The sequence below is a fragment of the Eulemur rufifrons genome, chromosome 17, assembly GCF_041146395.1.
Source record: "Eulemur rufifrons isolate Redbay chromosome 17, OSU_ERuf_1, whole genome shotgun sequence".
Taxonomy (NCBI): domain Eukaryota; kingdom Metazoa; phylum Chordata; class Mammalia; order Primates; family Lemuridae; genus Eulemur; species Eulemur rufifrons.
In genome coordinates, this window is record NC_090999.1 from 1,027,521 (window position 1) to 1,168,767 (window position 141,247).

The window sequence follows — 141,247 nt, forward strand, 5'->3', positions numbered from 1 at the left end:
CAGGAAGCAACTGTGAGCACAGGGGTTCTCGGCACAGCGTATGTACAGGACGTGGCCTCCTCAGAACACAGGTGGCAGCCAGGCCTGTGCCCAGCGTGGCCACGGAGTCGGGGAGGGAGCGGCCTCGCACACACAGAACAGGACGGACACAGCGAGGCATCAAGCGTGGCACGAAAAGGGTGTAAACAGTCGGAAGATAAAAGCCTCACGCCCTGTTTGTTTTTCAGTGAAGCGGAGGTGAGAGCAGCGGTACCCGGTAGCCATCCTCGCTCTGGAAACGCAGGCCCCTTCTTTGTTCGAGCTTCTCCCGCAGCGAGATGCCCCTGGGGGCCTCCTCCCGCTCCAGCTACACCAAGAGCCAGTGGCGGAGCTGAAAGAAAACAGGTTTCATCAGAACTGGAGACAGCAGCTGCGTGGACAGAGGCGGCTCCTCGGCCACCGACACCCGTCCTGTGGCTCAGCGGCCTTGGTGGTGACGGACACTCGCCCACGGGGACGCTCGCCCACGGGGACGCTCGCCCACGGGGACGCTCGCCCACGGGACGCTCGCCCACGGGGACGCTCGCCCACGGGACGCTCGCCCACGGGGACGCTCGCCCACGGGACGCTCGCCCACGGGGACGCTCGCCCACGGGACGCTCGCCCACGGGGACGCTCGCCCACGGGGACGCTCGCCCACGGGGACGCTCGCCCACGGGACGCTCGCCCACGGGGACGCTCGCCCACGGGACGCTCGCCCACGGGGACACTCGCCCACGGGGAAGCTCGCCCACGGGGACGCTCGCCCACGGGGAAGCTCGCCCACGGGACACTCGCCCACGGGACACTCGCCCACGGGGAAGCTCGCCCACGGGACACTCGCCCACGGGGATGCTCGCCCATGGGGACACTCGCCCACGGGGACACTCGCCCACGGGGAAGCTCGCGGAGGGCGCAGGCCAACGCGCTCCTGAGGGCGCCCGATGCCCGATTTAAACTCCCATAAAGACACCACGACTTGACAAAGAGAAGCTGTGAGAGGGTGTCTGCACCACGGCCAGCGCCCTGGCCAGCGCACGGCCACAGTGGCCACGGTGGCCCCAGGGCCTGTTAGAGATCAGCTGTGGGGCCAGGGAGACGCCAGGCTGGTTCCAGACCACGCCCGCCAGCTCCCACGTGACCGAGCGCTGTCCCCTCCCTGCCCTTCGCGTGTGCAGCGGCACCTGGCTCCGTGTGACCCCGCGTGGGGCGCAGCGGCCGCACTGAGCCGGGGACTGACGAGACGCACAAGAGCAGCATTTAGACGTCGGCAAATGTCACCGCCTGCCATCATGCAGCTGTTAGTGCGGCCTATTTTTGAGCACAAGCCATTTGGTGACATTAAATGGCAAGAACTGGGTTTTACAAGCATTTTCAAGACAAGGGCACGCAGGGCTTGCTTCCGACACAGCCGCACCAGAGACGGGAAGCAGCTGAGTGACCGCTGGCCACACGACAGGGCTCTTCAGGCCAGTGCACCGGGGGAGCCTGCAGGGGCTTCCTCTGGCCTGGGCAGCACAAACCGCGCCGTGGGCGGGGGCCGCAGGGGGCCTCAGCAGCCGCGGGCGGTGCCAGCACAGGTGGAGGCCGGGTGGGGAGTGGGGTGCAGTGAAGGGGGCCCGTGGGCAGGGCCTGACCGGGGACACAGCCGGGAGGGGCCAGGGCTCACAGCCCCGGAACAGCAGCTCCGGGTGACGGCCCCACTTCAGCTCAGCCCCAGCCCTGTGGTCCACCGCCCTGGCTGCGGACAGGAGCAAAAAGTGACCCTCTCTGGGGGGAGGTGCGTTCGGGGGACTCCCAGATTCCCCCCAGATTAAGACCAACCTATAAACTCCCAGATAAAGCAGACCAGAAACACTAGACAGCGGCCAGACTTCACGTGACCCCAAGGGCCAGAGACGTCGCACAGCTAGATCGTAGGGCGGCCGCACACGGGATGTGTGAAGGTGCCGCATGCAAATGGCGGTGACGTGCATTTCACACGGAACAGGCAGACCAAACACGCCTTCCAGAGATGAAGTGACAACAAAGCGTGTCACAGTAAAGGGGGTGAGAGTCGGGAACTAGCTCAGGTGTGTCTGTTCACCCGACAGAGGATGCGCAGTGGGCGGGAGGGTGACGGCAGCCGTGCAGTGATGCGCAAAGATGATCCGGGCAAGATGGAGCAGCAGGGACCGAATTCGCTGTCTAGAACAACCCAGGTGCAAAGCACGTGTGCCCAACAGCGTTCGAGACACGGACACCGGACGGCAGAGGTCAGGGGCCCCTGAGAGAAATGAACGAGGACGGCCACCCAGCTGCCCGCCCGCCGCTCTGGGGGCTCAAGATGTAGCACAGGAGGGGGGCCCAGGTGGAGCCCATGGACTCCCCGAGTTGAGGGGCTGGAGATGGGGGTTGGGGAGACTGAGGTGGCTGGATTTTGAAGGACAGAGGACCAGAGGGGGGACAGCCACACAGAAAGAAGACCCGGAACAGCCGTGCAGGACCCGCGGGCTGACAGGACCAGAGGGGAAACCTCTGAAGCCCGCGCAGGGCCAGGCACAGCCCCCGCTCCCGCCAGCCGGCTGGGCAGCCGCGTGGCTTGCGGGGCATCGCGTGGTGTGCTCACAAGGGTCTTGCTTCATTGGGGGACGATCAGCCACACTGAGTCCGACTCGGGTGCCACCTGCAAGCCTCGACACGCAGGACCCCACGGGACCAGGCTGCTCGGATGTGACGGAGCTGCGTCCAGCACGGAGCCCACGAATATTTAAGGGGACACAAAGTATCCAGCGTTGATGAAGGTAAAACCCGCAACATCTGACACACAACTAACTGGAAATTGCCAGGCAAAGACACATAAAATATCAACACAATTCCCAGTGAGAAAAGCCAATCAGCCGAAACTGACCTGAACTGACGCAAATGTGAAAATCAGCACAATTATTCTAACTGTCCTATGTTCAAAAAGTTAAGTAAAGACATGAAAGATATGAAAAGATCCAAGATGAGCTTCCAGAGGGACAGGCGTGATGCGCGAGATGCAACAAAGCTGTGCAGTGAAAGGGCCGGGGAGGGCCAGCGCCGATGAGGGAGATTTACTCCGGGGCAGGCGGGCGGGGCCGGCAGGGAGACACGGGAGTTGCCACCGTGTCTCGTCCCACGTGGCCGGTGCTCAAGGACATGTTTTGTTGTGCAGACAGATGCAAACACGAGCTCGCAGGCACTGCCGACAAGAGGGGGCGTTCAGCTGTGCCTGTGGTTCAGATTCAAAGAAAACCTAAGTGAGGCGAGAGATCGGAGGGGACGCGGCACAGCAGACACGCCAGGGCCCAGCAGGAATGACACGGAGAGGGAAACGGTGATATTTAAAGGTGTGGCTGCAAGTCACAGAGCTGACAAAAATGTGAATCCACGGATCCTGGACACACAACGTAGCTCAGGAAGATGAAGAAAGAGAAGCCGAAGGTCACAGTAAACCTGCAGCGCCACAGGCAGAGGAACGCAGTGTGTGGGGGCAGGGCACGTCTCGGGACGGCAGGGGACAGCAGGGGACAGCAGGGGACGGCACTGATGTCTCCACGTGCTGAGCAGTCGCTGCCACCCCAGGCTGTGAGTCCACGGACACGTCCATGGTCCGGGGCAGCGTGGAGATGGTCACAGAGGCACAGAAGTGAGGGAGTCCGTCACCAGACCTCTTTAAAGGAATGTCTGAGGGATGTTTTTTGAAAGGCAAGAAAATGATCCTAGAAGGAAAAATGTGTATGCCCAAAAGTATGATGAGCCACCTAACACCAAACATGTTTACTAATCCAAGGAGCATAGTCTACACAAAATAAAAATAAAAACAAAGGCAACAATAGTGCCTAATTTGTGGGTTAAAAAGAGAAATACTAAGCAGTAGGAGGAAGGTTCAAATCCTTGTCATATTCAGAATGGGAGTTGAGATATTACTTAACTTTAGACTTTAAGTGAAATTTGTACGGTACCACATCAAGGGTAACTCTAAAAGCAAAGAATAAAGTGAGTAAGTTTCAAACAAGTAGAGAGAAGTAAACAAAAATAAGAATATGAAAACAAGCCAAAAAAAATCACTTGATAAAGAGGCAATAAAAGAGAAAAATACACATTAAAAATGTGACAAATAGAATCGAAATGTAATAGAATCAAATTCAAATATATCCATAATCACAACAAATGTAAATGGATTAATCTGCCAATTGTCAAGAGAAAAAATTCTCAGTGCATGCTACATTTGCAAAAGACACCTAAATCCTAAGATCACTGCAAAGCTGACAGCTAACAGATTGCAAAAGACATTTCAGGCAAACTGGAAAGACTCCTGGTGCAGCTATATTCATCTTGGACGAAGTGGACTCTAAGAGCAAAATCCTCACTGGGGAGAGGATCTTTCTAGACGTGTGTCCACCTTAGAGAACAGCTGCAGGCCCTATGAGGCAAAACCTGATAGAACTACAGGGAGAAATGGACAAATATGCTCTAAGGGAGAATATGCCACGAACATCCCCAATCACTAACAGCCAAGCAGACGCAAGTTTGACAAAATGTAGAAGATTTGGGCAACATGATATGCAAGCCAACCACATGGGCAGAAGCAGAATTGCGTGTAGACATTAGAGCATTCACATTCATCCGAAAGACACGTGTTACATTTATCAAAAGTTGATGAGGTACAAAGCCATGGAGAAGTCTCAATACATTTCAAAGAACAGATATATCTATGTCTGAGCACAATGCAATTAACTTAAAAATTAATAACAAAAGATAAACAAAACACCTCTATGTTTTTGGAAATTTAAAAGCAGACTTCTAAGCAAGTTATGAATCAAAGAAATCACAATGGAAATTAAAATATATTTAGAACTAAAAGATAAAGAAAATACTATGTAAAATATTGTGGAATGCAGCAGATGGGGTATTTTGAGGGAAATTCATAGCCTTGAATGTTTGTGTTAGAAAAGAATAAAGGTTGAAAATTAATGCTCTAAGGTCCAAATTAAAAAATAAGCAAAAATATAACAGAATAGATCCAAGGAAAGTAGAAGAAAGAAACAAAAATAGGAGCTGTGATTAGTGAGCTGGAAAGTGAGAATCCTGCACAGCCTCGAAGCTGGGCGTTGGCGAGGACTGACGAAATGCTGGACACAGTGCGAGACCCTGGGAAAGGGGAGTCAGAGACGAGAGGCTCCGACTGAGCTGGGGGAGGCCAGCCGGGAAGGGCTGGGCCCTCAGACAGGTAGGCTTGGGGGCCGCACACCCCTCTTGTGTCAGCAACAGTGCGCGACTGGGAGGGCAGAGAAGAGGGTGCGGAGGGCGGAGCAGGGAGGCGGGGGACTTGCGGGGAGGGGGGCAGGGGCAGCTGTGCGCCAGTGGTTTGGAGGCCCCGGCTGCCACTCTCACAACCTCCCCCTCCGCCATTTGTTCCGTGCTGCGTCCTGGCCTGTCTTCACCACCCCACCTTCCTCCACCTCTGTCCACACTCCCAGTGCCACACACAGGTCCTCACCAGACCCCCACTCGGGAGGACTGCTTCCATGGTCCCTGACGTGGCATGACATGGGATGGGGCCCAGGCGTCCTCCCCACCACGGCCTTGTCTGCCCTCACGGAGTTGGACTCTAAGCGCCACATGCCTGCCCGGCCCACCCGCCTACAGTCGAGCTTGCTGGGTGCTGTGTGAGTCCCTAGAGGACGTGCACACGCGCTCGGGTGTTCCCCAGGTAAGAGCAGGAAGGCCTGGCGTGACCACTGTCTCACGGAGCCTCTTCTGATCCCCCGGGGTCCCGATGGCATTCCACTGGCCCCAGGGCCACCCGAGGCCACACCTTCCCGCCTCCACTCCTGGGTGGCTCCAGGCCCCCAGCCGGTCTCCACCGTCTCCCTCACGTCTCCTGCCGGTCCTCAAACTCGCTCAGATCTTCGTCTTTGCAGAGACCCCTCCCTCATGCAGGTGCCTGTGCAGATGCACCTCCCGGGGCCCCCACGAATGCACCCCCGCCTTCCTCACTCCTTCTGCACCGACACCGACTGCCCGTGAGCCGCCCGTCCTCAGCGCCGGGCTCCCAGGACCGCGTGGCACGCGTGCTCACGGAGCGCGTGCTGACTGAGGGAATGAGAGCTGTCTACGCGCAGCCTCCGAGCTCTGAGCGCTGCAGCAGCAGCTGAGGACAAGGACACTGCTCTTGGGGTCATTCTGGATTCTCCTGCTGGGGCCCCGTGGGGACAGCGACCTCACCGTGAACTGGCGCACCTCCCCTCTGTCCACCAGCTCTCGGTCCTTCTCGGGCGTAATGGCGTAGGCCAGCTTCTACAAGAGAAGGACACAGTTGGGGCCAGTGCTCACCCCAGTGCCCGGCCCACAGCCCTGGGGTGAGCGGGCTCCCCTTGGGGCCAACACGCAGGCAGACTGGGAAGCTCACGGTCCTCCAGCGCGGGGTGGAAAATCAATCATCAAACCCCACTTGAAATAAAAGTGGTCCTGGATGTGCTTTGTCTCTGAGCAGCGTGTGGGGGGCTCTGAGACAGAGCGCCAGGCCTGGGCGTAGCTCACAGGTTCCAGGGCCTTGCTGTCTGCCACATTCCAGCCCCCGACTCTGGCCTGCCTTCCCTCCACCACCTGCCATGGCTCCCGGGGAGGGCGGGGCCTGGGTGCTGGAAGTCACCAGGCCTCTTTGAGCAGGCGGCATCTCCCAGGAGCTCACACTCGGGCCTGGGGACCCCTGTCTCTGGGGGAGGCCAGGTGTCCCCTCCCCGGTGTGGCCCTACCCACATGGCTGCCGCAGACCCCCCATCCATGCTCACCGGGGCCCCTCCTCCCAAGTCTGTCTTGGACACCCAGAGGGGCCAACCCCCCAGCGGGACTGCCCGGCCACACGCTCTCCCTGGGCGGGGTCTGTAGGTCAGCGGGTGGGACCATAGCGGGGTGTCCACAGCGGGATCCCCTGGGCTTTCCTGGAGCCATGGCAGCCCCAGGCCCCCGCCCCCAGGAGAGGCCCCGCAGCCCGAGGGCTGGCAGCCTGGCCACACTGCTGTGCCCGCTGGAGGCCCCGGCCCGGCTGACTGCGGGGGACCAGCGCAAGCCAGCCTGGGGGCACCTGCTGCACGTGCGAGCCCAGGGGACACTGTGTGGCCCCCAGGCGGATCCCTGGACCCCGTCGGGGGCAGAGACGGGCCGCGGCACTGCTTCCAAGAAAGACTGCGGGATTCGAGCACAGAGGGGCTTCTGTGAACCCCAGCGGTGGCTTCTCGGGGAGGGACGTTCCTTCCAAGAACGATGTGTCCTCCTGTCTTCCCGGAACCACAGAGCCAGGCTGCCACAGGGGGGACGGCTCCCCTGCCCTCCTCACGTGAAGGGCAGAACCGAGGCAGAGAAGGGAACCTGCGGCGGGGGAGGCCCCAGAGCTGTCCCTGCTCGGCCAGCGGGGCTGGGACCCTGGAGGGCACACGGGTCACCCCAATTCTGCTCTCAGATGGCACACGCACACACACACTCCTACACAAATAAATACATCCAGACACAGGTGGGCACACAGACAGGCACACACACAGACTCAGACACACACATAAGCACACATGCACACACAGCACACACACTCACATACACGGACACGGTGGACATACGCACAGGCACATACACACACAGATGCAGGCAGACACACTGACACACATGCACATATCGATGTACATACGTACACAAATGCACACACACAGACACAGAGACACAGACACACAAGCATACACAGACATGCACACACACGGTCACAGACACACGTGTGGACACACACAAGCCCCTCTCCCGTCTCCCCATCGTGGTGGCCATCACCTCCAGCCTCCTCCTGGGGGGAGAGCCAGGCGGGGACACCCCCTGGGTGTGGACACCCCCTGGGCATGGACACCCTGCGCCTGTCCGGCATCTCCCTGGGGGGGTGAGGCCACCCGACACCCACCTCTCGGAAGGACCCGGGCAGGCTGCAGAACTTGTAGGCCGCGTAAATGGGCACCATCGCCATGGAGGACGTGGCGATGACCCAGCCCAGTGCATTGGCCCAGGTGGGGAAGACGTAGGCTCCGTAGTGGGGGGGCCTGAAGGTCACGATACTGACCACGACCACGAACTGAAACAACAGACACGGAAGGGTCAGGGGCCGCGAGGGTCGCGCCCTGCGGGGCAGGCTCAGGGCGGAGCAGCAAGAGGCAGCGGCAGGGCCTGTGCTTGGTTTCCCAGCAGGGATGTCCTCACTTCTCCCTCCGAGTCCCCTTCACAGACTGCTCAGTGACGCGCCGTGAACGGGGCTCGGGCACTCACGCACGGCCACACCGCTGCGCTGCGTGTCATTGCTGCCAGCTGCCAGGACAGGGCCCCTCTCTCGTCTCGTTCCGACACCCCCGGCGCCTGCACTCGGGTGCTCAGAATCCCTCTGCCGAGCGTAGGTAACCAGGGGTCCCCACACACGCAGGGCCCTGCGGACCCCTGGGACTAGCCCTGGGGTCAGTCCAGGAGGGGTCGGGCCTGAGTCAGTGGCCCGGCGCCAGGCGTGGCCCCCGCGGCTGCTGGACCTGGGGGAGGTGCTGCTCTCTGTGAGCAGCTTGCGAGACTCTGCTCGGGCCTGGCCCAGCCCCTGCAGCCGCCGAGGCCACGGTACAGACCAGGCCGCACGGCTCTGGCTCCGCGAGCCGCCCTGGTCTCTGTGGCTGTGGTATGGAAACAGCTGCAGACGACCTGCAGGTGAGTGCGAGTGGCCGTGTCCCAGGGAAACCCTGTCCACGGGGACCCGGCCAGGGGCCTTGATTTGGTGACCCCAGCCTGGAAGGTCTAAATTCCGTCTCGACGTCGCAGAAGTGTGGGGACCACCTGGACCAACTCCCCCCCAGCACAGGTGTGGCCTGAGTGCAGGCTCACTCGGACCTTACTGGGGGGTCCCTGACCACTTGGGATCATGCGTGAGGTTTTCTCGGGGGATCTAGGGGGGAACAGGGAGACACTCTCAGGAGACCAGAGGTCAGTTTAGGTCCCAGCCAGCCCTTCCTGGCCGAGTCCTGAGACCCTACTGGTCCAGCCATGGTGACCCTCGTCTCAAAGTGGCATTTAGCGGCCTGCCCTGCCCCGGACCTGCAGGGCTTTCCCTTCACTCAGGGGTGACCCAAGTCAGTGCTGGACCTCGGGGTGGGCGCGGGGCAGGGGGCAGAGGAGGGAGGGGCATGCAGCGGGGGTCCCTTACCAGGAGGAAGCAGGGGCTGACCAGCTTCCAGCACAGCCGCCAGTACAGGCTGGGCCGCTGCCCCGTCATCTGCTTGATGTCGTCGCTGAACTGCCGGACACCTGGGGGAGACGCAGTGAACAGGGCCGGTCAGGGCAGCACGGGGTCCCCGCTGACCCCGGGGTTCTACTCACAGACACGAAGCTCCCGCAGGGTGGCCGGGCCCCTCCAGACCCTCGGCATATCTTGACCTGCAGAAGCCCACCACCCCACCATCCCCGGTGGCTCCCCACGGGGACCCGTGGCTGGGCAGCCACGCTGTTGGGCCCCAGCCACACCCTGCCCCCCCCACGCTGCCCCTGACTCCCCTCTGCAATCAGTGATTCTTTTTCTACTTTGTAAAAACTGTGGTAAAATACACGTAACATAAATTCCCCAGCGTAACCATTTTAAGTGCACGGTTCGGTGGCATTAAGCATCCGCATTGCTGTGTGACTGTCACCATCATCCGTCTCCAGAACTTTTCTGTCTTCCCGAACTGGACCTCTGTCCCCACAAAACACTGGCCCCCGGCCGCAGCCCTGGCACCGTCCCCTCCACCCTCTGTCTCTGGGGCTCTGGTGATGCTGGAGACCCGGAACGGGGGTCTGTCCTTTGTGTCTCACTTCACTAACACAATGTCCCCAAGGTCCGGCCGTGCTGTGGCGTGTGTCGGAATTTCTGGCTCTTTTTAAGGCTGAATAGTATTCCACCGTGTGTCAACAATCAGCGTTTTCTTTAAGAAAAGCTCTTTCTAGAACCCTAGTAAACTCTTCCCCCCAGCACACGTCCCAGTCCCAGTGGCTGACTGTAGAAATGTGCTTTCCTTCAGCGGCTCTGGCTAAGCTCTAGGGACCGACCGTACGCAGACCTGGAAAGCGGTTTCTCCCCGAAGTCCAGTCTGGGCTCCGACTCTGCCGCGTGGCTGGGGTTGGTAGGTCGTGTGCGCCGCCCGCCCCGTCAGAAAGACGCTCACACTCGGACCCCTGTCCGCAGCCCCGCGCCTGTCAGCAGAACTCGGTGGCGGAGGGTGAAACTGGGGCGTGGGCACCGGGGCCCCTGGCCCACTGGGACCCTCCATGTACCGACACAGATTTTGTTTCATTGGGATGGGAGGGGCGTGAGCTTCTGTTTGCAGAAATAACTCAGATCTGTCCCCCGAGGCTTTGGGAACAACGGGCGGGGCCGGCTTCCAGCTGCCATCGCTCCACAGGTCATGGCGGTGGTGTGTGTCTCCGGCACTTTCTTCCTTTCTCTGTGAGGTTCTGTTTATTTATTCTTTTTGGTGTGTGTGGGGGGTGGAGATTAGGATTTAAAGTGATGGGCAGAGGCCGGGCGCAGTGTCTCACGCTTGTCATCCCAGCACTCTGGGAGGCCAAGGCAGGAAGATCGTTCGAGGTCAGGAGTTCAAGACCAGCCTGAGCAATAGCGAGACCCCGTCTCTACTAAAAATAAATGATCTGGACAACTAAAAATATACAGAAAAAGTTAGCCGGGCATGGTGGTGCATGCCTGTAGTCCCAGCTACTCGGGAGGCTGAGGCAGGAGGATCGCTTGAGCCCAGGAGTTGGAGGTTGCTATGAGTTAGGCTGATGCCACGGCACTCTAGCCTAGATGACAGAGCAAGACTCTGTCTCAAAAAAAAACAAAAGTGATGGGCAAACTATTGACTCCAGCAGCAACGAAAGCAGAGTCTGACGTTTCCCTTTTCTGTAGAAAAGAACGTGCACTGAGAAAACGCTCTTGCAATACGAGCTACCGGCCGGGCTGGGACCCCAGGGCCAGGGCGTTGCCCCAGGTTGTAAGTTCCAGGACTCTGGGCAGAGAGAACGACCCCTCGTGTGCAGGTGAGCTAGGGGTGCTCCACGATGGGGGGTTTGTGCAGCGCCACGGACGGTTGGCTTTCGGCTGGCCACACGTGCTTAGAGAAACGCACCTGGTCTGCACCGCTCACCCCCAGAGGAGCTCCCAGGTGAGTGGAGCTGGCACCACAACCCCGTCTTACGCAGAGAACTGAGAGAAAGCGAGGTCTGAAGGCTTGGCCAGCTCAGCACGTGGGGACAGGGTAGACCTGTCTCCAGCCTGAGTTTCCAGTTACAGCTTCAGCTGTGTGTGGACGGACGTCCCAGGACACAGCGGTCACGCCCAGCCGCGGCAGCAGAAGAGCGGGAGCTGCAGCCCCTGCGAGGGCCGCCCGCCGGCCACCAGGTCCCGGCCTCATCCCACTGTCCTCATACACGAGAAAGCCAGGGCTGGGTGCCCGTCAGCAGTGCGAGTCCATGACACACCTTGGAACCTCGGCCCCCGTAGCTCAGCACCGGAGCCGACGGCCCTCCTGACCGTGGTCCCCTACGAGGAACAGACTCACGGTTTCTCCAGCTCGGGGGCAGCCGAGGCCGTCTCAGCCACCGTGAACATCTGCCCACACGTGGGTTTTGGCTGCCGTCGGGCTACCTGTGTCCACTGACCCGCGGGGCAGCCCACCACCCGGCCTCCCTCCGCCAGGCTGTGCTGACCACGCTTACGGCGCCCTGAGGCTGAGCGTACCTCTTTCACGGTGGCTTTGCCAGAAAGAGCTGCGCAGCCACAGAGCGGGAGGGGACAGCCTGTCGGCCTCTCCTGCGGACTCACCGTAGAACCACGCCACCCCGATGGCTTCGATGAGCACCCCAAAGAGGATGGACGTGCCGGCCGCGAAGTGGTCCAGCAGCGTGAAGACGTAGATGCCGCCCTGGGGAGAGGACGCCTGCTGACCTCGGCCCGAGGAAGGGCTCTTCCCGAGGGGCAAACCTGGCCTGTGGCTTCGCTTTGCAGTGGGCTGTATTTTACTCTCCATAAAGTCCGGTTTGAGTCACTAAACTCAATCCCCACGAAGCTTCCTGGGGCCACGTCTGTTACGCAAAACCAGGACGACCTCTCCTTCCCCAGGGCTCCTGGTGCAATTAGACACGGAGGCCACCAACGCCCAACGGGGTGGTGCCTCCCTCGGAGGGGAAGTGGCCCAGACCCCCAGTCTCCGCTGCCCCCAGTCTCTGCCCCCCCAGACCCCCAGTCTCTGCTGCCCCCAGGCTCTGACCCCCAGACCCACAGGCTCTGACCCCCAGACCCCCAGTCTCTGCTGCCCCCAGGCTCTGCCCCCCCCACCCCCATCCCACACATCCTAGAGGAAGTGGCTTCAGCCTTGGCCCTCCGGGGAGCTGTCCAGGTGCTGAAGGGACCCTGAGACCCCCGATGTGCGCAGCTGCCCGTGGCAATCGCAAGGTCCCTTTCTAAGTGCGGGGGTGTGTGCGGCTTCCAGCAGCGGCTGCAGTTGCGTTCAGCGCGGCCAGGCCCCCCGTGCCGCGCGCTAACCGGGCACTGTCGGGCGAAGCCGAGAGCGGCAGCGGTACGTACGTTGGTGACGCAGAACAGGGAGAGGAGGAAGGTCGCCAGGACGATGAAGAGTGTGAAGAGCTCGCGGTGCCTGTGCAGCAGCTGGAACTCGTCGATGAGCCCGGTGATCACCGACTCCATCCCGCCCATCTGCGGGGCACAGAGGGGGCTGTGGGGCGTCTGCCCACCCCGGCCGGACTCGCCGGCACGCCACGCGGAAGCGTCGGGGCCAGGCTGGTGGGGGGCGCCGCGGCCCCTCCTGGAAACGCCCGTCATCCTCAGCACAGCCTCTGGGGGCGCCCTGCCGCGCTGCCCACAGCCCGCCACGCCGACGCCCCCGGGGGAGGGACGGGGCTCACCCCGCCCGAGAAGGGGGCTCTCAGGGGAACTCTGCATCCAGCCCTGAGGTTTGAGGGCCGTGGGGGGCGGCAGGGTCCTGCCCAGCTCTGGGGAGGTACCCCCGGAGCGCCGCGAGTGGCCCCAACTGCGCGGGCAGGGCGGGTTACTCACGGCGCTGTCGATGCCCAGGGTCAGCAGCATGATGAAGAAGACCACGGCCCAGGCCGAGGACAGCGGCAGCGTGGCGATGGCCTCCGGGTAGATGATGAAGATCAGCCCCGGCCCTGAAACCGACAGGCCGCTCTCTTGGCACCGCTGTGCCCCACCCCCGCCCAGCCCCGGGGGCCTTCCCGGCAGGTCCCGTCCTTCTCCCCTGAGAGCCCCCCCTCCCGCCAGCTCTAGAAAACAGGAGCCCAGGACCCGTCGGACACCCACCAACCCGGCCACCTGCTCCCCCAAATCGCGCGGGTCCACGCAGGCCACGGAGGAGCTGGGAGTGGGGACGGGAGGGCGTCCAGGCTGCCCTGTCCGTTGCCGCAGGTAACACCTGAGGACGCCGCCTAGTTAGGTTTCCCAGCGCATGCCACGTGATGCAAACACGCACACACACGCACGTGTGCGTACACTCGTACCTGTGCGTACACGTGCACCCTCACACGCCAATCACACTCACGCTGTTTGGTAGCCTGGTTGCTAAATTTAGCAACACATTAAGAGCATGTTCCTGACCTCCCCATTCGGGCACACGGGGCAAACCAAACTCCTCTCGCCCTCTCCAAGGTCGCCCTGGGCGTCAGGGAGAGGGCGTGGTCACATGGTCATGTGGTCACATGGTCACGCGGTCACATGGCCCACCGCCCCTGCCCCGGGGCCTGCATGCCAGCACTGAGGCACTTGAGGGGCTCGGAGGGGCCGCACACCCTGTCTGAGCCTGGGGGGGGGGGCAGTGGAAGCTCAAGAAAGAGAAATCTGCCTCCCTGTTGTCCCCACACGCCGAGGCGCGCCAGGCCGAGGGGCAGCGTGGGCGGAGGCTGGGGACATGTCCCCACCCAGGCCACAGGTGCGGCCTCACCACAGTAGGGAGGACCGGGCAGAGGTGCAGGGCGCGGGCAGGGGTGGGGGTGCACTCGTCAAGACAATGCAATTTGGTCCCAAATGATCCCAACGTGAAGACATCCCCTACAGGCGGCTGGCAGGCGGCCTCCTCGTGGCCCCTTTAAGGGACGCACACCCCACGCAGCTCGGGAGCCAAGCCTTTGCCTGCAGGACGTGGCTCCTCACTCCCCGACTCCCACCCGCAGCAGGTGTGTCTGATACAGCCCACACGGACAGATGGTGCTGGCCAGTCAGCAGTGGGGAGGGCGCTGGTAAATTCACACCTAATGGGTGCGGAGCCCACCGTCTGGGGGAGGGGCACGCTTGCAGCTCTGGCTACGATGGTGCAAAGGAAACTTATGTAACCAAAATGTTTGCACCCCAGTGATATTCTGAAATTTTAAAAAAAAAGAATCAAATACGGATAGCGCCACGGCCCATCCTCCAAAGTCCTCCACGGGGCTGTCAGCCCGGCACCAAAGTCACACCTGGGCACTGCACTTCCCAGACGCCTGTGGCCGGGTGCAGGCTGGGGGCTCGTCGGAGACGCTCTAGGTTTAAATGCCATAAGCCACGGACTGGGAAGATATTCATCAGCCCGGTTGAACGTAATGTCAATATTCTCGCCTTTCGTTTCTGTACCTGAGTTAACATTTCACCCTGTTTTCTTGAGAATTAGGGCCATAAATGACATTTACTTTGCTTGTCATGAAATGCATAGAAGACATTCAACTTTATTTTCAGGGGTTAATGGAGGTTTTGCAAGCTACTGCTATTTATCATAATAAAGGGCAAAAAGAATGTGAAATTGCATAAATGCAACTACAAGTAAATTTCACTGCTGTGTATTTATTTGCATTCTATTCCCTTTCTCAGCCTTTATTGAATTTTTTTCCTGGAGGGAAGAACACGGGCTTAGGAAACGCACCCTGAGCTGCAGGACCAGCCCTGGTTCCTGCAGCAAGTGTTGGGGGCCGGCTCCCACCTGCAGAGCGAGAGCCCTAACCCGGCTCTCCAGGGGTAATGGAGGCCGGCCCTGGCCCAGTGCCCGGGCCTGGGCGGAGCTGGGCCGCTGCTCCCTGTCCCCCCTGCACCCCTGCACCCCTGCACCCAGCACAGTGGGGTGTTCTGACCAGCAGTGGTCGCCCGCAGAAGCAGCTCCCAGGAGGGGAGTCGGAGGAAGCCAGGATGGGGGCACAGCATGGGGAGCCCACCCTGACCCGGGGTCAGCCTCCGCCCACAGAGCAGGCCCGGGGGCAGGTGAGGGGCTCTCGGCTGGTAGGACACCATGTGATCTCGAGGGGCCCTGGAGTTCTGGGCTGACCCAATTGAGGGCTGCCAACACCAGCACTTCCCACCCCGGGTACCAGAGCCAGCTGGATTGCCCCAAATGCCCCAAATGCTGAGGCCTCCTATCGTGTCACCTGCACCGGCCCAAGCCCCGCACCCTCCCAGTCCCCCTGCTGGCAACTCCCAGGTGTGCAGAGACACCTGTGTCCCCGTGGGCTGGGTGAGCAGGCGGGAACACCCTTGCCGGGGACCTCAGGGGCTTCTCTGATTTTACCCAAATCCCATCTCACGTGTCGTGGTCTCTGGACATTTGTTGGGAAGAAGTTTGTTTTCTTTCTTTCTTTCTTTTTTTTTGAGACAGAGTCTTGCTCTGTCACCTGGGCTAGAGTGCCGTGGCGTCAGCCTAGCTCACAGCAACCTCAGACTCCTGGGCTCAAGCGATCCTCCTGCTTCAGCCTCCCGAGTAGCTGGGACTACAGGCATGTGCCACCATGCCCGGCTAATTTTTTATATATATTTTTAGTTGTCCAGCTAATTTCTGTCTATTTTTAGTAGAGACGGGGTCTCGCTCTTGCTCAGGCTGGTCTCAAACTCCTGACTTTGAGATCCTCCTGACTTCGAGATCCTCCCGCCTTGGCCTCCCAGAGTGCTGGGATTACAGGTGTGAGCCACCGCACCTGGCCAGGAAGAGGTTTTGAACAGACTAATTGCTGATGTCAGAAACAACCCGGCTTCCTTTTGGTGGACCAGCTCGGGCTGCCCCTCCCTGAGCCGTACGTCCCCGCCCCCTGCAGACAGACGCTGGGGCTCAGCAGGGAGCGAGCGAGGGACAAAGGGGCCAGTGCAGCCGCCAGTGCAGCCACGTTTGGGCTCCACGCTCCCCTGGGCACATGGGCGCAGGGCAGGGGCCGATGGGGCAGGGCAGGGAGGGAGCCAGGGCACCTGGGTCTGGGCGCCGGGACGCCATCGTGCAAGTCAGCGCTGTGCGGACAGCACTCGGCCATGCGCACGTCCCTCTTGTTCTGCAGGGAAAACACCCGAGAGAGCCGGGCGGCCAGCGCCGGAGGCCAGTGTGTGGCAAGAAAGCTCACCGTCCTTGGCCACGTCTGCGATGGGCACGCTGTGCTTCTGGGCCATGTACCCCAAGAAGGAGAAGACCACGAAGCCGGAGGAGAAGCTCGTCAGGGAATTGATGGAGATGGTGACGAGCGTGTCCCTGCAAGAACAAGACAGGCTGTCCCGTGCCCAGCTGAGCTGCAGCAGCTGCAATTTCCCAGCTATTATCCCTAATTTCCCGTGTGTGGAAGGGGCGGGAGGGCTCGGAGGGGCTGCTTTTCCCTGCGGCAGCCTGCAGAGCCTGTCCTTGGGCCAACTGGGGCCCCGGCCCTGCTGCCCGCAGCTCTGGGGTGCCAGCGGGGCTTGGCGGGTGGGTAGAGCAGATACCCGACCCTCGTGCCCTGCCGGCCCCACCTCAGGCGCCCACTTGCGCGCCGGGGCAGCCAGGCAGGGCGCCCAGAGCCCAGAGGAGCAGCTGCCTGGGCAGGTCTGGGGGGCCCAGAGGCTGGTTTTGTGAGCCCCCAGGGCTGAGGGCCAGAGATGGGGGCCAGAGGACCACGAGGGAGGGGCAGGGTGGGGTCGGCCGGGAGACCAGGTCCCCCTCCTGCCGGCCAGGCCAGGCGGGGCTGTCTCGGACCGCTGGGGGGCCTCCGCGCGGCCTGTCTGCACACCGTGCTGCGCACTGTCTTGGCAATTTCACTGTCTTTTCTCCTCACGGTGTCAGAGAAAGTAAACACAAGCCAGTAAAGGTCAAAGAAATTGTGTCCCAGATTAAGTTCCGTGTCTGTCTGGAGGAGGATTTTGGGTCCAGCATGTGGCTGCAGGGGCCGGAGCCCGAGCAAGGCGGAGCGGGGAACCGCTGGGCGGAAGGGCTGTGTCCCCGCAGGGTGGTGCCCGGCTGTGCTGCCCAGGGGCCCGTGAGGCGGGTCTGGTCAAAGCTGGGTGACACACCTCCCACGTTGGGGCCTTCCTTGAAGCGCAACTTCCTGCTGGCCACTGCCCCGTCGTAACTTCCATTTAGAAGCCACGTGGCTGGGAGGTTTTGTGGGCTCTGTTCGTCTCCCCTCTCTCCACCAGGGGACACGTCATTTCCAAATGTCACCGACCCTCCCTGAGTACCAGTGATGCCCTGGCTTGAACCTGCAGCCCTGCATGGGGCGCCGGGCTCACCTGTAGCAGTCGTTGGTGAACTTGTTGTAGCTGGAGAAGGCAATGAGCACCCCGAACCCCACGCCCAGCGAGAAGCACACCTGGGTGGCGGCGTCGATCCAGACCTGGGGGAGCCGGGCGGGAGGCGGGGGGGGGGGGGGGGAGGCAATTAGGGAAATTGCGGGAAGCACATTTGGCCCAGGCGCGAGCTGAGCTGTCACCAGGCAACTGTGCAGACGCTCCCCCCGTCCCCCACCAGACAGCCAGGGCTCCCGGCAACAGCCGTGCCCGCTCCAGGCCCCTCCACCTGCCCTGTAGGCGCCTGGGGTCGTCCTCCACCCACTGCTGTCTCCTGCTCTGTCCTCCTCGTCCAGCCACCATCTGTCATCCCTAGTGTCCACCAGTCATCCATCGCCTGTCTCCATCGCCATCGCTATTGATCACCTGCCCTCCCCCCCCACCTTGCAACCTGCTTCTCTGGGCTGGGCACCCCCTGCCCGCGCTGGCATCTGCTCTGCTCCCTCCTGGCAGACGCCCCAGGCTCTGAGCTGTCCCCCCGTTGTTTGTCTTTCACTCTGGCACGCACCCTCCCGTTGGTGTCCCCAGGGTGGGTCCCAGGTCCTCTGCCGACTGTGCCATCTTCCCTCGTCCTCCCCCTCCCCCAGCTCTGTGGGACACGCGCCTCCCGTCGCCGCGCAGCTTCCCCGCGACGTCCAGGCCTGCCACCACCCACCCCGCCAGCCCTGCAGCCCCCTGGGTGCTGCGTCCACACCGTCCTCTCTGCACCTGCCAGCCCCTGCCCTGCAGGCCTCCTGGGGCCACGCCTGCCTGCGCCTTGCACACCTGCCTCAGGTGCGCCTTTCTAATATGCTCCAGCCTGACTCTGCGCCCGACCTACCCGCACCGCACGATGACCTTCCACAGGGCCTCCTGGCCCAGCCTCGCACCTGCGCAGTGACTCGGACGCCCCAGCCTGGCGCCCTGAGCTCCAGCGATGCCCTGTGACAGCTGCCATTCCCGCCACGCCAGCCTTCCGCCAGCGCCACTTCTGTTTCTGGGCCCGTCCCTTCTCCTCCCTCCTTGGGGGACCCACCCCCATGACCCTGCCAGCCGCCTCCTCCAGACACTTGGCCACAGTCACTCCTGCCTTTGCTGGGGAGCTCTGGCTTGGTGTTCGACCCCCTGCCACTCAGATCACGTCCTGGCGTCCCGGGCAGGGGCCTGGTTTCTGCAGCTCACATCCCAGCCCTGCCGGACGCGGGCTGCGGGGCTGCGCGGGGGCTGCTGTCTGCAGGGGCAGCGACGCCCACGGTGCAGGTGGGGTGACCCCCAGCACGTGGCGGGCAGGGGGTCGGACTGTGGCAGGCAGCGGCGGGAAGCCCACCCTGACCTCCTCATTCTGCGCCCACTCGGCCTCCTGCTCTGCTCACACGGCCCCCTGCCCCCCGAGACTGTGACTCTGTTGAGTGGGCGAGGAGGACGGCGCCTACACCGGCTGAAGTCACAGGGCGAGAGAAATTCCCGCCCAGCCGCTGCCTGCGGGACATCCCGCCTGGGGACGCAGGCGCCCCGGGGACTGCAGCGTGGGGGGGGGGTACTCACGGACGCCTCGCAGAGCCGGTAGAAGTCAACGCTCAGGTACGCTCTGATGCCGTCGATGGCTCCAGGCAGGGTGACCCCCCGCAGCAGCAGGGCAGTGAGCACCACGTACGGCATGGTGGCCGTGATCCACACCACCTGGGGGAGGGCACAGTGTCAGCGCTGCACGGGCCAGCGCGACGGGGCCTCGGTGGAGCGGACGCTGGCATCACACGAGCACAGGCTTGTCCTAAAGACAGAGGTGGCCTCTGGCTGGGAAGCCCAGCATCCCCAACGTCTCTCGGTGCCAGCTCAGCAAATAGCGAATGCGCGTGGAGAGGGGGGGTTGGATGCCTCCTGTCTCGCACACCTTCCCCAGGTTTTAATGTGGGAGAACAATTTGGCAAGAAAAGGACATTCTTGGTCTGTATTCGGTCGTCCAAACGGGCAGCAGCAGCGGCTGGGTCTCTGGCGGAGGGTGCGCGTGGATTGACACGGACCGTGCCCACGGGCACCTCGACGTGGAGGGACCCACTCTGGGTCTGTCACTGCAGGAAGGTCCCCGTGTGCCTGCACCACACTACGTGTATCATTGCAATTGAAGGGCACAGTTTGGTCAAAACTGGTTTTCACGCCCATGTAACAACCAAAGTATTTTCACCAGCAAAAAGAAGTATGTTGTGCTGTCTTCCTGCTAGGAGCACTTTGCCGTGGGAACTCTGCCCCCTCGTGTCCTTTCACAAACAGCCACGTGTCCACCCCAAACCCCAACCACAGCCACGTGTCCACTTGGTGGCCCCATGTCTGCAGGCCCGGCTGGCGGGGCCTCTGAGCCTCACCTTCCCTGAAGTCTTCACCCCCTTCCACAGGCTGAAGTAGAGCAGGACGATGACCAGCACCAGGCAGGCCGTGAGCTGCCACTGCGGAGGGCCCAGGTCGTCGATGCCACGGCTCTGGTGTAGGTGCAGCACGCCACGCCTGGGGAGGAGGTCAGAGGGGGATTGTGGAGGGAGCTGCCGCCCCACCCGGACCAGAGCCGAAGGCCGAGCTTGTCCAGACACCTCCCCCCCTCCCCTCCAGCCCAGCAGGGCAGGAAGAGCCTGCTCTGACGGGACCGGAGACCCACGGCCCAGCGGGGGCATCCGGGCTGCAGAGCAGAGGGACGCAGCTTGTAGGGGGCCCAGAAAGCCCGGCCCCAGCCTCCCGCACGCCTAGACCTGGTGGCGCAGGACCATGTGCCCACTGCCCGGAGGAAGGAGCGAGCGCGGCTGTGCGCGGCCATGCCGTGGTCCAGGCGAGGGAGGAGGTGAGGGGCCGAGGCACAAGAGGGAAAGTGCCCCCAGCTCGTCACTGCGGAGCCCTCGCCCTGCCATGGGGGGAGTCCTGCTGTGGAGGGGGCAGGGGGCTTCCACTCCTGGCCCAGACAAATGGCATCTGGACAGGACGCTGGCCCAAGTTCACCAGACGAGCATTTCAGACACTGGACTGGAGGCCAGGTGGGGCCGAGGTCCCCAAGGTGAGCCCAGGAGGACCAGCTCCCCTCCTGTGGCCGTGCGGGGATGGCCCTGGGGCAGCTGCTCGGGGACTGCTGTGCAAGGGACGGCGGTCAGAGTTCAGGGGTCTGGGGTGGTCAGAGCTCAGGGGTCTGGGGTGCTGGAAGCCGCATGGCAGAGCCCGAGGAAGGGTCGCCATAAACCTGCTCGAGGGTCTGTGAGTCTCTGCTGGACATGAGGCCTGTCCCAGGGTGACACTCAGCAGGACCAGGCAGCACAGGGCTGGGAGCGGGAACCGGCTGGTCCCCAGGGCGCACATGGGTGGGGAGAGTCGTCCCACCAGCCAGAGAGAGGCTTGCTGAGCACGCGAGAGCTCAGTGGGGACCCTGCAAGGCCACACTGCCAGACAGGGAGACACGGCTCCCAAGGCACAGGCCGCCCCAGAATCACATTAACAAAGCTTAAAAACAAGCTTCTAACTTCCTTGCAGAACAAATCCGACACTCTTTAAGGGAAGACAAATACCCACTAATATAAAAGTCACCAAGTCCAGCAACTAACAAAAAATTACTAGACATGATGGAGCAAGAAAATGTGACCAATAGCCAAGGGAAAAATCAGTCAATAGCTGCTTTACACCAGATGCAAAAATTAACTCAAAATGGTAAAAAGAGCCAAATGTAAGAGTTAAAACTAGAAAACTCTTGGAAGAAGTCATAGGGGATAATCTTCATGACCTTGGATTTGGCAATGGATTCTTAGATATGATACAAAAGAAACAATAGATAAAATGCACTTTGTCAAAATTTAAAACTTTTGTGCATCAGAGGATGCTATCAACAGAGTGAAAAGGCAAACCGCAGAACAAGAGAAAATATTTGCCAATCGTATATCAATCTGATGAAAGAATAATATCCAGAATATATAAAGAACTCATAAAACTCAACAACAACAAAGACACAACCAACCCAATTCAAAAATGGCAAAAGACTCGAACAGACATTTTTCCAGAGAAGGTGGGCAAGCGGGCAGCAGGCATAGGGAAGATGCTCAACATCACTAATCGCCAGGGAAACGCGAGTCGAAACCACAGCGAATACCACTTCACACCCAGTAGGATGGCTGCGGTCAAAACAAAGAAAAGATGTTGTCACTCCAGGATGTGAAGGGGACCCTGCGCGTTGCTGGCGGGAACATAACACGGAAGGTGCAGCCACCGTGGAACGCGGCACGGCGGTTCCCCGACACTGCAAACAGAATCATTCCACGGTGCAGCAATCCCGCTTCTGGGTGCAAACTCAAGAGACGTGAGAGCAGGGACTCAAACAGGCGTCCCCATGCCGGGGTTCACCGGCGCGTCACTCGCTACAGCCAAACTGTGGGAGCAGCCCAAACGCCCACCCACAGACGACAAGTAAACAGAGTGCGGTCTGTACACACAACGGAGGGTTACGTGGCCACAAAAAGGAATGAAACTCTGACAACAGATAAACCTGAAGACGCAGCAAATGAAATAAGCCAGAGGCCGGGCGTGGTGGCTCACGCCTGTAATCCTAGCACTCTGGGAGGCCGAGGCGGGTGGATTGCTCAGGGTCAGGAGTTCGAGGACCAGCCTGAGCGAGACCCCGTCTCTACTAAAAATAGAACGACATTATATGGACAACTAAAAATCTATATAGAAAAAATTAGCCGGGCATGGTGGCGCATGCCTGTAGTCCCAGCTACTCGGGAGGCTGAGGCAGGAGGATCGCTTAAGCCGAGGAGTCTGAGGTTGCTGTGAGCTAGGCTGACGCCACGGCACTCACTCTAGCCCGGGCAACAGAGTGAGACTCTGTCTCAACAAAAAAAAAAAAAAAAAGAAATAAGCCAGACACAAAGGACACAGCTCGTATGATTCCCACACATGAGGTCCCCAGAGCAGCCAAGTTCCCGGGGACGGAAAGTAGGTGGTGGGTGCCAGGGTCTGGGGCAGGGCTGGGGGTCCGATGGGGACAGCATTGAACGGGCACAGAGTTTCAGTCTGAGAGGATGAAAGCGTTCGGATGGACGGTGGTGACGGTCGCACAGCGTGAATGTGCTTACCGCCCTGAACTACGCACTTCAGTATGGTCACGGTGGTCAATTGCATGTTCTGCGCAGCTGTCACATAATCCCACCCCCAGTGAGACAGGTGCTTTTCGGTAAAACCAAAGCCGAGAGAGTTCAATGCCAGCAAGTCCACGGTATAAGGAATATTAAAGGAAGTTCCTCAGCTGGAAGGAAAACGGTCCCAAATGGAAACTTGGATCTGTGTAAAGCCTGGGAGCGCACCAGGCGCGGTGACCATGTGGGTGCGTATACAACGTTTCTTTGCTGTTTTAAATTTAGTTTAAATGTAATTGATTGTTTAAAGCAAAAACAATAACAATGTATTGTGGAGTTGATAACATATTGTAGAAACAAAATCTACGACAATTGCATAAGGACACGAGGAGACATGGGGTGTACGCTGCCGGGGCTTCAGTTGTGTGTGAGGTGGCACGGTGCCGCTGAGGGTGGGCTGCTGTAAGTCAAAGGTGCGTGTCGTAAACCCTGCAATATCCACTAAAGAGTTAAACAATGAACTCTAGCTCACTAGCCAATAGTATTAATAAAATGGAAGCCCAAAAATTAATTCATTCAAAAGAAGAAATAAAAAGAGGAAACAAGAAACAAAGAAGAGATGGGACAAGAAAAGAAAGAAATAGCATGATGAAAGGCCTAGACCCAGCCATACAGACAATTATTGCACGCAAACACCAATTAAAACACAGAGATAGTCACACTGGATAAAAAGCAAGGACCAATTCTGTCTACAAGAAACCCACTTTAAACATACTGACGCATTAAGTTAAAATGAAAGGATGGAAAATATACACCGTGCAAACACTAATCATAGGAAAACAGGGTGGCCGTGTTAATACCAAGCAAAGCAGACTTCAGAATGAGAAGTGGAACACGAAGCACATTTCACAGTGCTAAAGAGGTCGATCCAAAGAGTTGCTGTCCATAAACTCGCATGCACTTTGTGACAGAGCTTCAGAACACATGGATGAAGCAAAGACTGATAGAACCGTGAAGAGAAGCAGACAAATCTGAAGTTGCAGTTGCTATATCAATACCCCTTTGTCAGGAACTGATAGAACAAGTGGATAGAAAATCAGCAAGGATGCAGAAGACCCGAATACTCCAATGAGGTTACACGGCCTCGCTGACATTTATGCAACTGTCCACCCAACAGCAGCAGAGCACACATTTGTTTAAAGTGTACACAGAACATTCACCAATGCATAGAGTAAGTCATAAAACGAGTCTCAGTATGTTTGAAAATATTGAAGTTTTATAAGAACATCATCTTGTCAGAACAGAATTAAATTAGGAATCAATATCAGAAACATCTAGAAAACCTTCAAATATTTCAAATTGAACAACAAACATCAAAAATTGTCCCATCAATCAAATAGAAATCAAAAGAAAGATTAGAGAATCCTTTGAACTGAATGAAAATAAAAACACCATATTTCAAAATTTGTGGGGTGCATTCAATGCAGTCCTGTAGAGGCAAATTTATAGCTTTAATTGATAACTTCCTAATTTATGTTAAGCAGCGTTGATAAATGTTTATGGAAGTGAGGGGAATTTTAAACTGGTCGGAGCTCTGTGGGCCTGTGTTGGGGTTTCTCAGCCCACATGCACTTTCCTGGCCGGACTTCCCATTTATAAAGTGTGCTCACAACGTCATTTCTCAACTCCAAAGGTGCCAGTGATGCACTTTGCTCTCTGCTCTGAGCCTGTAACTCTTTCTCAAGTTATGCCCGTTAGGAATGGAAGATGGAAACATGTCAGCCAGTGCAGGGATGGTGAGGAAACAGGTACTGAGAGAGAAACACAGGGCTTTATAGAAAGGGCAGCTTGGGGACAAATACTATCCCCTTACTTTTCTCAGATAAGAAGCCACTGAGAGTAAAAGTAACACTTCCTGGTTCAGCCATTTGGCACTATTTGATCTCCAGGATCCTGCTGCAATGCCTCCTTTCCTTTCTCTGCCGGAGTCATTTCTGTCACCTCCCGCAGGCAGGTGGGCCACTGCCCAGGAAGGGGCTGCAAGGCAGGAAGGCTGCCTGGACCCGGGGGGCTGGGGAGTCATCGGCTCCCATGGGACCCTTGTCATTTGCCAACCCTGGCAGGCTCTGGGCTGAGTTTGTCAACAGGCGCGGGGGAGACCGCTGCACACGGCCTCTGGACGGGCAGCCGTCCCTTCAGAATCAGAGCCCAGAAGCAGACGTGGCCAGCATCTTGCCAAGAACCTGGGGTGAAGACGCCTGGACGAAGCCCTTTCAGATTCTACTCCTGCTAACACCTCAGTTGTCAGATCATGACGTGGCATACTCTGCCCTTTGTGTAGGAAGCTGGAATCCCTGCGCGGTGGCTGACACAGCCACACATGCCTACTGTGCAGGACGGACAGCTTGGCTGTGGAACGACTGCCGTCACCTTGGCCTCTGCGGCTTTCCATGGTGGGCCGTGCACCCCCTAATTACATGTGCCTGCGGGAACTGCCACCCTTTTACAGTGATCTGCTTAATAGTGGGTCTGAATCCCAGCAACCCCTGCAGACCTGGGCACATTGCCGGCTGCTCCTTCCCACAGGGTCACTGGGGCCAGTTTCTGGAACCCTCCGCCCCAGGGTGAGAGTGCGGGGAGCAGCACAGGAGCCTCCGTGCCCTGTGCCGTACATGACGCGGCTCATCTCACACCCTCCCCCGCCCCCACGTCTGTCCTGGAGGGGCCCAGCTGGGGCGGGGCGTGTGCTGGTGCTGACCGGGCCTTCGGGAGGCCAAGGGTTGGGGCCGCTCCGTTCCCGTCTTGACCCAGACCCAGAATTTCCAAATAGACTCCACTCGTCTGATCTTTTTAAAAAATAACATTAATCTTACCTTCTAGTATTCTTAATCATAAGTCATTAAATGAATCATTTTCCCTCTCATTTTCTTCTCTGAAAATCACTTAGATGAGCCAGCTCTTTCCACACTACCCACCCAAAGAAAGGGGGTCCCACGACGGCGTCATTCACCCGGCACCTTAGAATGTCTGTGCAACCTTTTCAAATGTTCCAGACTGCACTGAGATCCATCTTAAAATTGTAAAGGCACACTGGCTTGAGCACTTAGTCACCGTTTTGTCTGTGTAACGATAAAGCCAGCTGCAGAGTGGCTGTCCCTCAGCATCCTTTAGTGATGGCGCAGGGTGGCGGAGTCCTCCCGGTCCCTTCACACACCGTGAGGCTCACAGGCTCTCCCCGGGTCACTCTGCCTGTCCCCGTGTCCCCATGCCCCGGCACCGTCCCTTCTCTGATCACGCGCCAACCCTGAGAGACACGTGCAGCCTGGCCACGTTCCCACCCAGGACAGCATTCAACTGGGACGTGCAGGAGAGTGGCCCCCACAGCTGTGGCTGTCTCCTCCCTGAGGATGCTAAGTCCTCTTCAGGAGTGGCAGACCTGTCCTCTGTTTGGGGAATTTTATCACGCCTTGCTGGCCTGTGCCCCCATTTCTCCCTGCAGACGCCCACTCAGCCGTCTTCCGGGCAAATCAACAGGGAAAATCCCGGGCGGCTTCTCTCTACTGGCCCCACCCTGAGACCGGGGCCCCTCCCAGAGCCCCTTCCAGGGGAAGCCCCCGCCCCACCTGCTGGCCCCAGAGTGGCTCTCCCGCCCCGACAGGCGGGTGGCCTCTCTCTGGGACTCCTCTCCCTGCTCCCCACAGGGTCTTCAGCTCGTCCAGTTGCAAATGCGCACAAAGGCTGTCTCCTCCCAAGCAAGCAAGCCCCACCCACGCGGCCGCACCCCTGCCCACCCACAAGGCCGCACCCCTGCCCCGAGAGCGTCCTGGGCTCTGAGACAGACCTGGTCCGAGGTTCGCTGTCCACGCTGAGGAGTTCTAGAGCAAAGCAGTCAGATTCCGCACATGGAACTCGCGGTGCCAGATCCTAAACGCCTGCTGATGCTATGTGTCCCCATCTCCCTCCCAGCGGCATCTCTCCCCATCCTCTGCCCGCGGCGGCTGCTGTCCCCTGCCCGTGTGAACTGTCTCACCCTCTCTGATGAGACCCCCAGCACTGGGCGAAGTCCCTTCCTCTCAGGAAAGGCCTCAGTGGACAACACCACCGCCAAAACCATCTCTCTGGGAGGCTGTTTGCCCCCGAGTTTCCCCTGCACACCAGGACCGAGCTCTGGGGACAGACCCTGCACCCAGCCAGGGTGACAGGACCCTCCGCTACCCCGCCGGCCCTCCTGGGCGTGCGCAGCTCACAGACGTAACACTTCATTTGTTTCTAAGCTGTTTTCTAACTCAAAACAAATTTTGCAAATGTGCTTGCTTGCCGTTAAAACCTGAATTATTTTATTTTTATCGGTCAAAGTTTCTTTCTCTAAGTTGTAAGTGGGCTCATTTTTACATATAAACATGAATACAACATATCTAAATAGGCAAGTGAGCCCCTCAAGAAGGAGCGTCACAGTCAATGCGACGTCACAGTCAATGCGAAAGTTTGACCTCGATGGGGTGGGAATCGCAGCAGACGCCCTTTTCCCATCTCCAAGACAAACGCTGCGTTTTGAGAGAACCCCCTTCAGTCAGAACGGCGCACCCAGCAGGAGGCGCAGAGAGTGCCAGGGCGCCACACCCTCCCCTCCCTCGGCATCCAGGCACACCACTCTGCCAGCTGGCCTGGCATGTCCCCGGCACGGTCACAAACTCACATGTCCCCTTAATGACAATTAACTCAGCCTGGGTAAATTCTAGCTGGAAATCGCTCTGGGGAGCGCTCCACCTTGAGACAGAGAGTGGCCTCTCACAGCAAGTGTTTCTCTCACACAGCACACAAATGTGCAGCACATACACACGTGCGTGCACACACACATACGCACACGTCAGGATTCCAGGAGGGGCCAGGAAACAGTGGACCCGTGGGGCGGTCGCTGCCCTTGCAGGCTGGGCCAGGCCCCGTGGTAAGGAAGGGGGAGGGCTGGAGTTGGCGCAGGGCCCGAAAGGGTTAGGAGAGGACCAGCCCCAGGGGGACCAAGCGGGTCCGGGCCTGCAGGGGGGCAGGGAGGAGGGGAGAGCCGGACGGCAGCTGGCTGGGAGCACACGGGTGGGAGGAGGGGAGGACTGGGTGGGGCCCCGTGGAAGGAAAAAAGCTGCGAGTAGAATGAGAAGAAAACCTCATGACAAGGGGACAGCCGGTGCACCTAGTAGACAGGGTCAGTTCCGTTAACCTGGGGTCTTCCCGGCAGCGAGGCGGCTGAGCCCCAGCCTACAGAGGAAGGGCAGGGAGCAGGCTGCAGCCCAGCCCCTCCCGGCACTGCCCTGCATGTCTCCCGCCAGCCTCCTCCCGCCCCAAACCGACGCTGGGAGCAGGAAGGCACCGCCAGGGCTGGCTCAGGCTTCCATCCTTGCTGGGGACTCTCAGCTGAGCTTCTGAGACCACCAATGTGTGATTCAAAAACACGCCCCACCAGAACGCTGATGGGACAGAATGCAGGGACAGGTCTCGCAAGGCAGGGGAGGGAGTAGCTGGCCACGGGGCCCGAGTGCCCGGCCCCGCTGACCCTCCCATTCCTGATGCCGACAGAAGGAGCGGGACGCCACTTACTCAAAGTACTCAGCGGCAGGCGTGGTCCCGAAGGTGTCATTGAGGCCCAGGCCGTCACTGGCGTTGCTGGCGTGGGCGTCGGAGCAGTTGGGGCTGTTCCAGGTGTTGTTGCAGTGGATCCACGGCAGCTCCATGGTGAAGGAGGAGAAGAAGTAGTGCAGCGCCCAGGCGATGATGACGTTGTAGAAGAAGCCGACGTAGAGCGAGATGAGGATGACCGTGAAGCCCACGCCTAGTGGACGTGAGCACAGGGCTGTCAGCAGCAGCTCCTTTTGGCCACCCCTGCGGGCACCACCTCCTCCCTGCGCCGCTGTCCACCGACAGCCCTAACTCAGAACCTTGAAACTCACAGGGGAAGGCACGAAGGCCTGGTGCCGGCTTCACGCTGCCGTCAGAGAAGGGGCTGCCCACCTCCCAACGCCATCTACATCCACACAGAGACACTCAGGGTGTCTTGGGGGGACATCCAGGGCCATTGCAGGGGATCTGGGACTGCCCTCATATACCCAAGGTCACTAAGGCCAGCAGGGCCACCCGCAGCCATGCCACCCATCACCTCATAGCCACCCAGGATCAACCAGCGTCACCCAGGGCCATCTATGCCCTTAGGCTATCAGAGGTTACCCAGGATCACTCAGGAATACCCAGGGTTTCCCAGCCATCCAGGGCTGCCAATAGTCATTAAGGGACAACTGGGGTCTTCCACAGCCATCTACAGCCTTCTGGGATCATTTAGGATCATCAAGGGCATCCATGACCACCCATAATCCCCCTGGGTAATCCAGGGCCACCCAGAGTCACACAGGGCCACCCAGACCATGAATGACTATCCAGGGTCTCTCAGGGTTTCCTAAAGTCACCCGGGGCGTGGAAGACCACCCAGGGCTTCCTTGGAACATCCAGGCTCTTACATGACTATCAAGGGCCATCTAGAGCCGAGTATGACCACCCAGCATCTCCCAGATGACATACAAGACCATCAGGGACCACCCAGGGCCATCCATGAACATCCAAAGCCACTCAGGGCTGCCCAGGACCTTTTAGAGTGCCCTTCCAGGATCACAACACCTGGAATTTGGGATCAGTCATGTGGGAGGTCCTGGGGAGCTGGAGCAGAACTCAGGGGTGAGCAATCCTTGAGGCTTGTCACCCTGACTGGGGAGCAGAGGGGTGTCGTGGTCAGGAGGCCTCCTCCCATTGGTCAAGGAGTCCTCCCTACTGAGTGCTGGACAGGCACGGTCGTGTTCTGGCTACCGTGCTCACTTTACTAAGCTCCACATGGAATTCTTTTGGAAGGTCTCCTCCAATGTGGAACTTGTCAATATTGAACACTTCCATATTGCATTTCTGTTCACTGAATTTCTTAGGAGAGGCTGCATTGTGATTTACAGTGAACTTGCCTAGACAGCCATGTTGGGAAGCCATGTTGTCTGGCAGCCATGTTGTTGAGAAGCCATGTTGTCTGGCAGCCATGGTGTCAGGAAACCATGTTGTTTGGTAGCCATGTTGTCTGGTAGCCATGTTGTCTAGCAGCCATGTTGTTCCAAAGTCAACCATGGAAGGTTTTATCTGGCGGTGGGCTGACTGTGGATGCTGAATTTGAAGACTTTTCGAGGTTAAACTTTGTAAACCAAGTCCTCAGCTTGAAACTTTGGGATCTCAAAGAAGCCTTTGATCAAACACTAGAGTGGATCCAAATCTAGTGTCTGAAGGAAGGGGCTGACTTTGTCCCTGGTCCTTCCAGAGCTACCACAGGCCAGGATTCTTGACCTTCACAACAGAGTGACAAGGCCACCACCGGCTGATGTGGCTCCCAGAGCAAGTGGGCTTGCCCTGATCTGCAGCACAGCAGTGTCCGCGCACCCCACCCAGGAGCACCCTCTCTCCTGCACTGCTGTCCAGCAGCCCCGGGCACCTGGGTGAGGGAAGCAGTGCCCTTGGAGGGTGGCTGCCAGTGCCAGCTATTCCTTCGTTCACTCTCAGCTCCGCCCTTCTGGAAGGCAGTGCCGCTGGCCCGGCCCACTGAAGCATGGCCCCCATTCAACCAGCCAGGTTCACCATGTTCCTCCATAGGCCCGCGTAAGGCTCAGTCCCAGGAAATCCACTTTTCTGTTTGCAATAAGAATGTTCTTGTGATCACTGTTCATCACATCACCCCAGGCTCAAACAAAGCCTCACCTGATATATTTCTTCCATATTTAACGCCATGGGAAACTGTCCCTCCGAAGGAGGTGGTGGGCTTACCCTTTCTTATGTTTCCAATGAAAATAGTACTGGAAACATGATGCGTTTCTCTTTTGTCTGACTCCCAGGAAGCTCAGGGCTAAATGTGAATTTCAATCATTGCTCGTAACGTTGATTTCTATTTTTCTTAGTATTTCTTCCTATTAAACTTGTATGTAATTTGTTTTGTTTCACTTTAAGCCACCTTAAATTCTTTTTTAGAAAAAGGGAGAGATTGATAATCACACTAAAATATTACTGACTGCACAATATTATGAAATATTTTATATTCACTACAATAGGTTGGTGGTGTTTCCACAGCATACATAAAATGGGGGTTTGTCTTTGGCGATTAAGCGGACAACCTGAGAAGGTGCTTCCTGCTAAAGTTGGTGCTCAGCCCTCAAGAGAGCATGGAGCTGCCCTCTCCACCACCCGCAGACGCCAGCACACCCAGAGCGCCCACCAGGCTGGTGTCAGGAGACGGTGTCGTAATGAAGACACGTCCCAGGAACTCCAGCTGCAGAGAACACTCCCTCCGTCCTTTGCAAGAGTCAGTGGGCAGGTCTCTCTGAAGGACAGGAGAGAATTGCTCCCCTATCATTCTGCGTGTCCTTAGCGCCTGCCTGTGTGTGCATGTGTGTGCATGCAGGTGTTCATGTGTGTGTCTGTGTGTGTGCATGTGTGTGTGTGTGAGGGAGAGAGACAGAGAAAGAATGAGAGAGGAAAGAAAGGAGAGAAATAGAGAGAGACAGACAGAGAGTGAGACAGAGAGGGAGAGAGAGAGAGAGATAGAGAGACAGAGACAGAGTAAGAGAGAGATATAAAGAGAGAGAGAGACAGAGACAGAGAGAGACAGAGAGGCAGAGAGGGACAGAGACGGCAAGGCAGGGAAAGGGGACCATGTGACTGGCAGTGGCTCTGGTGGCTGTGTCCACGCAGAGGGGCTCTGAAGGGTCTGCCCAGGGAAAGCGGGATGAGTCACGGGCTCTGAGGCCAGCGGCCATCTCAGCTCCTGGTTAGGAGCAGGGCGAGGCCCCAGGCCCCTGGCGGGAGCGGGCAGAGGCCGGTTCCCTGAAATCAGGGCTCTGTCTGCCAGGAGAGACCTCTGAGCGGCACAGGCACACAGTCCCCTCTGAGGAACCGGAGCCTTTTAGTGTCTTTGATTATTTTGGGCATTTTAACTGATGTCATAGTTTACCATGTGGAACTTCTATTTAATAAGACATGAAAATAGATTTTTTTCTAACTAAATAAATAATAGATGTTTTTAGGAGATGAAGGAGGGAAGAGAAGGCACGTGTATCGGAGTACCCGGGCTTTGCCGCTGCTCTTTGAGGGAGCGGCCCGTCTCCGGCGGGGGGGGGGGTCGGCACCCTGAGAATGGGATAGAACCCCGACAGGTAGGAAATGACATGCCAGGAACTGTCGCTTTTTTGGTATTAGGCTATTCAAGGTGTCTCTTCCTTAAACAAATCTTGTTTTCTTGGATTGATTCTTTTATCTCTTCGTTTTTGCACAAAGACACCAAAGTACCACAGTTCATGTTCTGTGACCTGCGGTTTTCCTCAGTCACCGTCATAGGACGATCCCTTCCTGTGGCCTCCATCAGCCCCCGCACAGCCTCCTCTGCACTGGTGTTCAGGTCAAAAGCCAACATGAGACGCCAGGGCTGTGACTTGGAATGAAGGACTGGGCCAGCGGTGACTGTCCAACTTCAGGTTCTGAGGCTGCGCTGGGAACAGGGCGAAACACCCCAATCCACGCCTGCCTTTCTCCAGGACGGGGTGCCAACACGCACATTGACCAAAGCCAGATGCTCTCCCTTAGCCCAAGTTAAGTTTGTTAGCATCACGTGGTGCTGCGAAGTTCTTGGAGATCGTTTATTGACGTGTTATAAATTGCGTCGTAACAGCCCATGCTGGCGGCTGTTGGAGAACGCTCTTTCTGTGGCACCACGTGTGCGTGGGAATGAGCTTCCACTGGCTGACCAGGTCCTGGCATGAATCACCCCCGTCTTTCTCCTGCCAACCCTTGCCCGATTCCTGCACATAAAGAGGTGAATTTAATTCTATCCAACGTTAGGGTCACTCGTGGGGAGTGGGAGCACAGGGTGGTGTTGTGTAAGAGACTTGCGACGCACTCCAAACTCGAAGGGGTGGCTCTGGAAGACCCAGCAGAGCAATCTGGCATCGCCGCCGCCTGCGTCGTAGCGTGAGGCCGACCCCTCAGCACATCCTCTGGGGGAGGACGGAAGCTCTGTCTCCAGCTCAGCGCGGCCAAGCCTCTGAACACTCAGGTGCTACGTAAATGCAAACTGTGCGCGCGGCACAGCTACAGCCGGACTCAGAAGCGACACCTACTGAAACACGTCAGCGCTGCTGGGAGGACTCGATTAACTCACTTGAACTGTTCGGGTTCACCGACCTTGACCAAATGAATAGACAATGCAATGCCTGGTTCGCCATGCGCACCTGTCTCTACAGAGACTCCTGGGTCTTTAGTTAGCTGCTGCATTCATCCACTGGGGAACTGTGACAGCGACAGACAAGTCTCAGGCGATTCGTCTAGGTTTCACCTCTACCTTCAGATCCCATCAAGGGGACGGCCCACACTGGCGTCTGTCTCTCGCTGCAGGTGCGTGTGGGGTGGGTGCGGGGAGGGGGTCTCTCTTTTTGCAGTTCCATTTCAGTGTGGGCCAGTAAATCACGAAGGCTAGGAAGAAATTACTATAGTCTCAAGACTCACCAAGCGGGCCACCAAGAACGAATAGCACCCTAAGGCCTGGCCAGTCTCAGCATCCCCCTGCTGCCAGGCCACTTTCTGCCCCGGAGCCCGACCTCAGCCGCCGCGAGATGCCGTCTGTCTCCACTACTGAGACAGACCAGAGGCTCAGCTCTGAGAATCGGCTCCTGACCCACCGACAGCACATCCTGGGGACACCCAGGGCTTCTGTTCTCTTCTAAACACACTGACTTTCCAAGAGCTTCTGAGAAAATCCAAAGACTGATCTTTTAATAGTCATTTACCTCTTGAGTGCCACCCATGTGTCCCAGAGGAAATGCTCCAAATCCTCCCTGAACCTCTGGCTCCTGGGAGGCAGTATTGGCTCAGCAGGCAGACATGACCCAGAACTGGGCTCAAACTCTGCTCTGCACCTGACCAGGTGACAGAGGGAATCATTCAAGCCCTCTGACCTTCCACCCAGTGTGGCCCTCCCCTGGGCTCTCATGAGGAGAGAAAGGCAATCCTGGGGAGGGTGAGCGCTGGGCGGGCCACCTGCACTCAACGTGAGGTGAGCTGCTTCAGGGTGGCATCAGCAGCCGTGAAGGCTCATTGATGACTAGATAGATAGATGATTGATAGGTGGATGGATGGGTAAATGATAAATGATAGATAGATGATGGAAGGATGGATGGGCAGATGATAGACAGGTGGATGGATGGATGGATGCATAGATGATGGATGGATGGGTGGGTATATAAATGATAGGTGGATGATGGATGTATGGATGTATGGATGGGTAGATGATAGATGATAGATGGATGATGAATGGGTGGATGGGCAGATGATAGGCAGGTGGATGGATGGACAGGTAGATAAATGATACGTGGATTGATGGATGGATGGATGGGTAGATAAATGATAGGTGGATAGATGGATGATGGATGGATGGATGGATGGGTAGATGATAGGCAGGTGGATGGATAGATGGATAGGTAGATGATAAATGATGGATGATGGATGGATGGGTAGATGATAGATGATAGATGATAGATGGATGACGGATGGGTGGATGGGCAGAAGATAGACAGGTGGATGGATGGATGGATGATTGATGGATGCATGGATGGATGGATGGGTCCATACATACATGTTTTATCTTATCTACCATCTTAATGCCTTGGCAAAATAAAACCATTAATGAACTGCAGGACAGCCTCACCTGGGAGCAGGGAGATCCTTGGTCATCATAGGTCTTTAAAGTAGGACCCAAACTAAACTGGCCTGTGATACTCCTGTGTGTCTTAGTGAGGCAGGACCACGTGCACACGATGTGGCTGGCTCAGGTGAAATTCCAGGGCCACCACCATGGTCTGCACCATGCCAGGGTTAAAGGAGAGGCCGAGCCTTACCTTTCAGTATGGGGCAGATCTTCCAGACGCCGGCAGCCCCTTCCCGGTTGAACTGCCCGAGGGCCAGCTCCATGTAGAAAAGCGGCATCCCAGCAATGACCATGAAGAGCAGGTAGGGGACCAGGAATGCACCTGTGGGGCACAACGGCATGTCAAAGAGAGCTCAGGGGTGCAGAAGGGCCCACCTTTCACCATCAGAGCTCGGGCTCCACCGTCCCAGTCAACCACCCACATGTGGGACATGACCTTTGCACCCAGTCACAGGCAGAAGGTTCCCTGCACGGCACCCCCAGTGGTGAGTCCCGGCTGGGGCAGGTAGGCCTCCCCTCCATGCCTGTCGCCCACTGCTGTCAGTGTCTGGACTCGTCCTTCCAGAAACCCCTAGGAGTCCCCCGCTCCAAGTCAAGCCCTGTGCAGAGCAGGTGCAGCCCCACCCAGTCCTCCCGGCTTGGCTCAGGCACCTTCCAGGCCTGGCCTTTGGCCTCTCTGTGTCCTGATCCTGTTTTCCTTTTGCACTGTGAGTCTTCCGGGATCTGTGGCCCCAGCTCTTCCCCTGGCCCTAAGAGGGTTTCACCACCCCATCCCCGGCTCCTCGCAGTTGGAGCCTGCCTCCTGCGGGCCGGTGGCCGACAGGTGTTTGCAGGTGCCAGTGCCGGGTGTCCTCAAGGGAGAGCCTAGTTCCTTCCCTGCAGGCACAAAGTCCAGGGTCCTATGGTCTCGGCCTCCTAAATGCCCCTTGCTCTCCCCTAATCTGACCCCGAGTGAGGAAGCCCTTTGCCACGCTCTCTTCTGGAGGTGCCTGGAGAACTCTCACTCTGTCTTGGGGGAAATTATTGTGCCTGCTTAGACCTCAGTCTTCTTGTCTGCAAGACGGGCGTCATGATGCCAGCTTCCTCACAGGCACACGCTGTGGGGCCTGCCCCAGAGACTCTTCTAAAGCCTTTTGTCCAGCAGAGGGACCGGTCAGGGAGGCCGGGCAGGTGAGGGGAGGCCCAAAGAGGCTCGCGGGAAAAGGGCACGGATCTGCTCGGCTTCTCAACCTGCACTTCTCAGGGACCCTGCCCTGATCTTAGCTTCCTGACTCAAGTCCAGAAACAGCCGTGGTTCCGTAACCGGCTGATGTCAGAGAGCAGGGGCAGGGATGGTGAGCTGGGCACATTCCCAGCGGTGTCTTCTGCCACCCCAAGTTCAAGGCCTACACACACTGTGTAAATACCGCTTAAGTCTTTAGGCCTTTGGGAAAGTTCTTTCCAAAGTGAAAGCAACCGTGGGCATGGCAGGAAGAGCCAAGGTGCCTCTACCCACTTCCCTCTAGGTTCTTCTTTCCTGGCCTCACTGTCCTCGCCGGACACAGGGATGGCTTTGGACTCTGCTCTGGGGTTTTATGACATCATCGGGGACGTGTGTGCCCATTGCCTGCCCTTGCAGGAAGGAGCTCCGTCCCCCGCGGGGATGCACGATGCCGCCTGCACGCGCCATTCCTGGAGCAGCCGGCCCCGCCGCCCCGCCGTGGAGATGGGACTTACCGCCACCATTTTTGTAGCACAGGTAGGGGAACCGCCAGACGTTGGCCAGGTCCACCGCAAAGCCTATGACTGAGAGGAGAAAGTCGATTTTCTTGCCCCAGGTCTCTCGCTCCTGGCTGTCCCCGAGGGTCTGAGGCGGGCTGACGAGGGTGGAGTTGGTGAGCTGCACCCCGTTCTGCTCCTTCAGCAGCACGAGCTCCACCTCCCTCGGGCCCACGGCGTTGGGCTCCTTAGCCGGGGCCACCACGGACGACATGAGTCCCACCGGGCATTTGCTTTTACTCATGGGCGGACTTGGAGTCTAGGGATTCTGCGCCTCTTTCCTGGTCTTCAGCCACCATGAAAAATAAACACACAGGAAGGCAGTGATTTAGCAGCCGTGACCACAGGCGCGCCGTGCAGAGAACAGAGACCAAGGCGTTTGCATTCACTCCTCTTGGAAGGAACACACGTTCCCAGCACCCACGGTGGCCCAGCGGGCCAAGGAGGGCGGGAGATGCTGGTTCCCACAGCTGGGGTTGGGGGTCCTCGAGACAGACACTCGCCTCTGGGCCCTCCTTCCCGGGCACCCTCTCCGTTCCCGCCAAGGCGCAATGCCTGCATGACCTCTGACAATAATGCACAGGTGTCGCCTCACCTTCCACCACATTTCCAGAGAGCGATTTTATATCAGAACAGCATTCGATAGCCAGTGGCTACGCAAGTACTTACATATTCTTTATACTCAGTAATAAAATAAAGAGCAGAATTTATATGGTCAAAATCAGCCATAGTAATTGAAGTTTAAAAATAAGCATCACAACAGTGCCTTCAAAGAATCCTGCACAATCCACATCTACCTGCGCCCACCTGAGGGCTGGACTGAGGCTGAGCCGAGCAATCGTGTGCAAAGGACCCCCCAGAGCCCTGGGCGACGCAGTGGTGTGGAGCACAGAGCCCGCACGGCCAGGCCGGAGTGTCTCCCGGCGCTGGATCCCTGGCACCGCTGCAGCCTGGGGCAGGACAGCAGGGGCAGCCCCGAGGGCGAGGCTCCCCTGCACCCACCCCTAAGCTGCTTCAGGCTCACTGTATGTTCTGTGGCCTCTCCACCTCCCGGTGACAAACCCAACCTGCACGTTTCTTAGTTGTGGGGCTGGGGAGCAGGAGGGACTGGCCGGCAACCGGGCGCAGTCAGGAGAGTGACACGTCGCAGAGATTGTAAATCCCAGGGCTTTTTGCTCTGACAACTGCCCTGCAGGCAAATCCGGGACCCTCCGCCGAAGCCCACCTCAACCTTCGGGCTGGGGGACCCAGTGCCTGAACTGAGGCCTCAGAGGCGAGGTTGGGCAAAGAAAGGCAGACGCAGCCTCGTGGAGAGTGGAGAGCATCTTTCTTCACCACACCCAGAAGAAGAGGGGGAGCTGGAGCTGGCTGACAACTGTCGCTCCAGGGCCGGCCCCAACCAGCCAGGAAGCCCCACCGAGCTCCGCGCCCCTGCCTGCCCCCCGCCCCCCGCCGGTCTTGGACATCACAGACGGAAACCCCACGACATGAGGCGGCGCTGGAGAAAATCGCTCCATCATATCTGGGGTCTCCTCCCCCGGCGGCGGTGTCAGGCTGGACCAGGAGGAACCGGACCGTAGGCCCAGCCGCAGCCGCACGTCGTCGTCCTCAGCCTGGGCACGCTGGGGGCCACGGGGGCGCCACCAGCCCTGCACCCCTCCCATGCACACACCTCTCGGGCTCTGACGGTCTCGAGGGCCCCAAGTGGCACTATCGGGTCGTACTCCGCACCCAACTGTTGGCGAATTTGGAGACGGCGCCGAATGCAGGACGCGGACCCCGACGGCGCCCGCTCTGCCCTGCCTATCTCGCCCCCCGCCTTCCGGGTCTGCGGAGGGGGCGGCGCGGCCCCAGGAGGCGCGGGGGGCGCCCGTGCGGGGAGCGACTCTGGCCCTACCTGTCCGCCCGGCCTGGGCTCTGCACGGGGTCCTGGCGCTGCGCGGTCCGCCGCCGAGCGTCCGCGAAAGCTCCGGCTCCGCTGCGCTGGGCGGCCGCGGCCTCTGGGCTCTTATCGAGTCGCCGGGTCCGCCCCGCCCCGCCCGCCGTCGGGGTCGCCTCCCGTCCTGGCTCCGCCTCCGCACCGCCCCGGGTGGGCGGGGGACGAGCCCGGGCCGCGCCCCGCACCCCGCCCGCAGGGCCAGGAGAGCAGGGGAGGCGGCAGCCGCCGCTCCGAGGCCGGCGCGCTCTTGGCAGGAGGTCTGGCGCATCCGGAGCCTCGAACGCGCGGGAGCCGGGGCTGCTCGGGGTCCCAGGTGTCGCGGACAGAGACGGGCGGTTTCCAGGGAGAACAGTCTGGGTGTCCCCCACCCCGGCCCGCACCCCTCGGGGGCCACACACCTGCGCCTGCCTTCGGGGCTCCCAGACTTGCGGGTTCCAGCCACGCCAGAGCAGCGAGACGGCAAGGAGGAGGGAGCCGCGCGGCCCGCCAGGCTGAGCCCCGCTCCCCTGACTCCGACTCCGACCCCCGCTGCGACCGACTCCCACCCTAAGCCTCCAGCTGCCCCTCCTGTCATCCGGCCCTGGGGACAATATGCTTCCCGACCACCTCCTCCGCGCAGCTGTTGCCGGGGAGCAGGGCTCTGTGGTCTGGCGGGTGGCTTTGGGCCCGCGTCCCCAGCCCCGCCGTGGCGACCCGGGTTCCCTGCCCTTACCCGCAGGCTGGATCTGGCCAGAGGGCTCTCCCTCCCTTCTTCGGCGGCGGGCCGGGGCTCAGGGCCCCAAGGTACCCGCTCATTCACTTGCGTCTGCCCGTGTGCGGGCTGTGGAGACAGAGACGCGGGTCCTTTAGTGGCCCCGAGTGTGGGGGGCCCTGGGGTCTCCAGGACCTCGAGGAGGAGCCCAGCCTCACCGCCTGTGCCGGCATCTAGGCTCATCGGAACCAAGGGGCCGGAATCACACTCCACTCGCTTCTCAAAGCAATTTCCTGAGACCGGCTGCAAAGCCAGGGGTCCACTCAGACCAATGGAGTCTGTTTTCTCTGAGGTGCCTCCAGGCAGGATTTTACATTCGGAGGGGAGGATGGAGCCTGCAGGCCACCGAGCAAGGCCTGTGTCCGGGTCTGGAGAAGGCACCCGGGTGAGTGGCCGTGCCCAGGCCCTGAGCATCGCTCCCCCGCTGACCCTGAGCCGGGGCATTCCTCCCCGGCTCTCCCTCGATGTTCCCCACTGTGAGGACCCTGTTGTGGGCGTCCACACCCTCACAGCCGTGCAGGGGAGCTGTATCCCTCTGTGCCCTGGCTGCTCAGTTCCCATTTGCTCTGTGCCCCACCCCTGCAGCCTCCCTGCCCTTTCCACATCCCTGACGCTGACGGTGGGGCAGGGCAGAGGCAGGAGGGCGCAGGCGCTGTGCCTGCAGGCTGAGCAGAACCCACAGTGACCAGGTGACTGTCTTGGTGCTCCCGGGGTTAAACCACAGACTGGAGCCTAAATGCCATAGTCGGAAACAACAAGCATTTGCTCCCTGCAGTTCCAGGGCCTGGGAGTCCAGATCGAGCTGGGGCCGGCTCGGTGCCTGGGGAGGGTCGGCTTGTGGGCTGCAGACAGGAGTTTCCTCCTTGCATCTTCCACGGTCGGAGGGTTGAACGAGCTCCCTGGGGCCTGTTTTTTTGTTTGCTTGTTTTTCTGAGACAGTGTCTTGCTCTGTCCGCCGGGCTAGAATGCAGTGGTGTCATCATAGCTCACGCATCTCCCGCCTCGGCCTCCCAGGTAGCTCAGACTACAGGCAGGGGCAGCCACGCACGCCCAGATAATTTTTTTTAATTTTTTTGTAGAGATGGGGGCTTGCCCTGCTGCTCAGGCTGGTCTCTAACTCCTGAGCTCAAGCCATCCTCCCGCCGGCCTCCCAGAGTGCTGGGGTCACAGGTGTGAGCTGCTGCCTGCTCATAAGGGCAGCAATCGCATTCCCGAGGGGGGCCCTCGTGACCTCATCGCCTGCCAGAGGCCCCACCTCCTGTCACCGTCACATCAGGGCTGGGATTTCAACCGGGGAACTTTGAGGGACGGGGATTCAGCGTGGGACACCCAGGGAGGTGGTGGGGACGCGGGAGATGGGGGCTGGGAAGCCACCTGGGATCTGCAGCGTGCCAGCCACGGCAGGGCTCAGTGGCACAGGCTTCGGGGAAAGGGGGGCAGGCCGTGGTGGGGCCCCAGTCGAGGGTGAAACCAACAAATGGCCTCCCGAGGAAGAGATCTGGGGGGTCATTTAAGTAAAGGAACACAGGGTAGAACTGATGTTCAGATATTATGTAGAAAACACACAAAGAAAACACAGTGGGGGAAGGACTTGCAGGCCCTGCAGGAGGGCAAGATCGTGACCCCAACCTACGGGTGCAGGGCAGGAGCCAGCAGCACGCTGGGGCAGCCTCTCCTGCTGACGTGTGACGTGCACTCAGGGAAGGCACTGATGGGCAGAGAGAGCACGGGACAGGGGTGCCATGCAGCCGGCACACACCTGTGACGTGCACCTGGGTGAAGACAAAGAACATTCCTCCTCCCAGGAGCCCCCACCCGGCACCACCCCGCCTTCAGGACATAGGAGCTCTGCCTGCTCGCAGAGCCAGGCAACCGTGGGGGCCCAGAGGACAGAGAGAAAGCAGAGCTGCCCAGGTCCGCGTCCCCGGCCTCCCACGGCGGGGCCGCTCTCTGGAGTTGCGCAGGCGGGATCAGCGTGGCTGCGAGCTGATGAGAGCTGACTGCACGCTGCCCTTCGCGTGCCTGGAGCTTCGCCCTGCCCGCCAGGCTCGCTCATCGCGGGCGCTCGCTGCTGCGCTGCGGCTGGCTCAGGGCTCCTGAGGGACGGTGCAGCCGCAGAGCACCTGCACTTCCTGCGCGCCCTCGGTGGGGTCGCTGTGCCTGTGCGGGACCCACTGCGGCTGGGGAGCCCTGGCTGTCCACAGCCTCGCGTACCCCCAGGGGGCCTGGGTGCCGGACGTTGCCCTGGGCCTGTCTCAGCAGTGGCGTCGGAGAGGACAGGCCCTGGCTGGTGCACGCTCACACGGGCAGCGTGGGACGGGGGCCGTCTGCCCGTCTCCTGTGTCCACGCTGAGGTGTCTCGTGTGTCCTCAGAGGAAGCTCTCGGGAGCCTGGCTCAGACCCGCAGAGGTTGGCCTCTGGCCGGTGCGGGGACGGGGGAGGGGCGCGGCTGTTTCATGAGGAACCTGGGCTTGTGGGCGGGACCCTCGCTCAGCTGGACTAAATCCCTGTGTGCCCCGGGTGTGCAGGCCGTGCCAAGGCGGGCTGGACACGGGGCCCATGAGGTCAGACCCCAGGCCCTGCCTGGGAGTGACAGAGCTGCCCCGAGGGAGGCCTGCCCGCCCCTGGTCCCTCTCTGAGGAGTTCCAGGGGAGGGACGGCAGGGCCTCCCCACCCCCCCACCCCCGCACAGCTCTTCCTCTGGGCAGGATCCTCAAAGCTCCTCTCCCTTTCCGGGTACCTCCGGCCCTGATGAGCCGCGTGACAGGCTCTCTGGAGCCACCAGGGACTCTGCGAAGCTGTTGTCTACTGCTGGCTGCCAGTGAGCTCGGGCCCCCAGGAGTGGGGAGACCCCGCTTGCGTGTGCTGCTGTCCCTGAGCCCCCACGTGGGGAAGCCCCCGCAGGCCAGGCCTACCTGTCCACGCTGCTCCGCCGTCTCCACGCCACAGGCCTCTCGGGGGCCGGTGTGACCCCGGCTACTATGTCTCTGTGCTGCTGGCTGTCCCAGGTGACGGCGCACGTCCACGCCACATCCCACAGCACGGAGCCCGGAAGCCTGGAAACTGGCTTCCCAAATGCCCTCGCCAGCGGGGTTCAGCCTAAACCCGGCAGAGGCTCCCCGTGGCCCAGGTAGCCGGGGCTCTAGCCTGCTCAGGAGGCAGAGTCGGGGACGTCCTCCTGGGGCCACAAGTGCGCCAGCGCGTGTCTAACGTCCCTTTGGCCGGGGGAAACGGCCTGGGCTGTGGTCTGCACTGACCCAGAGGCTGTGGCCAGTGCTTTGCCTGCACAGCAAGAAACTTCAAAGAAGGCAGATTTCATGATTATTTATATACAGAATTTTAAGGAATTTACAAAATAACTACTAGAATTAGTAAGTGACTTTAGCAAGGTCACAGTAAATGAATTTGGCACGGTCTCAGCGTAGTTGACATGGACCACGTTGCTGCAGGCACCAGTAGCTAATTCCTTTTTACTGGGGAGTGGTTTTCCGTTGTGTGGATATCGAGCGATTTATTTATCCACTCACCTGTTGATGGACATCCGGCCATTACAAATAAAACCACTATGAACATTTGTGTGCAAGTCTTTATGGACATTTGCTCCCATTTCTCCTGGGGAAGTACTTCGTGTTGTTACATTGTTTTGTAAAGTAGTTGTATCGTTTTATATTTCCATGAACAGTAGATGGGAATTTCAGTCACCCCACATCCCCCTCACTGCTGAGTATGGTCAGTTCCTTTAATTTTACATGTTCTGATATGTTTATAGTAATATCTCATTATGGTTTAAATTTGCATTTCTCTAATGACTGAACAACAACTTTTTTTTTTTTTTTTTTTTTTTTGAGACAGAGTCTCACTCTCTTGCCCGGGCTAGAGTGTCGTGGCATCAGCCTAGCTCACAGCAACCTCAAACTCTTGGGCTCAAACAATCCTCCTGACTCAGCCTCCCGAGTAGCTGGACTACAGGTATGCACCACCATGTCCGGCTAATTTTTCTATATATATTTTTAGCTGTCCATATAATTTCTTTCTATTTTTAGTAGAGACAGGGTCTCGCTCTTGCTCAGGCTGGTCTCGAACTCCTGAGCTCAAACGATCCGCCCGCCTCGGCCTCCCAGAATGCTAGGATTACATGCGTGAGCCACCGCACCCGGCCTGAACAACAACTTTTTGTGTGTTTAGTTGCCATCAGTATAATTTCTTGTGAAGTATCTATGTTCACATCTTTTGCACATTTGGGTTGTTTTATTGAGTTCTGAAAGTTCTTTACATATTCTGGATACAAGTCCTTTATCAGATAGGCACTTTGCAAATATTTGTCCCAGTCTTGGATTGTCTTTTCATTGTCTAATAGAGTCTTTCAAAGAGAAGTTATTAATTTTGATAAAGTCCAATTTATCAATTTTTTTCTTTTATGAATCCTACTTTTAGTGTTATATTGAAGAAACCTTTACCCAACCCAAGATCACAAAGATTTTCCCTTAAGTTTTCAAATTATAGATTGTACATTTATGTATATGACCCATTTTGAATTAATAGGGTGAAGATATACATTATTTTACACCCGAATATCCACTCGTCAGCACCACTGTGGACAGGACAAGCCTCTCTGCACTGAGTTGCTTTTGCACCTCTGTGGAAACATCAGTTGGACGTGTACATAAGGGTTTATGTCTGGACTCTGTTTTATTGATGTGGTCACCTGATTGGATCCCAAACCACGCCTGCTATGGACTGAGCTGCGTCCTCTCCCCGCGCTCCCCGCTCCGGTCCCGGGTATTTTGTCCGCAGTGCAGGTGGACCAGGAGCACGCTCGCTCCCCTGCTCCCTTCCTCTCCACAGGGACAAGGTCCTGGCCAGGTGGCCCACGCTGGGCCCGAACTCCTGGGCTGGAGCGACCCTCCTGCCCCAGCCTCCCATAGCTGGGACGACAGGCACCGGCCACTGTGCCTGCTGTGTCACCACCTTGGTTACGGTGGCTTTGTAATACACATTCAGGTCCAGTAGTGTAGGTAATACTACTTTGCTGTTTTGGCTATTCTGGGTCCTTTGCTTTTTCATACAAATTTTAGAATCAATTTTTCAATTTCCATAAAGATGCCTCCTGGGATTTCCAGGTGGAGGCTGCCATTGGCTTGTGGCTTTTGTTTCTGGTGAGGCTGTCAGTGCTTAAATTCCCTTCTGAGTTCTACTCAAGCTGAATTCCATAAAGTCTGTTATGTTGCTGTTTGTTTACATTTGGTTCAAAATATTTTCTAATTTCTCTTTTGATTTCTTCTTTGATACATTGTTATTTAGATTTGTGATCAGCTTCTAAATATTTGAGGATTTGGGGGATATATTTCTTAGATTTTTTTCCAGATATATTCATTATGTTGCTATCAAAGTTATTTGCCCTTTTTGTTAAGAACACACTTTGTATCACTTGAATCCCTTTAATTCATTGAGGCTCACTTTACGTCCAGACTGTTATCTATCTTGCCAAGTTCTTCACACGCACGTGAAAAGAATGTGCACTCTGCAATTATTGGGCGAACTGTAATATAGACATCAAATATATAGTGCAAACATCAAACAGGTGAAGCTAGTTCGTACTGTTTCTCAAGGTTTCTATGTCCCCAAAAGTTTCTGTGTATTTGTCCTAGCAATCCAGGTAAGGAGCTGCTGGAATATCCCAGTGTGATTGTGTAGACGGCTTTGTTTCTCCCCACAGTTCTACCAGTTTTGGCTGAATTTATTTTGAAGCTCTGTTATTAAGCACATAAACATTTGGACTGTTATGTTCCCTTGGTGACCTGACTCCTTTATCATGATGCGACCTTGTTTAGACCTAATATCTCTGCTCTGAAATGGACTTTGTCTGATACCAAAACAGCCATTCAACTCCCTTCTGCTTAGTGTTAGAACAGGTGTCTTCCCCGTCCTTTCCCTTTTAACCTATTTGTGTCTTTATATTTAAAGTGTGTTTTTACAGGCACCGTATAGTTGGCTTTTGCCTTTATATAAAGTTTGACAATTTCTACTTTCTGGTTTTTTTTTTTTTGAAGACAGAGTCTTGCTCTGTCACCTAGACTGGAGTGCCGTGGCCTCATCACAGCTCACTGCAGCCTCATACTTCTGGGCTCAAGTGATCCTCCTGCCTCAGCCTCCCAAGTAGCTGGGACTACAGGTGCCTGGCTAATTTTTCTATTTTTGGTAGAGCCAGGGTCTCACTATGTTGCTAAGGCTGGTCTTGAACTCCTGGCCTCAAGTGATCCTCCTGCCTCGTCCTCCCAAAGTGCTGGGATCACAGGTGTGAGCCACTGAGCCTGGCCTCTGGTTGCTGTTTAAAGATTTTTCTCTTTATCGTTAGTTTTAAACATTATGATACGCCGTGCTGTGGTTTCCTTCCTGGTTCTTGTGCTTGGAGTTCACTGAGCTCCTTGTGTATTTGCTCTATCAATCCTGGGAAAGAGCTGTTGGAATATCCCCGTGTGATTGTGTAGACGGCTCTATTTCTCCCCACAGCTCTATCCGTTTTTGCTGAATTTATTTTGAGCTCTGTTATGAGGCACATGAACATTTGGACTGTATAATTTACATCAAATTTATGTCTTCAAATAATGTTTTGTCTCCCCTTCTTCTTTGGGGACTCCAATGTCACATATCTTAGATGGCTTGAAGTCTCTAGCTTGAGGTTACGCTCCCGTTGCTTGCTATATTTTTAAGCTGCGTTATTAGGTACACACAATACCGAGGCTCCGTTCAGTTTCTTATCTTCTTTCCCTGTTTTATTCTGACAGTTTGCGTTGCTCTCTCTGTCCTCGTGCTCACTTCCCTTCCCTTCTGAGACGTTAAGTCCACCCCAATCCCAACCAGTGTGTTCTGCATCTCAGACACTGTAGTTTTCATCTCTAGATTTTAGATTTGTGTCTTTTAAGAAACACCTTTCACGTGTCTATGAAGCCTGCTCCATCTTGCCTCTGGCGAGCCTCTGAGCAGCGTGACGGTTACGGTGGCTGCGAGACCTCTGCTCACGCCACCATCGCGCCACGCCTGGGTCTGTCCTGTCGGTCATGGGCCACGATTCCCAGCATTTTTGCATCGTGGTAGTTTCCGACTCGACGCCAGACTAGTGCATTTCACCCTGTCGGGTGGTGGGTAATACCGCGTCCCTGGGAACAGTCCGGAACTTCTGGAGCCTCATTTTTGGCTGCAGGTAAGTTACTTATAAACAGTTTGGCCATTTTGGTCAGGCTTTGCTGTTAAGCTTTGGTCAGCTGGGCCGGAGGAGCATTTTACAGGGTTAATGTTTCTTCCTCGTTGGGGCAAAACCCATCTGGATTTCCCACCCGACGACCTCCGTTTCGCGGGGAGGGCAGACCTCGTCTCTATTCCTCTGTCTTGGCTGGAAGCAAAAGCTGGATTCATTTGCTGTTGCCAAGTTGAGAATAATCGGCACCTTGCAGCCCTGACAACGGGACAGGACGGAGACCAGCTGTGCCCGTCCGCGCCGACGCTCCCACCGCCGGCCTGGCAGACGCTGCCTCGCGCGGCTAAGCGGGTGTGCGGCTCGGTCCCGCCTTTAGATGGGGGCCACGCTCTGTACGATTTACTGTTCTTAAATTCACCTGCAGCCGAGCACAGGGCGTGTTTTGTGAGCACTTGAAATGGCGAGTCAATTTGGTAAACAGAGTTGTTCAAATTTTCTACATAATTACGTCTCCCCCCACCGGTGGCTTTGTTATTACTGAGAAAATCGTGTTAAAATCTCCACTGATGCTGATATATTTCTCCTTCTGATCCTGTCATTTTTGCTTAAAATGTCTTAAGCTGGGTACATATGCCTTTAAGATTATTGTGACTTCCAGTTGAACTGAACCCTTTCGCACCGAGACATGTCTGGACCTCACTCTGGCCTGTCCCCTGCTCTGAACGCGCCCTCAGTACACACCCACCGCGCCAAACCCGCTTCTACAGCTGCGTTTGCAGGTTACAAACACGTTTCCCGTCCTGTGATTTCCAGTCTGTGTTTCAACAGCCCATAGTCAGGTACTTGACTTTTTATTTAGCCTAACAACCGTCCTTCAGGAGTTTTTGGTCTATATTTTACGTGCTGATACGATTGCATTAAGTTTACCGCTTTGCTGTTTGTTTTAAATTTATGTTATCAGCCCTTGGAGCTTTTCTTCTTTCTTTCTGGCTTAGTTTGGTTAAGTTAATACTTAAATCAACCAGAGCTCCGGTTCTGTTTTCTTGGGCTGAGACAACACACAGCGTAGCCCACTGTAGTCCACCTGTGCGGAACCCCAGTTTGAGCCGGGACGTCGTTGGCAACGCAGCATCTCAACTTCCGCTTACTTAGAAACGCCTTGCCCCGAGTCTTGAAAGACATTGTTTCAGCACAGAATTCTCGGCCGACAGCGTCAGTGTCTGACCTTGGGGGGCCCCCAGCTGTCGGGCCGTGTCGTCCTCACCCTGCTCCCTGACAAAGCGCCTTCTCTCCCGCGGCTTTCCGGCGCCCTCGTTCCGGTGGCTCCCGCGCTGTGCTCTGCGCTGCCGGGCTGCACTTCCGCGTGTTTATTCTGCCTGGTGCTTACGGAGCTTCTGGAGGTCCACGTTTATAGATTTGGAAAATTCTGGCCATTATTTTGTCAAATAAAGTTTGTGTTCTGCCCTCTTGCCCCGGGGCTCGACTGGGCGTGGAGGACCCCTCGGCCTTGCCCCCGGGGCGCTCGCGCCTCGCGGCTTCTGCCTGCTCTCTCCCTGAGCTCCGCGGGGCCGCACGCAGCCACCTCTCCAGGCTCGCTGGTGTTCCCTCTCGCAGCGTCCTGTCCGGGGACGGCAGTGTGGTGACGTGGCCGCCTCTTCCCAGCCACCCCGTCTCCTCGGCAGAGTCAGGCACACGGGGCCTCGCAGTAGGGGGACAGGGACCACAGCGCAGGCTGACAAACCAACAGCACGGGCTCACGTGGTCACCGCAGAATTCCCTGCTTGTCAGAAGCACCGTCCAGCCTCGGCCCCCGTGTGGCTCCACTCCTGGCAAGGCCTAGCTGGTCACGCGGGACCCGCCCACCACGGAGGGGACTGTCTCCTCGTGTCACACACCTGTTCCAGAGGCGGACGGGTCTTCTCTGCCATCAGTGCTTCCGCCGGTGCCACCTGTGGACCGTTGTGTCTGCTTCACCGTTGCCCGCCTCCTGTCACAGTGCTGAGGGCGTTGTTTTGCCGCAAAGGCAGCGCGGCAGCGGCACACATGCGGAGTCCCTTTCCGCCACGTTCCCCGCCACCCAGAGGCAGCTGTTCTGCTGGCACGGAGGGATGACTTCTTGAAACTTTGGGCACGCCGCCAGCGGGGAGACAGCCTCACAGATGTGGACCAGCACACGGTGCCACCTCACAGCTGAACAACGTCTGTAACGCCAAGGGTGGGACCAGGAACGGTTCTTGTCACCACCACATCCAGCATTCACCGCAGGGTGGTTTGTGTTACTGTCAAAACATCCTGACCCTCCTTGGGGTGGCCCTCTCCGAGAGGTTACATGTCCCCCACTGCTGCATTCGGGTGTGGCTGTGTGGCTCGCTCTGGCCAGTGAAATGGGTGGGATTGACGTGTGTTCGTTCTGCATCTAGTCTGCGGTTTGTCACCTCACTTTTCCCTGTGCCATTTGACTGGCAGAGTCTGGGGGGCTGCGCTGCCAGGCAGGGGAACCGGGACACTGACACTGAGCTGACCCACCCCAGAAACCTGGTGACAGCCCCTCTCCTTTGCTGGCCCCAAGTGCGGGCGGGACGTCCGTCACTGCAGCAGGGCCGGCCCACGCGGACTGACGCTCCCACCACGTTTTCCCTGTTCTCCGAGACACCTGGCTCTTCCGCTTTAAAGGTCTTAGTTCCCAAGGTGGGGACGGTCCTCCTGGGGCCACCTGGCCGTTCCCTGCACCACGAGCTCCGGCCACCACCAGCTACGGGGGCTGCTCACGAGGCTGATCTCGCAGGGAGGAGAGTGTCCTGTCTCGGACGGGACGACTCGTGCCAATGACGGGGCTGCTGTCACCATCTTTGGAACCCAGGATGGTGGCTGGGCACTTCTGGGAACTCTCATGACGAAATTGTGACTGATAAAGGCAAGATGATGAAGGCTTCAGACACTTGGAGTGAAAGTCGAATCCTCTCACGAGGTGCAGAACCCCGACCCCCCAAGCCCCGGTCGGGGCCAAGGAAGCAGATGGTGGGAGGCGGGTTGTGGCCACTGACCACGATCTAACCAGCGACGCACACGAGGCGGCAGCGAGTGTGCAGACCGTGCCCCCAGCTTGGTTTGGGGGTGCATGTGTGTGTGTGAGCAGCGTGCCGTCCTGCCGGGGTGCGTGTGCATGTGTGTGTCACGCGTGCCATCCTGCCAACCACGCACTTTCCCAGCTCCAGCAGCCTACTGCTCTACACAGGCAATGTCAGTGGTCAACTCTGGGACGTGGCTGCTGTCAGGAACACCCGGGTGGGTCTGTGAGGGTTCCAGTGTGAACGTTCCCCAGAGGAGGACAGGAAGACTCACAGGACTCGACTTTTCTGGGCAAAGGTAAGAGCGTCTGTATCTGGAGGAGCGGCCAGCCGTGGGCTAGGCCACGTGCAAGGCGTGCGTCTGCGTGTGGATGCCGCGTGGCGGTCTGGCCCGCTGGGCTGCACACTGTGCTCTGCTGCAAGGCGGGGGACCCTCCATCGGCTGCTCTCTGGGCTGGGGGGGCGGTGGGCAGCGAGCGGGGCGGGGCAGGTGGCGAGGGGGACGGGCAGGGAGGGACAGGCTGACTCTCCCCACCTCTGGGTTCTGGCGCAGTTTCCAGAGCTGAAGTAGCAGCCGAGTTCACTCCCGTGTGAGAGTGGGGAGCGGGTCACTGCACCCCACTCCTGCACAGCCTGGTTCCATTGCTGGGTGGCGGAAAGGAGAGCTGGAGAAGCTGAGGCACGTGCGGTGACAACCACCCATCCCGCAGAGCCGCTGTGGGCACGCGGCCCGGTGGTCCCTCTCTCCTCCGGCCTTTCCCAGCCGGTGCTTAGCGAGAGCTCCCAGCCCAGCTTTGAATGTGACACGCGCAGAGTGTGTCTTTGTTTTACCTGCTCTTTACCTGAGAAACTAAAACATATTTAATCATTTTAAAAGGCAACGTTCATTTATTACATTAAAGATGGCAAATGCATAAAAGCACGAAGGGAATAAAAATTGAAATGTCATTTTGGTGCACAGACTTCCCTCCTCCCTGAGGGGTCAGGCCACGCAGACCTGCCTCTCTGACCTACTTTCCTGAACAATATAGTTGTCACCCGATCCTTAAAGCTGGTGGCTACAGAAACTTGATTTTTCATGTTAAGTGTTTGGGAGTGTAACTCATTAGCTCTATTTCTTTTACTTCTATTTCTGAATCTTTTGCTGACTTACTAGGACTGCACTCAAGACCCCTTTTTCTTTCTGCCTGACAAACATGCTTACAGTCATACGCTTCGTCTGGGGACATTGCAGGAATCAACTCACAGGTAGCAGACGGCCACCCACGCCTGAGTCCTGCAAGGGGTCGCTGCCACCCACGTGACGTCAGACCCTCCAGAGCAACCTTTGCCACCAGGAAGGCTTTTCCTGCAGAATTTCAGTCACCGTGTTTTCCCCGAGAGCCAGAGCCGCAGCAAGGAGGCGCCTGGGCCGGTTCTCCGGGCACAGTGTCAGAAACGTCTGCTGTCTTTTCATCAACCCCACGCAACACACTGCGAGTACACAAGACTGTAAGTTTTATTCATTCCACTGAAAATCCAAAGTTCTTTGCCAGGCGACCAGCCGTGACCTCGGGTCCCCACAGGGCCCTGCAGCCGGCCGCGCACTATGTACATTCACAGCTCTGAACGCCCGCGGGCTCGGCGCTACTGCGCGAGAGAAAAGAGAATCAGGAGGAACAAACATCCACTCGAGTCTGTGTATCAGGGTTGTTTTCCTGAAAATGCGCCGTGCATTTCATTCAGAACCCGTCATGCGCAGACCTTGGGGCAGGAAGCCGCCCGGCCCCCCTCCCCCCAGAATATCTTAGTTCATTGACCCCTTCATTGGCCGTTTATGGGCTTTTCTCTTTTAGAAACGAACCTTTATGCCTATTCTATAGCTATAAAAGAACTGCTGTTCGCTGCCAAGGCTGCGTTAGGGAGTCTCCCGCGTCCAGCGAGCCCAGGCTGGCCCTGCTCCCGCCCCGCGGTCCTGGCGGGCGGACGCGGACCTCTCCGAGGTTAGTAAACGTCTCCTTCTGCATTACTGGCCTGGTGGTCACTTTCTACAGAGATGCTCCAAATAGAAAAACCGATTCATCTCAGAAATAAAAAAATGTTTTTCCAAATAAACCCAGAGGCTTTGCTTTAGGAAACAAACTAAAGTCTACGGTTATTGTGCTTTAGGGATAGTTTCTAATTAAGCCATAATAAAATGATGAAAAAGGTGATGGCATGAAGCTAAAGGTCACGCCAACACGTGCCCGACCCCAGTGGCTGCAGCCCCCTTCCTCTCTGACCCTAAAAGGGGACCCAAGTGCCCGGCCCGAGGCAGCGGGTGCTGCAGGGAGGAGCCGTCCGGCCGCCAGACACCCGCCAGACACCCTCGTGGCCTCCGCACGCCGGGGAGCTACGGCTGCTGCGCTCGCCCCTCCTCACCGGAAAGCCAGCCCACTCGGGGCTGCCCCCCCATCGCCATGGAAACCGGAGGAGAGGCAGCAGCGCGCGTCCAAGGGGACCCGCCGTGCGGGTGGGGAAGGAACCGCCCGTCTGGCCCCCAGTCTCTCGGTCGGTGGCACGGGGGCACCGACACCCCAGCTGCCGGCTTCCAGCTGTGACCCCGCCTGATGCGTTTGCCAACATTCAGTGCGTTGATTGCAGTTTAAGCTACAATGAAGTAGATTGCGTTATATTGAAACAGAAATACCAAACCGGTAACGTCTATAAAAAAGAGGGGTATTTGAAAAGGATTAAGAAAAGCAGAAAAAGTATTTTGGGGCCAGGAGCTTGTGGCCAAACCTCCCCTGGCCCAAACGGGAGGGGAGGAGAGGGTTTACCCGGTAGAGAGAGGCGACAGGGATTTAGGTCAAAGCCCAAAACAGCCTCGGATGCTATCAAAAAAAGGCCTATAAATAAATATTCTCTGACCCTAAAAGGAAAAATGAAGTAGAAAAACAATTTTCTTTTTTTAAAAATGTGGAATGTTTCCTGAAGTACCTAAATGAAATTTATAAAATATTCGCGAGTTCCCGCACAAATATAGAAATGTTTAAAAATCAGACGACGCGCGGCCACGCTGTGACCCACGGAGGTGGGCGGGGCTCCGCGGGGCCCGGCGCAGGTGGCAGGTGACGCCGCAGGTGTGTCGTGTGCACAGGAGGCCCCGCCCCGCGCACGAGGGCGCCAGAGACTGGCGGACGCGGCGGGGACGCGGCGCAGAGGGAGCACCGCCCTGCACCGCACCGCCGCCCTGCACCGCACCGCCGCCCTGCACCGCACCGCACCGCACCGCACCGCCGTGCCTTCCAAACTTCCCACCGCCGGCTCTGAAACGGAGACTCTTCGCAAAGACACAGACAAAAACAAACCCCAGACTTCCGGAACCCGGCCCGGAGGCGGCGCCCGCCCGGACAGCAGGAGCGGGAGTGAGACCCGGACTCGCAAGCAGGCTCGCGGCTGCGCGGGGGTCGCGTCTCTGCGCAGCCCCGTCCTAGTCCAGTTTCTTGCGGAAAGGCCTCCTGCCAGCGTCCGAGCCGTCGGGGCTGAAGTCGGTGCAGAAGCCGTTGGGGGTTGGTGCGGGCGGGGTCTGTGCACAGCTGTCGAAGCGCGTCTGGTCCGGATACAAGTACTCCTCCGCGAAGTCGGGGTACGCTTCTGCAAACCGGCTGAAGTCGGCTGGAAAGATAAAGGCACCTTTGGTCACTGGGGTCTCGGGGGAGCAAACGCCTAGAATCTGGGGGCTCCTTTCCCTGGGCCCTCGCGCCATGCACCCTCCTCGCGCCCTCCTGGGGAGGGTTAGACTCGTGTGTCGGTGCTTTGAGAGGGGAGAGAACTCGTACTGAGCTGCTCTTTGCTGTGCACTAAATCGTCCTGAAAACACAGGGCAGGTACCCTGTCCTGTTAGCTATTCCCGCTTTGCGGAAAATCTAAAGCAAGCTTGTGATTCTGAATTCGGCAGGTACATCCTGGGGACATGGCACTTCTGGTTTAGGGGCGAGACCGAGTGTCCAGGCAGTGATCTGACCGTCTGCGCGGGGTGTCACAGATCGCAGGCGCGGCAGCCCTGGGAGCCCGAGGGCGAGGGCACCCTCCACATCCCCTGGGTGTGCTCTCCACGGGCAGAGGCGCCCGGGGCTCCCGCGTGTGGCACTGCAGAGAGGTTTGGTGGCCCTCAGAAGACTGAGGCAGGGGGCTGTGTAGACACTCAGAGCCCGGCCACCTCGTGGAAAACCCCAGAAAGGCTTTCACTGGACAGTGCGGTGGGTCCCCGCTCACCACACAGCAGCAGCAGAACCCGAACACACCAAAGCGCTGCGCCCACCTTCCACCCCCACACTCCCCCCCACGCACACGCACACGTCTGACGCCTGGGGGCAATTCTGAAAACACACCCAGACAAGATGTGAGCGACAGCCATTGCAGAGATTTCCTCTGTCTTCTGAGCAAATGCCTACTCGCTCTCGTCCTGTTTTCAGGGGTTCACAGAAACCAGCCAGGGCTGCATCTGCACAACCTCTCGCCCTCGAGCGGCTTCGGGCACCCCAGTATGATGCAAGTGTCTCCCTGAGAGTCGGCCCCGCCCTTCCCTTCTCCGGGACCCCCACGCCCTGCGCTGCCCTTGGGTTTGTTTTCTCACGTCAGGCTTCGAGGGGGCAGGAACGTGTAGACAAGTCCCCGCAGCGAGCCAGCTCCATGGGCTCCCTCCCTCCCCCCGGGGGACCCTGACCCGGCCCAAGAGGGCCACAGTCTCTGCAGACAGCGTCCACAGTGGGGCCTGGAGCTTCAGAACTGGCTTGGCATTCGGTGCTATAAACTGCCTGAAGAAATTGGGTTTGAAAACTCCCACCCACCTGGCCAGGTTTCAGGAAGGACCTTTCTTCTGAGGAGTTTCTGTGTTGCAGGAGATGGCAGGGCAGCCTGGTACTGGCTCCTGGGGACACTCTGCTGGCACCCCCAGGCCACCCACAGTGTGAGCCCACTCCCGCCGCTCACCGAATGTGATCGTCCCCTTCTCCTCCTCATCGATGGCTCGAAAGAGGTCGGTCACAGAAAGCTCCGCCACCCCCAGGGCAGTCTTGAGGATGCAGGACAAGGAGCCCTCGTCTATGCTGCCGTCCTCCGGGGACCCGTACATCTGCAAGGCAAAGCGAAACGTCACCTCGAGGCCGCCGTCTCTGCCTGGACAGGGCGGCTCTGGCCCCACGTGTGTCTGGGCTGTCCCCCTTCTCAGAACTGCCGGGCACCCGTGGGCCAGGCGGCCGGGGACGCGGACGCTGCTCACCCGGCCCACGGAGACGGATGAGCAAGGCCACAAGCTCAGTGCGGCTGGAGCCCAGTGGCCCGGCCTGGGGCTGCCTAACGGAAACACGAGAAGGAACCTTCCGTGGCCACAGACTCGCCAACGAGAGGAGCCGGGTTTCAGGTCCCCTCCAGCTTGGGGGACCCGGGCTACAGAGGACACGTCCACAGACATGGGCAAGCGGACGACTGTCAGCATCGACGGCTCTGGACCCCGCAGAGAGAGAGCGGACGTGAGGGGCAGAATGAGACGGTAGAGGGGAGGTGAGGGGCTCCTGCACGGCCGGGGTCACAGCGACCGGGATGCGGGACTCGAGCTCCAGTCTCAGCCTCAGCCTACCCCTCCTGCCCCAACGCTGGAGGCGGCTCCCGGCCCTCGGCGAGCCCAGCCCAGGACCCGCGCCTGCGGCAGCTCCCGAACCAGGGCTCCCCTCCCCGCTTCACATGGACCCTGTGCCTGGGAACCTACCCTGCCCCTGGATGCGTGTCCCCTCAGGGCCCGACTCCGCCCAGCCCCTCTCGGATCCAGCCCTTGGGCTTCCTCAAACCCTCCCGCCCAGCTCAGGGCAACCCGGTGGTGACTGTCCTCCCCACCCACCTCCTCCATCCGCATCATCCACATTGTCACCCCAGCCGTTCTCCTTGTCTGGGGCATGGTGTCCCCAGGGATCCCCTGACTCCGAGCCCCCCATGGCTCACCTCCTCCTGCCACACACCTGCCTTCTAAGAGTTCCCGCCACATCCCTACCTAGACGTGGCTGCCACGGCTGGGGTCTGTCCTGCTCTGCAGGAGATGCTGAGCCCTGAACCCGGCCATGCACCACGTGGCGCTCAGCGGTCTTGCTCGTGAGAAGCACCCGGCAGCTCCTGGGCCTCCCCGACAGCTGCCCGGCTGGGCGCGCCTTCCCTCCCGGGACACTTGCACCGCCGCCCCTGCAGACCCAGGTCTGCCCAGGCTGGTTCCCACGAGGCACCTGTCCTCCCAGGCTCTCCCTCCCCGGGGAACCTGTGCACCGACAGCTCCCAAATCTTCCCTGGTCTAAATCTCCTACTTTTAGCTTTGCTGAATCAAATATATGCAGAGTAGCCCATCCTGGTGTAGCTGGAGCCTCAAATAAGCGAAACCCAAGTCACCAGCCGGGCCCTCCGCCAGTCCCAACTGCGGCTCAGCCCCGGAGGTCACAGGACCACGGTGGCTGCTGCGGGGGACACGGCAGGTTACTCTGCTTCGGAGTTTTGAAAGATGAAAGCAGAACAGGTCGTATTTCTATATTCAGAAATGATTCACCTAGCACTCCGGGAGGCCGAGGCGGGCGGATTGTTTGAGCTCAGGAGTTTGAGACCAGCCTGAGCAAGAGTGAGACCCCGTCTCTACTAAAAATAGAAAGAAATTATATGGACAGCTAAAAATATGTATAGAAAAAAATTAGCCGGGCATGGTGGTGCATGCCTATAGTCCCAGCTACTCGGGAGGCTGAGGCAGGAGGATCGCTTGAGCCCAGGAGTTGGAGGTTGCTGTGAGCTAGGCTGACGCTACGGCACTCACTCTAGCCTGGACAATAAAGCGAGACTCTGTCTCAAAATAAATAAATAATATTAATTAAAAATAAAAACGATTCAGAGGCTGCAGGAGGAAACGCTGGGAAGCAGGACTGAGGTCTCGAGGGGTCGGCAGAGACCTTCAGGTTTTTATTTTCCACCTTTCTGAGTTGTTAGAGTTTTTACCATGGGCACGTCTGAAGGTTTCATACAGTAATAATAGTAACAAAAAGAAAGCAAAAACAGGAAACCCCAGAAGTACATTAAACACTGGAAATTTCTACTAGAAAACCTCACACAGGTGTCTCTGGGATTCTAAGTGTTATCAGTGTCACAAACACGATTTTGTGCCTCAACAACCAGCCCGGGAGGGATCTGAGCGGTAACAGGGGAGGTGCACACATCCTCACGCGTGTCCCAGCAGACCCGCCCGAGTGTGCCCAGGGGAGGTGTCCCAGGGCCAGCAGACGAGGACAGTGGCCGTGCCTTTAGGAACTGGTGACACTGAGAGGTGCAGGCTGCAGGCAGAGACACGAGAAGGGTGGCCCGAAAGAGAGAGTCAGGCAGATGACCCAGGGGTCAAACCCACAGTCAGGGCAAGGTGACAGCTGCAGAGCGACCTGAGCCGCGGCTCTCGGGCGCAGCGAGTGACCACGACCTGTCAGGACGCCTGGGTGCCGCTGTGTGTGCCCCACCAGGCAGCCCGTGGGAGGGATCGCCCGTCCCCAGGGTCACTGCAGGGCGGTGCGTGTTGTCACCCACTGTGGGATCCGCCGGGGAAGAACTGCCCCAGTACACGCCCCTCCTGTCAGTGGGGACCGGGTGGTCACCGTCCTCTCCAGGGGGCGTGTCCTCGGCCTTCCACGGCCTGACAGGTCATGGTCTGGCGCTGCACCTGAGAGACGCGGCTCAGGTCACTGCAGATGTGCTGACACTCAGCGTGTGGTGGCGTGACACCCGCCAGCCCCGCGCAGGTGCCCCAGGGCCGGGAAGGACCCCGATCTATGTCTTTATCGGGAGTGTTCATTGCTCGTTTCAGAGAACAGCCAGCACGTGCTCACGGACAAGCATCTTGTAGGCAGGTGACCGGTTTATCGATACCACAAGCACCTGCAAAGCGGATCCCAAGTCCGACGTGGCTGCGTCTCACCGTCCCGTGTCAAACCCAGGAAACCTGCACTTGCCTTGAACGCCAGCCGGATGGTGTCCAGGGTCTGGGCGGGCCGGCAGACGACAGACAGGGCCACCACGTACTCCCGCAGGTCCATCTTGCCCCCGCCGCCCTGCGGGGAGAGACGCTGTCAGTGGTGCACGGCCCGGGCGTTGCCAAAGCGCCAACTCAGCCTCCCTTGACGTCACCCACATGAAAGGCGCAGTGTGGGAGAACATTCGTGACCAACTGGATTCTCCAAGGTCACCGTGCTGTGTACTTTTTTGGGCCGTTCTCGAATTCTGTGACACGGCCACATGACGCTTCTCAACAAAGCCATGTAAAGGCAAGACCGTCACCTGCCGAGACTTGGATTTCAGAAACACAGACCAGCAAACACCAAGGCCTGTTTGGGGCTCCGAGCACCTAGTCTGGTTATGGAGACATCAGGGCTCGGGACGCAGGGGAGCCCAGAGCCAGCACCAGCTGCCAGCCCAGCGTGGTGGCTGGGGACCTCGGCCTGTGCTCCGCTGGCACTCTCAGGACACGCTCAAGCCTGCACAGGGCAGGGCCATGCGGCGCCAGGGCCAGGCCAGGGCTGCTGGGGAGGGGGGCCTGCACCTCTGATGGCACTGGGGACGGTCAGGACACGCCTGCAGGGTGTGCCCGGGCCCAGGAAAGGACCACCCCACCAGAGAGCACGCAGTGAGAAGGAGCACCTGCGGCGGAGGGAGGAGTCCCTGGTCAGAGATGAGGAGGTGAGGAGCACCCCAGCGTGGAGGGAGGACTCCCTGGGGAGAGGAAGAGGTGAGGAGCACCCCAGGGTGGAGGGAGGACTCCCTGGGGAGAGAGGAAGAGGTGAGGAGCACCCCAGGGTGGAGGGAGGACTCCCTGGGGAGAGAGGAAGAGGTGAGGAGCATCTGGGGTGGAGGGGGGACTCCCTGGTCAGAGAGGAAGAGGTGAGGAGCACCCCAGGGTGGAGGGAGGACTCCCTGGTCAGAGAGGAGTGAGGAGCACCCTTGGGTGGAGGGAGGACTTTGACACAGTTGTTGCTCCTCTACCCCAGTGTCAACCACAGGCTGGGGTGGGGCACACACAGGTTCCTGGGGCTCTTCTCAGGGGACAGGGCCACTTTCCCCACAGTAGACCCAAACTGCCCTCAAGGCCTGGGCACAGGGTGGTGTGGGGAGGGGTTGGGCGCAGGCAGGCGGAGTTAGTGTTGACCCAACCACCGTGAGTCCCAGCTCTGGGAGGCACCTGGCCGCTGGCCCTGAGGTGCCACGTGTGACATGGAGGACACTTTTACCTCCAAAGATCACTGTGAACCTGAAGCAGCTGAAAGTACAAAGTTAGCAACACACACGCCCTGCTGTAAGTTACCCGGGAACGCTACGCGCTGCACCAGTGTTCGCTGTTTCGTACCTGGAACCCGCGCTGTGAAGCGCCGGAGTGAAAACGCAGCCACAGCGGTGGCTCCTACAGACGCCACCTGCCCCGAGATGCAGCTTAAGCTGCCTCTGTGTCAAGGGCCTTGCTGCCGGGACGGCCGTCTGGTCTGGAGTGGGGGTGGGGCACTGGGCCACGCAATGGGCTGCGTCGTCAGGGGACCGAAGACCCAGTGACCTACAGTCTGCAACCCACGGGGGCGCCTGCTGTGCCTGAGCCACGTCCTCGCTTCCTGTGGTCTACGCAAGTCCACGCTACGGCCACTCCTTGTTGGTCCCAAGAACACACTGTGTCGTTACACAGGACACACTGTGATGTCATACAGGACATGCCATTGTGGTCCCACGGGACATGCTGTGTAGTCACATAGGACATGTCATATAATGACACACTGTGATGTCATACAGGACATGCCGTGTCATCACACAGGACATGTCATGGAACACAGGACACACAGTGATGTCATACAGGACGTGCCGTGTCATCACACAGGACATGTCATGGAACACAGGACACACAGTGATGTCATACAGGACGTGCCGTGTCATCACACAGGACATGTCATGGAACACAGGACACACAGTGATGTCATACAGGACGTGCCGTGTCATCACACAGGACATGTCATGGAACACAGGACACACAGTGATGTCATACAGGACATGCCATGTCATCACACAGGACATGTCATGGAACACAGGACACACAGTGATGTCATACAGGACGTGCTGTGTCATCACACAGGACATGTCATGGAACACAGGGCACGCCGTGATGTCACACAGGACGTGCCGGGGCTCAAGGAGCCCTGCACGCACAGCCCTGACGTGTGACAGGCCCCACAGCACGTGTATCGATACCGCAGCACAAACATCCAGGAGAGACCAGGCGTGGTGGGTTCCTGGTGGGCGTGGCAGCCTCCCCACCCGGGCTGCCCACACCTTCCGGACCCCCCAGGGCCACACACATTTTTGGCACCACGATACTGTGATGTGACCGTTGACAGCTCATGTGGCGATCACGTGTGACTCAAGGGCGTGGTGTGGAGGGTGGCGGTAGGGGAGAAGTCCTTACACACCGACAGGCCGGTGGGGCACCGCTCAGCAGATGGCCGAGGGGGGACACAGCATTTAGAAGTTTTGGCTGTGCTGGCCTGCGGTGGCTTAGGGAGGGGTCGCGTGGGGGTCGCAGCACAGACACGGCCTTTTTGAGTCATCAGGCTTTAGTAATCTGACTAAAACCCCCAAAGTACGGCACGTTTATCAGTAAAGGACACAGCACAGCTGGAAACACCCACGGTGACCCACAGGGTGGGCAGAGGGTGGAACCCCCTAGCTGCCGGAACTGTCTAACGCATGTTCATGCTACAGTGAGGACAAGTGACATGCTGCAAGCCAGAGGTCTGCCACGCCAGTGACGGCCCCACCTCGTCAAACAGCGAGAACATGTCTTCCAGCACGTCGGACACGGGGACCTCCAGGTACGCCGCGAACTCGGAAACCCCAATCTTCTCTCCTCCCTTCATCTTTGCACTTTCTGAATATTTGTCCAGATCCTTTTCAAGTTTTTCTGGTTTTAGCCTAGGGAGAAACAATTACAGAATGCCAGCAAGAGATTGACTGTATGTTTTAAGACTCGTCAAAATATTAAAATCATTTGTATAAATAGTAGCAAGTCAGTTTTCTAACAACTCGAGGGGCACAGGGCACGTTGTCTAAGCGTCCACCGAGATGTCCCGCCCCTGGGACCGAGGGCCCTCGGGCAGGTCGGTCGGGAGGCAGGGCGGCCTCCTGGGGTGGGTCCCTTGCACAGAGCTGCTGCCAAGCATGAGCTTTAGAGACACTTCTGTGTGAACTGAAGTTGATATTGGAAACCAAAACCCAGAAGAAGCGTTATTAAGAAGAAATAACGGTGATATGGCATCTCTTTGGTTCTCCTGGAGAGAGTTGGAACCCATTCTATTAAGTGAAGTATCCCAAGAATGGAAAAATAAGCACCACATGTACTCACCAGCAAACTGGTTTCCCTGATCATCACCTAAGTGCACATTTGGGAATAACCTCAATTGGGTGTCGGACAGAGGTGGGGGCTGGGGGGAGGGGATGGGTGCATACCTACGTGATGAGTGCGATGCGCACTGCCTGGGGAATGGACACGCTTGAAGCTCAGACTAGGGGGGATGGGGGGCCATGGGCAATATATATAACCTGAACTTTTGTACCCCCATGATAAGCTGACATTAAAAAAAAAAATTGTTTCCTTAACTGCCTGCCCTTGACCTCCGGCGGCCTCAGCCAGGCTTTAGCGCCGGTTTTAACCCTCGCTCGAGGAACAGGACTCACCCCAGGCCCCGCACGAGCCGGGCAAACTCTAAGAGGCAAGTGTCGGCGGGGAGACGGAGCTGTCCTTCTGCCAGGGCCAGTTGGCAGTCCTCAAACGTGTAGTCCGTCACGGAGACGCCCAAGGCCCTGCGAGAGAAGGCAGGGCACCCCATCAGCCCGGCCCCGGAGACGGCCCGTCCCACTGTCCCCTGGGAGCAGCTGTGCAAAGGGCTCTGGACCTGGCTGCGTGTCCCCAGCACAGCCACAGGGCCACCTGCTAGCCACCTGCCCACACCCACAGGAAAGTTCTAGAGATGGAAGACGTCAGCAAGGGCGTCAAAATATAACAGGCACACACTTCACAGGGCACCACGTGGGACTCTCCCGAATCAGCCTTGAGAACGGAAATCCCTGCAGTGGCCACTGACTGCACGTGGCACATCCTGCTCTGGGGCCGGCCGGGATCTCTGCTGTGGCGTCGACCGTCCACAGAATGTGCACAGTTTCAAAGGCGTGTCCTCCCTCAGTGGAATCCAGACAGAAGTAGCTTTATCTGCCTGGTAAACGACGCTTTCACTGAGGTTTCAGTGTTTTTATTTTGTAGTCCACATAAAACATTATTTTTAAGTTATAGATTAAAAAAGAAATTAATGGGAATATAGGTGGGGCCAAGAAGAAAGTGAGAGTCATGAACAGAACAGGTTTCCCCAGAGTAGAAATCACCTACTGGCTGTTAGAGAATCGGGCCAACTTCCCCGGGGGCTCCAGCCAGGAGGCGAAATAAACCCTCCCCGCACGAGAAACCCACAGGAGGACCTTCAAAAACTAGCGTGATGCACAAGATACATGCAGATCCGTCTGACTAACAGCAAATCAAATGCTCCTCCAGCCCAGTTTTCAGGGGTTCGCTGTCCCCCTGTAAAGCACCACTCTCCCCCTTCCCCCCGCCGGCACAGTAGGGCAATTTCCAGCAATTCCAGCAGAAACAGTCACAGGCAGCGGAAGAAACTCCATTGAAGTCTCCTTCCTATTTAAGTGACGCTGGGGGAAGGCTGGGTGGGAGGCAGCTGCTGAAAGACCCCACCCCTCGGCCTCCCCGGGGCTGCGCAGGTGCACCCCCCGCCGAGCTGGGCGCACCAGCACCAGGCTGGCTCCGGCTGCCCCTCAGAGGAAGAGACGGGCCAGAGGCCGCCCCCGCCCTCCCTGGGGTGGGGGCCCGCAGGGAGGAGGAACGGCAGCACCGAGGCTTCGAGGTTCCGGGCAGGAGACGCATGAGGGAACCTGGGGGGCCTTCAGCCACCCGCTGGGTTTCGTCACACGTGTTCCTTCCTCCCGCATCCTAGGAAGCAGCCGGTGCCCCGGCAGAAGCCTCGGGCACAGGGGCCGGGCCTGGATGTACAAACACGGCTCCCCGTTCAGCGTCTGCTCGGCTAAAGGCTCAGAGCTGCCTGTGGCGGAGGCGTGTTCCGGGGATGGTGGCTGCGTGTCCCCATCTCTACCCTCGGGGCACGTGCTCTGGGAGGGAGAGAGGGAGTCTGCAGGGAAGGATGAGCCCGGCTGACTTTGTGGTGTCGGCTGAGTGTGAACGAAGGGACTCAGCAGTGAGAGAGGAGTCGCCAGCAAGCCCTGAGGGTGTGGCCCTGTCAGCACCCCTGGGACCTCCAGGCCGTCCCCAGCCCTGCCCAGCCCTGCTGCGTCAGCAGCTCTGGGGTGCGGCCGGAACCCAGGCGGAAGAGCCTTCCAGGAGACCCCTGCAGCTCAGGTCTGAGCGCCCCTGGCGGGGGCCGGACACTAGTTTGTGTGTTTGTGTTGAGCGCGGGGCAGAGCCGCAGTGCCGGGGAGGACGGCGGTCACTCACTCTGCCATGACGCGCCGCACGTTCCGGGCGTACAGCGCAGGGCTCCTCTTCTCCTCCTCGGAAGGGCTGTAGACCGGGAGGAACTGTGCACAGAGAAGCTGCGTTACTCCCGCGAACGCAAGACCCGACCTCGACGGCGCCACCAAAACCGACAACCGCCAGTCTGACAAAATTAGGATCTGTCTGTGACGACAGAATAAGTCACACAAAACACCCTAATTCATGGGGACCGCCACCTCCAGACTCAGGCCAGGGACCTTGGGCTCGGCCCTTTGTCACCGGAGCGGCTTGTCTCCCACGGATGGGGGCAGCCGGGCGGAACGCCAGGCTCGTTCCTACGCTTAGTATCACTGCAGTATTGACGGGAAGGCAGCAAATGGTTTTATTAAATATTTAAGTTGCATATGACTCATCTTTAATTTTCAGATGTAGGAACAGCATATTAATTCCCCCTTTTAAGAAAAGAAACTGTTCCGTATCCACTCAGATAAAATCCACTGAGGCTGCACCTATGCAACCCTTTCATTTAGCCGAGAGGATGGGCACCGGGACCCCGGAGACCCGCAGGCTGGACCCGGGCACTCAACGGAGGACGTGGTCTGACACGTGTAGCAGCACGAATTCCGCAGTACTAGCATCAGGCAAAACTAAACGCTAGAAAGTTATTCATTGCATACGTTCCAATCTAATATACCCTTAAGCTACAATAACCATAATAAAAGATTAAGTTTAGTTTCCTTGATGTAAAATCTCATCCAAATGGTTCAAAATACAAGAGACACAAAGTAACTGATGCAAAGTGACAGGGAAGTCCCACCAAGGAGCCCTGAGAAAGGGAAAGCTATCCAAAGCAGCAGATGCCTGTGACACTGTGTAACATTGTATCTAGACAGGTTCTAGCACAACATTGTATCTGTATAAATCGCAGTAAAACACTATACATTACATCTACGCAAACACTATACATTGTATACTATACAATATAACATTGTACAACACTGTAGCTATACACACCTCAATTTCCACTTGATTGTGAAACTGACACAGCGTAAGCCACAGGATTTCCAACCTTCAAAACAACACATTGAATAGATTTACAAGACTGGTTAAAAGGTAGGATTCCTAATTGCTCATAGTTTAATTACTTCAATTCTCTCTAGACCCACAGCCTCCAGGGGGCACTGCAGGGCAGTTGGCCCCTTCACAGCAGGGCGCTGAGCCTTCCACAGACCCGGAGTGAAACAGCTGCTTTTCTAAAATAGCCATCTTCGCTTTTCCTATGAAATACCTGCTTATATCTTTGGCTCGTCTGGCAAACCACCATCTCCCCATCTGCCCTGCGGCTCAGGAGACCTGTCCACCTCACCCTCGCCCCCTGCCCTACAGACGTCAGCCCAGACACCCCCCGGAGGCCCGGCATGCCTGGGACCTCCTGCTTTTCCCTGCTCGCTTGGGTCCGTGGGGTTGTGAGTCGCTGCATAACTGTCTTTGGAGTCCGTCCCAGGGGACAGGGACACTGAACACAGAAGGCACTGTCCTCCCGGCCCAGCACCACCCACCCACGCCCTGCACCGCACAGAGGGACCCCCTGGAACACCCCAAATTTCTGCCTTCTTTGCCAGGGGCCACCAGGTGGCTGACAGACCGGAGATGGGAATGGAAGACTCGGTTACCTTCCGCTGGTGCTGAAGACATGAACCGAGGTCCCCGTAAGGGACGCTCTAGGGAGTGAGAATGGGGTCACGCGCCCACACTTAGTTTTCACAACGGGCCGAACCTAACAGCTGCCAAACCACAGCTTCCACGTGGGCAGCAGCAGCTACAGCACAGGGCAGCCCCCCAGCCTGCACAGGAGGAGGGGACAGAGAGGACATGTGGCCTCCGACTTACGCTCCAGGTCCCTGCCACGTCCACGTGATGGTGTCCTGGGGAGGAAAGAGCAGAACGCGTCAGGACGGGGCCAGGCGCCCGGCGTCCGGGTGCCCCTGCCTCCCCTGCCACCTCCAACCCCGTAGTGCGCTGGGGCAGGGGAGGGGGAGGGCACTCAGCCCGCAGTGCCAGAGCCCCCAGGACCCAGACCCCTCCCCCATGTCGCCAATTCCCCCTCCGACCCCACCCCTTTTCCTGCCGTCCCTTCTGGGTCCTCCTCGGCCAAGAGCCTGCCCAGGGCCACCCAGGGGCGTCTGGAGCCCCAGCGCCAGCCCCAGCCCCAGCCCCAGCCCCGGCCGGCTGCCCGCTGACTGGGCCCAGAGGACAGGTGCCTGCTTTTGCTCAATACCGTCACTGTCACCTCACACAGGAGGACACCCGGCTTCTCTGCAGCTGAGCTGAGTGCTTGTGAGAGAGGCCAGTCACAGCCACATTGCTTCAGACAAGTTGAAACAAGCTTAAAAATCTAGATTTTTACACAAGTTGCAGATTCTCTTACTCTTGATTCTTCCACTGCCAGGAGCTGCATCTGGGGTGTGGTTTCTGCCGCGGAGGCAGGGGGCGCTGGGGTCGCCCCCTGGAGCTTCCGTTAAACACGGCTAAGGATCCTGCCCGTGTCCCTGGCTGTGGCCCCGACTGCCGTTTCATTAGCTGACAGCTCAGAGACCCTCTCCTGGGCCGGTGCACACGCCCACCCCTCCTGGCAGGGTACGACCCACTGGCCCTGGGCCTGGGGTGTAGACCCCGGCACTGAGCAGGCCAGGCCCTGCGGCAGATGGGCTGGAAACCCCTCGTACCCACACAGGCCAGCTGTACGTGCGCTGCACTTGTACCGCACTGCGGTCACCAGCGAGCGCCTCTGTAAATTCCCTTTGCTCCATAAAGACGAAGGGCTGCACACAGATGTCCGCTGTGTGGACAAAGCCGCCTCACTGTGCCCCGCCAAGTGGCTGGTGACTCCACCAAGAAGCGCCACAGCGTGCCTGGTGCCCAGGGCACTGGGGAACTTGCGTCCCCGTGAACTGTCTGCCGCAAGAGCCCGTCCGGGGTGAGGACGTCCGCTCGGCAGGGTGACGGCAGACGGCGAGACGCAGCCGCACCGAGTGAGTGCCCCTTGGGACCTGGGGCCAGGCCTCCAGCCCTGGGGGCGGGCGCTGACTGTACCTGCTGCCACCTGAGTGTCCCGGCACCCGAGAAGGGACCGCCACGGCTGCCTTCCGGGTGTGGAACGGAGCCTGGGGCGGGAGGCTGGGGCCGGCCAGGACCCCCACCCCCGGGAACTCTGAGCCCCAAACTCCCCTACTTTTCTTTTGTTCTTTAAAACAAACCCTGTGCACTGATGGAGGCAGATAAAGGCTCATTAACTGTGGAGTCAATTCCTCTCCCTCCTGCTGCCTCCATCCCTCCGGAACTTAAATGTTCCTAATTTAAAAATTTCCCAGAGGCTGAGCTGGGCTTGGCGAGCTGCTCGGGACTCGGGCGGAGGGTCTCTCCCCAGAACGTCAGGGTTGGTCTCACAAGAGGAGAGGCCGCTGCTCACGCCCTGCGAAAGCGGGATGTGGTTTTCGTGTGTGACTATTGAGGACTGTTTTAAAATGATGGGGTTCATCAGAAACACGCTGTAGGACAGGCCACATTTGGGGGTGCCATGCCCGGGGCTGAGGCTGGCACGACAGCTCAGCCGTCGCCGTAGCCTGCTGTGCCCTGCCTGCCACCGCGGTATAGACGAAAGGTGCAGAGACGTGGGGACACGGCGTGCTGAGACACCTCGAAATCCTCCTCCCAGCTAACTCGCCTCAACACTGACCCCCGGAAAACACAACTCACCAGTTTATTTGGATATCGTAAGACCACAGGCTGGACGGGGACCCCGGGGATGAACGCACCTACCGAGAGAAGGAACAGCTGTTTTGTTTTCGCGGCAGCAGGTGACGAGGGAGGCAGGCCCTCCGCCTGCGCTTCTCACATTGAGGATGTGCAGAATTGTAGGCGAATTCACCACGGAAAGTGACAACAGTGGCTTTGCCCCACCCCTAGGCCCCGCAACGCTTCCACAGTCGGGGGTTCGGGCCCCAACTTAGACCGGGCAACGCTGTGGGAGAGACCCACGTTTATGGGCACTGGGGTCCCCCCAGGGAGAAGGAGCACCGTCCACCTGGGGCTCTGAGGACGGCTCAGAGCTCTGCCCCTGGGGCTCCCGGGCCTGCGAGGGCGGCTGCAGACAGGCGCAGGGCAGTCGGAACCCGCAGGCCCCAGGCGCCGCAAGCCAGTGCGAAGGGCACAGGGGCCCCTTCCAGACCCAGGATCCCCACGCAAAGCAAAACCTCTGCCTCATTGCACGCTTGCAATGTAACTTCTGCACCGTCCTGTAACACTGTAACCCTGGCCCCCGATAATGACACTCATTTTGTGACTTTTCTCAGCAATATTTCTAAGAACCCCGGCATGCGGGAGAAAAGCAGACATTTGGCGGACCACCTACCAGGCTTGAAGGTGATGAGGCAGGTCCGGTTCGTGCAAGTTCCTTCTGGGAAAATCATTATCTGGAAACGCGGAGAAAAGGTGAGCGTTAAACCACGTGTCATTACGATCCGTGCTCCACAGGTGCCAGTCTTCACAGCACACGCCCTCCACTGCTGGCACGACTTAGAAACTTCGATGACATTCAGTTGAGAAGCTGAAAATGCACCACGACGCACTGGTTTCCACTCTGCGGGTTTTACTGAAACCGGAAGCAACACAAACACGGCCTGTGTCTGCTCAGACCGCGGCTCCTGGCAAACAGGTCATCGTGGTGCCCGCCCCATGGGCGCTGTGAGAGTCAGGTTCAACTAAACGTGAGCATTCTCAGCGCAAAGCCAGCATCCCGCAGACAGCAGCACCCGCGTTAGGAAGAAAGCAGAGAACAGAGGCCCTGGGCAGGAGCACAGCCGCAGCCGGAAGAGGAGGGGCCCCAGGAGGAGCCGGAATCACAGCTGCTGTGGTCCAGACTGACTGGGCTCTAACGTCCCCACAGACGCCGCTCTCAGTTCTGGGCCTGCAGGGAAGACAGTCCCCGGAGGAGCCGGCATGGGTCCAGCCTGTGCACGGGACAGCCAGCAGGTAGAGTGGGTGCAGGGGACCATTGCTTGTGGGATGGCAGGGGGCATCCTGGGAGTCATGACCCCCAGCGAGCTGTCCCTGGTCACAGGTGGCCATGGCCAGCCCCTGCCATGTTTCCTGAGTGACCAGAACCCAGAGAGGCCTGAGAAAATGTTCAGCTTCCAATGTCGGCTCGATTAAAAAGAAGAAAAATAGAATGTGAACCCAATGCAGGCACCTAAGCTGACGTCCCAAGGCCGTGCCTACAGTGCACTCGGGCTCCCGGGGTGGCCCCTGCACGGGGGCCAGGGAAGGCCACTCGGGACGTTAGAGCGAGAGCGCACAGGCTGACACGCAGCTCAGGAATCAGACCGTATCCGGAGGGCGGCCTGGCCAGGCTCCAGCCCAGTGAGAACTTACTTTCAAAAATGAGAATTCAGGAAGCTGACATACACTGGAGAATCATTTTCCTTATTTTCACTTTAAAGCCCAGACACCAAAACCAAAAACACCTGATACTGAGCACGTTCTTGGATTCGTACATTCACCAAAACAAATCAGGAAACAAGACCTTGCACCCAGAAAAAGAAAGTTCTGGCCCTTCTTTAGTGCCCCCCCATTCTCAGAGTCCACACCTCGGAACAGACCTCCCAGTGCCCGAGCGTTACCTGGGGCCACTTCCCGCAGGACTGTGCGCGTCGCTTGATCTCTTCCACTGTTTTCCTGCGAGAATCCGGGTCCGAGCGGGACACGAACACCGGCCGAATGTACCTTATCAGAGCTGGGGAGAGGGGAGAGGGGTCGCGCTGGCATTCGTGGCTTCTGCCACGGCAGGATGGGGGCGTGGGGAAGCCGCCCACGTGCCCGGCAGGTGGGAGCCCCCCGGGATCCCCTGTGGGCTATGTTGCCAGTGGGTTCTGGGTCAATGCCTGACACTTCAGAAATCAGGGAAGCCACCCAGCCTTCAACAAACTTACAGGACAGCAGGGAGCCCTGTGACCCGCAGGGCCAGAAGCAACTAAACACGGGACTGTGGAGCAGGAGCAGGAGCAGGAGCAGGAATACAGAATGACAGCCTGACCCACCGAGGTGGCCACCGCGCTAACAGAGCGGGGGTCCGAGACCCCTCCCGACCCCGTGTGGGTGGAGCTGCATCCCCTAAAAGAGAAGCTGAAGTCCTTGCTCCTGGCGCCTGTGACTGAGACCCCACTTGGAAACGGGGTGCTGTAGACGGTCAGGTCACGATGAGGTCATCTGGGATTAGGGCAGGGCCCTTCCCACGACCCGTGTCCTTGTCAGAGAGGAGGGGAGACAGGTGGGGAGATGGCCACACAGGGAAGGCGGTGGATGGGAGTGACGTGGCCACAGCCAAGGGCCAGCGGTGCTGAGAGCAGGCAGAGGCGGCCAGCACCGCGGCTCTGGGCTTCTTGGCTTCTGAAAGTGAGAACAAATCCCCGTTGTTTAAGGCACCTGGTGCTACTTCCATGACAGCCCCGGAAACTCCCACGGCCTCAACTCCCGCCTGGGCCACACGGCCCCCGCGTCAGGGCGGGGCGGGCGCCAGGACCCCGCACTGCTGTGAGGACGGCGCCCAACCAGCCGCACTGACTGCAGCGGCCACAGCGCCCATCCTTTTGCCAGAGGAGTGAAAGTGGAAAGACGCGTCTCAGCAGAAAGGGCTGAGCGGACCTCGGAGCTTCGCTGCGGAGAAGTGATGGTGAGCTGGACGCCGTCCCGCCGGGCGCTGCACCACCCGCTCTGCGCGGGTCAGCCTGCGCCGAGCCCAGGCAGCTTCGGTCTCTCCTCCTAGGGTGTTCACTGCTTGTCAAGAACAGCGTTCGTGCTTCCGATTCTTTCCTGGAGGCCTCCCAAAGGGCAAGAGAAGATTGCAGAGAAAAGAAGAAGAAAATTCCTGTCTTGCAATTCCCCGTTGGGGCCACGGGACCCTTTTGTTAAATGGAAGACAAACATGGAGCTTAGTGATCTCCTTTTTCCTGTGTCTTGAGCCATTCTGCTATTTCTCCACGCCCGGAGCTATTCACCCTCACGGGTCGGTCGTTCTCGACTCTGCTAGAGACGGCAAAGGGGCGGCAGGAACGACGGAGTGGGCTGGGAGGACGGGCACCGGGGGTGGAGTGAGGGACCAGACTGCGGGTCCCCCTGTTGTGCCCAGAGCCTCGCGCCGTCTTCCCGGGGACTCAGGGTCAGGAGACGTCGCTCTGTGGTCTCGCCAGCTGTCCTGCTTGGCCAACAGAGCTGACGTGCCAGACGACGGTGAAGACAGGACAGTGAGGTGCAGGGCGACCCCACCCTCGTGCACGTGGCCGGCGGCGGCAGCGGGAGCCCGAGGACGGCGGTGAAACCTCGGGCTGCAGGTCCCCACAGGGGTCTCCACAGACGGCTCTCACGCCTGAGAACTGTAACGGACACGTGCGTCTCAGGACAGAAAGGAGACGCGGTTCCTCGCGGGGAGTCCAGGCCGGGAGGGGCCTGGCCACGCGGCTGCCGCAGGACCGGCTCGCGTTCTGTGGGGGCACAGGGGGGCACGTTCCTGCCTCTGGCATCGGGGCCCAAACTTTACTCGAGGAGGCTCACACGTGGGCGGGCGCGTCCACGACGCCAGCCACAGAAGAATGAAAATTCACTGGGTCGGTCACCCCGGCTCGTGTTGATGAGTCTGAAAACGAAAACATTCTGAGCATTTTCAACATCCATCTCTTCAACAAGGTGCTGAGCCCTCAGAGGTCCAAAGCGGACCCAGCGCTTGCGGCAAACTGGAACCCACGGGGGACGCTGAGCCGGGTGGGGACGTGTCCTGGTCAGCGAGTGGCGGGGGAGCCATTGGCCACATTCCTGGGACGGCCCTGTCAGGTGCGCTTGGCCCCAAAACCAGGAGAGTAAGGAAGACAATTTGGGAACATTTGAATTCTAGTTAAAATTTCCAGTAAGCCTGCTTGTCACGATCCTGTCACTCTCAGGTCCGTGAATCCTCTGTGAGACCACAGAGAGGTCCTGACACGCGGACACAGCAGTGGCCGGTGAGTCGCGGGGGCCTCGGGCCCAGCTCTGACGGAGGAGCCCCGGCAGATTCAGCCCACAGCAGCTCTGACACCCTGGACTCGCGCACAGCGGGGTGGCCGCCTGCTCTACTGCACAACCCAGGTGCTTGTGGGTGATGGTGGGTGCCACCCTCCCGGCCCAGAACTTGCCAGAAATGCCGTGTCCATGGCCTGAAGCCTTAACGCTGCAAGGGACAGGACAGCGGCAGCTGTGAGTCCCAAAACTGCCCCCACCCGGCTGCCAGGGACCCTGGCCCTCCTGTTCCAGGGTTTGCGATGACTTCTCAGTGTTACTACAGGGAACTGCAAATTTGCCAACCTGACTTTCTGAAACCTCTTTCAGACTTTCCAGGCTCGTCGTATGTAATTCTTTACTTGGAAAACTGAGCTCTCAATACCAGCCCAAGATGTCCGTGGCCGGCATCCCCGAGTCTCCCAAACCTCCCTCCAGGAAGCTGGGTCAGCGAGGGCCGCCCTGCTTGCTGGGCGCCTGGTCTGCGGCAGACACGCGTCCTTGCTGTTTTATTTTGTGACCAATGTCCTCGGATTAGCTGGGTTATTGCTACACGGAGGATCTGTGATGTCACTCGCAGGGCTGTGTGTGGTCCCAACTGTTTGCCCCTGCGCTGGCCTGGCCACCACGGCCCGGCTGCCTGACGCAGAGCTGAACTGCAACGCGCTGAACGCAGCCGCGGGAGACTCAGTCCGTGCTCAGGACACACCGCACCCGGTTCCCCGGCGTCCGCGTCTCCACGTCACAGCCGAGGAAGCCCAGCGCCCAGCTTCCTGCAGACGAACGGGCTCAACCTCCGTCCACCCAGCCCCCAGACGCCTCGGCCATGACACTCCCCACGCCCGCTGCGTGAGGAGGACACGGCACTTCCATGGAGAAGACCTGGGGTTTGAACCTTCCAGGCAGAAGCTACGTTTGCGGGTCTGGGCTGAGCTGCGGAAGCATCTGGGAGTTACCAGCGTGGGCTCTGCATGCGGGGGAAGGGGTGGGGACTCTGCCACCACCTGTGTGGGTTTCGACCCCTGGCTGGGCCACCACCGGAGCGGCAACCGAGGCCCAGCTCCTCGGCCTCCCTGTGAAAAGGGAGGAGCACCTGCCTCCCAGCGAAGCAGCAGGTCAGGCTAACAGGCAGGGAGGTGCTCAGAGTCGTGGTTGCCGGGCACTGGAGTGTCTCCTACGCGCCACTACGGATGTTCCCTTGCGGCATGGTGACGTGTCCACAGCAGCGTGTCTGCAGCCACTCTCCGGGAGACAGTCAGCAACTCAGCCAGTGTGATAAGCCCACGGGAGCGTGAGCGCTGGGCTGGACAGGGGGACATTCCAGGCCGGCCTCCTGCCCTGCCCCCACACTGCCAAACTCCCTCCACGGCCCGGGGAGGTGGGACCTGGTGTGGCCCCTGCCAGGCTCGCCCCGGCTCTGAGCACAGCAGGGGCACCGGGGTGCGCAGGCCACCACTGCTCCCCGGCCCAGGCCCAGACGGAGAGGGCTAGGTCACCGAGCACAACTGAAATTTCCGGGAGCTACAAAGCCTGCCCCTGGGAGCTCACGTCCAGCCAGACCACTCAGCAAGTGTCTCCACAAGAGCCACGCTAATGACGTGCGCATGCTAACACACGTCACAAAGACACCAAGCACAGAGCTGAAGGAGAAGAGAGACAAATCACCCTCTTTTCCCCAGACCTGTCTCTCTTCCCCAGCATGTTCATGCCAGAAGTGTTCGTTCATCCGTACGCCAGCCGGGGTCTGCGGAACATGGGTTTTCCAACCCCAGGTGTGACGGGGGACCCATCTCCTCCCTCCAGCGTCCCCGCACCAGTCTCCACCATGTCTGCTCTGTGGCACGGAGGAGCCGGGGGGAACAGTGGGCCGCTGGAGCCTGGGCCCCTCACAGCTGAGTCAGCCCGCTGGGCCCTCGGACTTCCCTCCTGACGGTCAGCGTCCCTCCCCAAGGCCCCCTGCAGTCTCGGATGGCCCCTCCGGCCCACCTGGCCTCACAAGCAACGTCTCTGAGTGGATGAGGAAGCATCCAGGTGCCCCCAACAGTGGAGGCACCAACATGGAACCCGGGTGGGGTGGCAGCTGGGGGACGCGGCGGGACTGGGGACTGGAGCTGGAGCCGCCCTGGCCGCCGGCAGTGCTTGGAGGGCAGAGGGCAGCCGGCACGTCCCAGACAGGGCCCAGGGCCGCCACCCGCTGTGCCTGGAGCCCATCGCACCCCACCGAGGGCTCCTGTGGGCTCCCCCTTCCACGGTCCATCTGGGGGAGGGGAGCGTGGCCAGTGCTTGCGTCCCTGCAAGGGCACTGGCCAGCCCGGGCACCGCCGGCTCCTGCGGGTGTGGTCTCCAGCGGCCATGCCAGGGGCTTCCTCGCCCCACCTGCAGCCTTCCTGCCCCAGCTGTGGCTGGGACCCTCGGGGTCAGCACCGCAGACTGATGTGTCTCCCACCCAATTCATAGGTTTCAATCCCCAAGGTGATGGCGTTATGGGGTGGGGCCTCTGGGAGGCAACGAGGTCCCGGGGTTGGAGCCTTGTGATGGGGTCCGTGCCCTTAGGAAAGGGACCGCAGAGCCCCCACCCTCCCCACGCGTGGACACACGTGGCGCAGCCGTCTGTGCAGCGGGAAGCGTGTTCTCCCCAGACACGGAATCCGCGCCTGGGTCCTCCAGCCGCCAGAGCTGTGGAAAATAAACTCCTGTGGTCTAGAAGCCACCCAGACCGCGCTATTCCGTCACAGCAGCCCAAGGGGACCGTGACGATTGGGACGTGGAGGTCTATGCTGACAAAACACGGTCACAAAATGCCTGCATGATCTAGATGCTCAGCGGTTAGGGAGGGCGGCAGGGATGGAAAGGGAACGGGAAGGACATTCCCAGGAGACGTGTCGGCCTTTCGCCCACCCCGAGAGACCTCGATGCAGAATCCCAGGGTCACCGTTTCATCCTGCGGTGAGGAAAACTGCTCCACAATGTTCCAGAAACGTCCAACCCACAGTCAACCAAATAAACACTAGTCAGCATCTATTTTGCAAACGGCCCACCATATGCTAGACCCCCCTATTAGGAAGAAACAATAAAATCTACGCAATATTCTCCAGGTAACCGCACGGATGCCAACGCCGTCAGGTGCCGTGTGCAAACTCGGAGCAGGTGCGGCCGAGGGCTCAGCGCGCCCGCAGCCCCCGAGGCTGGAAGAGCCAGGAAGGGTCCCGGCCCGGAGCCTGTGAGGGAGCTCGGCCCACACCCGGAAGTGCTTCCGTCTCCAGAAGGGGACAGAGGATGCATTTCTGCTCCGTTAGGCGCCCAGCATCGGCGACTCGTTACGGCAGCCCCGGGACACTCAAGCCCCTGGCTCACGGCACCCTCACGGGGGGTGGGGACAGCCTCACCGAGCTGCCCCTTCTAGAACTACCATCTGATAAAGGTGTTACGTCCTTGCTAAACAGACCCGAGCAAGCACGTCGCATGGAGTGACCCTGGGGGCACGTGGCTGCCAGTAAAAGTGAAAACCACACAATTAATATCACAGGAAAAATCACAACAAAGAAAATGGGATGCAAGGCCGGGTGCCCACCTCGTGTGGGCGTGACCCACATGGGCAGGCTGTGTTCCCACGGCAACCATTCCCACGGTAACCATGGCAAGGCTCACTCCCTGGGGGTGGGTCACTCCCTTGGGGGGCAGAGGTCACTCCCTAGGGGGGTCTCACTCCCTGGGAATCTCACTCCTTGTGGGGGCTCATTCCCTGGGGGGCTCACGCCCTGGGGGGGTCACTCTGTGGGGTGTCACGCCCTGGGGGGCTCATGCCCTGGGGGGGTCACTCTGTGGGGCTCATTCCCTGGGGGCTCACTCACTCCCTGGGGGGGGATCACTCTGTGGGGCGTCACTCCCTGGGGGGCTCACTCACTCCCTGGGGGAGGTCACTCTGTGGGGCGTCACTCCCTGGGGGGCTCACGCCCTGGGGGGGCTCACTCTGAGGGACGTCACTCCCTGGGGGGCTCATGCCCTGGGGGGGGTCACTCTGTGGGGCGTCACTCCCTGGGGGGGCTCACGCCCTGGGGGGGCTCACTCTGAGGGGTGTCACTCCCTGGGGGGCTCACTCACGCCCTGGGGAGGGTCACTCTGTGGGGCGTCACTCCCTGGGGGGCTCACTCACTCCAGCGGTGGGGGAGGGGACGTGGGGGGTCACCCCTTCCCAGTGGAGGTGGGGACGGGGACTCACTCACTTCCCCAGATCGGGATGTCTCTGCTCTCAGCCTTCATCACGATGGAGGACATCGTCATGGTGACAGGGATGGCGTCGAAGTAGGAGGAGTGTGGCGCCAGCGTGAGGATGGCCGCCTCGGTGGGCAGTGCCTGCCGCCCCTTCACGGTCACGCGGTGGAAGCCGCCGACAAACCACATGGTGCGCATGATGGCCTTGAGCAGGAAGTCCACGACCCTGCAAGGGAGGGCGCTGCTGTCAGACGGCTGGACGGGGGTGACAGGGCGCAGCCGTGGCCCTGGGGCGCGCACGGCAGTCATGTGGCACCTGAAGCTACAGCCTTTGACGCGGGCTGCCGGGCGCAGGCCGGGCCATGAGACACCTGCAGGAGCCGCTGGGACGTGGGCTGAGAGGAGAGAACGACTCTGGGCTTTCCCTCCCGCAACCTCACGCTCAGCGCGGCGCCTGTTCCACGCGTTCACTGCAGGAGGTGAAGGGCCCCGCGCGCCGGTCTCGGCCGCGTCACCAGCAGCACCGGGCAGCACACGGCTCCCGGCCACGAGCGGAACAGCCACAGCCCAACTGACCCACCGCCAGGCCCTGACGTTAGTGGTTCCCTCATCGGCATCCTTGAATGAAAAAACGTTAAAACACTGAAAACACCCAAAACACACATTGAAATATGGGGAGAAGCCCAGCGGTGAGGATGCAAGTGGAGACCTGCATGGAGACCTCCCTGGTCTGTTTCCCCCAGGACGCCCGGCTCCCCGGGAGACCCCGCTCCATGCTACGTTCCCCATACAGATCCTACGTTCCCCAAGGATCCCGGGGAGTGTGAGCAGAACCAGCCACGCGGCACCGGGGACAGAGGGCTGACTCCGAGGGGACAGCGTGGGACCAGAGGAGGGTTAAGGAGACCCGCCACTCAGCAGTGTTGTCACACTGAGGGGCCCTGAGGAGGGTCAGGGAACAAGACACTCTGGGAAATCCAACGTCTCACTGCAGAGCTGGTCACCCGCTAGCGGAGCCGGACAGCGGGAAGAAATCTACTAGAACACGCAGGAAAAAGAGGGGCACACCCACAGGGCGCCCCAAGAAAATAGTTTCCTGTGTTGAAGAAAGACACGGCTCCTCGGCACCACGGGAAGCTGTGAGCAGAACAAATTTTCAAAAAACCTTATACTCAGAAGTTTCCTTTGAGAATTCTTTAAGTCACCTCATTCTTCCAGAAAAGAGAACATTTCCAAAGCCTCCCCGAGTGGAAACCCAGGCTGTGCCAGCACCGCCGCTGCAGGTGTCCGGCGGTGGCAAAGGAATTACGTCCTCGAAGCCCCGAGGACGCAGGATGTTGAACTGCGGTTTGAGACCCGTCACCAGCTGTCCGTCGCAAGGAGCGCAGAGATGTTTTCAGACGCGAAATGAGTCCGAGTTCCCCTCGCACGTCCTCCTTCTAGAAGGAGAACGCCACACTCCAGAAAATCTTAAACAGCAGAAAGGGGGAAGCGAGGAGGACGGCGCAGCAGACGGTGCACCAGGAGGAGGAAGCAGCCGCATCCGGCACTGCTGGCCAAACAGCCCGAGCCTGACTCCGAACCTGAACCCTGAACCTGAATCTGAACCTGAACCCTGAACCCTGAACCCTGGGGCGAGGCCGCCAGCCCCTCAGTAGGCCCCTGTGTGCTGGAGCCAGGCGGAGGAGGAGCCCGACTCCTGAGAGTTAAGAGAGACCACCGAGCTACGTGTTTCAAATGGTTCTGCCGTGAAGGGTGCCAGCAGGTGGAGGCAGCCAGTCCTGGGGGAGAGACGGCTATGGCGTGTGACCAGACTGGGGTGGGGCACCGGCCAGAGAGGAGGGTCCTGGGGCAGCTGCCAGATCCCGGGGCAGCCCCAGGCTGAAAGCAGAGAAAATGGTGTGAAGTTCCCACCTCAGCCGACCTTCACGGGGTACCTGGAGTCGTCCCGGGGACGGACTCCACAGGGCTGGAAACGGTGTCCCCACACACAGCGCTCGGGAAAGCCGGACCTTCCTGAGCCGTCCCTCCTGGGACCCCACCACCTGCGCCCCCTGCCCTGCTCGGCACTCGGCCTGGGCAGGGGCTCAGCCCGCACCGGGGGTCCTCCAGAAAGGTGCTGCGGGTTTACACTCCGCATTTCGAAAGTATCTTAGAATAAGTGCCTTTTGTGAAACTGTGTCATTCTTTCATCGAAAGCCTGAGATTTTATTTTAGGAAGGTCTGAGTGACACCCACTCACATGCAGCAAAAGTCCCCTTTAATCTGGCGTCGACCTGCTCAAAGCGCAGGGCTCGCACGGCGTGGAACAACTCGGGTCCCTGACTGCGCGGTGATCACTCGGCAAACGTTGCTCTCAGCCCCTTATTTCAAAGCCTGCTGTTTCCTACTCCCGAGCCCCTAACTAAGGCGCTGCGATCACTGTGTTTCCAACTGAGGATCCAGGGTTGGGCGTTTGTCGTTTCTTCTCTTTCCCTTTGAGCACCCGATCCCGGGCACGAAGCGAGTTTTCAATAAACGCTGCTCAACGGTGACACCAGGGCTGCGGGGTGGAAATTCACTGCCCTGTGGCGTGTGCGGCTCAGGTACACACAAGTATGCTCACACTCTTGCACACACACATGTACACTCACACGCACATACACTCTCACATACAAACACACGCACATACACATACACACAGGTACTCTCGGACACTCTCACACATACGTGTATGCACACATACTGTCATACATACATGTGCATACACACACAACATGCACATTGACACATGCACATACACTCTCATATACATAGACACGTATACACATACATACACACATACACACAGGTACTCTCACTTTCACACATATACATGTATATACACATCCTCTCACACCCACACACACACACACACACATAATACACATACACACATGCAACTGCACTCTCATTCACATACATGTACACATTAACACCTGTACATGTGCACACATGTACACACTCATATGCACACCCACACACACGTACACTCCCCACACACGTGCACTCGCATACGCATAAACACTTTCTCCTATAAATGCACACGTACACTCACACAGGCATGCACACACACGTACTCTCAGATACTCTCATACACATGTACGCAATACACTCTCACACATACACATACTCTCATACACCATACCATATCTCACAGACATACGTGCACACACACTCTCATTCACATAATTAGTCACACATGCACACATGTACACACTCTCATGCATGTAATACATACATGTATGCACACACAGAATGATACACAGCTAGTCTCTGCAGACCCTGAGGCTCGAAATCCTGACGTTTCACTGCCATAGGACACGTCACATGGGACACGTCACATGGGACACGTCATGCACGTGTAACAGCATCTCTGAGGAGGGCTGTCGGAATGGAAGTCGGCGTGGCCACCTGTCACCTGGGGAGCCGAGGACCTGACTCCTACGCAAGGAGAGCCACGGGGGCCGAGCACGGGGAAAGATCAAACGGCCCCGACGCGTCCACCCTGCAAAGCGGGGCCTGAACCTGCCGGGACTCCCGCATCCCGGGGGAGAGCGCAGCGGAACACAGGAGGGGCTGGGAAAGCTTCACGAGCCGTCGCTGCTAAGAACCCCAATGTTTACTCAGGTCTCCAGCGTGCAGCCCCCGAGGGCAGGGCTGGGATCGCTGCCCAGAGCGTCTGCCCCGCGGGGCCAGAACAGGGCTCTGATGTCAGACCGCTGGGCCTTCACTGCGGCAGCCTGTTCACTTGGCCCCCGTTTCATAAATCAGGTCGGCAGGTGGTACTGCAGCAGCCCCCAGCGGACGTTCCCACCGGGGCGCTGCCCTCCCGCCCCCAGCACCTGCGAGGTCCGGGCACCTGTGTGGGGGTCGCACAGGCGGGCCCCCCGAGCAGAGGCCGGCCCCACCGTGCTGCCCGGTGTGTGCAGTGCAAGGGCCGCCCACGCACAGCCCGGGGCCGGGAGACCACCGCCGGCACCGCCAGAGTTGAGGGCTTGGGGAGGGCCGGGGGGCTGCACAGGCCACCGTGCGGGGGGCAGGGGGGGGGTGGCCCAGGAAGCTCGGACTTCAGTCTACAACAAGGAATCAAGGAATGTTCTGGAGCAGAGGGCCACGGGTGGGGCTCTCTATGCTCGGGAACACAGGGGCCACGGGGCCCTGCAGAGCCCCAGGGCAGGACTGGGGCGGCACCGCGAGGCGGCCAGTTTCAGACAGGAGGTGGCCGGGGACAGCGGTGCCCTGCGGGATGCTGGGCTCGGACGGGAAAGTGGACAGACGCCAGGCGGACAGACAGGGCCACCGGTGGGGGTGAATCCACAGCTGTCGGCTGCTGGACCCCCCACCCACCCAGGCCCCGGCGTGCGAGCAACTCACCTGCGCCACAAGGCCGGGGGCTGCTCCGGCTCCTTCTCGGCAGATCCCAGCGACGCGGCGAGCGCGAAGGGCCAGGCCAGCAGCATCATGAGGGCTGCCAGGAACAGCCGCACGGGGAAGAGCGTCAGCGTCATCACGGCCACCTGGGAGGACAGAGGGACATCAGCCGGGGCACGTGGCCGGGATGCTGCTTGGCTGCACGCCGGGCGCCCCTGTCCACACCTCTTGGGGGGTCAGTGGCGGGGTGGCGGGAGGAGCCGCAGCCACGCAGCCGACCAGCGTCCTGCACCACCGGAGCCACCGAGGGGTGGCTGGGAACAGCACCCAGCGTCTCCTGCAAGTTCAAGGGTGCCCCGCCCCGGGACACAGAGCCGGGGTCCCCATAGCCTCATGCAGCACGAGTTCCCCGAAACCCTTCATGCAGACACGAGGGAGCTTACGTGGCCTGAAGCAGCCGCCCGTGATGCCGGGTGCTGGCTGGTGTGGGGCGTGCAAGGCTGGACCTCGGACCACAGAGAAGACAGGGAAAGAAGGCAGGACTGACCGGCCCAGGGAAGACCCTGGCAGGAGAATGGGCTCGGAGGACCTCGTGCCCAGGATGAGAGGGGGGCCGGGACGAAGGGGAGCATGAGCCAGGCCTCTGCCAGGGCCGCGGGATCAGACGCAGCCCACGGTCCTGGGCGAGGGGTCTGTGGAAGGTGCGTGGGGGCTCCGAGAGGGGGCAGATGCTCGGGTGAGGGGGGCAGCCAGGGCATGTGGGGGCCAGGACGGACCCCTGGGGAGGAGACCACAGAATTGGGAGGGTCCCAGGGGAGGGACGCAGCAGCCAAACACAAGTGCTGTGGCACAGGTTTTGTGCACGGAAGTCAGGAAAGACAGAAGAGACGCAGACGGTGGCTGGCGCGGACCAAGCCACACCGTCCCTAATTTCTGTGGCCTGCAGCAAGCGTGGTCCCACTCCAGGCCCTCGGTTCTCTGAGGGGTCTTTCGGGTTCCAGCCCAGTAGAAACACAACGGGGGCCACACGAGTAACTGTAACTTTCCAGTAGCCACATTGAAAGAAATACACAGGTGACAATATTTAATTTAATATGTAATTTATTTTGCCAATATCTGCAATACCATTTGGCATGTATTCACTATAAAATCAGTGAGATATTTCACTTTTTCCTGACGTCTGGGCCTCGCAGTGTGTGCCTCACACATACAGCACACGCCAGCCACACTCTGCATGTCTGAAGTGCTCAGCAGCCACGTCTGGCCCCGGCTGCCTGCAGGACGGTGCGGCTCTGCACTGCTCGGGTTCTGGGTGGGGTCTCTTGACGTGTCCCCCTTCTCGCTCTGTCGCTCTTATCCCACGACCTCCCGACCCCGCGTGGGGGCTGGACCCCAGCAATGGTAACGGGCGTGTGTCCCCACTGGCCAATGTCTGCCACCGGATGTCAGTAAACCTTCTTCCTGGCGGGGACGCACCTTCCCAGGCCTCGCTCTGGAGTTCTGTTTTGCTTTGAACCATGAAGGGTGCCGGATTTTATCAAACGCTGTCCCGCATCTATTGGGATAATGATGTGCTTGTTCTCACTTAATCCACGAACGGGCCGAGCTGCCTCCACAGTTTTTCTGACGCTGGACGCCGGCTGTCAGGGCGGTGAGGCCACCTGTTGCCAACTTTCCCTTCGTAAGGAATGGCCAGCGTGCCGGCTGACGTGCTGGGACGGCTCATGCGTCTCAGGCAACACTCACCATAACTTCCCATCGGCTTCCTCCCGTGGCCGCCACGTCGCACCCACCTGCGAGCGCCGCTGCCCACAGTGGCTTCCTGCTGCGTCTCGGTGCTTCTGACACGACTGTGCATCTAGATTTTGTGCTTCTTCCTGGGTTAATTTCAGTGTTTTTCTCAAGCAGGAAACGTGTTCTGGAAACAGCCGCAGAGTCTTCCCTCCTCCCACCTTTCCCTCGGGTCTGTGTTCAAAATAACGGAGTGACGTCGCCGCTTCCTTCTCCCAGAATTTGCACCAGGGCTGACCTGCGGCTCACCTGACATCACCCGTGACTGCGACACGTCAGCCTGTGTCACCAGTTTTCTGTCTCACCGATCTGTTCACACGCCAGCCAGCGTTTGTTCATTCTAACGTGACCTTTTAATCAAACCAATTTTGGCTCCCACAAGTTTTCTTTCTTCTTTTTTGAATTTGTTCTAATGTTCTTTTAAACGTTTTTCCTTTGCAACTTCCTGAGGTAGCAGCTTCAGAAAGACCGTATTTCCCGACATTCACAGTGAGAACACGCAGCTCCTCTCATCACGCTTCAGTCTAACCGCACACACGTGAAAGGGGCCTTTCCTCTACTTTAAAACTTGTTTTAAACATGGTGTCCCTTCCCCTCCCTCATTACCGTTCCACCACGAGTTGCAGAAAACAGCCCGAGGACGACACGCCGTCCCTCTGCCCTCAGCCTCGCGGCCACCCCGCCGTCCAGGGCCCTGCCTAGAAGCCGCTGTTCCAGGCGGTCAGGGCGCTGGCTTTGCTGTGAGTGTCGACGGCGCTATCTCTTCCCAGCCGGCAGAAGAGTTAAGTGACCGCGTGGGTTTACTGCTCATGCCCATAAATCGTTCTTAGCGCCTGGCACCCGCACTGGCACACGCCGGACAGGGGCCCAAGGGCAGTGGCAGAAGCCGCAGGCTCATCGCCCCGTGAAAGCCGGTGCTCGCGGACATGTTTCCACACCACACGCCAGCTCTGCAGCCACGGATGTTTCCACCAGCGTCCGCCGCGTTCTGCCAAGAGCACCTGACTGCCAGGCCGGCCACACCACGCGTGCCAGAGCCGCCCACCGGGAAAGAGGCTCTGAGCGGCCCGGGGGCTTCCCCGCCCCGGTTCCCAGACAACAGGGGAGGCGCCGGCGAGACCTGCATGGTGAAGTCTGCCTGGCACCCAGGAGCCGGGCACGGGCACGCCTGTCCACGCTGTTTGGTTAATTAGCACACAGGGTTCGCTCGGCCATCGCGTGGGAGACACAATACGTGACCACATCTGATCCTCAGCTAACGCATCCGTGTGCTGCTCTCCAGCACATCTCAGAGAACACGCTCCCGGGCTCTGAGTTTTGCAGAAGAGAAAGGGACTTGGGAGCCACAGTGACAAACCCTGACCCACAGCAAACGGGGCTGGTGCGTCAGAGGGCAGGGACATGGAACAGTCAGGGACAGAGTCTCCGACCTAGTGTGACCCGTCCCGGCCCCACCTGGACCCCGCGGAGAAGGCGGCTCTCGTTTGCGGCACTGTGCAGACTGCCTGGCGAGGGAAACGTCGGAAGTCCCCGGGGTCAGGACGGACCCGGCTCTGGAGAAAGCCCAGGGGTCTGCACAGCTGTCCTGCCTGCCTCTCGGCCCAACCACTGGTGGGGCTTGTGCTCCTTCTGCAAGGCTTGGCCCGGCGAGGAGCTGGAAACCCTCCCCAGGAGGGGCAGGGCTCGGCCTGCTGCAGCTCCTTCCAGAAGCTTCTGTGCCCTCCTGGACCTTCTGTCACCTGCATCCAGGCTCAGGGCTGACCACTAGGCTCCCTCTCTGACTGCCCCACGCCCCGGCGCAAACTGGCTGAGCAGGAGAAGCTGGTGCACAGAGCCACCGCAGGTGGGAGACACCGGGTGGCCGTGACGGCCAAGCTCCCGGCTCTGTGGGGACAGCCGCAAGGGAGGTGCTGTGGCACGGATGTTCTTAGAAAGTCCTGGCTGGACTAGACAACAAACAGAACAGAGACCCTCCGAGCGGCAGGGTTGGCCGTGCTGTCTCCCAGGCAGCTTTGCTGAGACCCAGAGCGCTCTCGGGGGAGGGTTGGGGTTAGCAGCACCTTTTTTTGCTGCTTCCCCTGTGGGCCCACAGAGAGCAAGCGGGGGCTACAGAACCCGAGTATTTGTCCCTCGGGAAGCCAGAGGGACACCTGGGGGAGACAGGGCAGGTGTTGTCCTCCTTGCCCACAGTAAGGACTCAGACGGTGCCGGCATGGGGAGGGTCCTCCAGGCCTGTCACTGCTGTCCCTCTGGTCCCCGGGGACAAACACTCTGCTCATAGCTGTCTCCTTTCTCTCTCAGCAAGTCCCGCTGGCTGCACCTCCAAAATGAACGGAGAGCCCACCCCACAGACCGGCCTTCTGGCTTTCTGTACCTGGGACCACGACGGGTGCTGCCGTCCTGCAGGGGAGAAGGGTCCCGAACGCTCGCTCACCCGTCGTCTGTACGACCCCTGGACGCGCCGGGAGTGACAGCCGACACGCGGGCAGCAGTGGGCCAGCGGGAGCCCAGGACACGAGGCCCCGCCGGGAACCAGGACTTGTCTAAAAGTGACAGGAGCAGCAGATTCTGGGTGGGGTCTTGTGTGTCCCTCAAGGCCACCCCAGGGCTGGCCTCGTCCCACGAGGCCCGGAGGACGGGGTGGCCAGGGCTTCCCAGGGGACTGAGGAGACGGGACACAGGGGCTCTGCAGGACGGACTCCGGGTGGCACAGGCAAGCGGACCAGGGGCTGCTACTTCCCAGCAAATGCCAAGCGAGCTGCTTTGTGCAGCCCTTGCAGACCGGACACCACACCCGGGAGCTGGAACTAACCACCGACGCCCCGGGCAGCGCGTGGCCCTCCACGGAGGTGTCTCGGCAGGGCCACCTGCAAACAGCGCATCTCCAAGGGCCACCCTCCCTTGACACAGGTGGGAGGAGAAGGATACATCTCATTGTATTTTGCTTTTTCCTTTTAAAGAAAAAACCAATTTACAAAGTACAGGGATCCTCACAGGTGCCCAGCCACTGAGCGCCGCCATCAGAAAACCCCGCCAGACACAGAGGCTTCGCACCGGAGCTGTGCGAGCCCCGAAGGCGTCACCCTGGGTCCAGCACCGCACAGACACCCGCTGGGCACACCAGCCTCAGAGAACCGACTCCTTCTCTACTTCCCCGACCACCAAAACACTGCATCACACACAAAATACCCTCTGGTCTAAATCAAATGCCCCATTCAAATAGGGAACAGTCATTTTCATTTTTGCAATGAATTCCGGCTAAAATACTGAAAGCAAAAATGAAACCAAAAACTGCATCGCAGACGGCTGCTGTCAGCCTCGTCTTGGCACCACACATAGCTGCTCTTCCCTCTGCGCCCGAGCCGTGGCCCACGCCCCAGCACCACGGATCCCGGACCCCCGGCACAGGCCGGCGGGAAGGGCCCCGGGGCGGCCATGCCGGGGTGGCTTCAGTGGGAGAATGTTGTGTTTATTGGGTACTTGTTCTTCACCCATTTACACAAACACTGTGCCCAGATGCACCGAGGGCTCACCTGTCACCTCCTCACTGACGTGCCTGCAACCGTCTCCATGACCCGGATCTCAGCCGCAGTGTGCTCCGGCGCTCGGCGCCCGCCTGTGCCACGGCAGGGCCGACCGCGCCTGCACGCACGACCTTCCCCCAGAGCCCAGGCTCGCTGCTGCCGTACGTGAGCTGCTGCTGCTCAGCGCTCCCACTCACCTCTAAAATTAAATACGCTTTTCTAAAACCGGCTACTTTTCCTTTCAAACCCTCAACCACCCCAACTCCTCACCATTGCCGTTGTCCTGCTCCACGGCCCTCGCCCGAAATCCTGGCACCCGTCACCCAGCCCGGAGGCTTCGTGCCTGGAGGCCGAGCGTCTGTCACTCACTCGCTCAGCACCGGCGGCTCACCTGCATCCACGGCAGAGTCACCTGCTCCACCTCCGTGTTCACCGTTCTCAACACGGCCCGGTTCTGGGGAGCCTTGCGGGACTGAAGCCACCCTGGGCCACGGCAACCCTGAACCATGGAACGTGACCCTGAGACAAGAACATTCCCCTCCTGGGGGCCACACGAGCCCCAGAGCCTCACAGACGGGGCCTCCCGGGGGCGGGAGGAGGGGACGGGTCAGGTGCCGAGTGAAGGACTTAGGGCGGTCTCTGGGGGGCGCGGTGCTGTGGCCCTGCTGCACGACAGAGAAGGGAAATGAAGGGTGCTGCGGGGTCAGCGGGGGTTGAGAGAGCAGAGGTAGGCAGGACCCTCGCTCACTCTGCCGTGAGGATCCCATCTGAATTCCTGTCTTGCCCCCAGAGCTGCTTCCGGCAGACAGGGTCGGAGAACCGCAGATCCCACACGTGGCGTCGGAACCGAGCCCCTCCTCATCCACCGGCCTCGCGCACCGGCACAGCGAGGCTCGTGTCTACCCCTTGCCGGGTGGCCGGCACCCCCTGCCCCTGGGTGAGCAACACCCACAAGGTGGGCCCATCGGGCTGGGTCCTGCTGTGGAAGCCCCTCAGGCCTGCAGCTCAGAGCAGAGCCCGGGTTCCCGCTCTCGGTGTGTGTCCCTGGGGACCAGGTCCCACCAAGGCCAGGCGTGGAGGAGCCACCTCGGCGTCACGCAGGAAGACGGCAGGTGGCAGAGGCCACGCCATGCCTGGCATCCTGCTCACTTGCCAGCAGAGCTGGTCACGCAGCTGCCGGAGTGGGACTGGTGGGAGTGGCCCCAGCTGAGCCCTGCTGCTTGGGGACGGGAGTCTCACGAGCGCTAGCGATGGCCGCACTCGGGACAGTCTGCACAGGTCGGCCCTCGACGCTCGGGGTTGGCTCAGGAAGAGACGGAGCCGCTAGGCAGGCAGACAGAGTCAGTCCCACGGCCAGCAGGCCAGAGAGCAAGAGACACCTTCTCACTTCCTGTCACCTCAGCACCCAGGGCCGACACCTCCAGTGGTGTCCAGGGTCCCGGAGCCCCCTGAACTCTGGGTCAAGGACCCTGCAGTCACTGGAGAAGACACAGCGCAGTGTCGGCAAAGCCCCTGGCTCACGCATTGGTGCTGGACATGGAGTAGAAGGCTGCGTGCTGGGAAGTCAGGTCCTTCTCTCACCCGCAGCCGCCTCCGTGAGAACCTCTGGGGGTCCAGGCACCACCCTGGACACAGGGATGCGGCCAGAACCGGACAGACCCGGGACCCGCAGTGCCGCCTGGCCCAGACCGCGTGGGCAGAGACGGGGCGAGGACGGCACAGGCAGGCACCCGGGTGTGGTGCCTGCAGCGAAGGGTGAGGCGCTGGGGTGGGCTGTGGGTTCCAGCTGAGACAGGCCTCCGCATTCCTGGTGGGATTTAAGCAGAGACTGAAGGAACATGGGGAGCAGGGTGGGGCTGCTGACTCCTGAGGAGAGAGTCCTGCGTGCAGGAACGGCAGGTGCAAAGGCCCTGCGGCGGTGGGAAGGCCCGGGCAGGGCGGCCACGCGTGGGCACCCACAGCAGATATCCCGGTCCCTGCTTCAAGATGACGGGCAGAGGGCACACGCAGAGCCACCCCCGTCCCAGGCTGGCCTTTGGGTCCTGCCCACACGCCTGCCAGGGCTCTCCTCACGCCGCCTCCTGACCTGCAGAGCTCTGTACAAATCTCCTTTCCCCAGGGGTTCTGGGAGCCCGCAGAGCTCTGTCCCTACGGTCCCCATGACTCCGACCTGCACCCTGTGGCTCCGACGCGAAATTCCACAGCAATCCAAACTGCAGGCGGAGGCCCTTCCTCCCACCCGGCACCCGGTGGGCTCAGGCCTGTCCCCCACAGGTGCTCGTGGGAACAGATGAGTGACAGGAGAGAAAGCCCAGAGCACAGTGTCTGGGCAGGACTCGCCTCACCCTGGGAACGGCCCAGGATCCCAGAGCAGACGCTGGCTCAGATCCCCCGGAAGCTGCAGGGACGTGGCCGCACCTGACCTGGCCACACTGCTCACCTGCGGGGAGGATGCCCTGTAATTGCGTTTGCTCGGAAGGGAGCTCGAGCCCCACGAGCAGGGGAGCTGCTCAGGGGGGAACGTGGCCCCGGGCGGCCCCAGTTGGACCTTCACCGACTGACTTCCCAGCAATCGTGCCTCCCGGGGCCGAGGCAGCACCACGCCCACTCCGCTCAGGCCCTGTGGCCCAAGGAAACGCCTTATCTCCAGGGACTCTCTGCCTTGGAGTGGAAGAATCCTGAAATTCAAGATCTGTGGCATTCCCAGCTGCTTCCACTTGCGGGGCAAACACCTGCAGGCAGGCGGCAGGGCTTGCGCTAAGGGCACCCCAAGTGCCCTGCCCCGGGCGCGTCCTGGGCTCCCAGCTTTGGGAAGCCCCCAAGCATATCCTGGGTCATCGGGCCCCTCCAGCTGCAGGCAGCCTCCTGGCCTGTCCCACACCCCACCCCAAGCAGATACAGGGGGCAGCCCCAGAACACCCTGACCCAACCCACCTGCAACTGAAGGTGCTCCTCCCTCCCCAACCTGGAGTCCACACCACCATCTGCGGGGAGCCCCCAAGGGCTCCTGGCTCTGGCCCCAGCTGTGGGAGTCACCCTGGGACATCCTGCTTCCCCGGCTGCAGGGACAGGGTGGGAGGGCATGTTGGGGGCAAGAGGCAGAAATGGCCCAGCCGCTCTGGGGTGAGAGGGAGGCAGGACTCCCGTTTTCAGGTGGACTTGGCCGCTGGCTGTGGGCACTGGGTGGTCTCGGAGCTGCTGACCAGCAGGACAAAGACAGCCTGGTGTGCAGGGGACGGGACAGGTCCAGTTTGGGACGTGCTGAGCTTCTGGACAGAGGGGACCCCAAGAGGATGTCACAGTGACAATTCACATGGCACAAAAGTGACCAACCCCTCTCCCTATCAGTGAGAAAGACTCACTGCTATAGACAGGTGGATTCTGTGCCTTGCCCTGTACGAGGGGACAGTCACCCCCTCCTGGGGACAGTAGCCGGGGAAAGCAAATGGGTTCAAATATAGAAGACGACCCCCTCCCCTGGGTGGGCATTCGGTGCCTGATCTGAACTGCGCCCAACCCACGGGCATCTGCTGTCTCAGAGGCACTGAGGCCATCTCCGCGCACGGGCCTGGCCTGGGAGTGCCGCCTGAGACAGCTCTGCCCAGCTTTGCGTCTACCCTAAGGGTGTGAGATGTTTAAAATCATGAGGTTTTCTCTTATTTTGTGAAAAGGCTTGCATGTGGCAAATAACTTTCTAGGAAAAATAACACACTCACTTGGCTCTCAGAAGGACACACGACTTCCAGGGGTAAAGTCCAGGTCTGGGAAAGGGCGTCACACCCAGGCGCCCGCCCCACGGCTGCAGCACGTCCCCCGCAGGGCGCAAGGCTGGGCCGTGCCAGGCCCTCCCCCAGGATGGTCCCTGGCAGCAACTGGGGGGCCACCAAATACCACGCAGGGAGGGATGCTGAGCTGAGGGAGGTCGGAGCAGACAGCGTGAGCATGAGAACAGCACTTGCACTTGGAACAGCCAAGCTCACGATGCTGGAACGTGGCCGAAAAAGCTAAGAAACACCTTACTTATTTTTAATACAGTAAAAGGTGGCACCAAGGGTTGCAGTGACTTAGGTTTTAGCAGGACAAACACCAGTCACATTATAAAATAATGTTACTTCCACACAAGCCTAGCACTGTGCTTTTCCCTCTGGGCTCATTTTCAAAGCATGAATAATTCACAACTAGATTATAGGTCCATGGAGTGGCAGGAACAGAAACGCTGACTGGGGAGTGGTGAGGGAGCCTCCACACCACAGGAGACCACAAGAGCTGTCTCTGGCCATGCTGGGGACACTTGCGTCCTGAGCTGTGTCTGGGTGAAGGGCCCGCAAATAGGAAAATGAAGGAGAAGCCGCCGGAAGCTCTTCCCAGGGTCTCTGAGTCAGGCAGGGCAAGGACTCGGCTTGGTGAGACACATGACTCTGTGGAAGTCTCACGTGGACTCTCCCAGCCAGAGACGCCCAAGCGTAAGCCCAGGGCACCTTCTCAGACGCAAGCCGTGCAAGGGCGGCGCCTCCACCGTCTGGGCGCACCCTGCCGGCGCCCGAGGGCGCTCTGCCCACGAGGAGAGGGGCGGCGGTGGGCATGGGCCAGATGCCCGGCGAGTGCGGCAGGGGGAGCCCTGCACCTGCCCCCGCGGTGGGCTCCTGGGTGGCCACTGTCTTGGGCACAGAATCCCTGAATTTTTATATGAGAAACAGGTAATTAAGTTGCAAAAAATACCCATGTTAGGCAGAAAATATTTAAATAAAAAGGAAGCAGGTAGTGATAAATCAGCACAAGGTCAACACTGACAGCTGAAACTCTTTCTCATAACAGAACACAGTGCAAGGACATTGACAGGAGGACTCTCGATAATCTAATTCCAAAGACCCAAAGCTAGCTCAAGACATGCTTTGGGCCATAATCACAGGTTTCTGTATAAAACTGATTATGCTTCGTTCAATCAGCTGTAAAACAAAACACACACTCGTGTTAAAAATACAATTTTAGGACAGAAGGCTAAAAAAAATGAAAAATATAGTCTTTTCCAACCTTGAATCCCCCTTCCCACTTTCCAAAGTTAACCACAACTAAGCTTTACGTGTGCATCCTTGCAGAAATCAGAAAGGACTGAGGAATACCTGGGATTGCTCAGAGGAGAAGACCAGTCCCCTGAGGTCCAGGGCTGGTGAGGTCGGGCAGATGTCACCCCAGGCCAGCCCGCGCTTCCCAAGGCACCGGGGACGGCACAGCACCCGGCCTCAGCACCCGCATGCTCATCTGCAACACGGCAGCGCCACACCTGCCTCCCTCCAGCCTCCCGGGGCTGCACCGACAGTGACCAGGGCAAGGATGCTGGGACGATGACCCCAACCCCCTCCCCGGCCTCTCCTGGGCAACAAACACCAGGATGTCAAAAGGCAGCTGGGACCGTGGGCATGGTGCCTGCTCCAGGGCCACCCGGTTGTCCAGAGGGGCCCAGACCCTGTGAAGCCCCACCCTCCTCCACCTCCCCAAGGGACCTGTGCTCCCCTGTAGATCCCCCACGGGGCACGACGGCCCCAGGCTCACTCTGGGGTTTGCTGCCCATAATCCCCTGGGGCAACCCCGTGTCCCTCCACACCCGCTGCACGGTGCCGACGGAAGAGCTGCTCCGTGTTAAGTCTCACGGGTGGAGCATGCAGACACCGACGGCAGCTCAGGGAACCACCTTCCCTGAGCTGCCCCAGGGGGTGGGGCACTGAGGGCCCAGGGCATGTTGCAACTGCAGCCACCCACAGCAGTGGCCGGGGACGCGGGGTAAGCGGGCAGGGCGTGGGACTCCCTGCTCCAGAATGGCTGTGCCTGACCCAGGGCGAGGCAGAGAGGGCAGAGTCCTGCTCCCGGTTTTCTTTTTTCATCACAACCCAGGCATCTGGATAAAAACTTGGAGAAAACGATAGCCCGCTTTTGGGTAAATTCCAAGCAGGGCCACTGTGCGGGGGGGGGGGGGGGGGGGGGGGGGCAGACTCTGTCCCTGGATGCAGATCTCATAATCCTCTCTGCGGATTAGCCGGGCTGGGCAGGGTGCTCGGCAGCTGCCCCTGCTGCATGCGAACCAGCAACGTGTCCGAGGACTCGGCTGCCAGGAGCCCTGGAAGCAGCTCCGCTTTCCAGGAAGTCAACCCCACCGACCCTGGCTCTGAGCAGCGGGGACTTCAGAAAAGGGGAAAACGCGTCACGGCGGGGGTGGGTGTGCTCACACCCACGGATTCCAAGGGAAGTTCCCCAAAACCCTGGGTGACAGAAAACCAGTTCATGACTCCAAAACCAACAAATTACCCTGTGACTATGAAGAACTTTGGCTGACATCACCAACACCCAGTGCTGTGCTATTCACGGTTCTGCACTTAAATCTGTGTCCTTGCTCAAGCCAGGGAGTAAAAGACAATAGGTTTCATAAACCCAGATGATTCTGACACTGCTTTTCAGATCTTAGCACGCTGTTTTCTGTCCAAAGAGATGCTTAAGCTCCTCACTAAATCTGTAGTTAAATGACAGATGGACTGGCCGGAGGAGGTGACCCCGCATGGCATTAATCCTGAGAAACACAGTGGCCCCTCCCAGGTGGTGAATGCTGACAGGTAAATGCAGGTGCTCACCCTTTATCTCAGCTTGGAATTCAGGTAGGTGAGTGTTTCAGTCCCTATAGGATCTATTTCTTTCTTTCTTTCTTTGGGGAAGCAAGGTTTCTTTGAAAGATAGGCTATTTCACTCTGTGGAAACTTTTGATAATATATTACATAAAAGTAAAAGCTTTGCAAAGCAATGCTTAGTGAAAAGCAAAACATTTCTGCGAAGGGGAACTTTGACAGCATTTACAAACTCTATCTTTGGCCACACACTGAAAACATCTGAGCAGTAACATTTTTGTTCCGAATACACCTAACTACTCAGACTGGGGCCTGTGGAGTGTGGCAACACGGTGCACACAAAGTATCCCTCCCTTTCCCGGAGGCCGCGACATCCCAACTAAAGCCAGGATCTCGCCCTGCCGAGAACGGCCTGAGGAAGAACGACTCCCCCAGGCCCCCAGTCGTGTGACCCCTGCCCGAGAGCATCTGGGAACAGTTCCCACCCCGAGCTCTCGGAGCAGAAAGAGACCGGGGCTGGGCATCTCTGCCCCTGCCCTGACATCTGCACCCAGCGCGCGTGAGTCTCTGCCCTGCTTCCTGCCAGGGCAGGGGGCACAGGCTTTTGGGCAGAACAGACCTGGCCCCTGTGGGTCTGTGCTAACCAGAACTGTGACTGTGACAGAGGCACAAAACTGGCCTCCAGGGACCTCAAAGGAGGAAGGAGCCTGGCGTTTCACCCAAGACCTCGGGGAGGGGCAGAGAGGCTGGGAAAGGGCAAGCTGAGGGATGAGGCTGACGCAGCAGGAGCCCGGGTGGGGACAGGGTGACCCGCCTAAGGGTGGGGGCTGGGCAGGGAAGGTCCTCAGGAACCACACATGGAGTCAGGACTGCAACTCGGGGTGCCCGTGGAGGAGGGGCACCCTGACCCCCACCCCTGCAATGGGCATAGCGCCCGGCAGGTGACGAGTGCAGATCTGTGGGTGAACGGATGCCACAGACGGGGCTCCAGGCAGAGCCAGGGGTCAGGGGGCCAGTGCTGCCCCCAGCCGAGTCATCCCCACACAGGACACAGAGACAGGGGACAAGGCCTGGGCACCAGTGTGGGGACAACCTTGCGCGTTCCCAGGAGGGATGGCACCCTGGTGTTCCCAATCTGCTCATCATGAGCTTCCCACGGACAATAACCAAGTCCATCAGGGGCTTTGAGGAAGAGCTTTACACGTTACAAATTCTCGTCCCCAAAAGAAGTTCTCTCGAGGCTGGAAATATGCTCCCATGAACTGGTCAACCACAGAGTCCCCAAACGGTCGCTTCTCTGCACAGTTTTGGCGTCCAAAGTAAGGCCCCCTTGCCCGGGCTCTCACAGGACAGCACGCACGACGTCACCGCTGTGCCAACAGAGCAAGGGATGAGGATTCCACTGGCGACAAGCCGCAGCGTCGCCAAGTGCAGGGCGCTGTCTTCCTGCACCCCACACCCCACGCCCACGGCAGCGCGGACACAGGTCTCCACTCCCCGCTCGTCCAACCTGGAGTCTGGGCGCCGGCAAGCTGTTCCCTCCCACGGGGGGGCCTCGTCCACGTGAAGCAGAATCTGGTCACAGACTCACCCCCAAGGGCGCATCCCTCAAAGCAGGAAAAACGTACACAGCCCAGAAAACCAGTCGCAAATAGGTGGAAACCCTCCTGTCTATCCCCGAGAGACCCCCGCCTGCCCCCCACCGTCCCTGGCACTGACTCAAACCATCAAGTCCCCACACACAGCTCATCAAGTGACAGAAGCAGCCTCCCGCCCGCCGAGCCGCTGCGAGGGGAAGCCGGTTCGGCTCCGCTGGTCCCTGCGGCCTGCGACGGGCGCGGGACCGGGATGCCGCTCCGGTTCCGGTGCGGGGTCGAGACCCGGGTGCGGGGTCCCAAGTGAAGGGTGTGGGGCCGAGTTCGGGGTGTGTGATCCGGGGAGGGTCTCAGGAAAGGGGATGTGGGGCCGGGCTCAGGCTGCGTGATCGCGGTGCAGGGATCTGGAGAGAGGAGGTGCGGGCCAGGTTCAGGATGCGGGACCGGACAGAGGCGGTGAGGAGCTGGCATCCGGCGCGGGCGGCGGGCTGCAGAGAAGTGTGGAGACCCGGCCACGGCGGGCTGAGGGGTGGCCACAGGGAAGCGACCGCGGCTTCCAGGGCCGGCCGGGCCGCGCCAGGTCCTCTCCGCAGCCGCGCATCCCACCCGGGCCGGGAGCGCCGAGCGCCGGAGGGCACCCACCTGGGCCTTGCGCAGGGCGCTGAGTCGCAGCTCGTGCACGAAGGGGTTCCGCCCCGGGGGCGCCAGCCGCCAAGCGTCGCCGGCCCCTGCGCTGGACGCGGGGGCGGCCCGGGGACCGCATCCCCGCAGCCTCATGGCCGCGCGGCCCAGCCCAGGGGAGCGGGCGGGCGGGCGCGGAGCGGGACGCGGAGCAGGGCCGGGGCCGGGCCGGGGGCGCGGGTCGCTGGCAGAGGATGCGCCGCGGCTGGAGTGGGCCGGGCGCGCGGCCGCGCAGGCGCGTGAGGGCAGCGGCGTGACGCGGGCGGGGCGGGCCGGGGGCGCCGGGCGGGGGCGGGGCCGGGGGCGCTGGGGGCGGGGCCGGGCGGGGCGTCCCCATGCGCCCCGCCTCCCGCCAGCCGAGCGGGGCCGCCCGCCGCCCGCCGCTTCCCTGCAGGCTGCTGGGGACCGGGCAGGGGCCGCCGGTCCCGGGGCGGAGGGGCTTTGGGACGGGGGCGCCTCCCGTAGTCGCAGGACCACACGGACCCCGCTGGGCCCGCTGCCCGGAGAAGGGGAGGTGCCCGCCGTCCGCGAGGCCCGCCACGTCGCCCCTTCCGCCACTCAGCCCGCCAAGGAGCAGACCGAGGCGGGACAGAGGAAGAGGCGGGCTCGCGGCCAGCACGCGCTCCCCCGGGCTGTGGGTGCCGAGCCCCGGGCATTGCCAGCCAGGGAGCCCTGCCCCGCCTAACCCCGAGGGCCCAGGGGCAGGGCCGGGCCTGGACGCACGTGTGAGAGGCCAGAGCAGTATAGCCAGGGTCCTCACTGGGACCACGGTCCACTCTGACCACAGGGTCCACTCGGACTTCAGGGTGCTCTCAGACCACAGGGTCCACTAGGACCTCAGGGCCCAGTAGGACCACAGGACCCAGGCAGGAGGCGCCCCAGGGCATTCTCTGACTTGGAGCCAGTGGTTCTAGAGGGAGTGATGTGAGTGGCATGAGTCTCTCAGGTCCTCAGGAGGAGGGGACGTTTGGAGAGCTCTACTTTGTGGCACATTATTAACTAGGGCAAAAGCGCAATAGCCCCCTGGCCAGCATTTATGAATTTAAAAAATTGACAAGTCTTGTGACAATAATGCCAAATGTCTCCCCTCTCCTTGGGGCCCGACGGGTGGCAGGTGGTGGGTGTGGAGGATTGAGACACACTCCGTCTGGCCGGCCCTGTGAGCTCACACGGACACCTGAAGTCACCGGGAAGACGCCCCAGCTCTGGGACTTCCTGGCTGACTCCTCCAAAGTCCTGCAACTCCTGGGGACGTCACTGCCCTGAGGCTCCCCAGCCTGCTCTGTCCCTCGGAAGAGGGTCAGGGAGTGACCCAAGCCCTCTGGTAACCCGGCCAATAGGCTCGCCGGACAGCACAGTGAGGGTGGCCGTGCTGAGGCCCTTCTGTGTCTGAGGCCTGGATGGGGAGAGAGACGGGAGGGGCTGAAGGGGCATGGGCAGGGTGTCCGCAGCACCCACACGGTGTTGACACTGCTTCACGGCAGTCCACACTGCTTCACAGCCGTGTTCTTGACTGTGGCCAGCACCTCTCCTGGGCCCCTGTCCCTTCTGTGACATCAGCTGGCAGCGGCACCTGTCTTCCTCGGTGCCCTGCGGACGTGGAAGCCCTGGGGGCCATGGCGAGCCTTGCTGGCTGGTGGGCATCAGGGGGCTGTGTTTCAGTGGCCTCCGTGGCCAGGCCACCAGCATTCTGCTGACCTCCCGGGCTTTCAGTTGCCACTTGCTCCGTCTCAGACATAAGAGCCCGGCATTCAAGGCCACCCCAGGCTGCTCGTGAACCTGATTGTCAAGAAAACCACAGGGCGCAACAGCCTGTTGGCGCCAGGTCGCACCTTCACCCCAGACAGGACGGGCTGGTCCCCGGTGCCACCTGGCGTCTGCTAGGCGAGGATGCCCGTGGACGTCCTTATCATGGGGTTTGTGCGGCTTCAGAACCAGGTCTCCAAGAACCACCCCAAGCAGGTGCAGGTGTGTCCTGATCATCCTCCCAGAAGCAGGGGCCAGGGGGGTTAGAGCCCGCTGGAGAAGGGGCAGCCCGGCCAGCCGGGAGAGCCTCAGAGTGTGCTGGGTCTGAGCCGCGTCCCCAGGAGATGCTGACGTCCTGACCCACAGAGCCTGGTTTGGAAGCAGGTCTTTGCAGATGGTGAAGGTCCGATGAGACGGGGGAGCCCAGCCTGGCTGGCACCTTGATCTCGGACGTTGGCCTCCAGAGCCCTGAGAGAGAAATTTCTGTGGTTTTAACCCAGTTTGTGGCAACATGTCACAGCAGCCCCAGGAAACTCAGTACAGTGAGTCGAGCCCAGGGAGTGCCCCACACTGTCCCGAAGTCTGAGCGAGGTCGCAGGCCAGCTGGGTATGCTCGGGTCAGGCTGGGTGTCCACACCCTGTCCTGCTGGTCATTGGCGTGGCCACATGGGAAGTGAGGCCTCTGTGCCAAGGCTCTGTGGGTCCTCGGGTCAGCGGGGGCCTCTGGAGGAAGCCTGGCGGCACTTGCTCTGGTGCCTCGAGGGTAAGCAGGTGGGGGCCAGTTGCAAGGAGGGGCCATCAAAGGGACTGAGGGCGGGGACCTGCTTAGCCAGCCACACACCTCCCTCCCCTCACTGTGCCCTGGCGGCTGGGATCCAGTCTCTGGCCATGGGGTTTGAGTGGCTGTTGCCGGGGAGGGGTCTTGGGATGTGCCTTTCCTAGGGGGCAGGCTCGGCGGGTGCCCTCTGGCCCTTCCCTCCCCTTCTTGCAGCGAGAATGTGCACGCAGCCCCTCAGAGTGGGGCCGTCACCCGGTGACCAGGGGTTGGCAAGCAGGGGCACGGAATCGGCACCCTAAGGGTGCAGGGTGGAAAACGCAAAGACTTTGTGTTCCTGGGGCTCCTCGAGCCCCTGGGCCAGTGCCAGTGACAGCCCCTCTTGTCTGTGACAAGGGCGAGCCCTGCGGTGTTCAAGCCACGGTGGCCGGCTGTTCTGATGTGTGCAGGGGACGGTTTCCAATCCGATAATCAGCACGACGTGCAGCGCTCCCGGACAAGACCAGGGCTTCCCCTTGCACCGCGCACTGCAGGGGGTGGAAATGCTCTCTGAGAAGTCCAGGTCTGGGACGCGATTTGGGGAGAAGCTGGGATTGGATAGGTGGATCCTTCAAGCAATGAGGCTGCATGGGGGGGGGGCAGCCAGTGGTAGTGGCCAGTGGTGGAGACTGGCCGGCGGTGGAGACCACCCTACAGGGTGCTGTGACGTGGACGGCCTGGGGAGACCGAGGACACAGGTGCCCCTGTCCCTCTGGCCGATGGAGAGAGGACGATCGGGGGCTCTCAGGGGAGGGAACACTCAGAAAGAGACGCAGGAGTGAGGGGTTTGGCCACAGGCAACCAGCCAGCCCCCCGGGAGGAGCTGAACCCCGTGAGGGGCGTGACGGGCCACCTCGGGCAGGAAGGACCCAGAACTCCGGGGGAGGGGGCCTGCGTCCAGGAGTGGGGTGCCCTCCTCTGCTGCAGCTGGGAAGAGGGAAGGGTGGCTCCCAGGGCAGCGTCACCCACAGGGTGCAGAGCTGGGGTGCCCTGTGGGTGGTAGCCGGCTTTCTCCTGGGGACTCTGAGGGGTGGGTGGTGGGGAGATGCTCCCGGCTTGGAGGAGTGGCTGGGAAGTTCCTGGCTCACAGCGGTGTTCACACTTAGGCTTCGAGTTAAATATATGATGGAATGTTCTAGAATATCTGGAGGGTTCTGAAAGCTTGATTAGGAGAAGTTGGTCTTAGGCAAGGGGGTACCCGTGCCCGCTGTGCTCTGGGGAGGGAAGCCACACGCCTGGGGCGTCTTGCTCTTGCTTTGTTTGTTTTAGGAGAGTGGATTTACGGAGAAGTGTTTCCTGTACTCCAAATGCATTGAGAACACAGGGTACCTGCTTGTTCCTCTGGGGCTATTTTTGGTTTGTTTATTTTTTGAATTTTAGAGTTATTTATAGGAGAGAAAGAAATGTTCTCCTTCATTTTCTTCTAACGTTTCCAAAGGTGTAGTCGTTGGAACTGTGGTACCACCATGGAACAGACAGACCCACGGAGCATCCAGAACTAGCTTTAGAAATACCTCTGCTCACACTGGAAGGGGACCCACGAGTGGGGGAGAGATTGGTGCTAGTGTTGAGCACACCACTCACCACGTGGAGAGTTTAAAACAACAGCGAAAGGCGGGGGAGCCGGGGACCCCTGCAAGAGCCTTTACTGTGGCTTCTGGGAAGGAAGGGCGAGGGCAGGCACGGGCTCCCAGCTGCCTGACCGGAGCAATTTCGGCGGGCCCTGGGGGCACAGGCTGTCCCAGGTGTCCAGCACCTGGCCCCGGCTGACTAGGGCAGGGGGTGAGAGGCCGCTGGAGGGGGTGGTGGGGTGCGGGCTCCGGCTTGCTTGGGCTGCGTTGCAAGGCGCACAGCCGAGCGGTCCCTGCCTCTGGGAGCGGCTGGCCCTGGGACAGGCAGTCCCCCCGGGGTCAGCAAGGCTCCAAGACTTGAAAGCATCAGAGAATACAAAAACTTTTAAAAAATAAGTGATATGGAATGGATACTTCGAAATTTCAAGCATTGTTTTTCACCAACGTGGTTATTCTTCCATTTATTCAGGTCTTCTTTTATGTCTTTTGATTTTTCTACGTAAAGAGTCCACATTTGTATCAGGTTAATTCCTGGATACTTCATACTTTTTCTGTGGTAAAATAATTTTATTTTTTAATTACTTTTAAAAACTGTCCAGGGCTCACACGGAGAAACACCACTGAGTCTTTTGCCCTGTGCGGTGTGCAGACGCCCTCGGGGACAGGAGGGCAGCTGTGCGGTCAGCCCCGGGGCACGCAGCCCCCAGTGAGGGACCCCAGCAGCCACAGGGCCACGAGAAACAGGACATGGTCGTGGTTTTCAGTCGCTGGGGCTGAGCTGATGTCTTAAGCATTGATAGCGTCTTTCAAAGAGCAGAGGTTTTAAATTTTGGTGAAGTCCAGCTTCTCAGTATTTTTCTTTTAATGGATCTTGCTTTTCGTATCCTCTTTTAGAAATATTTCCTATGCCAAGGCCATTAAGGCTTTCTCGCTCTGGAAGTTCTGTGGTTTCAGCTGTGACGTTTGGGTTCCACGTAGCTGGTGTTTGTGTGCGGCATTTCATGAAGGCAGAGACAGAGGCCTTTCTACGTTTTTATTTTTTGGTCTGAGTATTCGGCTATTTCAGGGCATTGTTGAAGAGAATACGGAATCACCGAGGCGATTTGTTTTCTAATAAGTGGCCGTGTACTTAGGGGCCTTTTTCTGGACTCTGTCGTGTCCCGTTGATCTGCACACCTGCAAGGGGCCAAGGTCACACTCGCTTGATGACTGATGCTGTTTATTGTCTTGAGATCAGGTAATGGAAGGCCTCCACCTTCGTGCCGCTTTTCCAGATTTTTTTGGCTCTTTTAGACGGATTTCTCATGGAAGTTTTAGAATCCGTTTGTCAACAAACTGAAGCGTCCAGGAACACACAAAACGTCTGCTGGGATTTTTATTGAGACTGTGTTGAATGTGTGGATCCGAGTGTGACAATCGCCGTCTCGGCGACACCGGGTCACGCCCCGTGAGCACGGCACCCTCTCGCCATTCAGGTCTTCGTCAGTTTCTCTCAGCGAGGTATGTTTCATGGTTTCCACCGCCCGGCCCCGACCCGGGCTCTTCTAACTCGGTCCCTAAAGCTCATGTCTTGATGCCGTTGTGAATGATGCTGGTTTTACATTTCAGTTTCCAGAAGTTTGCTGCTAGTATGCAGACATACAACTGAAGTTGATGTATTTCCTTTGTGTGCCTTAACCTTGCTAAATTAATTTATCAGTTCTAGTAGCCTTTTTGTAGATTCCCTCGGATGTTCCCCGCTCACAGCCACACCGCGTGTCAACAAGAGCTTCCTCTCCTCCTCCCCGACCTGTGTGCTGGCGTTCCCTCCCGTCCCCGCTGGGACTTCTGCAGGACGCTGAGCACCTGGCGCGGGCGTCCCGGCCGGTAACAGGCTTCGGGGAAAGTGCTCAGGCCTGGTGTCCGCGGCGAGTTCCTCAGATGCCCTGAAAAGGTTAAGGAAGTTTCCTTCTATTCCTAGTTTGCTGAGTGTTTTCGTCATTTTCATCAAAAATCTTTCTAGCATCCGTTGAGATTACCATATAGTTTTTCTTCTTAATCCTGTGAATATGGTGAACTAAACTGGTTGATGCTCCAATTTTAAACCAACCTTATTTTTCTGGATAAGGTTTGGCTGATCATAATTCACTATCAATTTATATGTTACTGGATTTAATTTGATCCATTTATGTCAAGGATATTTTTGTCTGTGTTCATGAGACATATTGGCCTCTAATTGTCTTTTCTTATAATGTCTTTGTCTGGTTTTCTACTAAGGATAACACTGACTTCATAAAATGAATTAGGATGTATTCCAAATTCTCTACTTTTTTTAACAAAATAGAGGGCAAGGAGGGTGGGTATTATATCTTCCTTAAATGTTTGTGAGAGTTCATCAGTGAAGCTGTCGTGAATGAGAGCTTTCCTTTTAGGAAAGTTCTAAATTATGAATTTGAATGCTGCATTGGACATGGGGTTATTCATATTTTCTATTTCTTTTTGGGTCAGTTGTAGTAATTTAAGTATTTCTAGGAATTTTTTCCATTTCATCCAAGTTGCTGAATTTATTGGCGTAAAATTGTTGGTCACTTCCCTTGTATCCTTTTATTTTTTTCTTTTTACTATGTCATACGATGGTGTTCACCTTGTATCCTTTTCGTATCTGTGGGCCCTGGACTGGTGTCCTTGCTTACGTTCCTGAGCCCGGCGTTTGTATCTTCTCTTTCTTGGTCCCTTTGGCTAGAGCTTTATCCATGTTCTTCATCTTTAAAAAGAGCTACCCTTTGAATTCATTGATTTTTTCCTATTATTTTTCTGTTTTCAATTTTATTGATTTCTGTTTCTATCTTTAGTATTTCCTCTTTTCTCCTTCTTTCAGGTTTTTTGCTCTTCTGTTCCTGCTTTCTTAAGGCGGAGTGTAGAGCATGGATTTTAGACCTTCCTGTTTAATGCCGTACATTTCCTTTCAGGTACAGCTTCGTCTGCATTCCCCACTGTCGGTGCTGATTCTTCATTTTCATTTAGTTTTCAGTTTACTTTCTATTTTCCCGTGTGGTTGCTTCTTTAACTCAGGTGTCTTTTAGTCATGTGTTAATTTCCAAATATTTGGAGGATTTCTCCATACATTTCTGTTATTAATTTTTACTAAAATTCCTTTGTGGTCACAGCACAAACTGTGGATGATTCCAGTCCTTTTATAGCCGTAATTGTGAATGTTCGTGCGCACGTGATGGGAATGCAGCTCTGTTGCCGGGTGTTCTGTGAACGCCAGCTGGGTCCGGCTGATGGTTTAGTTCAAGCCTTCTGTGTCTTACTGCTTTTTATTACTTGTTCTATTAACAACTGAGGGACCAACTATAATTGTGGATTTGTCTATTTCACGTTTCAATAGTGTTAGTTTTTGATTCAGATATTTTGAAGCTGTGTTATTTGGTACATACCTATTTAGAATTGTTATGTCTTCTTGGTGAATCAACCTTTTTATCATTACGTAACGTCTCTCTTTGACCTTGGTAACATTTCTCATTCTGAAGTCTACTCTGTCTGATGTTAATAATATAGCCACCCCACCTTTCTTACGTTTAGTGTTTGCATGGCATATTTTCCCATCCTTTTACTTTTAATCTTTCTGTGGCTTTATATTTGAAGAGGATTTCTTATAAACAGCATAGAATTGAGTCTTCCTTTATCATCTATATGAATGTGTAGATCACCTACATTTGATGTGTCAGTGTGGTTGGGTTTAAATATACCATCTTGCTGTTTGTTTTCTGTTTGTCTTATCTGGTATTTCTTTATGTTTTTCTCTTATACAACATTCTTTTGGATTAATTTAGTATTTTATCTCGACCATTGGCTCATCACCTATGCCTCTTTGTTTTAACTTTTTAGTATCTGCTTTAGGGCTTAAAATATGTGTATTATATGAAGGCATTTCAAATAATATTATATTGCACAAATAACTGAAGATCTTTACAATATTATACTTTCATTTTCCCCTCCCAGCCTTTATGCTAGTACTTTCATATATTTTAATTTTACATATGCTACAAGCCCCACAATACATTGTTATTATTTTTGTTTTGAACAACCCATTATCTTTTCAAGAAACTAGTTTTTTTAAAAAAGGCTTCTGTGTTTATTCATAGAGCACTGTGTTTGCCAATTTAAGCACTTTCATTGCTCTGTTTAGGTCTGAGTTTCCTTCTTGTATCATTTTTCTTCCTCCTGAAGAAATTCTACTATTATTTTTTTAAGTACAAAAATGCCTGCAACTCATCCTTCAGATTGGGGTTGTGTAAAATTGTTTTTTATTTTACTTTCATTTTTGTAGGATGTTTTTGCCTGATATAGAATTTTGCCTCAACAAGTGTTTGTTTGTATTTTTATTTGCTTTTAAGATTTTTGGCTTTATCACTGGTTTTTCAGTACATCAGTTATGATATACCTATGTGAGTGAAAAATCATTAGCTTCTTGGATTCATAGGTTTATACTTTTAATAAAATTTAGAAAATTTATGTTCATTATTTCCTTTTTATCATGACTTATTGAACTGTAATTGACGTGCAATAAAGTACATCAATTTAAAGTGTACGCACACACATATATATGAGATCGCCCTCACATTCCAGATAGGGAACGTATTTATCATTCCCAGAAGTTACTTCCTGCCCTTTTGCAATTCCTGCATGCCAGCCCCACCCCTGCGACTCCAGGCAACCACTGTTCTACGCTATGTCACTATGGGTCAGTTTGCATTTTCTGAAATTCTATATAAACAAAACCATACAATACAGTTTTTTCTTTTGGGTCTCAATTACTTCACTCAGTATAAGTACGTGAGATTCACCCATTTCTGTTTCTATCATTCACGTATTTTTATTGCTGAATGGTATTCCATTGTATACATACACCACAATGTGTGTACCCATTCTCCTGCTGATAGATATTTGGGTTGTTTCCAGTTTGGGGCTATTACAAATAAAGGTGCCATGTGCATTTGGGTACAAGTCTCGTACAGAAATGTATGCTTTCATTTATCTTGGGAAAATATTTATGAGTGGGGAGGTGGAATAATTTTTAAAGAAAGTGCCAAACTCTTTCCCAGTCGTTGGACCATTTTACATTCCCCCAACTGTGTATGAGGGTTTCAGTATTTATAAATCCTTGCCAATACTTGGGATGATCAGACTTTTTAATATTAAACTTTCTAATACATAGTCATATTTCTTTGTGATTTAAATTTGCATTCTCTAATGAATAATGATGTAGAGCATCTTTTCATGTGCTCATTTGCTATCCATAAATCTTTGATGATCTTTTCAGATATTCTGCTCATTAAAATATTATTGTTGCTTGTTTTATTAAGTTTAGAGAGTTTTTATATATTCCAAATATAATTCCTTTATATTAATATATGATTTTCAAATATTTTCTACCATTCTGTGGTTGTCTTCTTACTCTTTCTAAAATATTTTTCAAAGGGTAGAATTTCTTAATTTTTATAGAGTTCAATTTATCTTTTTAAAAATGAATCATGCTTTTGATGTTGTAGCTAAAAAAAATCTTTGCGTAACTCAAAGTCACAAATATTTTTTCCTATGTTTTCCTTAAGAAGCTTCATAGCGGCCGGGCATGGTGGCTCACGCCTGTAATCCTAGCACTCTGGGAGGCCGAGGTGGGCGGATTGTTTGAGCTCAGGAGTTCGAGACCAGCCTGAGCAAGAGCGAGACCCCATCTCTACTAAAAATAGAAAGAAATTATATGGACAGCTAAAAATATATATAGAAAAAATTAGCCGGGCATGGTGGTGTATGCCTGTAGTCCCAGCTACTCGGGAGGCTGAGACAGGAGGATTGCTTGAGCTCAGGAGTCTGAGGTTGCTGTGAGCTAGGCTGACGCCACGGCACTCACTCTAGCCTGGGCAACAGAGTGAGACTCTGTCTCAAAAAAAAAAAAAAAAAAAAAAAAAAAAAAAAAGAAGCTTCATAGCTTATATTTTACATTTAGGTCTATAGTCCATTATGGGATAATTTTTATAGGATATGTAGTATAGATACAAGTTTTTAATTTTAGTTTCTTTGCATGTGGATATACAATTATTCCAAGTCATTTGTTGTAAAGACTATTCTTTCTCTACTGAATTGCCTTTGCACCTTGGTGAAAATTGACCACGTAAGTGTGGTTCTACTTCTCAACTCTCTATTCTGCCTCATTGACCTGTTTATCCATTTGGATGTGAATCTTGATTACGATAGTTTTATAAGATGCTTTGAGATCAGACAGCATTGGTTCTCAAACTTAGTTTGTCTTTTCCGAAGTTATTGCAGCTGTTTTAGATCCTTGCCATTTCCATGTAAATCTTAGAATCATTCTCCACAGAAGAGTCCTGCAATTTTGGTTGAGATTACGTTGACTCTATACAAAAATTTTGGGAGAAATAACATCTTAACAACGTTGAATCCTTTGATCCATTAGCGTGGTGTATCTCTCCGTTCATTTCAGTTTTCTGTAATTTCTCTCAGGTGTGTTGTAGTTTTCAGCATGCAAGTCTTGTGTCTCTGTTGTCGGATTTATCACTGAGTACTTAATATTTTGTGCTACTATAAATGCTGCTTTGAAAACTTTTCAATTTTGATTATTTATTGCCAGTATATAGAAATACAATTTATTCTTATATATTGATTTTGTGTCCTGAAATCTTACTAGATTCACTTGTAAGTTCTAGTAGCTTTCTCATTGGTTCTGTATTTTCTATATAGACACTTATGTTGTCTGCATATAAAAACAGTTTTGCTTATTCCTTTCTAGTCTGAACACCTTCTATTTCTTTTTCTTGCCTGATTCTACTGGTTGGAATGTCCAGTAAACTTTCAAATAGAAGTGGGGAGAGCAAACATCCTTCGCTTTTTCTCCTTGTGCATGGTATATCATCCTTTTTTTTTTACATTGTTGGGTTCTATTTGCAAACATGTTCTTAAGAACATTTGCACCTGTATTCATGAGAGATATTGTTGCAATGTCTGTATCTTGTTTTGGAAGCAGAGTCATGTTTGCCTCATAGAATAATCTGGAGCATATTCCCTGCTGTTTACATTTCTTGAGGAGTTGGTGTAGAGTTGGTATTATTTTTTCTTTAAATATTTGGTTGAATTTCTCAGTGAAGCCATCTGGGCATGGAGTTTTCTTTGTAGGACTGTTTTTAAATTCAAATTTGAATTCTTTAATAGATACACGGCTATTCTGGGTATCCGTTGCTTCTTGAGTGAGCCTTGGTTTTTGTATCTTTCCAGGAATTTGTCCATCTGAGATAAGCTGTCAAATGTATTGGCATGTTGGCATCAAGTTGTTCATAACTTCTGTTATTAATTTAAAAGAATGTCTGTAGAATATGTATAAGTGTCACCACTCTCTTTCCTGATAGTGGCAATTTGTGATCTCTTCTACGATCCTTATTATTTCCTTTTTTATGATCCCTTTGAGTTTAATTTACCCTTCTTCCTGTAGTTTCTGAAGGTGGAAGCTGAAGTCATTTATTTGAGAACTTTCTTCTTTTTATCATATAGGTGTTTAGTGCTATAAATTTTCCTCCAAATACTGATTTAGCTGCTGCTCACAGATCGTGAAATGTTGAAAATGCATTCCAATTTCTCGTTTAACTTACCGTGTGACCCTTGGGTTATTTATATGAGTATTTTTTAGTTTTAAAATACTTCGAAAATTTCCAGATATTGTATTTGTTATTGATTGTTAATTTAATTCCACTGTGGTCAGAGAACATCCTTTATATTACCCAAACTTCCAAATTATTGAGATTTGTCTTAATAACTCTTCTTTGTGAACTTGTGCAGTGTGTACTCTACTCTCGCTGGGTGTGGGTGGGGCTCTGTTACACCCATTAGCTCAAGCTGGTGATAACGATGACGTGTCTTTTACTGATATTTTTGTCTAGTTGTCTTTACTGATGTGCTGTCCACATTGTGACACTGTTTATTGTCCCTTTTAATTTTGCTTTATATGATTTGAAGCTCTGCTATTAGGCACATACGTATTTATAGTTGGGATGTTTTTCTGATGAATCAAACCTTTTAACATTATGAAATGTCTTTACTTCTGGTTATATAGTCTGTTTTGAAGTTAATTTTTCCCTGATATCAATTAACACACTTTCTCCTTCTTAATTTTGCATGGTTCCTTTACTGTCAACCTATTTGTGTCTTTAACTTGATGTGAGTCTTTTGTAGACAGAATGTAGTTAGTCCTTGAATTTTCATTCTGTTTCTAGTGGTCCTTCTTTCTACCCCTCATCCCTTATGGTATAATTTTCATATGCACCATATCTACATTTATTTTTTATCCTACGAGAGAATATAATCATTTTTGCTTTTAACAGCCTTATGCATTTCAAAGAAATTAATAGTAAATTAATAATCAATGTATTTACTGCTTCTGAAGGTCTTTATTCCTGCCTGAAGTTCCGGCTTCCACAAGGTGTAACGTCTGTTCATCCTGAAGAACTTCTCTAACATTCCTCACAGTATTAATACATGTCTGCTGTAAATGAATTCTTAGTTTTTTAAAAAAAATCTTTGTTTTGCTTTCATCATTGAAGAATATTTTCATGGTTTTAGAAATCTAGGCCGACAATTTATTTTCTTTCGGCTCTTTGAAATGTGGCGCTGTTTCCTGGCATCTGCACGTGATGAGAAGTCGGCCGCGGTTCGGTCCCTGACGCTGTGTGCGGGTGTGTCACTACCTGGCTGTGATCTGTTGTTCTCTTTATCCTTGGCCGTCAGCACTTTGACATTGATCTTCCTAACTGTGGTTTTCTTAGTGTATCTCCTGCTTGTGTATTTCCTGAGCTTTTGAACCTGGAAATGTGTGTCTTCCACTGCGTTCGTGGAACTATCCCTACTGCGTCTTCCGATGCTGTTTCTGCTGCGTTTTCTCTCATTCCTTCTGGAGCTCCCCTACATGTATGTTAAACCTGTTGCCATTGACCCCCAGGTTCCTGAGGGTCTGTTCATGTTTTCAGTGTTTTCCCTCTTTATTCTTTACAGGGGACAATTTCTAATGATCTGCTTCTGTGGATCAATGCTAATTCCTTTGTCTTGCCATTCAGCTGTGAAGCCCATTAAATAAGTTGCTATTTTCCGATATTGTATTTTTCAGTTCTTTTTTCTTCAGTGGGTTCTTTTTAATAATTTCTTTTTCTCTGCTAACATTTTCCATATTTCATTGTTATCTGGTGCCCTGGCCGGCCCTGGTTCTGCCCTGTGTTCTCACCTCTGTGCCCTGAGGGACCCTTCTGAATGTCAGTGCTGGGGACGAGGCCTCCCTTTGCGAGACCGCGGCAGCCCCGCTGACAGGGAGCAGCCTCACGACCTGCTGCCGCCTTCCCCGCGGTCCTCCCTGCCCGTCCTCCGCCTGCCCCACGGTCCTCCTTGCCCATCCTCCGCGGTCCCCGCTGCCCTCCCTGCCCGTCCTCCGCCCTCCCTGCCTGTCCTCCGCTGTCCCCGCCGCCCTCCCTGCCTGTCCTCCGCCGTCCCCGCCGCCCTCCCTGCCCGTCCTCCGGCTGCCCCGCCGTCCTCCCTGTCCGTCCTCCCGAGATCGCACAGGAGAGGCACTTTGGCTTCCAGCCTCACCCTCGAGCCAGAGCTGGAGCCTGCTTATGATACTGACAAAAGCTTGGAAATGACTGACAGCAGCTTCGATGGAAGGCGGTTCTGCTCTCTGTGACGGGACGAGGCAACCGCCGGAGCCGGGCCACCGGCCCAGTCACAGCAGCACAAACCGGCTGCTGCCAGGACGAAGCCCAAAGCTGAACATTCATAGACCTTTTGCTCCATTTTAATGCTAAAAGTCACAGCCCAGGGTGGAGATTGAACACGGTAATGAGACGTGCGACGTATGAAGAAGCAGGATGGACAGATGGCAGCTGCCAGCAAAACTGCGCCTCTGCGTGCCAGGACTTCAGTGCCGGCATCCAGCGTTCTCTGTCTGCCCTTTCCAAGTCCCCCAGCCCTTTGTGCAGAGAGCCAGTCTGGCCGTCCTCAGCGCACCCCCCCCCCCCCGCCCCCATAAAGCCTTGCCCGTATAAATTCCTTTCTCAGTCTTGTGCCAATTTCTGTTGACTCGGGGACCAGGAACCGTGAGGTTGGTAACACTCCCAGCCCGGCAGGTGTGCTCTGGCCTCAGGGCTCTCGCCCTTGCTGTTGTCGCTGCTGTTCCCGCTGCCACTTCCCCTGCTCTGGACCCCAAAGCCCGGCAGACAAGTCCGGGCCCGCAGCTGCCGCCCGTGCTGTGCACACAGCCCGCAGAGCCCACGCACTCCACGCGCATGTTACGGGAAGTTTCGTCTACTTGGTGTAGAACAGTTTCCAAGGCACCTTGAATGGGAGAGGGAGAACCATTTTATAGATGGGGAAAATGAGGCACAAGGGACTGTGACCCAGGTCACAGCCAGGAGTGGGAGGGAAGGCAATGGCCTGGCTCTGTCTTGTCCCCTCTGTCCAGGGGTCTTTTGGCCACTGGTCAGGATTCCCCGATGGACACTGGCCTGCGGTCGTCACCTCTGCAGCCGCCTTCCAGAGGGGGCCCCGATCGTACCACTCTCGGCATCCAGAGAAAATAATTTTCCTCAACCACGGGACACTGGCCATGAAATACGGGTCTAGATAATTGCCGTCGTCTTTACATTTTATTAGGCAGTTTTGACTTCATCTGACATTCACGTGAGCATTTCAGACACGTGGGCGTCACGTTGACACCGTCTGAGGCCACGTCCGTGGACTTACCGACTTAGCGGTCCGGGTGGCGCAGGGAACACAGCGTCCGCTGTGGTGGCTGAGCCGGACCCGCCGTCCTTGTCACTGAGCGGGTGATCCTCCGCACAAGACAGGGGCTGCAGTGAGCTCTCCTCGCGGGTCTTCCGGAAAACGAAGACGACTGAAATCAGCGGCACGGGCTGTGGTGAGAGTTTGATGCCTCCTCCTTCACACTTTGGGTTTGCAGAACAAGTGTTTGTGTGCAATTTTGCTTCCCAAAATGTCGAAAATAGCACAAATATGAAAACAAGTATTCTCAAAGAGTGATCTTTCGGGAAAGATTCCTTGCAGTAACTCTTTCCAGCTGGCTTTGAAAACACTGTGTCAGATTTTTCCCCACACTTTGGAGCAGGGAGCGCGCCGGCCTTGCTGTCGCGGGGGCTGTTGGGGGGCCACTCCGAGGCAGGGCGTCTCGCTTCCTGACCCGCACACACCCCAGCGTCTGTCGGTCAAATGAGGAAGTCGTGTCTCCTCTTTTAAAAGCAGGTTTAGTCCTGTATTTTCTAAAACCTAAGCATGGTTAATTATAGCATCTCTGCCATTTGTAAGGGATTCGGTGTGAGAAGTATTTCCTCGAAGTTGCAAAGACAGAGCCCTCCCTTGGCTGGGAAGGAGGAAATTCCCTGTGGGGAGGAGTCGGGTCACGGCAGAGCCTGCGGCATCTCCCAACATCCGTCCTCCCCTCACCTGTGCGTGTCAGCTGGAAGTACGGCCACCCGCAGGGAAGACTGCGCAGCCCGGCCCACCTGGCCTCCAGGTGAGGTTATGCCGCTGAGTCCTGCCAGCAAGCTGGACAGAAGCACAAGGCCGTGCGGCTCCCAGGAAGTGCCCAAAAGGGAGAGTCACGTCCTGCTGGCTGGACGGTGGATGTAACGGCTGGAGCTGTAGCGTCAGTATTGGGCTGTTAAACAACTCTGGGAAGAAAATGCCACCAGAGCTCCCAGGGAGGCGTCGTCGGGGCCTGCACCCCGTGGAGGGCCCTCTCTGGCCTTCGCGAATGTGAGGGGAGTAAAGTTCTGTCTTGTTCGGGTTATTCTTGAACAGCTCTGCTGCGTGTAAGTGAACCTGACCCTAACGGGTGTGCGCTGCCGGCGGTGCCCGGCCTGGCCACGCGGTGTTTGCCCCTGCGTGCTGCACATCTGCCTGAGGCTAGGAAGCCCGTCCAGCCCCTCTGGACACACCTGCTCCTGCCCACCCACGCCTACGCTCACCTGCTCCTGCCCACACCCACACCTACGCTCACCCGCTCCTGCACACCCACGCCCACGCTCACCTGCTCCTGCCCACCCACGCCTATGCTCACCTGCACCTGCCCACCCACGCCTACCCTCACCTGCTCCTGCCCACCCACGCCTACGCTCACCCGCTCCTGTACACCCACGCCTACGCTCACCTGCTCCTGCCCACCCACGCCTACGCTCACCCGCTCCTGTACACCCACGCCTACGCTCACCTGCTCCTGCCCACACCCACGCCTACGCTCACCCGCTCCTGTACACCCACGCCTACGCTCACCCGCTCCTGTACACCCACGCCTACGCTCACCTGCTCCTGCCCACCCACGCCTACGCTCACCCGCTCCTGCCCACACCCACGCCTACGCTCACCTGCTCCTGCCCACCCACGCCTACGCTCACCCGCTCCTGTACACCCACGCCTACGCTCACCCGCTCCTGCCCACCCACGCCTACGCTCACCTGCTCCTGCCCACCCACGCCTACGCTCACCCGCTCCTGCCCACACCCACGCCTACGCTCACCTGCTCCTGCCCACCCACGCCTACGCTCACCCGCTCCTGCCCACACCCACGCCTACGCTCACCTGCTCCTGCCCACCCACGCCTACGCTCACCCGCTCCTGCCCACGCTCACCTGCTCCTGCCCACCCACGCCTATGCTCACCTGCACCTGCCCACCCACGCCTACGCTCACCTGCTCCTGCCCACACCCACGCCTACGCTCACCCGCTCCTGTACACCCACGCCTACGCTCACCTGCTCCTGCCCACCCACGCCTACGCTCACCCGCTCCTGCCCACGCTCACCTGCTCCTGCCCACCCACGCCTATGCTCACCTGCACCTGCCCACCCACGCCTACGCTCACCTGCTCCTGCCCATGCTCACCTGCTCCTGCCCACCCACGCCTATGCTCACCTGCTCCTGCCCACCCACGCCTATGCTCACCTGCTCCTGCCCACCCACGCCTATGCTCACCTGCTCCTGCCCACGCTCACCCGCTCCTGTACACCCACGCCTACGCTCACCTGCTCCTGCCCACCCACGCCTACGCTCACCCGCTCCTGCCCACACCCACGCCTACGCTCACCCGCTCCTGTACACCCACGCCTACGCTCACCTGCTCCTGCCCACCCACGCCTATGCTCACCCGCACCTGCCCACACCCACGCCTACGCTCACCTGCTCCTGCCCACACCCACGCCTACGCTCACCCGCTCCTGTACACCCACGCCTACGCTCACCTGCTCCTGCCCACCCACGCCTATGCTCACCCGCACCTGCCCACACCCACGCCTACGCTCACCTGCTCCTGCCCACACCCACGCCTACGCTCACCCGCTCCTGTACACCCACGCCTACGCTCACCTGCTCCTGCCCACCCACGCCTACGCTCACCCGCTCCTGCCCACACCCACGCCTACGCTCACCCGCTCCTGTACACCCACGCCTACGCTCACCCGCTCCTGCCCACACCCACGCCTACGCTCACCCGCTCCTGCCCACACCCACGCCTACGCTCACCTGCTCCTGCCCACACCCACGCCTACGCTCACCCGCTCCTGTACACCCACGCCTACGCTCACCTGCTCCTGCCCACCCACACCTACGATCACCTGCTCCTGCCCACACCCACACCTATGCTCACCCGCACCTGCCCACACCCACGCCTACGCTCACCTGCTCCTGCCCACCCACGCCTACGCTCACCCGCTCCTGCCCACACCCACGCCTACGCTCACCCGCTCCTGTACACCCACGCCTACGCTCACCCGCTCCTGCCCACACCCACGCCTACGCTCACCCGCTCCTGCCCACACCCACGCCTACGCTCACCCGCTCCTGCCCACACCCACGCCTACGCTCACCTGCTCCTGCCCACACCCACGCCTACGCTCACCCGCTCCTGCACACCCACGCCTACGCTCACCTGCTCCTGCCCACCCACGCCTACGCTCACCTGCTCCTGCCCACACCCACACCTACGCTCACCCGCTCCTGTACACCCACGCCTACGCTCACCTGCTCCTGCCCACACCCACGCCTATGCTCACCCGCACCTGCCCACACCCACGCCTACGCTCACCCGCTCCTGCCCACCCACGCCTACGCTCACCTGCTCCTGCCCACACCCACGCCTATGCTCACCCGCACCTGCCCACACCCACACCTACGCTCACCCGCTCCTGTACACCCACGCCTACGCTCACCTGCTCCTGCCCACACCCACGCCTATGCTCACCCGCACCTGCCCACACCCACGCCTACGCTCACCCGCACCTGCCCACACCCACGCCTACGCTCACCCGCTCCTGCCCACCCACACCTACGCTCACCTGCACCTGCCCACCCACGCCTACGCTCACCTGCACCTGCCCACATACCTGTCCTGTTTGCGTCACAGCACAGGTGCACTGACACCCGAGCTGGAGCAGCCCAGAGGGTTTGCTTGTGCAAGAAGTCCTTGCTTTAGCAAACAGGGAAGTCACCTTGAGGAGAAGCACTTGGTCTCTGACCAAGAATCACCTGATCTCACACCCCTCGTGCTAATCTCAGTAAGAGTCGTTGAGGCCCAGCACTCTCATTTGATCACTGGCTGTTTCATAAGCCACTTGGTTTTAAAGACTCCACAAAGAGGACATGGCCCTTCCGACACCGAGGAAGACACTGGCACTTGTGCTGGAGGGAGGACATCTGGGCTGGATTTTGTGAACACAGCTGGGTGTGCAGCCCCGGGACTCCTTGGAGTGTCTGTGTCAGTTGGGTGGAAACAGCATACAGTTCAGTATTGTGGTGTGGTTTTAGAATGATCACTTAGAAAGCACATTGTTAACTCAGAATGAACCCAATTTTTTGCAGTGGTATTTTTCAAGCTTAAAATGAAATATTTACCTACATACCATTTAATTGTGCCAATCTGCTTTGATTTAGCAGTTTCGCTCTAAGTTGTTCTTTTAGATAGACATTTATCCAGGCAATGTTGTTTCACAACAATGTCTTAGCAATTCTCTTCTCCATGTTGAGAACTAAAGGCTTATCCAAGACACCTGCTTGTAACCAACAAGGATTCTGAAGCTGGGACGAATGGACACAGTCAGGCTCTTCTTGTTATGCAAGTCACACTCCGTGACATGGGCAGGCGATGGCGCAGTTGGCACCGTGGGCTCCGCCTGTGACCTGGGGAGGTGACTTGGCTTTGCTCTGCTCTGTTTACCTTCGTCCTGTAAAATAGGGACAAGCTGGAACTTGAGGGTTTCTGTGAAGTTCAGGGAGTGAGCGCAGTTCCCAGAAGCAGCCTGGCGCACAGCAAGTGCTTCTCGCCTGTTGGTTACCTTATCAGCACTTACCTAGTGCCTCGTGTTTGCTTTCTGGCCTCACTGGTCTTTCCCGAAACCAGCGGGAATTTTGGCGGGCAGGAGCACCCCGCATTCTCCGTGGAGCTCGACAGGATGTGGTGAGCTGTAGAGCACCGATTCTTTTATGGGGGCTTGAGAATTAGCCACACTGTATTTAAGCATTGGATCTTGGATCGCAAATGGGTTTTATGAAAAGCTGGGTATTTCAGCTTTCAGCTACCAACCAAGCTACCACAAAAAGCCCTGCTGATTTAACGTATTTCAGTGGAACTCCAGGTTCGAGTATTTCTGATTCCCAGAGGAAGAGACAACATATTCTGCCTGGGACGACTGAGCCCCTTCTCTCTGCACTGATTGTTTCTTCTGCATCCACAGACTGTCCGACTGTCCGGAACAACGTGGCCCACAGTGCTGTGCCCTCAGTTCTTCCTCGGGATGTTTGAGTTTCTAAGTCCTCACGACACACACGTGTTTCTCCGTGCAGAGGAGGCACCTCCCCAGCGCACGGCACGTGCAGGGCGGCCGGAGTTCAGGCAAGGTGCGCTCTGCCCCGCGGCTGTGCTGAGCCGTCCCCGGAGCCCCCGTGTGGGGCTGGGGCAGGCGTCAGGACTCAGCAGCCTGAGAGTCCCTGCACTGCCGTTTAGCACTGGGGTGACTTTGGACGCGTCATTTCCACTCTGAGCCCTGGTTTCTCAGCTACAAAAGCGGTTAGTAACAAGACCCGCCTCGAGGGTCGCTGCGGATCGCATTGACGTTCAACCCTGGGCACAGGTGCGGCTTGTGGAAGGCTCTCAACAGGGCAGCTGTGACGACTAGCAGGACGCGTGTGCGTCCTCCTCTCACCTCAGCATGGAGTTCTGGTGCGTCTCCCTCGCTGCGCCAGCACAACGGCTGCATCCGTTTCCTTCCACTGGGCTGAGCCGGTGGCCTTTCCTGCCGGGGCGTGTGCTCTCTTGGCCCCCGAGGAGGATGGGTCGGCCCGTGAGGGCAGCGAGCTGCAAAGCAGAAGGAAACGTTCCTAAACGGTCAGTGCCAACAAGCCCACGTTGCGCGACTGTGCTGAAGGGCCGCCGAGTCGTCCTCCTCTGAGCGTGGTGTGGACGGTGAGAACCGCAGCACAAGGCGGCCAGGACGCGACGTCAGCTGGGACCAGCTCCGTCCCCTGAAAAGCCGCCTGTTCTTGCTCCGCGCCGCGTCTTCCCGTTCACGCTGCTGTCGGCCCCACCAGGGCAGGGACACCCCGGCACGGGGGCGGTGGGTCACTACGTGAACGAGTTGTTCGCAGTGGGCTTTGGAGACACACGGAGGTGATGGGCGCACAACATTGTGGATGCAGCTATTACCACTGATTTCTACACCTAAAAATGGTTAAAATGGCAACTTTTATATTCATTTTCTTTACCATAGTTAAAAAAAAAAAAAAACAACCCAGATCAATGAGTGGTAAAATGTGAGAAATGTAACCTTAAAGTTAAAAAATAGGAGATTATCTTAGTGACTTTGGGATGGAAAAGCCCACAAATGCACAAGTCATAAAGGAAAACATTGATACATTTAAATAAGGTAACATTGTAAAAGCCACCGGAGACCACCTGAAAAATAAAAGCCACAAACTGGGCAAACACAGAGTTACAATGAATATGAGCGGAAAAGAATTAGCATAACTTGTAAAGGAATTCCACGTAGCTACGGGAAAGTAGCACAACCCCAAGTAGGCAGAGCCCACGGGCAGGGGACTTGCAGAAGAGAAACCAGCAGGCGGGGAAGACGGAGGGACGGAGCCCAGCTGAGGAGCGGGGGTCTGACCAGGCTGCGTGCGGGGGATGCAGAGCCGCCGGGGCTGAGCGTGGGGACCGGAGCCGCCACGCTGGAGGTCGGGCAGATACGGCGCTGACAGGTCACGCACCTCGAGATCCAGGAGTCGCCCTCCAGCACCCCGGGAACCCACACCCGAGAAGAATTTTTATTTTGGAATTGCGAGAAACTGCAAATGCCCATCTGCAAGGGAAGAAAGTGATCAAGCTCTGCGCAATAGCGTATCAAATACTGAGCAGAGTCCAATTAATAACCAGGAGCTGCAGGCACCGCCGTCATTGGTGGCATCAGGGCGCAGCCACCGCTGCAGCTGGCTGGGGTGGGTTTCGGAAGTGCCCAAAGTGGGGCTCGGAGTCCAGGGAATTCCAAGGCGGCGGTTCCGGGTGGGGCCCCTGGACCTCTGCAGGCCGCGGGGTGGGTTTTGACAGGTGGAGGAGGCGGACGATGAAGCGTCCCTTGGAAGGTTGAAGGACAGCAGATAAGCCCGTGAGGCCGGGGCTGGGGACAAGAGAGGACGCAGCGCGGCCTGGATCCGGCCGGAGTCTCGCCTGGCAGGGAGGGGGCCAAGAAAGTTAGAGTGTTTACTCTTGAACTTATGTTTTTAGTTTTATTTCATTTGACAATGAAACTATGGTTTTATATTGTTTTATTTTAATTTCAGTTTTTCAATTTTATTTAAAAATAGAAAGTGAAACGTTTTCCCAACAACAGGTCATTTTTGGCACCAGCGTCTCTCTGCGCCTGGTCTTGGCTTCAGCCGGCAGGGACGGGACGCAGCTCGACCCGCCGCCCTGGCCGCGCGTCTGCGGCGTCAGCGCCTCTGTGACAGACAGTTCCGCGGGGCTTAGGGTGTCAGCAGAGGGATTATTTCAGGCTGACGCTGGCACAGACAGTTCTCAGCCAAATGCGTTTCTGAAGAGTGGGATTTGCTCTCAATGATTCCATTCAGCGTTGTTAAGGGCGTTTCCCGACTCTGCCTCCGTCACATTTTCAGTTTAACCCCGACGGTGCTGCGCGGTGGGCGCCCAGCTCTTGGCGGGGGCTGGTGTTTCAGCGACTTTGGGAAAAGCAAACCCGGTGCAGCGGAGCCAGAGCTTCGTGAACGGCCGGCCCACTTTCCCTCTGAGGCTGTGCCATGATGCCGACCCAGCGCCACACACAGGTCCCTCTGTCCCCGGCTGGACGCCAGCCAGGGGACCCGGCCTTCAGCGCACGCAGCCAGCTCAGCCCTGGAAACCGCAGCGCAACAAAAAGCCTCTGTTCACTTACGGCACGGTGGGCCGGGAAGGCCTCCCCGCCGCGGCCGGAGGCTGCTGGACGGCAGACGGGCGCCCTGGGAGAAGGCGCTTCGGTTAGCGCCGTGCTGGGGAGGGACAGAGGCCCTCGCTCTGGGCACCCCGAGCTCAGGGGCACCCCGTTGCCTGCTCGAGGCCCTGTCCTTCATTCCCCAAGGGCTAGGGCCTGTCTCAGCTCCCAGGCCCGGGCTCTGGCCCAAGTTGGCGCTCCAGTGCCGGGGGGCGGTGCTGGGGGCCCCCACGACTTAGAACTCCATTCATGTGGGTTTAGTGGAATTGTCCTATTCAGGTCCAATCATTGCTGTGTTTTTTCAACTTTGAAATCTGAGCTGTTTGGACGGTTCCCCGACAGGGAAGGGAAGCCTGGTGGGTTTGCCCCATGGCCCAGTGACGGGGAAGCCCATGTCCAGCGTGGCTCTCGGGCCCCTCCCACTTCTTCACCCCGTTCGTGCGAGAGAACCCCCTGCCCACAGGAGCGCAAGGGGGCAGTGCCCACCCCAGGGCTGGCCGATGAGACCCACGGCTCAGCCCACCGTCATCCTTGTGGGAGGGGGCCAGACACCCCACGTGGGGGTTGTGGGGGGCAGCCCGCAGGTGACGAGGGTGTGGGGTGCCCCTGGCTGCCCTGGGAGGGTGCGATTGGCCTGTTGGGGTCGTTCTGTGGGCTGGCAGGGACCTGAGACCCGAAGGCCGGGGACCGGGTGGGCTGCAGCTGATCCACTGGGAGAGGAACCGGCCGGCAGGGCCCATCCCATGGGGGACACACCCCTGGGAACAGGGGGCTCACGGTAAGCTCACGTGCAGGCGTCTCACCAGCCGTGGTGTGAGCTCTTCATCAGGCCTGTTGGTCACAGACGCACGGAGGCTCCTGCTGAGTGTTGGTGCTGGGTCTCCCGGGCGTCCATCTGGTACCATTTTAGGCTAATTGAGTAGAACATTTACTACAGCTCATCGCTGTCACAGCCTCCTTTAAGGGATTTCTTCAAAGGCTGAGCTATCCCAAGCACTATTTGGTTTTGTGATTCACCTTATGGGGAAAGTTGGCTTAAGGAATATTCTGGAATGAACAAAACAAACAGCCACAGCCTCCTGAGGCCGGCCGGCCCGGCTCTGTGGTGGCCAGCTCTGCGCCCCCGCACACCCCTCGCTGTGGTCAAGGTGACACCTCCTCCCCGCACCGCAGGGGCCTCCAGAACCAGGGACAGGCCATGGGACTCCAGGCCAGCGGCCACTGTCCTCTGTGCAGACAGTGGGGTGGGCAGAGAGTGGGCTGGGCCTGAGATGCCCCCCAGGTGTTAGGGACACAGGCCGGTCAGCTCCAGGCAGGCTCGGTGACACTCTGAGGCTCCTGTGACATCGGCGCTGGCTCTGGGAGAGGAACTGAGTGGGCAGGCGAATTTCCGAGATGTCTCTGAGGCCGTCGGAGACCAGGCCTTAACACACCCTCCCAGCAAATCGCGGGGGGACGTTCCGCAGAAGAACGAGACTCTGGGAAGACTCGTGCCTGGGTGGGTCTCAGGGGCACAGGCCGAGCGGGCAGGTGAGGGCGGTGCTCATGACAGGTGGGTCTTGTCCACGTGACCCTCTCACCTTCCCGGGGCACAGCAGGTGCTTCCTGGGTTCACTCCCTACTTCCCGACTTTGTCCCACCTCTGGCCTCCGTGGGGGTCTCGCCTGCCCCCAGCCTGGCCCCCAGGCCCTCAGGGAGGACCGCCCGGGAGGAGCCTGTGCCCTCCTCCCCTCTCCCAGGGCTCGGCTCCTGAGCGGCCGAGACCTTCCCTGCAGCCTCTGCCTCTCCAGCCTGTGGGTGGTCGGGGGACAACCTCGTCCCTCTCAGTCCTTTTTAATAAACTGGGTGATCTCTTTGCTACATACTATGGCGAGTATGTAACAGTTAAAGCCGTCCTCAGGCTCCCAGTGTTAACGCCTGTGTGTGGTGCAGGACATGCCCAAACACGCCTGGCGAGTGACCTTCCCCAGTGTGTCCCGGATTAACCGGCGACGGCACAGCAAATCCGATTGTGCAGCTTTAGCAGCCAGAGGTGTGTGCATCGGCGGGCATGTCCCCTGCCCTGTCCTGGCTGGGAGGTGACGGCAGGCGTCCTGGCACGGGGCTGGGTCACGCCTGGACTGGGTGAGACTTTGAGGGGACAGTGCCCTGCCTGCTGCCTGCTGGGCTAGGACTGGCCCTGTCCCTGCACGTGGCCCCTGCCCGTGGCGGGGGGGTGGGGGGGGCCTGAGGCCCCGCCCCAGTCTCTGCCTTTGCTCCCGGCGTGGGCCGCCCCCACGCCCACCAGCCGCGGGCAGAGACTGGGGCGGGGCTCAGTGCCCCCTGAGACTCACTTGGTTTGGAGGCTGGAAACAAGGAGACCCCACCCCAAACCCTACATGGACCCGGCAGACCCAGAAGGCAGGGAGGGAGGACACGTGCTTGCGCCAGGAAGAGGCCGCCTCGGCCAAGCTGCAGGCCCTGGTCAGCCCGGCCAGGTGGACACTCCGGCTGTGGGTGCGGGAGGAGAGACCCCTGGCCCCCAGACACGCAGACAGGAAGGGCACTCAGGCAAGAGAACACCCCCTGGTCCCTGGCAGACCCGTGAGGCCGTCGGCTACCTTTGAAAACGTGAGGAAGTGTGTGGTTACCTTTGTCTCAGCTGGACCAGGCTGCGGGTGCCCAGGTAGCCAGTTAAACATCACTTCCGGGTGTGTCTGCGAAGGTGATTCCAGGAGAGATGAGGGCTCACATCCGTGTCACCCAGTCCCCTGAAGCCCCGAGCAGAACAGCAAGGGCAGGAAAGGGTGAATTTTCTCCCTGTGCCTGGCTGCGGGAGCGGGACGTGGGTCTTCCCCCGCCCTGGCTGGGGCCGGCACCGCCGGGGCTCCTGCTCTCCCAGCTGCACCTGCGGCTTCCCGAGGCTCCAGAACGCAGACGGCAGGTCATGGCACTTCTCAGCCTCCGTGACTGCGGGAGCCAACTTCTCCGAGAAATTGTCCTCTCTCCCGATCTCTCTGTGGTCTATGCACCTGTCCGTCTGCGTGGCTTGAATGTCTCTCCCCTCCAAAGCTCATGCTGAATTCACCCCCCACGTGCAGGGTTGGGAGGTGATTGGCCATGAGTGGGTTCACCTGTTACTGGACTTGCAGGTGAAGGGGTTAATGGGTTATTATGGGGCTGAGGGGAGCAGGTGGCTTGGTAAGGAGAGGAAGAGACCAGAGCACACACAGCCCGGCCAGGTGGCGCCTGTGCCCCCAGGTGCCACCAGTGAGAAGGCCTCACCAGACGTGGCCCCTTGGCTGTGGACTTCGCGGGCTCTATGAGGAATACATTCCTTTTCTTTATGAATCACCCAGTTGCAGGTATTCAGCTATAAGCAATAGAAAACGCACTAAGACTGCATCTATCTGCCGTCCACCTGTTTATCATGTACCCGTCATGGATTTATCCGTCTCTGTCTGTGTCTCTCACACATTCTGTGTATTTATCACCTAGTTGTCCTTCTCTCCACACCTGTTACATTCACCTTTCATTTACCTGTTTCTGGAGAAGCCTGGCCAACACGGTGGGGTGAGAACCCCCCACCAGCCTGCCCGAGAGGAGCCCACATCTTCTGAGGGCCCCCCAGGCCCAGTGCGATCTGCCCTGCACCTGTCTGACCCCGCCCCTCCGAGGCCCTCCCCGTGCTGGTTGCTAGGTCTCCTGGCTCGTGCAGGGGCAGGACTGCTGCCCTGGAGGGTTATGCGCGAGGCCATTGCTCACTGCACCTCCTGCTCCCACTCACTTCCCCGGGGCTCTGCTCAGAGGCCACCTCGAGGAGCCCTGCGGAGCCCTCCTGGCCTTCCCCTGGCACCCTGCACGCAATGCCCGCCCGCCCCCTGCCTGTCGCGCCCACTGTGACGTCCCCTCCCAGGTGGCAGGACGTGGCTCTGCCCCGAGGACAGTGCCTGGCTCAGAGTAGTAGAGCCCCGTCTGCGGAAGAGTTGGCTTCCCTGTTGGAGGATTCCTGGGAGCCAGGTGTGAATTATTGAAGGGTGTGAATTGGAGATTCTGTTTAAAGAAACACAGGCCCGTTTCACTAAAATAAAGGACAGATGGCAACAAAAAATCAATAACTATCCAAGTGCGTCCAAGAACCATTCTTGCTGGTCAGTTCTAATGAATAGATGTCGTTTATTTTATAATACAAAAGTATTCACTCAAAACCAGATGCTCTGAAAATCGAAAACCACTTACTCTGGGGAGCAGCGTGGACGGGCTTCTGCGCTGTGGTTCATCTCGTGCTTTCTCTGACACGGGCTTTTTACACCTGCCATCCTCAAGGTGGTCTTGGACCAGCTGCGTTTGAGAGATGCCTGCCTCTGACTACGGGGGTGGGCGTGGTCTGACTGCGGGGGTGGGTGGGTAGGTGTGGTCTGACTGCGGGGGGGTGGGGTGGGGGGGAGGGGGGTGTGTGGTCTGACTGCGGGAGGTGGGCGGGTGGGCGTGGTCTGACTGCGGGGGGGGGGGGGGGGGGGTAGGTGTGGTCTGACTGCGGTGGGTGGGCGTGGTCTGACTGCGGGAGGTGGGTGGGTAGGTGTGGTCTGACTGCGGGGGGGTGGGGTGGGGGGAGGGGGGGTGTGTGGTCTGACTGCGGGAGGTGGGTGGGTGGGCGTGGTCTGACTGCGGGAGGTGGGTGGGTGGGCGTGGTCTGACTGCGGGGGTAGGTGTGGTCTGACTGCGGGGGTGGGTGGGGGGTGGGTGTGGGTGTGGTCTGCGGTCGCCCCGCCCACTGTGGGCTCTGCCGCTTGGCCCCCGCTTTGCCCCTCCCCCAGCTGAAGCGGGACAAGAGAGAGAACAGGCTCAGGATCAGCGGAGGAAGTTGTGGGTGTGAAGCGGACCCGTGTGTTCGTCAGGGAGATCTGAACCGTCAGGCCCAGACAGGCCCGGCGACACCACCTTGTCACCTGTGATCTGCGCCGCAGGGCACGGCGCTCCCGAAACCGCCCACCCCACTGCGACGTGCTGTGGACGCCGGTGGCTCTTCTGCCAACTGACCGGCGCTGGTGACCGTCCCCGGTGTGAGACGAGACACGCGGACGATCCGCAGCACCTGTGGGACTTTCCACGCACGCAGCGTGCCGTCTCCAGAGCCCGCGAGAGACTCAGACTCTGCGTTAGCGTCTTGAGCTTCCCAGACGTTGGGGACACGCGGAGAGAGACTTGTCTCTCCTCTCCCACTCGCTTCGTCATACCTGTCGCTCACGGTTAAAGCTTTTTCTTTCTTCCTTGTTCTTCCCACTGTTTCTTCACCAGTTTTTCATCCTTTTTGGGGCCTGTAGTTACCTTGCAGTCAAACTGCACTAAAGCTACGGCGGGAAACTATACTGGGCATTAAGAAAGGCTCAGTGAGGACAGTTGATTTTCTTGGAAATGGTGCACCTGCACACTGCACACCTGCACAGCTGCACACCTGCATAGCTGCACAGCTGCATAGCTTCACACCTACACACCTGCACAGCTGCACAACTGCACAGCCGCACACCTACACACCTGCATAGCTGCACACCTGCACAGCTTCACACCTGCACAGCTGCACAGCTGCACAACTGCACAGCCGCACACCTACACACCTGCATAGCTGCACACCTGCACAGCTGCACAGCTTCACACCTGCACAGCTGCACAGCTGCACAGCTGCATAGCCTCACACCTGCACAGCTTCACACCTACACACCTGCACAGCTGCACAACTGCACAGCCACACACCTACACACCTGCATAGCTGCACACCTGCACAGCTGCACAGCTTCACACCTGCACAGCTGCACACCTGCATAGCCTCACACCTGCACAGCTTCACACCTGCACAGCTGCACAGCTGCACACCTGCATAGCCTCACACCTGCACAGCTTCACACCTGCACAGCTGCACAGCTGCACACCTGCATAGCCTCACACCTGCACAGCTTCACACCTACACAGCTGCACAGCTGCACACCTGCACAGCTGCACAGCTGCACACCTGCATAGCTTCACACCTGCACAGCTGCACACCTGCATAGCCTCACACCTGCACAGCTTCACACCTGCACAGCTGCACAGCTACACACCTGGACAGCTTCACACCTGCACAGCTGCACACCTACACACCTGCACAGCTTCACACCTGCACAGCTGCACAGCTACACACCTACACACCTGCACAGCTTCACACCTGCACACCTGCACACCTGCACAGCCGCACACCACACCTGCACAGCTGCACACCTACACACCTGCACACATGCACACCTGCACACCTGCACAGCCGCACACCCGCACAGCCGCACACCTACACACCTGCACAGCTGCACAGCTGCACACCTGCACAGCTGCACACCTGCACAGCTGCACACCTGCTGGGCATGGCCAGATGCTGCCCCTCGGTGTGTGCTCACAAGGGAAAGGTTTCGGTCCACCCAGACATCATGTGACATCCGAGCGTCCCATGTGAGGCCTTCTGACTAAAAACGTGTTAACAAATCAGTGACTGTGATTTTGCTTGAAACCGTGTCAAATATCACTTCTATCATATTTATTTAGTTGCGTTTTCAGGTAAAGAAGTTGTTAAACAAGATACTAAAAACAATAGAATAAGAGAATATTATGATTTGAAAATATAGATGAGATGGACAAATATCTATTCATAGAAAGGTGCAATTAACTAAAGTCGACAGGAGAATATTGTCCTCAGAAAAGCAGTGTCACTTCTCAAGAGCCATTGTGAAGAAAAGGTGTCACTGAGCAGCATCTAAGTAAATGGTCCAGGCTCTAACGAGCTAATAGGGGTGAACTAAAATGATAAAAGTGTTTGATTAATCAAAAAGAGGGCAAGAAAAGAGAAAACGAAGAAAGAATGCAAGTATAAAAGGAAAACAAATAGCAAAAGAAGAGATTTAACCTGAACTATACCAGTAATGATATTAAACATTAATGTACCTCGAATTAATAGGCAGGTATCAGACTCGAGAAGGTTACACCACCCAACTATCTGCCGTTTATCAGAGTTTGGAAGGACAAAGTAAGAGGATGAGAAAGTATGTGCCACGTAGACTTTGACCAAGGAAAGCAGGTGTAACTGTGACGTTAGACCAGCTGGAAACCGTGGCAAGAAACCTAACAAGAGACAAAGAACAACTCACGGTACGGAATCAATCCGTGGATGACATGGTTTAAATTTTGATGCATCTAATAACTTGCCCTCAAATGCACACCAACACAGGCCTGTTTAGTCATAGAGTGTGGAATACTTCATGTCACTTATTCAAGTCTGTACTGAACATGAAACACAGAATGGTTGTATGGGTCACCTGGTAAAGTCGGAAAATTGTGAGTGGGACCATGACAAGTTGGGGCCATCTGTCGACGGTTCCAGCTCTGTGACGCCCCTGAAAAGGCAGAGCCGTGGAGGCCGCGAAAGGGCGAGTGGTTGGGGGAGGCAGCGTTGGGGGCACCGAGGATTCGAGGGCAGTGAAACTGCTCTGTGTGGCGCTGGAGTGGGGGACAGATGGCCTCCCACATTTGGCAAAAGCACAGGACGTGCAACCAGAACGAATCCTACACTATGGAATTTAGTTAATAATGATGGATCAATGTCACTAGTAGCTTAGCAATTGTGACACGGCCACACTAGTGCAAGACACTGATAACAGAGGGAAACTGAGGGAAGAAAACGGGATTGCTCTGTGCTTTCTACTCGTTTCTGTAAACCTAAAACTGCTCTAAAAATAGTCTATTAGTTATTTTAAAAAATCAGTTGTATTTCTATATACTCGTGATAAACAACTAGAAAATCAGTTTTAAAATATTTACAACTACACCAAAAAGTATCAAATTATCAAGAAAAATTCTGGTCAAAGATGTTCAAAATCTTTTTCAAAAATCTTCATATCATTCTGAAAGAATTTGAAACCCTAAAGAATTGAGGGGCATCTGATGCCGTGTAAGGAAAGACGTGAAGCCTCTCGGAGCATGTGCGGACACTGTGACCTGCACCACAGTCGCGGCAGGTCTCGTGCGTGGGGACACTGGAAAACCATCTCTAAAGTCCACACGGAAATACCCAGCGCCAACCATAGTCAACGCAACCTTGAGGAAGGATAAACGTGGAGTGTTACAGCGGGGTGTTGGGCCTTAATTTAAAATCGCAGTACGTAACACAGTGTGGGACTCTTGGAATAAAAATGAACCAGTGGAACAAGTAGGGGCCCCAGACACTTATGCTCAGAGACATTTGATTTAAGCCGAAATCAAGGGCTTCCGTCCGACACAGGTGGCCGAGGCGGAAAAGACAGGAGTGCCCAGTGGGGCCCAGCGAGGTGCGGTGGCCGGGGGCGTCAGTCGTTGCTGGCCCGGCGAGCCGACCCCTAGCACACGCCCCAGAAACGCGCACACAAATCCTCCAAAGACAAGGATGTGAATGGTCACAGCAGGGACATTGGTGCCCCAGACTGATGACGGCTCAAACGCCCATTCGTAGAGTGGTGGATGCATCGCGGTGGTGACAGGAGGCCCCAGCCCGGTGACGGCACAGCCTGCCAGTGCCCACGGCACGGCGACACCCAGGCCCGGGCTCCAGGGCGCTTCCCACATGGTGCCACTGTGTGGAACTCAGAGCCGGGCCAGGACAGCGACGGGACCCAAGGCCGACAGTGGTCCCTACAGGGAGGCCACCGGCATCCTCAGCTCTGGTCACACCTGTGTTCACAGAACTTACCGCGTGGGTGCTGCTGGACTGTCACACGTCAGCAAAGTTTTCTCAAAACACAGCAGTGTTATAGGAACAGTCCCCCTTACATGCACTCATGACACCTAAATAAGCAGTTCAAAACCAACCATCATTTTAAAATCACCGTGGTATAAAGACGTCTCAGTGAACCTGTTCCAATCGGCTGCATTACTTGCTGAGCTCTGAGTCAGGGTTTTCTCTTTGCTTGGACAAGTTGCCTGTGTGTCAAAAGGCAGATGGCTGATAGGATTGCGTTTGGCACACGCTCTTACATGCACAGCCGGACGGCGTGTGACCTCGGGGCCTCTGCCCACCCATGGAGCAGGCAGGAAGGTCAGGGTGGGGGCGGCCACAGTGGCCCGTCCACGGCGGCCTCTTCCCAGTTTTGTCAACTTCATCCTCATTTTCTGCAGAACACGGAAGTGCCCACAGTTGCTCAGCAGTCAGCAGTTAGCACACTTCCCTCTCCTTCCTCGGCTCACGCTCTCACGCTGACCCGGTGAGGGGTCTTGCACCGTCCAGGCAGCGTGTGGAGGAGCAGCACCCGGTCTCCGTGGTCCTGGACCGGGCCGTGTGCTGGGCGGGCGGACACGGAGCAGGATCCCTCCCGTGTGTCTGTGTCTCTGACATACAGTCGCAAGGCAGGGAGCCCGCGACAAGCCTCTGCTGCTGCTTAGCCGGCGCCAGCACGTGGCACGCGGGGCCCCCGTTCCCCACCCTTGTCACACACAGCACACGGGAGCTGCATGGAGCCACTGTCCTGGGCTGTGGCCAGTATTTCCCTGTTTTCTCTGCTATAGTTCAGCAATATTCCTGAGCACTCGGCAGGGAATACGCCCTCTTTTTAACACTCCCACCAACAGTGCGGGAGAGTTCCGGTTGTGTTTTTTTCTGTGCAGCAGAGAAACAGAACAGAAGGATTAAATTCCAAGACAAATGAAATAGGTAACTGGAGAGAAATACCACGTTTCTTAAACGTAATGTGTCCAGTCTATAATTTCAATGTAGTCCCAATCAAAATTCCAACACAACCAGGCTTTTGAAATTCACGTAGAATAAACTACTACAGTAACCAAGAAACACCTGACAGAGTATTTGATCACAGGGGGGATTGCTGGAGCCCCAGCTCCGCCATTTCACCTGTCTTCACCCGAAATCCGCGTGCTGAAGGGCAGCCCTGGCCTGGCCGGGGAGGCTCTGGAGGGTGGATGGCCCCGCAGCGTGTGGCCCGAGCTCCCTCGGGGACCTGCCCTGCGTCTGCCGGGCGGAGCCGGGCCGGCGGCTCCTCAGCCTGGAGCAGAGGCCAGAAGAGACCCAGGTGCAGGCAGGGCCCACCCTGGGGGCGGCGGCTTCCCGGCCGGCCTGTGGTCCGGACGACTGAGCTGACCTCGCCTGCGAGCCCTGTGTCTCCGTGAGTCCCGCGCACAGTACGAGGGCCAGGCAGGCTCCAACACAGGAGTCTGGGGGTCACGGTTCAGCCCATGGCACAGGTTGCAAGAAAACACAGATGGGGGCTCTTCGGGTTGGCCGTGGGAGGCAGGGCTGTGGGTGGAGGGTCCAGGGCCCGGTGGACCTTGGGGAAGCCGAGCTTCCAGGTAACACCGTGGTGGCCGAGGACTGTGCCTCCCCCACCCCCAGCATCCAGCGTCCCCACAGGTAACCTTCTCCAAGCCTAGGAGGGGGCGTCACATCTTCCAGGTTCCTGGGTGGTGCCTGCTTGGCAGTGCGAGCTCACTCCTGTCTCAGATGCTGCAGGCACAGGTGACAGGTGGCCGGGTGGTGCTCCTGTCCGTGGGGGTGAGGGGCAGTGTCACTTGCACCTGCGGCAGGTGCTCCAGCCCCAGACAGGCACTGCCTCCCCAGACCTCCTCTCCGGGGATCAGAGGGACTCGGCAGGTGTGCGGGGCCCAGGTGACTTCTCACAGCTCCCAGGGCAAAGCTGACTTTCTCGTAGTTCAGGAACTGGGACCTGGGGCTTGTCACGGTCAAGATGCTCCTCTGCAACTCGGCGCTGTGGGTCAGGGCCTGGGGAGTCACCGGGAGTGGGAGACAGACCTGACACCTGATGGCCTCCACCGACGTTCCTCCTGGGGAGGGGACGTTCGGGAGGGGACGTTGAGGAGGGAGGCCGTCCCCCCACCCCCAGTGGCCACTCTGGACTCTGGCCTGGCGAGGGCACGTTCCCTGGGGACATCCTCCTGGCCCGTCCTGGGTATCCAGGTGTTTAGGGACATTGTGGTCCCAGCGATATTCAGAGGACGGTGGCTTTGTTGACGTTATACAGATACATGCAGGAGTAAGAAAACGAACTAACCCACACTAGTTTACGGTGTGCCAGGAGGTGCCGATCTTTACCATTTTTTGATGTTCCCAAACGAAATCTTTAAGTGGGATCGTGCTGTTCCTGCTATTTAGTAGCTTTCAATTTTCTCTCGATGACACATTAGAGCATCTTCCCATGCCCTAAATGCACGTCCGACACCATTTCTGGGTAGTTTTAGGATGTGTTGCTGGCAGTGAAGTTTGGGGCGTACAGCAGGGCTTCCTGCCGCAGCTCCCCCTCTTCCCTGTTCTCCTCCCTCGCAGGGTGTGACCTGTGCTCGCTGATCTCAACTTGAAATCGGCTCTGGGAAAAAAAAAAAAAAAAAATCACAGGCATTAACTGGAAAGGTTGTGGAAAACCCTGCTCACAGCACCACCGTGTGGCCGCAAGGGGTGAGGGCGGGCAGCGGCCTCGTTTCCGGAACACCGGCCCACAGCCCGCCTCGGCCTGTCCCCTCCTGCGCCCGGCGTGGTTACGTCACTGGGGGTCTGTTTTACAGTGTTCTCGCTGCACAAAGCAGCTGATGTCCCACCCCGGGAACAGCAGAACCTGCAGGGCTGCAGAGGCCCTCCAGGCTTGTCGGGTGACCGTGAGGCTGCGGCAGGTGTGGGGTGTGGGGTGTGGACCGTGAGGCCGAGGCAGGTGTGGGGTGTGGACCCCGAGGCCGTGGCAGGTGTGGGGGGTGGACCGTGAGGCCGTGGCAGGTGTGGGGGGTGGACCGTGAGGCCGTGGCAGGTGTGGGGTGTGGACCCCGAGGCCCTGGCAGGTGCGGGGGGTGGACCGTGAGGCCCTGGCAGGTGTGGGGGGTGGACCGTGAGGCCGAGGCAGGTGTGGGGGGTGGACCGTGAGGCCCTGGCAGGTGTGGGGTGTGGACCGTGAGGCCCTGGCAGGTGTGGGGTGTGGACCGTGAGGCCCTGGCAGGTGTGGGGGGTGGACCGTGAGGCCCTGGCAGGTGTGGGGGGTGGACCGTGAGGCCGTGGCTGGTGCGGGGGGGAGGGGGGGAGGGGGGGCGTGGACCGTGAGGCCGTGGCAGGTGCGGGGGGTGGACCGTAAGGCCTCGGCAGGTGTGCTGGCAGGAGTAGGAGCCTCCGAGCACCGGCAGAGGCAGCCATGTGAGGCAAAGGCGTCCCACGGACAAGGAGGCAGTGCCAGCCACCCGAGCAAGCCCAGCCGTGGTGATCAGGAAGGAGAGGAGGACACAAAACTGAGATTGTTTCATACCCACCGGGCGGAGCTTAAGGTCTCTGAAGCTGGCGCTGGGGCACGTGGATCAGAGGGCCGTTTGCCTCTGGCAAATGTGGTTGAAGGTGGACTTTGTGAGGAATCACACCAAAGCTGAAGGTCGTCTTGCAGCCCTATGTAACAGGCTGGTGTGCGTTCCAGTCCATCTATGTCCCCCAGCCCGTCTGCCCAAGGGACCAGAGGAGCCTCACATGTCCCAAACCCAGCGGTGCCACCACCCTTCTCACTCCCGGTCAGGACCCCTGTGCTGCCGGTTCCCCCCGCAGCTCTCCAGCCTCCCCCCTGCTGACCCCCTTCCCCAAGTCCCGGCTCAGTCCAGGCTCCGCAGGCCCCGGGAGAGCAGCTGGAGTAGCCGGGTGGCTGCGCCCGGCCTTCCCAGGAGTCCCGTGGCGGAGCCCCACGTAAATGCCCTGCGTGTCTCAGGGCTCCCGGGAGCAGGTGCAGCCGCCGCACACATGCAGGTGTGGGCTCTCGATCAGGAAGAGCTTTTCCTGTGAACCCCTGGGCTTTGCAAGACAGAGAAGACTTTCTGTGGGGGACAGCTCGGACGCCTCACGGCTGTCCTGACCCCACCCCCAAACGGGGGCTTCCAGAGCAGGTTCTCAGCACAGCCTTAAAGCCACTGCTTAGAGCAAAACAAGGACACAGAGTGTTACGGTGTTTAGGTTTTCCCTGTGCCTGCTGGCCGTTTGTGCGTGTTTTGCCCCGAATGTCCATTCAGACCCTGTGCCCACTGTCAGTGGGGCTATTTCGGTTCTTTGCTGTCGAGTTGTTTGAGTTCCTTGTGTGTTCTGGATGTTAGTCCCAGCAGGTACACGAAAGAATGCTCAGCATCACTAGTCGTCAGGGAAACGCAAGTCAAAGCCACAGTGAGCTTCCTCTCACCGGCAGGGTGGCTGTTATCAAAAAGATGAAAAGTACCAAGTGCCCTCGGGGTGTGGACAAGGGGAGCACCCTTCCCCCCTGTGCTGCTGGTGGGAATCAAATTGGTCCAGCCGCTACGGGAGCACCACACAGAGGCTCTCAGAAATCTAAAAGTAGAACTCCCACCACCGGGCATTTCTCCACAGGAGCGGCCATCACTGTGTCACAGAGACACCTGCACCCACGTCCACGGCTCTGTTCACAGCAGCTACGGCGTGGAATCGACTACGTGTCCACCAGAACTCGAAGGCATAAAGCGTGGTGCGTACGCGGAGTGGAGCACTTCTCGGCCGTGAGCAAGAGAGAGATCCTGTCCTTTGCAGCAGCGTGGACGGAACCGGAGGTCACCGTTCCGAGTGAAATAAGCCAGACACAGAAGGACAAACACCACGTGTTCTCACTCACTCTCGGGTCTCGAGGGGGTGGCGAGTGGGTGTGGATGCCCGAGGCGGGGGCGGGAGGAAGAGAGGCTGGTCAGGGGCACAGACACGCAGTGAGGCAGAAGGACGAGGTCCTGGCGTTCTGTGGCACCGTAGGGCGACTAGAGTTAATAATTTACCGTACATTTCAAAATATCTAGGAGAGAACTGGAATGTTCCCAACACAAATAAATGAGCGTTCGTGGCGGTGGACATGCTAATGGCCCTGACGTGCTCAGCACGCACATCTGCCTGCCACCGAAATACCACGTGTGCCCTACACACGTGTACAAATGTTACGCATCAATAACATGTTTTAAAGTTTAGATTTAATTACAAAGACATCAAAACCTTCCTTACCTCAAAACCACCGTAACAAAACAGGGCCCAGTGAAGACCTGAGGTGCACCTGCCGGCCACGACGGAGACCGACGCTCTCGGTGCGCAGGGACCTTCCGGGAAGAGGGCCTGCGCTGAACGCAGGCTGGACGTGGGGACAGAGCCACGCTAGTCCAGGAAGATACAAGCTGCACGGTGGCTTCTGCCTGTGACTTTAGCGACGAGGCAGGTGTGTGTCCTGGCTCGTCCCCGGGCTCCAGCGGGGCTGCCGGCGTGCCGACGGCGCCCTCTGGTGCCCAACTGTCTCTGCACACAGAGTGGCGCACGCCCAGCCTGGCCACCGTCCCCGGAGCCAGCAGCCGGGAGGTTGTCAACCGACTTCCTGGCCCAGCCAGGGGCAGCTGACCACGGGCACCGAGCACTCGGCCAAAGATCAATAGATAATCAATAGCTCCGTTGTCAGCACAGAAGGTCCTCCTGGCCTGACAGAAGTTGGCCAACGGCAGGCCCGTGGGTCAGCGGGCCAGGGGCTGCCCAGGACCAGTCAGGCCCAGGGAGCCGGGACCAGGCAGGTTCCCAGACCCGACCGGGGAGTGCTGGACTCGCCTTTAGCTGCGGTGAAGGACGTCCCAGCAGTGACTGGAGGGCCACCTGCCACCGTCACCCACAGCAACCTCCCCCTCTGCCTCCTGTGCTCCCCGGCGTGGGGGGAGGAAGCAGCCTGACGTGTGGGGTCTCCCGGCTCTCGCGCTGCAGAACAGCCGTGGGGACCCGGCTTCCGTGCCCAGCGAGTCTGGCACTGCCCCCCGCCCCTTCGGGGGCCACACCGCCTGCTGCAGCCCCTGCAGGGCAGAGCAAAGGCCCCTCCCCCCGTCAGATGTGGGGCCCGTGGACACGGTGCCCGCTGCCAGCGTCTGGCTCTGCAGGACCAGGTGTGGGGCCTCCAGGGACAGCAACAGGGTCACAGTGCACCCCCCAGACAGGACCGCACCCGACACGCAGACCCAGCGTTCTGTACTCGGGGCCCCCAGGCTCCCAGAATGGGGGGAGAGAGGGAGAGATGGAGACAGGGAGGGGGCAAAGAGAGGATGACGTCCCTCCTGGACCTTCCTGCCGGACTTCAGCCCTACCCACCGCCCACGGCTGAGCAGGCCCCTGCAGACCGGGCGGCCTGCCCCACAGAGCTGGTCCCAGAGATGGGACCCAACCCCGCCCCCAGCTTCCTGCCAGCGGGGCTGTGCCAGGTGGTCCCTGGCCACATGGCCCCAGGACACGACATTGTATGGGCCCAGGTGGCTCCTGGACGCTCTTTCCCAGCCTGTCCTGTGAAAGCATGACAGGGACATCGCGGGATGTTCCCAGCGCCCCCTGAAGACCCAGGGGAAGGCCGCCTTTGCCCACGGGGTCAGGATGTGGACCCAGGTTCCCGCCTGGCCCTGGCTCCACGCGGCCACATCAGAGCCAAGCTCGCCGGGCTGGAGGGAGAGGAGTCTGCGAGTGACGTGCAGCCAGGCTGTTCCCACTCCTGGCCATTAAGAGCAGTGTCCCCGAGGAGTGCTCGGGGGTGTCTGCTGGTACACGTGTGTGCTCATATATGATTAAGGGCAGCGTTCCCGAGGCGTTCTCGGCGGTGTCTGCTGGTGCACGTGTGTGCTCATATATGATTAAGGGCAGCGTTCCCGAGGCGTTCTCGGGGGTGTCTGCTGGTGCACGTGTGCTCACGCCTGCTGCCTATGGACCGAGTTCGGGCTGAGCAGTGGTCCCCAAAGACATGCAGGTCCGAATCCCTGGAGCCTGACAATGTCACCTCGTGTGGCAGGAGGGGCTTTGCAGACGCGATTACGGGTCTGGAGACTCGGAGGTTCTCCCAGGACTGTCCACGTGGGCCTTGCACTGGGTCGAACAGCAAAAGCCCCAACCCACGTCCTGCCCCAAACCTCACAGCGTGGGCTCACCGGGAAGCAGCGGCACCTCTTAGTTAGGACGAGTCACCTGGAGAAGGGCCCAGCCCGGTAGCGGGGGCCTGCGGGAAGGGGAGACACAGGGAGGACAGCGCCGCATGCGAGGGGCAGGGTCTGACCGGGCCGCGCCAGGCGGGGAGAGGCCTGGGCCGACCTCTAGAGCCTCCGGGGTGGGGGGGCCGCCCCGTTCACTTCTACGGATTTCGGACGCTGTTGGGGCCTCCAGCGCCGCGAGAGAACAAATGTCTGCTGTTTTCAGCCACCAGCGTGTGGGGATTTGCTGCGGCGGCCGAGGAAGCTCACACGGGCCCTGACGGCAGTGACTGGTAGGAGGGGGCAGAGGAGACTGGACACGGAAGGTGGAAGCCGAGTGCAGACGGAGCACAGAGACCAGCGGGGGCCGCCGCTCGGGGGACGGGGCGAGGGGTGGGGATATCCGGACGCAGCCCTCAGGGCTGGGAGAAGGACCCCCAGAGCCCCTGGGAGGAGCCTGGCCCTGCTTGCACCCTGATTCCGCCCAGGGAAACGGACTTCAGACTTCTGGCCAGAACTCTGAGAGAATAAGTTTGTGCTGTTTTAGGCGACCGGGTCGGGAGCGGTTTGTTTCCGCAGCCCCGGAGGGGAGCAGCAGCCCGCACCGCGAGTGAGGCCGGAGGGCGGGCGGGGGCCTCTCCCAGCCGGGAGCTGCCAGCTGCCCCCGGCGTCACTCCAGTCTCTGGCCCCACCGGTGGGTGGCCAGTCTTTGGATTCGGGGTCCACTGTCCTCTGCGGGCGACCTGTCTTTACCCGACTGCGTCTGCAGAGACCAGTTCTCCAGACGAGGCCGCGTGCTGAGGCTCTGGGGACGCCACGGCTGTCTGCCCCACCCTGTTTCCCGCACAGCACTCGCCACGGCTCGGGGCTCTGGCGTGAGTGGGTGACACGGGTCTGCGTGTCCTCCCTGCTGGACCTCGTGGAGACTGAACTTGCGCCTTGTCTGTTGTCCTGGGACGGCTGCGGCCGGTGCTCAGCGGAGGGCCTGGCTCTCAGTCACCGCTGACACGTCAGTGAGGCTGGACCCACCCGCTCCCGACAGAACCTCGCCCAGCACCCTGTGTGGGGCACACGTGCTGGGTCCCCCTTAAAATGGCTCGTTCTGATCCCACTGGCTCAGGGTGCTGGCCTGGGTGCTGGTCGGGTGCCGACTCGGCTCTCCAAGGTTACATTGTATCTGCTGCTATTCACAAAGTGTCCCAGACTGAAATTTGTCCCCTCTGTTTCATAATTACTAGTCCCGAGGACTTTGCTGTTTCACACCGTGTTTGCATAGTGAACACGCCTGTTAATACCCATGTACTTATGTACATGTACAAAGGCTTAAATGGTTAAACATCTAAAACAAATATACTCAGCGAATTGAAATCAAACCTCATTTCCTTTTGATTTCAGAGCTGTCCGTGGAAAGCTGACTTGAAAGACGGTGAAATTGGAGAGGTAATTAATTCGCACGCACCTACGAGAGAAGGGAGAGGCCGCGCGGCTCGTTGTAACATTTGTAAGCACTGAAATTAATGTAGTGTGCATCTGTCATTTCTACCAAAAGTTACAGATTTTCTATATTATAATTTAATCTTTTTAATGTACAAAGAATAGAAATTTTGCCCTTTCTGGCCTCTCGGGAAGCAAGAACTAGTGTATCTAATTATCTGAACACGCAAGAACATAAAGGAATAGCAAGTGGTGAAATTATAAATCGGCTGGAACAGCTCCGTGTTTTCTGATTAAACCCTCTTTCTGGGGCTCCGGCAACCGCGTTGCCCCCGTGTTCCTCATAATTGCATGTGTCAGACGGAGGCTTTGTGTAAATGGGCCCGAACGCGCTGCAGCTTTAATTTAGGAGGAGATAACTGTATCCTCGCTGGCTGGCCGGGCCGGCGGGGGCAGAGGCCCCAGGCGGCAGGTTAATGGCGGGCGGGGATCTAATCAGGCCACATCACAACCACGGAATTTTTACAGAAGAGAAATGCAATTTACCAGCACAAAACCAGCCACCTGCTCTCGCCCCTGCGTTGTCCATGTAAAGCAGGCGTCTAATGTTTTTCATGGCTCAAGGGCAACGAATTTTAACAATGGATGCTGTGTCGATCATCAGAATGGTCACGTGCGTAAAATGAGACCTTTGGACATCCTGGAATCTCAGAAACAAAGCAAAATTCTGTTTGTAACTTTTAAAATGCTCACAAAACCCAGAGGCATAGCCATTTCTTTAAAAACACATTTTTAAAAGGCATCTCAGCTTTCTCGTTTTCTCCAGGTACACTGCTGAGTTGTGCCTTTGAAGCCTCTTTGTCCTGGAGGACACAGGACTGCCATCAAGCGGGGCGCTACTCGGTCAGGGAGGGAATATCCGACAGGCAAACCTTTTGCTTCTGAAACCGTCTCTGCAGGGTGGGGGGATTTAGGTCAGAGCCCCTCCCCCGCCCCCGAAAAGCACCGACCAAATCGCGGGCAGGCTTAGCGGGGCTGTGGGCCGACTCGGGGCACAGAGCCTCCGTCCCAGCTCCTGGCACCTGTGCGGCCCGGGGCTCATCGCGGCCACGTGCACGGCTTCCTGTGGGCTCTGGACGTGGCCCCTCTGGGTGAGGCACCTGCCCGCGGGTGCTCCAGCGCCGGCGGCCGCGCTGAGTGGACCACACTGCGTCTCGCTTCCCGCTCTGGGTTTTCGTGCCGCCCTCCTCCTTCGCCCTGTGACGCGCCAGCGTTGGACCCTCCTGTTCAGACACGCAGGCAGAGCGCAGGGGCGGGACGCGCAGGACTCAGACCAGACGGCCCGGGCTGCCCACAGCGCCCCGCACTCGGGGCTCCAGCAGCAGATGCTGACCTGTCACGCTCGGAGGCTGCAAGTCTGAGGTCAGGGGTCAGCGTGGCCGGGGCTGGTGGGGCACAGACGGCACCTCCTGCCATGTCCCCCACGGCAGAGAGCGAGCAGGCTGGCTGGCGTCTCTTCTTACGGGGTCACTAATCCCACCATGAGGTCACCCTGTGGCCTCATCCGACCTTAATTATCATCTCCCAAATGCCACTAATACCACCCCAGGGTGTCGGCACCTGAACTTGGGCATACATCGGTCCAGAGCAGCAGGTGTGTCTGCTGCCCCCGGGGTCCCGCCCGGGCCCAGTGCGTCCCTGGGCTGCCCGACTGGCGTCTCTGGGCCACCAGCATCCTGCCGGGTGAGCCTCGGGAACAGTGGCCCCGATCTCTCCAGGCACGCGTCACTATCCCCGCCTTACGGACGTGGAGGCGGACCTGGGTGGCATTCAGTGAGCTGCGTGACTTGTCCCCACGCTGACCCGGGAACTGGGGCTGGAGGGGGGCTGCCGGCCCCCCGGGGTCTCTTGCACTTTCCCGACAGCCTCGAGGGGCCGGAGGGCGACGTTCTGCTCTGCCGCAGGCAGACGGAGCGGTGCCCTGTGTGTCTGCGCGTGGCCGCACGAGGAGGCCACAGCAGACCAGGGCCTCCAACAGAGAACAACCAGGCATTTACGCACAACAGTCGTTGGACTTTCAAAACCCAGAGGCCACAGGGCTTCCCAAGGTTGGGGGAAGAGGCATCCACGGGGCCTCGTGGACCCCGAGTCTCAGCCAGTGCCAAACAGTGTGGCGTAAACCCAGGCCGAGTGTGCACGTTGTTTGTGTGTGTGTGTGTGTGTGCGTGTGCCTGAGTTTGTGTGTGTGCGCAAGTGGCTACCATCACCAGTACCCAGGAACCTCACTGTGTAGCTGTGTGATTATATTTTCTTATATTGCTGTAATTGCCAACAAGAGAAATCAAAAGAACATAGCAAACAAAGATGCAAATGCTAAGTTGGTAAACAGGTTTTGTTTTTCCTCACCGAGGTTACTAAGTTTAATTTGAAGGTGTGACGCGTGAAGCGTGAGGAGGACAGAACCCTTAGGAGACTGGGGTAGCTCTAAGCTTGTTGGCATCAGCCTTGTGTTGTCACCAAACCCACCTTCCTCCGCCTGCGGGGCTCTCTCAGCCACTTTCCAGGTCCGATGGCGAGATTGGGACCAAACAACTGGATTCCGGAACAAACATGACTCGAGTGGCCAAGAGGGCTGTGGACGCTGGGGCCAGAGATCCCACCTGGTTCAGCACGATGACAGCCCTGCCCTCGGCAGAGGCTCCGGGGTCCCCTCCCTCCTTTGTGCAGGACGTGCCACCTGGCCCTGGGAGTGGCAGGTGTGGCCTTGGAGTCTCGGCCTGGAGGCCCAGTTGCCTCCGAGCGCCAGGCCTCCTCGCATGTCTCAGCACCTGCACCCGGGATTCCTCCAGGGTGAGCGGCTTGTTTCCCAGGGAGGGGAAGGCCCCTGGAGCTCCGGGCGTCACACACTGTCCTCCTCCGAGATGCACCTGGGGCCGGAGGACAGTGTCCAGTGGACGTGCTGGTTCCCGAGCCATCTCCTTGATTTACGCTGTTTTACTTCCAGCCACCTCTGCCCTTGGTGCCCACTTCAGACTAAGCAGTTAGCTTTGAGAAGCCCCTAAAATCCTGGCTCCCATCGGGAGTGATCGTGGAGGACCTGTTCAGCCCTTCTGGAAGCTTCTTCCTGCAGATCCCATCTGGCATCTGGCGAGGGGGAGGTTCCCATAGGGAGCAGCTGGGTTCTTGTCACCTCGCCCAGCAGCACCTTGGCCGGGTGGCTCCTCACCTTCCTGCCGCGTCTGGGCCTCCAGGCGCCGTGGCCACAGCCTCCCGGACGTCCACTGCAACCAACTGGATGAAACGATGGGGATGCTTGCGATTAAGCAGCCAAGATTGGTCAATACAGACAGGCCGATCCTCTTGCAAGACAACGCTTGTCCACATGCCGCATAAACAACGCTGCTCAAACTACAGAAGCTGGACTTGGAAACTCTCTGTCACCCACCGTATTCACCAGACCTTGCACCAACTGACCACCACTTCTCCCAGGCTTTGGACCACTGATTGCCCGGAAAAATATTCAATTCTCAACAAGCTGTGGAAAACGCCTTTAGATATTTCATGGCCACTCACTCTCCAGGCTTCTTCACTGCTGGCATAAACAAGCTACTGTTAGGATGGCAAAACTGCGTTGATAGTTTAGATGCATACTTTGATCAATTGTACTGCTGCTTATTTGAGATATAATAAACTTTTGATTTGAAATTGGACATTTCATGTTTAATGACCTAATCCAATACAACCATATGTAGAAATGACAATATATTGTGCCCAGGGTGTGTTCCAGTTAACTAATTGGTGTAATTCCCTAACTTAACCAAATAAAGGAGAAAACCATATAGTTATCGTATCAGACGCACAAAAATATTTAAACAAAATCATTTGATAAAATTCAACTTATGCTAATAGCAACATCAAATAAAAACCTCTACTCAAACAAGAAATAGAAGGGAACTTTCTTTGTTTGATAGTCTATTTGAGAAAAGTCTTCTGCAAAACCTCAACACTAATGATGAACTATTGAATGCTTTCCCCTGGAGTTTGAGAAAAATCCAAGAATTTCATTCACTGTCACCATTTATAGTCCATATTTGACGGGAGATAGTTTTCAAGTGCCTCGGGCACAAAGAAAATAGTATTAGCTATAAAGATTGGAAAGTAAGAATTAAAACCTTCATTATTTACAGAAGAAATGATGCATAAATAGAACACCCAAGACATTCTACAAACTGTAAGAATTAATAAATGAATTTAGCAATGCCACTGACTATAATGTTGATTTACAAAAATTAATTGTATTTCTGTATGCTACTCATAGTAAAATTGCTAGATAAAATAAAAAATTACAAGAAAAAATAAAATAAATGCCATTTACAATAAAATAAAAACATCATATACCCAGGTATTCATCTTAAAAAAGAGCAGCAAGATCTTTTCTCTGAAAATGTAAGCCATTGTTGGGAGGACTAAGAATGCCCCAAATAAAAGGAAAGACTGGACATTGCTGAGGCGTCAGTTCTGCCAAGACCGATCTGTAGGTGCGACGCGGAATCGCTCACAGCCCAGCGAGGTTGGCCGTCGTGTAGCTGATGCGAAAATTACAGGAAAACCCGGGGACCCAGGGCCGCAGATAACCAGGGGGATCTGCAGAGCGGAGGACGTATCTCACCAGACATGGAGACCGGAGCTCGAACTGCAGTCATCAAGACTGTGGTATCGGCACTGGGATGCATAAAATATGACTATTCTAGTAAGTGTTTCCAGATTTATTACATCTATGTGACAAAAATGGAATTTGACTCCTACACACAAAATCAATTTTGAGATGATTCACGTGAAAGGTGAGAAAGAAAAACTCCAGAAAACGTCACAGCAGCCCGTCAGACCTTGGGAGCAGGCAAATACCTTTCTAAGAAGAAACAAAGAACGCCAGGTATAATTGAAATGGTTATAAGTTAGACTTAACTAAAATGTAAAGTCTACATTCAGCAAAAGAAGCTGGGGCCCGAGAAGAGATCAACCTGGAAGAGACGTCTGCAATGCGTGTGCAGGACGAGTCGATCGGGAATACGCAGACAACGACACACATCAAAAGGGAAAGACAAAGACACAGTTCAGGAAAAGAGAAAAGCGCTGGAGACGTGTTTCACAAACGGAGTCATTCCTGCAGCCAAAGAAGGGTGCACAGCAGCCCTGTTCATCAGGCAGCTGCAAATGGGGACCACGGTGAGGGCCACTGCGCGCCACGGGCGCTAACACGAGAGACGCAGACTCCGCCGCTCGCCGTGCGGGGAAGGCTGCTACCCGCCCGCCGGAGGGGACGCAGGTTGGGAAGAAACGTCGCAGAGGCCGCCCACCGTCACCGACGACGCTACGAGTAGGACACGCTGTCACGTGACCGACAACCCCCCTTTAGGGAGCAGGGGGACGCACACGGCAGTTCCATTCCCAACAGCCGCAGGCGCACACGGAAGAAAGGTCCTCCAGCGGGAGGACGGACAAACGGCTTCCTCCGATGGGATGTCGTCCGCAAAACACAGGACACGGCGGCACCGCTGGCAAACACAGTCTGGAAGAATGTCACCGACGTGTTCTGAGTGACAGACTCTTACGTGCCTCCCACGACGAGACCCCCATCTATACGTAAACTGACCACGGGGACAGAAGTGAGCAGAAGGCGTCCCCCGGGGCAGGGAGGTCGGCACTGACTCGGTAAGGGGGAGGCTCCTCCGTGCTGGGAACGTCCCACACCTTGACCTGGGGCTACGCGGGTGTTACGGGTGCAAGACTTCACTCGGGGCAAAGCGCTTGCCGGTATTTAGTAACTCGATCATTTCTAAAAACCTGAGTGGTGAGTATATGGGCGTCGTCAGACGGTGTGTGTCACTGGTCTCTCTTTTGTATGTTTGCAATGTTTAATTATCTAAATTTAGGAAGAAGGAGGCACAGATGTATGCTGCCGCTGTGTGTGTGTGTGTGTGTGGACACACACACGTATAAAGCAGGGACTTCTGTGTAGTGACACTGCAAGGCTCACAAGGAAGCCTGTTACTGTGTTTGGCTTTCAGGGCCAGGAGCAGGAGGGGCAACTGTTACACTTTTGACTGTTGGTCTTTTCTCACTCCGAGGTTCCATCATCGGTAAGAACCACACTGGAAATGATTTGTAAGAAGCAAACAGATTTCCTCGTAGACCTTCGTGTGGAGTCTGGGCAGAGAGGGTCGCCGTCCTGGCTGTCCCAGGGCTGAGGGTGTTCTGGGATGCGGGCAGGTTGGTGCTTAAGACAGTGCCTGAGACGCCCCCTGAGCGGGCCACGGGCACCGCAGACAGTCCTCCTGTCTTCACTTTTCCCTCGTGTTCCAGACGTAGACAACACTTGCCTGTTTCTCTCTTGAACGTGGTTGTACTGAATTGCTTTTAAAGTTTGTGTACATAAATTGCAAATAAAAGAATTTCTTTCGGAGTCTCTGGAGCTTGGAGAAGAGCAGTCTGCGGTGCTGGCCTCGCGTCCCTGGCATCGGCCGGGAGGTTTTCTCTGCACGGAGCGGCTCGGACTGATCGCGTTCTCGCTCTGGATAGCGGGAAGGATGAAAATGATACGACGCCCTTTCTTGACCAGTGTCTCAGCCCAAACTCCCCGTGGCGGGCGGACATTCGGCTCGCAGTCGGGCTTACAAACGAGCCCTCCCCTGGGAGAGCGCCGGCTCGCGTCGGGCACTGCCGCGCTTTTGCAGCGGTTTGTGTCTCGCACGGGGCTGGTGACGGCACCTGGGCCTCGTCCCTCCTCGCGATGCCTGGGCTTCGGTGACTCTGGAGCAAGGTGGGCTCACCTGTCCTCCCCTGGCGAGTGCTGTCGTGGCCGCCAGCTCAGCACCACGTAACAGTCGACTCTGACTCCCCCCTGATGAGAGCGTGTGGCGGGCGAGCAGCAGAAAGCGCAGCCTCCACCGGCCAGGCGGCGTCTGAGCGCTCCTCCCAACCGAACTCTCGGGGCTCGTTGTAGCCATTTGATGACCTAGGGTTCCTTTTTCAACTGATCTTATTTTTTTCTGGTAATAAAAATAATGTATATTCCCTGCAGAAAGTTTGCAAGCTATAAAAAAAAAACAACAAAAATCACTTGCCATTTCATTGCCCAGAGGTAATCCTGGTCTCTGTCACTCTCTGTGTCTCTCTCCCCTCTGTGTGCACAGACATTACTGTTGCCATGGTGATGACCTCATGTGGGGGTCGCAGGAACAGCCATCATCTATCGAGAGCTGATGATGGCAAAGCTCCGTCCTGAGCACTTTGACCTTTCATCCACTGAATTCCCGCAGCACCCTTGTGCGGTGCCGGCCGCCGGCCTCCTTCCCAGGAAGCTGCAGCTGGGAGAGGTTTGAAACGTGGCCAGTGCATGGTTAGACAAGGTCACAGCCACTGCACAGCACGTAGGTGACCTTGGACTGCATCTCAAATTCGGGGTCACAGTAGATAGTAATTTCTTTTTTTTCCTTTTTTAATATGATGTTGAAATCCTGGCCGGCCACACCCTGTCTAATGGTGTGTGTGGGGGG

The 141,247-nt window shown here is 57.7% G+C and overlaps 2 protein-coding genes across 2 annotated transcripts; both read right to left on the bottom strand.

Annotated features, from left to right (window-relative positions):
• Positions 1-307: 307 nt before the first annotated feature.
• On the bottom strand, positions 308-36,467 carry SLC6A3 (solute carrier family 6 member 3). The gene is made up of 14 exons (XM_069492386.1): positions 36,182-36,467; positions 34,656-34,787; positions 28,297-28,528; positions 19,972-20,110; positions 19,157-19,291; positions 17,576-17,679; positions 16,441-16,565; positions 13,136-13,248; positions 12,647-12,775; positions 11,885-11,984; positions 9,236-9,336; positions 7,964-8,131; positions 6,253-6,324; positions 308-370 (listed from the first exon to the last, which is right to left on the bottom strand). Exons 1-14 carry the CDS (start codon positions 36,465-36,467, stop codon positions 347-349), a joined length of 1,860 nt encoding a protein of 619 aa, XP_069348487.1. The 3' UTR covers positions 308-346.
• A 16,001-nt stretch (positions 36,468-52,468) lies between these two features.
• Positions 52,469-93,852, bottom strand: LPCAT1 (lysophosphatidylcholine acyltransferase 1). The gene is made up of 14 exons (XM_069492419.1): positions 93,599-93,852; positions 79,439-79,581; positions 75,055-75,269; positions 68,428-68,540; positions 67,161-67,221; positions 66,506-66,564; positions 64,640-64,674; positions 63,764-63,818; positions 62,750-62,832; positions 60,913-61,038; positions 59,997-60,150; positions 57,159-57,257; positions 54,130-54,271; positions 52,469-52,812 (listed from the first exon to the last, which is right to left on the bottom strand). The coding sequence occupies exons 1-14, from the start codon at positions 93,731-93,733 to the stop codon at positions 52,628-52,630; spliced, it is 1,605 nt and encodes a 534-aa protein (XP_069348520.1). The 5' UTR covers positions 93,734-93,852; the 3' UTR covers positions 52,469-52,627.
• Between the last annotated feature and the right edge of the window lie 47,395 nt (positions 93,853-141,247).

Coding starts and splice junctions, on each gene's coding strand:
- SLC6A3 (XM_069492386.1), bottom strand. CDS start 36,467: ATGAGTAAAAGCAAATGCCCGGTGGGACTCATGTCGTCCGTGGTGGCC. Junction 17,680..19,156: donor ACCGGCTCTGCGAGGCGTCC/GTGAGTACCCCC, acceptor CGGCTCCCCCAG/GTCTGGATCGACGCCGCCAC. Junction 9,337..11,884: donor CGGGGTGGCGTGGTTCTACG/GTGAGTCCGCAG, acceptor CGTCTCCCCCAG/GTGTCCGGCAGTTCAGCGAC.
- LPCAT1 (XM_069492419.1), bottom strand. CDS start 93,733: ATGAGGCTGCGGGGATGCGGTCCCCGGGCCGCCCCCGCGTCCAGCGCA. Junction 57,258..59,996: donor TGTTCTCGCTGTTTGACGAG/GTGGGGCCGTCA, acceptor CTCTCCCCGCAG/GGCGGCGGGGGCAAGATGGA. Junction 54,272..57,158: donor CCATCCGGCTGGCGTTCAAG/GCAAGTGCAGGT, acceptor TTTGCCTTGCAG/ATGTACGGGTCCCCGGAGGA.